At 46.7% G+C, this 144,179-nt stretch overlaps 1 protein-coding gene across 1 annotated transcript; it reads right to left on the bottom strand.

Moving 5' to 3' along the window:
* Positions 1 to 9,955: 9,955 nt before the first annotated feature.
* DDHD1 (DDHD domain containing 1) lies at positions 9,956 to 71,297 on the bottom strand. The gene is made up of 12 exons (XM_083863724.1): positions 70,622 to 71,297; positions 57,137 to 57,310; positions 48,073 to 48,201; positions 46,254 to 46,401; positions 35,233 to 35,339; positions 34,819 to 34,925; positions 25,065 to 25,333; positions 23,664 to 23,739; positions 18,713 to 18,862; positions 16,720 to 16,972; positions 13,226 to 13,405; positions 9,956 to 11,063 (listed from the first exon to the last, which is right to left on the bottom strand). Exons 1-12 carry the CDS (start codon positions 71,292 to 71,294, stop codon positions 10,882 to 10,884), a joined length of 2,448 nt encoding a protein of 815 aa, XP_083719850.1. The 5' UTR covers positions 71,295 to 71,297; the 3' UTR covers positions 9,956 to 10,881.
* Positions 71,298 to 144,179: the final 72,882 nt, after the last annotated feature.

A 144,179-nucleotide genomic window follows, 5' to 3' on the forward strand; every position in this document is an offset into this window, starting at 1 on the left:
GGTGAGAAGAGGCTGCTGTGGTAGAGATCATGGAATTGTGGGATCCTGGAATGGTTTGGGTTGGAAGGGACCTTAAATCCCATCTTGTTTCACACCTGCCAAGGCCACCATGGTGTGGGACACTTCCAGGGATCCAGGGGCAGCCACAGCTTGTCTGGGCACCCCGTGCCAGGACCCCACTGCCCTGGGAAGAATTCCTTCCCAATATCTGACCCTCCCCTCTGTGCAAAACCATCACCCCTTTGCCCATCAGAATGGACAGTGGTTATTCCCCATGATGGATGTTGTGCTTTCAGCTGAGATCTGCAAGTTCTTGAGGACCAGGAACTGAAGGAACAAGTGGGAAGTTCAGTGCCACTTTTTCAGGGATGGACAGTGGCACTGGGCAGATTTGGGATCCCAACCCAGGCCCCTGCTGCTCTCCCACCTTGGAATGTCAGTGATGAACAGTGAGGGATTTATCACCTTGCTTGGCTCCCAAAGCTCTCTGCACAAAGCACTGGCTGCTTTAGGGAAGCCCCATCCAACAATCAAAATCCTGACACATCCAGATTTTTTTTTTTCTTAAAGGGAAAATCCATGAGGCTTTACTGCCAGAGTATTTTTTTCCAAGCTTCTGGTCCCCTGTTCTTCCTTGCAGGGCTGTGGAGTGGCCAGGCTTTTGTTTGGGACACTGGAGATGGTGCCAGCTGAACAAGGATGTGTTATTCCAACATTTGTTCCTTGCATGGAAACACCTCTGCTTCCTCCTCCATCTCCCAAGTGATGACACTGATGGTGACAGAGCCAGGACAAGGAAATACAGTGATAGCAGCACTGGAAAGAATAAGGAAAAAATAAATCCACCAAAGTTCCATCAAATCACATGGAAATTAGGCAGCACCTTGCAGGATTCACTCCTGGATCTCCAAGAAGAGGAAGGTTGGTCATAAATGACCTGTCCTTCCTGGAAGAGACCCCAATGGAAAGGTGGGACCTGCTGTCCAGCAGAACGAGCCCCTCCTTAGGAGAACCCAAATCCTGGGAGCAGCACTGGCATCTCTGGTGGCTTTGGCAGGGGACACCACAGCTGCCACCTTCCACACCACACCCAACCTGCTTGTGGTTGTGGCAGGGGACATCCCAGTGGCACAGGGAAGAGCAGCTTCCGTGTGTTGAGGAGGTGCAAGGAGAAGGAGAATCCCAATTTCTTTTCCCTGGGAGAGGTGCCAGGATCAGGCAGGGCCAACCCTGCGGTGTCCTCAAATGTCTCCTGCCACCAACCCACCACCACTGGAGAGTCACTCAGCTGGAACAACTTTCTCTGGAACATTCCCAGTGTGGAGAAGCCTGGAGTCAACTTTCCAGGCAAGGCTGTAGGAAATGAGAAGTGCTACGAGAGAGAGGTTGGCGTGTTCCTGCCCTCCTGCATCCCACAAGATCAAACAGATGGAGGTTGTCCTGTGAGGAAAAGCAATTTCAAAAGAAAAAAAAAAAAAAAAAAAAAAAGGCAGGAGATGTTCTTTGCAGGATTGCTGCTCCAGAGATCATGAGTGACATTTCCAGCAGGGCAAGGAACGCTGCAGGGTCATATCCCAGCTAATACAGGGAAGATTTGGGCTCCTTTCCAGGCTCTCTGGCTTCAGGCCAGCCACTTAACTCTCAGCATCTCAGTTCCTGCAGCTGGAAGAGAGGCAGGATTTTCTTCCCAGCCTCTGGCATCTCCTGGGCTGTGAGGACTTTGGGATGCACATCCACAAGCGTGGGGGACACTGGTGTGCAGACAGCCAGTCCCATCTCACAGGTGCAGGAAGCACCACTGGAATGATTTGTAGCCTCCTTTTTTTGGGGAGCTGTTTCCTTCCCTTGGCTGTGTGATGGGAGCTGCCCACTGGGATGTTGGGAGACAGGGATGGCTCCTCACTCACCTTTTCCACAGGAATTTGGCATCAGTGGTGAAGGTCTGGGGGTCAGCAAAAGGTGGCCTGAAGGCAAGGCCTTAAAGGAATTCCAGGAGGGACAAATCTGTCTGTCTGTTCCTCCAAGGTCTTCACAGGCAGCATCTCCCATCCTTCACTCACAGCATTCCTGAAAGCAAACAGATAAAAGGCCAAGTTCACCTAATCACAGAATATCCTGAGCTAGAAGGGACTCACAAGGATCATCCAGTCCAAATCCTGGCTCTGCACAGCATCCAGAAGAGAGATCTCTTCACAATTCCCTCAGGCATTCCCCAGGCAGGACATTCCTCACGCAAAGGGCATCGCAGTGGGACTTCCAGGACTTCTGGAAAACCATTCCTGGAACAGGAGAGCTCCCAAAGTCTGCAAGCACCCAAACTCCAGGTTTGCATCTTGCTGCTCCTTCTCTCCAGGACACTTTTCCCAGGAGCTGGGACCTCTCAGAACTCACAGAGGCGATTCCCAGAGCTGCCTGCAAACTAGAAAACCTTATGTCAGGAAGAAGTCACAAGGCATCCTAACCAGAAACATATTTGGGGAGTGAGTCAGTGGAGGGGGGGAAGCAAAAAAGAAAGTTGCACCCTTTAACTTGATGAAAAAAGCATATGGCAACAGCCAGTATTGTGAGCAACATTCTCTGCTCCGGCAACCCAGCCAGGGAAAAAAAAAAAAATCATGACTCAATCATTGCATTTCATCCAAATCTAAGGGAAAAATCTCGTTCAGGATGGGGTATTTGCAGGGAGAGCCAGCCAGAGCTGAGTGTGCTGGTTAATTAACTAAATTGTTTGGAGAGGGGGAAATTTTGCAGCAGGTTTTTAGGCTTTAAAAGGCCTGATTTAAACACAGCTTTTGGCTGTGGAGTAACAAGTGAGCGCTGCAGATGTAACTGATGCACAAAATAAATCCATCCCTGCTCAGATTCCACGCTCAGCTCCTCCTGAGAGCACGGGCTAAACCCAGGAGCAGCCTGATCCTTCCCCAGGAACAGCTTGCAGCCAAGAGCTCCCAGGAGGCTGGGAACATGTCCCCATAAATCCTGAGCCCAAGGAGGCCAAGAATGCCATCAGGATTATGAAGGAGAACTAGAAACTGGCAAAACGTTTGCTGCACGATCCATATGACTCTGCTTTTCTTCGGGGACGCATTGCAGGGCTCGGGGCTGACAGGGGCTGCAGATTTCCCAGGCATTCCCAGGCACTGCCTGAGGCCACTCAGAATTGAAATTCACTGCAGGAAGAAGTGAAACTTCATTTTTTTTTTTTTTTTTTTTCTCTTTTCCCAAGGCTCTGTGGCTGCAGATGTCACAGCTGTAACTCTCAGGGAGCCCCAGGACTTGGGAAGGGAAGTGAATAATCCCTAGAAAGCATCCCTGGAGATGCTGGGTGGGAGCTGCCACATCAGCCCCTTCTGGATTAAGCTACTCATCATTGCCTGGGTTTAGGTGGCTCTGGGACAGGAATCAGCTGCTCCTTTGAGGCTGCCCACTGAAAATGGGCTAGAGATGGTGCAGCAGAGCTGGGACAGGCTCAGAATCATGAAATGTTGAGGTTGGAAAGCCCCTCTAAGGTCAAGTGCAACCATTCCCAGCACTGCCAAGGCCACCACTTAGCCATGTCCCCAAGTGCCACATCCACATGGCTTTTAAATCCCTCCAGGGATGGTGACCCTACCACTGCTCTGGGCAGCTGTGCCAGGGCTGGACAACTCTTTCCATTTTCCCTAATATCCAATCTAAACCTTCCCTGGTGCAACTTGAGGCTGTTTCCTCTTGTCCTGTCTCTTGTTCTCTGGGAACAGGGACCAGCAATCCCCTGGACACAGATTGTGCTGTGGGCTCTGGGATATCCCATCTAAGCTGCCTTGCAGAACTGTGCCTGGGCCAAGTGTGGCCACTGGAGGAGTTAAATCCCACCAGGACAAGCCTTGAGATGGCCACGACTTGGGGGAGTTCCTTTGCTCAGGTGTGCTCACGGTGAGTAGAATAAGAGAATAATTGGTGGGACAAAGGGGAAGGGTTTTAAACTAAAAGAGGAGAGATTTAGATGGGATATAAGGAAGGAATTCTTGGCTGGGAAGGTGGTGAGGCCGTGGCACAGGATGCCCAGAGAAGCTGTGGCTGCCCCTGGATCTCTGAAGTGTCCAAGGCCAGGTTGGACATTGAGGCTTGGAGCAACCTGGGATAGTAGAAGGTGTCCCTGCATGGAACAAGATGAGCTTTAAGATCCCTTCCAAGGCAAACCATTCCAGGATTCCATGAGTAAGAGGCTGCTGTGGGCAGAACAGAGCCCTGGTGGGAGGGAGCTCCGTGGCTCCCGTCCTGCTCCCTGCCCGCGGCTCCGGCTGGGAACGTCAAGCTCTGACATGTGTTGCACACGTGCCGGCTGATCCACATCAGGCTGTTTCCCCAGAGCTGCCAAACTTCTCCTTGATTTAATCAGCTCCTCTCCTGCCTGGGCTGTCTCCCCCTGCTCCCCTCCCCGGGCAGATGTGGCGTCTCACACGCCAAGGTGGAATCCGTGACAGGGGGACGTTTCTGCCCTCTTCCCTTTCCTGCAGCCACCACAGAGCAGCCTCACCTCCCTCCCTTGTCTCCTGCTGCTTTTTAATACCTCGGTTTTAGTACAAAAATAAACCCCCCACTCACTCGGTTGCATGCGAGGAGGGGCGGCCTGGAAGGCGTAAAGGAGAATTCCCAAGGAGTTTGCCAAGAGACAGAGACATCCCATCTGAACAGGCTTTGGAAGCACAAAATATTCAGCTGCTGTCTCAGCGTGAGCCCTCCCTGCAGAGCACTCAGGGCTACACACCAGTTCCACATCCCAGAGCCTTCAGGATTGCTTTTCCAACAGGATCTCACCTTGTCCAAAGCACGGAGAGCAGAAGCTGTGAAACTATTTGGGAAAACGCTGGTGGAATGTAGTGGTGGGACTGCTGGAACAAAGGGCTGTAAAGAAGCAACTGGAAGATGGAATTGTAGAATTGCAGAATGGTTTGGGTTGGAAGGGACCTTAAAAACCATCTAGTTCCACCCCTCTCATGGGTAGGGACATTTGCCACTATCCCAAGGTGCTCCAAGCCCTGTCCAGCCTGGCCTTGGACACTTCCAGGGATCCAGGGGCAGCCACAGCTTCTCTGGGCACCCTGTGCCAGGGTCTCACCACCTTCCCAGCCAAGCATTCCTTCCTAATATCCAATCTAAATCTCTCCTTTTAGTTTAAACCCCTTCCTCCTCTGTCCTAGAAAGTGGAGTTTGTTTTGGAAGTGGTCTGTCCCTCTTTGCAAATTACTCTTAACTTAAATTTCCATACTGAAAGTGCTTCTAGCAAAGCTGAAAGTACAGTTATTTTTAAACTTCAGTACTGGTCACTTAACAGCAATTACGAATGTGAAAATTTCTGACGAATCTTGCAGTCATAAACATCCTGGAAAATCATCAGAGCAGGACATTGGCATTTGTAAGACTCGAAGTATGGATGTTCCTCATTTGGACTTGCAGCTCAGCACAGCAGGAGTGGGATGGAAAGGTGGGAAGATAAAACATCTGTGCCTGTTTTGGCTCTTCTCATCTTTCAGAGGGTTTTTTTTGCCATTTTGCATTTTCCAACAGGAAACCCCTGTCCTGGGAGCTGGGGGGGCTGTTCCTGCCCAGCTGGACTCAGTGACAGAGGGCAGAGATTGGGGCAGCCCCGCTCCAAACCACGGCCAGGTTTCACTAGAGGAGGTTTAGTTTAGAAACTGGGGAGAAATTCACAGCTGTGACAGTGGTGAGGCCCTGGCACAGGGTGCCCAGATTTGCTGTGGCTGCCCCTGGATCCCTGGAAGTGTCCAAGGCCAGGCTGGACAGGGCTTGGAGCAGCCTGGGATAGTGGAAAGTGTCCCTGCCCATGGCAGGGGTTGAATGAGATGGGATTTAAGGTTCTTTCCAACTCAATCCATTCTGGAATTCTCTGGTGGCAGCACAACCTCAATTTTAGCTTTGGGAAGTCTGAGAGAAACCAGCAGGTGAAAGAGACCACAAATCCAAGGTCAGCAGACTTGCTCTCCTTTCCCTCTTCCCATGGTCTTGGTTTCCAACCAGTCTGAGCTTTGCAGGCAGAAAAAGAGGAACAAAAAACCAGAATGGAAAAGTGAAATGGTGAGACAGAGCTGCCCTTTAAGAACACAGTCTGGGACCAGTCTGAGATGAGATCCTGACTTTCTCTGGAGATACTGGAAGAGCCATAAAATGAGCAAGAACAACAAACTGGATGTGGAGTCCTTGGAGCTCGAGTGTATTAGAGAAGTTTGGACTTCCCCTCTCCCATCTCAGCCCCTCTGGGGGTTGGAATCAGATCATCTTTAAGGTCCCTTCCCAAACCATTCTGGGATTCTCTGTCCATGCCCACAATCAGTGAGGCCCCAGGGAATGGGCAGCGTAGCTACAAGAACTGGTATTTTATTTAGGAAACAAAGAGAGGAGCTAATCCGTGGCAGATGCTCAGAGTCATCAAATGAAACCCCTTCTCTTCTTGGATAAATCAGCGAGGATTTCAAAACCACCAGAGATGGCTCCTGGGACAGCTCATTTTTGCAGGGAGTTTTTCTCACTCCTGAAGGGGAAGGACTGGCCAAGGTTTGCTGGAGAGTTGCAGAGGGAGAGAAGGGAAAAGGCTGATGCTGGAATTTGCTTCCCTGGGGCACCCAGAGAGCATTGACCCCCCCAGCATGACCTGAAACTTCATAGCCAGGTGTTTCTCCCCGTGGATTGGGACTTCTCTTGCAAGAGGAGAAGTGTTGACACACTCTGAGCTGTGCTGCCAGTTTTGGAGCTTCTGCAAAAGCACGCAGGGAAACACAAACCATTGGATTTCTATAGCAAAGTGGGGGTCAGATGAGTCCCCAGGGATGCAGGAGAAACACGAGGAGCAAAGAATCAGCCTGGGGAGAGCCCAGCCCAGCTCCACTGCTGGCTGAAGTGCCAAAATTCACTGACAAAGACAGAAAGTGCTTTGTCAGTGCTGGGTTTGAGCTGACAGCAGCAGCCAGAGCGACACAAACACAGTGAGGGAGAACATGGCAAAGCCATCCCGGGGAGCTGAGCACATCTGAGCTTGCAGCAGAATCTTGGGGGTCACAACAGTGGGATGTGCCTCTTGGGGTTCAAATGGGTTCCAAGATTTCCCCTAAAAAAAGTCTTGAGGATGCTCAGACAAGCACGAAACAAACGCTGATTCCAGCAGGCAGGAATCCAGCAGGAATGAAATCTCAGCCCTCCAGAACAGGTTGGAGAGCAGTGGGGAAGAGACAAAAGCACAAAAACCACCTGTGGAAGAGGGAGGGAAAAGCCAAACCAAGAGAAATGGTGGGGAGGAAAATTATTATTAAATACAGCTCAAACTGGGCCTTGGCGTGTAAAAGCTTTCTGATGGTGACTGAAGATGTTTAGCAGAGCCTGGGGAGGTGACTCTATACAGGTCAATCACCTGCTGCCCAAATTCAGCAAAAAAAGGATGAGTGGAAGCAGAAATCTCATCTCCAAGCTCATAACGGAAAAAAAGGGGAACAAAGAATTCCAGATAAACTCACCTGGCAGAGGGCACACAAATATACATTAACTAACTCAGTGCAAACAGTTTACACAGTGATTCATGAACTCAGCTTGAAAAAAAAAAAAAAATCAATTCCCAGCAATTGAGGTACAGCAGAGTCAGCTCAAGAGCCAAGCACATGGGAAAGGAGCAGCAGGAAACCAGGACAAACAGGTGGCAAGCAGGCAAAATATTAAGTATGGGAATGTGAAATATGTTTCAGCTCAGCCTGATAATACTAATTAGGGAAGGAGATAAAATAATTGAAGTTGGCCAGCCAGACTGTCCATAGTGAAATAAAGCAAAGGGTGGCTGACTCCAGGATCTCTGGCACTGAGGCACTGAGGGAGTGAATGCAAATGCAGAGGAAGCTGCAGCAGAACCAGGACAGAATAATTAGGAGCAAAGGGACAGAATTAAGAAAAATAATACAATTCATGCTCATTATCTGCAAAAATGACCTTGCAGCAAAACCATTGTGAGCAACAGAGTTGGACAAAGACCTCAAGGCCAAGTTTAGAAAACAGGTCGGTCGGTATCAGGCACAAGACTGACAGCAGTGAGGAGCATTCTCCTTATCTTGGTTTCTCAAGAAAAACCACCAGTCAACACAGCTTGGAAAGCTCAACATCATCCTTGTAGAAGAAAACAAGTCAGTAATTGGAAGCCAGGACATTCCAGCTCCACGTTATGCCACGGAGCATCTGACCAGAAAGTTTTGAAGCAGCAGACGTGACCCTACTTGAATTGTGTGCTGCACCAACACAACAGAAATGGGGCAACCCTCCCACCACCTTCACCATCTGCTTTGCAAAGAGGATTTCACCTTTGCAGCAGGATGAGGGATGTTTCTCGAGGATTAAAAAGATGAAAGCCTGTTTAACATCTCTGCATACAATTTAAAATAAACCTCCATTGATTCATTCACGGTGTGTTTTATATTCGGAATTTAGCTGGGGAGATTAGTAGGTGGTCCAGGGGAGTTGCTAATTAGGGCAGAAATCACAAATAAACACACCCATTAACTCAGGAAAAACACAAAGGGATAATCAGGTATTGGCTCTCATTATCCCTTCTCCTCCCAGCAGTGTGATTTACTCCCCAGCTCTGCCTTCTCCCCGATTTTCCAAGGGGCACGGACCTAAAAGTCAGATCTCCTCCCTTATATGGAGAGCAGGCAGCAAGTACCAGCATGTTCTGAGGCCAGGGGAACAGCTATTCCATAAATCTGAAACATGTCCTGGACAACAGCAGGGTTTCCACAGACCACAAGAATTGCAGGAATTAACCCCTTTTGTTTACAGCCCTTAAAAAAGGATCCAGTGTGGATCTCGCGGTGGAAAGGGAGAAGAAGGCAGTGCCACAACCCAGCTCAAAGCCCTGAAACACCAACCAAGCACATTTGGAAACATTTTGCACGTTCTAAATATAAAAGGAGATTCTCCTTTTTGTGTTTAAGTTGTCCTCATTAGGAGGAGCTGATTAAACAAGTTATCTGGAGAGGCCAGTCCTGTAAACACAAGGCCTTTGGCTGGAGCAGAGGTTTCCTCCTCTCAGGGGGTTATTTTCCCTTCCTGGGATTGCTCATCCACCAGGGTAAACAGGTCAGGCAGGAGAGCTCCAATTCTCCCAGGCCAGATGGGATTTTTCACAGATCCACACCAAAGCAAGGTCCTTTCCCCCATCTGAGTGTGGGATATTGGTTCACTGCAGGGCTGTTTGTGTCCTTTTCCCTTCCCATTCCCCTCCACTCCTCCCTTCCCTTTTCCTTTGTTTTTCCCCCCTTCAGAATTATTCCTAAATCCCTAACTCCAGCAGAGAATCCTAACTCCTTTCAGGGAAGGAGCAGCCCAAATAAATATAATTTGGGAGAAGAGCCACCCTCTCCCCCCAGACAGGGAACTCTGGGGTTTTTCTGTTCTGGGCTGATGTTGCCACATCTGTTTACACTGAGAACACAACGATTCTTAAGCTTAAGTATTTTGCTATTTTAACCAAAGTTTAGGCTCTGCAGCTCCCACATGTGCCATCCAGATCATAAATACCTCAGGCAGAGGCAGCTCTGAGGGCAAATATCCAAAACTTCTGCTCCAGAGCCTTCCACGTTGTTCTAAAAACCTCAGCAGTGACCCTCCGGTGTTTTATTTGGAGATTGTTCCCTTTCATCCCAACACTTCCCTCTTGACTTCTGAATTAGTTTCAGATACAAACCTAATCTAAATGTTGGTATTCTCAGGCCTCATCGAGTTTATTTTCTGGTGCCTTCTCTCCCCCTGCACATAAATATACACATCCATATGTTTTTATACAAACACACACATGTATGAATTTAATTATGGCAAACAAAGGACAGCTGGATGCTCTGCAAACCAATCCAGTGTGCCTGAAAAACACTTGGAACCTGAAACAGCAAAGGCACTTACCTCTGAGAAGAACGTGACTGATGTCATTTGTGTGAAACCACAAATATTTATTTTTAATGAAAAAATACTTAAAGTGTGCCACAGTGTCCATATATTCATTTGAATAGTAGTACAAAGATATGTATTTCTGAGAAAAAGTCTTAACACTGTAGAAAATAAATGTGGTTCTTAAATTATGTCAAAAGAAATCAGTAAAAAAGTAATGTTTTATACACTGGAATAAAATGAAACGATTAGAGAGAATAATAAATTATAATTACAGTATTTCAAATATTTGCCTCATGCTTTTTTTTTTTTTTTTTTCTTTTTTTTCTTTTTTTTTTCCTCTTCAGCATTAGTTCCTAAATGTGTCACGTAGGATAGGGCCCTCAGAAGCCAGAATGGGCTTCCAATGTGAGGAAAATTGGATGTGGAGCTGAATAAAGTCCTGGAAAAATGACACCACTGCTTGTTATTCACGGGTACATAAAACATCAGCACATGGCAGGTTTAGATTTGTACTGAACATGTATTTTTTTGTTAATGGAAATCAATTTAGGTTTGGTTTGTTGTTGTTTTTTTTTTTTCCTTTTTTTTTTTTTTAATCCACTATTTTTTTTTTAATAGTTTAATGAACTAAACAGCAATTTATGGTCATTAACAAGGATGTCACCCAAGCACAACTGCTCATGGGATGCTACAATGCTGTCTTGGCTCTTTGTACAGTCCACGTGGACAGGAATTTGGAGTCCTCTCAGGCCTAATTCAGCACTGCAAAACGTTGAAAACTATAAAGTGCTTTGAAATACAAATAACCTCTCCTCTTTAGAAATAGGAAAACCACCCCTCCCCAAAACATGCACTTAAACCTGAAACCTCCATGCCACAGGTCCTGCAGCTCTGCAGTCAAACATCCGCTTTGTGCCGTTGGTTTTGAAAGTTTCCTCTCCTGTCCCCCAGCCCAAAAATTCAAAGAGTGTCTAAATTGGATTTGTCAGTCTCTTCTTGGTCTTGCTTGTACATGAAGGTGAGGAGGAAAAGGGCAATATCCAGAGATGACCAGTAAGCAGTGTGGGATGTGACTGCAGACCAGTATCTGCTCTCCACGAGACCTTCCCTGAGCTCAAAGTCGATCCTGTGCTCCAGCTCCACTGCAAAATCAACAAGAAAAGGAACAAGAGGGGATGTTAGAGCTGCAAAAAAACACCAGGGTGTTTCGGGTTCTGGTTTTGTTGTTGCACAAACAACACGTGCAATCTCTCTGTGTTTACATTTCATGGGGCACTCGACTAAATCAAGATTTAATAATGCAGAAATATTCAATGCACTTCATGCATTTAGCACAAACCTAAGAGTGGTGCTGAGTTCAGCTAAAATTAAGAAAAAAAAAAGGGAACTAAACCTGCTCTTAGAGGTCTTTTCCAACCTGAAAGATTCTGTGATTCTCAACTTAGGAAAAGACAGTTTTTTTTTTTTCAAGCAGCTGTTTTCCTTATAGTAACTCTGTAAATATATTTATTTATACTTGTTATGATAACTACAGAGAAATATCCAGCAAATGCTGAGGCCCCAGTAGGAAACTTTCTGAAACAAATGAATTTCTTGCATTTTTAGTTTCTATACAAGGAGACTACACCCAACACTACGAGCTCTTCCTGTAAAGTCATCCCTCCACAGCTCTGCCCTTTTAATATCCTGATTATTCCAAGTATATTTCAGCAGTTCCCCTTTTATTTCAATGGGCTGCTTTGATTAATGCCACATTCAAAGCAATTACCACTGCATTTTAACTGGGCCAACCTTAACCTATTGCAAAGGCACTTCAGCGGTCAGAAAATCTCCACGAGGAGCAATAAAAATAAAAAAAGGACAAAAAAAGAAAAAAGCCTAAAAGCCTGCTGAGCTACAAAAGCCAAAGCCTCAGACTGAGTCAAAAATGCAGCCATTTATCAAAGGCAGTTTGAAGGAATTTTAATTCTTGGCTGGAGGAGGACGGGAAGGGAGCATCGCACAAGCGTCGGCAGACACGGCACAGATCTCCCTGTTTCCCCAGGAGCATCCCCCCCCATTCTGCAGCCAGAGCCTTGGAACACCAGCAGACAACCAGAGTCATTTCCAAGAAGGAGAGTTTATCCAAAAAAAAAAAAAAAAAAAAAAAAAAAAGCCCCAGTGGCTGTGCAGGAAGGCCACTCTGAGAGGCCGTTACAGGAGCTTGGGCAGGAGCCAAACCCTACCACAGCCCTGTGTGAGCACAGCCTTTGGTGGGGATTGCATCATTCAGCTCCCAGCTCTGCTGGCCTCTGCTCCACGTTCTCCTTCTATGGAGCAGGGATGGGTTTGGAGCACGGAGGGATGTGGGATCAGTGCAGGAAGCCCTCAATGTGCCAACTCACCCCCCTGGGCAGCTCCGTGATGTTCCCTGTCCTGCTGCTCCACTTCCCTCACATCTTACCCCAAGTTTCCTGCCCTCAAACACTGACTCAGACAGGTTATCTGTTGAAATTAGTATGAACAGACAGCAATCCATCATGTGAATGCTGTCACAGGACACTTGTGACTCTTTCTATTGCAAAAAATAAAAAAATCCCCTGTGTCCTGCAGCAGTGCCAAGGGGGAGCTCAGAAATAAATCCAAGGATGAATTTCCTGCGAGGAAGTACCTCTGCTTTTCAAAAAAACCCAGCTGCTAAAACTGCACTTTCTGTTCTGAGGAGTTCAGATCAGGACAAGGGCAGCTTCTGTTTCCAGTCATACGTGTCCTAAAATCCAGAGTGCTTCAGAATGGGAAATGTACAGGGGAAATTGGGAGCTTTAGGTGGGAAAAAGGGTTTAAACTGTCAGAGGGCAGGGTTAGATTAGATACTGGGAAGAAATTCCTGGCTGTGAGGGTGGAAGGCCCTGGCACAGGGTGCCCAGAGAAGCTGTGGCTGCCCCTGGATCCCTGGAGTGTCCCAGGCTGGGTTGGACAGGGCTTGGAGCAACCTGGGACAGTGGAAGTTATCCCTGCCCATGGCAGGGGGTTGGATGGGATGGGATTTAAGGTCCTTTCCAATCCAACCCAGGAGCAGATCCACAGAGTCCCAGAATGGTTTGACTTGGAAGGGACTTAAAAAATCATCTCACTCCACCCCTGCCATGGCCAGGGACACCTTCCACTATCCCAGGTTGATCCAAGCCATGTCCAAGCTGGCTTTGACATCCAACATTTATTGCTTTGTGGCAAACCCACGACAGCAAACCCTGTCCTGTGCAGTTATGGCATTTCCAGCCCCCCAGCCCACTCTTGTCTCCCTGGATCCACAGGCATCACTCACCTGTGGGTTCGAGGAATCCCGAGCTGCTGTGTGGCAAAGGTGGGGTCCCAACAGTCGTGGCCTTCTTCTCATCCCCCTCAGGTCCATCTTTTCCTGTCTCCATGGTCTGAGGGGTGGCACTGGACCGGCCAAACCTGGAGAAGAGCATCCCACCGAGGCCTTTCCCGATGCTCGCAGCTCCTGCACCCAGCACAGAGGGGAAAACACGACCCAACATCCATCAGTCAAACTGAAAATTAAAGTCACTGCAAGTTAAAGTCACTGCAAATTAAAGTCACTGAAAATTAAAGTCCCCTGCAGCACCCTGTTCATTGGAGCTGAGTGAAGGAAAACATTCCTGGTGCTTCCCCAGGGTGGGAATATCTGGCTGGAGTGGGCTTTGTTTATCCCCAAACTCATCTTGTGTGCCAGCAAAGGCTGGAATTTTAGAGGGAGATAAAAACCCCCATGAAATACATCTGCAGAGAGAAATCTGGTACTTTGAAGGATATGTTGTGATTCCTCTTTCATGAATTCTAAGACAAAAAAGCTTTCTAACAATGTTGGTGCCTTCTGCACTTAATAATCCCATTAGCAACATTTAAGACATTTCTCTTATTAAGGTTCCATTGCCCTAACAGACCTTTAAAAATGTTACATCATCCTTTAAAAGGACTGTTTTGGCTGCTCTGGAAGAGGGATATAAAAGTTAAGAGCAATTTTGTCATATTTTATCCTGACTCTGCTGCCACCTCATGGACAAGACATTAAAGTTATTATAGAAACCCCCCTAAAAAGCCACTCTGCTCTGAAATACCACATATTTCTACTTGAGGGAAAACTGCTTTTATATCCTTATTTGATTGGGAAGACTCCTGGCACTAGGCTTCTCCCAAATCCCACACAGAGAGCTAAAGAAAAGCCTTGAGTCAACAAAAACTGCAAGTGCATGATCAAGTATAAGCTCCAGTGAAGGGAATTTAAGCTCACTTAAACCAGGGCTTATTTTGACTCAGAAAGCCAGAAAGGAACAGAGTTTATATTAAACCAGCCTGAATTTCCTATTGTAGAACCATGAGTTAAAGGTAACTGTAATGGGTTACATGGTGTGATTTTCCTGCTATTTGCCAACACCAGAAAATGGAATCAGAAGACAAGCTTTAATTTAATTTTTTTTTCCATGAAGCAGAGTGGAAACTGTTAAATCACTGGGATGTTACTTCAACAAGGCAGACAAAAATAAGGCAGCAATTGCCTGAACTGCATCATCTCCCCCAAGCTTTGACTCCAATGCACATAAACTGGTTTTTATTTCAAAGTAAATGTCAGCTGGGATTACACCAAGCTAGACACCTACAGAACTCACTGAAACCATCCTCTGCCAGCAGGGATTTTGGGGGTTGGGGTAGATGATCATCATAGGTGACTTCCAACATCAGCCACTCTTTGATTCTGTGCAAGGGACAGGAATAGAATCATGGAAAAGTTTGGGCTGGAAGAGACCTTAAAGCTCATCCAGTTTTAATTCCCTGCCATGGCAAGGACACCTTCCACTGTCCCAGGCTACTCCAAGCCCTGTCCAACCTGGCCTTGGACACTTCCAGGGATCCAGGGACAGCCACAGCTTCTCTGGAACCTCAAGGCCTCACCACCCTCACAAGGAAGAATTCCTTCACACTATCCCATCCATCCCTGCCCTCTGGCAGTGGGAAGCCATTCCCTGTGTCCTGTCCCTCCATCCCTTGTCCCCAGTCCCTCTCCAGCTCTCCTGGAGCCCCTCGAGGCACTGGAAGGAGCTCCAAGGTCTCCTTGGATCCTTTTCTTCTCCAAGTGAGCACCCCCAGCTGTCCCATCCCATCTCCAGAGCCAAGTTCCCTTAGGGCTGTACCCCAACCCCAGGGAGGGTGTCCCATCCCAGCCCAGGGACAAAGGGGACATTCCCCAAAATGCTGGATGTTGTTGGAACTCTGGAGGTTGAAAATTGCAGGCTTTCTGTTCTAAAAGACACTGACCCTCCAGCAAATACCACATTTGATTTGAGGCTGTGGAACAGAGTTCCAAAGTTGAGTGACAGCACTGGGGTTGTGGGTGTGGAGTTTGAAGAGAATTGTGTGATCTCACAGGGTGAAAAGCTTAGATTTAAGATTTTAGTATATAGTAATGTATGGGGCAAGATGGAGGATTTTGGGCATTGTCTGGGTCCTTTTTCTTCACCTTCTTCTTCATGGCTTTGGGTGATTTTCTGTAATTGGTTAATAAAGTCTGCATTGTGGACTTCAAGTAGTTATTGGGTTTAAAGGAAAAATAATTTAGGTGACATTTCACAACTGGATGAATAGTCCTTGAAAAGATGTTGTAGAGACAGAGAAGTGCTCCATTTAACCTCCATTTTCTAACTTACTTATTTCTAAGTCTGAAGGATTTTTAGCCTGCTAGCAGCTGCTAACTTTTTCCCAAGGAAAAAAACTCTCAAGAAAATTTCTTCTCAAAACAATCTTGACAAACAATTCTCTCAAAACAATCTTCCTCCAGGTGGTGTTTTGCTGTTTCTCTGGTTTAACCAACAGGATTAGAGAGATGTCGTTCCTATTCACCAATTATGTATTGGAACACCTTATGAAAAGTAGTAAGAATTAGAAAATAAAGCCTTCTTTTTCTATGCTGTTTGGCTTCTGAAATACTTGGGAGTCTTTCTTTTGTGTCCTACAGTGACACTAGTTAGAGCTCATGGCTTGTCAGGCCATAACATAGCTAACAATTAATAAACACCAAGTCTGAACACAAAACTACGACTCCTGTATGTTAATCCCGGCTCTACCACCAACAAGAAAAGAAGCTAAAAAACCCAACAGGACGTCCTATCCCATCCCAGGGACAGAGAGGTGTCCTGGGTTGTAGTGTAGGATGTACACAAAGTATTTATTCTATCACCATCTCCATGAGCTGTTGGAACCAGGTGGGGCAGTGTTTTCCCAGGCCCCTCCTTTGGGCTCTTCTGCTCATGGCCCATCAATGCCTTGCCCAGGACTCACAGGGAACTCCCTCCAGGAGCTCTCTCTGTTTAATGGACCATCAAGGACCCACTGTAGGACTATCTCAATTTAATGGGCCATCAAGGATCCACTTCATGACTTTCTCTGTTTAATGGGCCATCAAGGACCCATTTCACGACTCCTCATCCCATTGGGAGATGCTCCCAATGCCCAGGGGGAGGAGCCAAGCATTCCCACCTGGAGAGAATCTGGGATTTGGGACAGGACAAGCAGCCCTGAGCCACTGGATTCCCAGAGGAGCAGAGCTCCCAGACCTTTCTGTGGGATCACTGCTTCAGGAAGAGCCCCTCACCTGGACTGTTCCCACCACCCTGCTCAGGTTGTATTCTGTCAGTTGTCTTTTGTATTATTGCATCTATTTTATTTTATTTTACTTTTTATACCTTTCTTCTCATTAAATTGCATTTCAGGCTTGGAGCCTCTCACTGGTTTTGCTTTCCAACCACAACAAGAGGACATTACCCAAAATGCTGGCCTTGCCAATGTTGGTGATGGACTCTCCGTAGTGGCGCCGCACCATGACCGGGGACGTGGTGGGGCTGGGCGCGGCCGAGGCGCTCTCCGTGTCCGGGGCTGAGGTAGTTTCTTTGCTGGGGTTCAGGAAACTTGGCTTCATGTGCTCGTAAGGGAGGGGGTTGGCCGTGTTGTACCAGTGGATCTGCACGGGTGAGATGTTGCTGTAGTGCTTCAAGATTAAAGGTTCCAACCTGTAGGCCTGGAAAAGGGGAATTCGAGGCAAAGATCAATCCTGGAGGAATAAAATAATCACTTTCACTTCTCATCCAGAGCTCTCTCCAACCTCAAATCCAGAGTATCTGTCCTGAGCAAAGCCTAGAAGGTGTCACAGTGCTGGTGTTATGCTGCAGTGCATCCCCCACACTTTAATAGGTGTTTTTATATTAGGAAAGAGTTTCAGTTTCACCCCTGAACTTATAGGGAAGATGAAATAGGGACTTTGATGCTCTTCTCACCATAATTGGCCTAGTGCCAGGACAAAAGATCCAAAGGTTGGATCTTTCAGCTGTTCCTCAAGAAATGTGGCTATTTTCTATTAGGCACTAAGCCAAAAACCCCTCCTGGATCGTTGAAGACTTAAGAGAGAGTACAAAGTCTCTCAGTGAATTTTCAGGGTGTCTTAGCAGGTGTAAGGATCCTCCCTGCACAGTGCACAGCTTTTATTCTTTTGTTTTGTATAGTTTGTTATTTTCTTATTTAATTAAAACCTTTTTTGCTTTTTTACAACACCTCTGATCAAGCCATCTTGCTAATTTTTCTTAAGCCATTTCTAAGAGGCTGCTGGCAGCCCTCACAGTGTGATGAACCTTTGTGGGGGCTAAAAACACTCTGGCCATATGCAGAGATTCATCAGTGTTATTCACTTTTAGTTTCAGAGCCTGGAAGGTTTATCAGCTGCACAGTTGCTTGTGAGTTTACTTTTGCACATCTCTGCAACACCTGTATTACACCACTTATACCACACTTTGTTACCAACACAAAGGTTACTCACAGATGGTTTTACTTGAGAGAACAAACTTCATTCTAACACAATCAAGAGGAATTGGTTATGTAAACATTTTGTTTGATGGCTCTTTGGTGACCCCTGTGCAAACCATGAGTTATTGTTTATTTAAAAAATATTTTCCTATTGATTGTTTATTTCTCTTTGTCCACTTAGATGTAGAAAAGCATCCTGCATTTCTTTATTTTAAAACTAAGCGAAGTTACTATTTGCAGAGTGGAACCAAGTGTCCCTGATAACCCAGGAAAATTCTGGAGTAGCTGGAGCAGAACGTGACCATGTTTGGAATGAAGTCTGAATATACTTAAATTCAGCTACTTTAAATAGGAAAGTTTCCCCAAATTGTTGTTGTACATGAAATTCCACATCAGATTTGCATCACAGAAGTTACCAAGGGGATGCAGATCAAAAGTCTGATTTGGTAACAGCCAACACTGGCTGCTGTGGAATAAGGAAAAGGCAAAGCTACACCAAAAATCCTCTCCCAAATACTATCAACAAACTTTTACTTTTAGGATTCTTTGGGTAAAAAAAAACCCCAGTCTTTGCTTTTCTGTATTATCTTGTAAACTGCTTGTGAAGCCTTTTTTAACAGCAAAAAATGTCTTTGCATAGATGATGTTTTAATGGAAGCCAGGAAGTTAAACTCAAAATCCTTGTCTGAAAAAATATTATTTCTTTTTTTAAAAAAATCAGAATAATCCCAAATCTTATGCTCTATTACTATGAAGAGAGAAGCAAAAAGTATGTTATTTATGGCAATTATTTGTAGGAAATGTTAATTCTCCAAGCCATTGTATAACAACCATTAACAGATAATCCTCTGCTGGAACACACCGGTGTTGACTCACACACACTTTGAAGATCCCACATTAATCCAGAGTTTACTTAAAACCAGGCAGGGTGAAAGACTTGAGGCTGCAATTAAAGACTCACCACTGGATCTGTGGGGTGGAAAATGTTCAGTAACCTGTTGCAGATGGTCCTGGGCAGGATGTGGTCCTGGCTGCCGCTGGTTCCGGGGCGGATCCCACGCAGGGCCAGGAACACGGCCAGGGGGGAGCCCATGCAGAAGAAATTCTCAACCTGGGGAGAGATTTCATTCATGTCAATGAGGATGGAAATGATCCTTCCTAACATGGCTGGATTTGGTTTTTCTCTCTGCCTGATTTCGTGGTTTTAACGGAGGGACTCAAAGTCTTGGTCGGTCCAAACAGGGAAGTGTTGGAATCCTGGGCATGGAGAATTTTAGACTTTCTGTGCTCACAGGCACTGACCCCCAAGAAAATGCTGCATTTGACCTGAGAGCTTGGGAAAGGCTCCCAAAACTGAGTGACAGCACTGGGATTATAGATGTGTAGTTTGAATAGAAGTGTGTGATATCACATGGTGGAAAACTTTGAGTTTAAGGTTTTAGAATACAGTAATATATATATATTAAGCAAGATGGATGATGTAGGGCAGAGGCTGAGTCCTTCTTTTTCACCTTCTTTTTCACCTTCTTCTTCATGGGTCTGGGTGGGGTTTTGTAATTGGACAGCAAAGTCCCCATTGTGGATCACAGGTTGTTGGTTATTGGGTTAAAAGTAAAAATAATTTAGGTGTCATTTCTTAATTGGACAGTTTATCCTTAAAAGGTCTTGTAGAGAGAGACAGGGCTCCATTTTTTAGTTTGTCAGCTTGAAGTGCTGTAGAACTCATGGTTTGTGAGACTGGTTTGTGAGAATTAATAAACATCTGAGTCCAAACAAGAAATACCATCTCGAGCATTTAATCCTGACCCTGGCAAAAAAGAAGATAAAATGCAACAGGGAAGAACACCATAACAACAATAAATGAGGGTTAAATTGCCCTTGGCTGCATCTTGGGGTGCTAAAACCAAAAATCAAGTTGGATATTTGAACTTAGAAAAGGTCCACCAGCACTGGAAAGAAGAGTTTGGGAGACACTAAAGAAATGAGTCTGATTTCTCCTGGAGCTTCCCAAACCTCCTCATTCTTCTCCTAACCACCTTCTCCATGATTTTCTTGCTACACAGCTGGGGTTAAGTGAACAGAATGGTGCTTGTCACCAGTGCCACCATGTCCCAGGAGCAGGGACAGCCCACTGAGACACTCTGGTGTCACCCAAAGCTGCTGTGACCTTGCTCTCAAGTCCTGCCTCCAACACCAACTGAGTAAATCCAAGCTGCCACATCTGAGAAATCACTGAACCTGCATTTTGGGGTCATCACAACCAACCCAAGGTCAGAATTCAATGCTGACCCCCCACCCGAAACCCTCAGACATCACCTCGTAAAACCATCAGATGGAAAACTCGGTGGTGAAAGAGTCAAAATTACCTTTCAACCTTTATTTTCTTACTTGAAGAATTAATTTTACCATCATCAGATGCTCAGCCAGCAAGAGAAATTGCTGAATTTTTGCTAAAGGCACGTGGGGGATCCTTGGAGTGCCACGTGCCTGCCCTGTATGTCAGCACATGGAATGAGGGCATAGGAATAATGGTCCTTTTCATCTCTTGGATTCCAGTGCTGCACAAAACATTCCTCCTCCTCTGTCTTGGCACTGGTACCACCCCTCTTCTTCCAAAAGAAGTCCCAACTTGATGGAAAAAGAAAAAAAACTAGACCTTCAGTATGGTTATTCCATGTCAGGGGCAGCACAGCACTGCTCTGTCATTAAAATTGTCACTTGGTGCAAAGCTCCTGTCCTTTCTTCAACCCAAGTTTTACACAGATCTTGTGTTTTGGCAGCTCAGACAAAAAGCTTTTTCATCTTCAAACAACAACAGAAAAAGACATTCTCACTGCAATCCTTTAAACTGAGTAACCTCTAACCCTGTCCCTTCTGACATTCCTGTGTCAAGGATCTGAAAGGCACAATTATGGTTTTTCTGCTTCAGGGAGGAACCAGACAGTGCCTGCCAGCACAGCCATCTGAAAAATACACCTTGCCCTTAGCAGAGGATACTCAAAAGAGATGGGAAAACCCTCAAAAGGTAATTGAGGTGGTTAAATTCAGTGGTTACTTGGTGTGTGGCTTTTGTCCCACTGCTGTCCCATCATTTCTGTTGATGAACAGTGCTGGAGTCACCCATCCCTGTAGGGATTTAATGTGGATGTGGCACTTGGGGATGTGGTTTAGTGGTGGACAGAGGTCTTTTCCAACCTTAATTCTACAATTCTGAACTCCAAATCCTTTAAACTGCAGCCATTAGACTTGTCAGTGCTGTTGCAAGGTGGCTGAAGATCAGGCTGCTGAATTATAAAACCCACTGGGAAACAGAAGATCAAAATCTTTTTTAGAAAATATTTATTAATTTTGTTGTGTCTCCCAGAATCAGGAGTGAGGCATTTTCCTGGAGACATATTTACAAAATGACCTTTGAGAGCAGCCTTCCTCTCCTGTTTATGATTCATAAACAGAAGACTTAATGAATTTATTTGTATTTTAAGCAGAAGCTGAGACAAGGAGTCATCCATTCAACTTAGCATTGCAGTATTTTCATAATTAAGTAAAAGAAAAAAAAAAAAAAAAAGCAGAATGAGTCAACAGAAGTGAGGCAGCAGAGCCTTTTTGTGCTGGGCACAAAGGAACATGAGGTTCAGGCTGGACTTTCCTCCAGAGGAGTTTCTGCAGCCTGGGCTGAGTGAGAAGTGCTGAAGTATTTTGGGCCAGGACATTGCAAGGCCAGATTTAAATGGATTTCCATGTCCTAAGGAGCAACTTGAGGTACATCTTGCTCTTCTCTCCCCTGCCATGACTGAAAATCATCCTCCAATAAAAACTTTCCTATTTTCATACACTAGAAGGGGTTGGTGTCACACCATTCCTCATGTTCCCATGTTCTTCACCCCCTCACCTTTCAATTCCAACTTCTCTTACAAGGCTGGTGGGGAGAATTCTAAATCTTGTGATTCTAAATCTTAAATTTACAATGGGGTGTTGGCTCTGCTTTTAATTCCCCAGCTCTTCTTGGTCTAGCAGGTTATTCCCTGATCCCATCCAAGGACAAGCAGAGGAAGAGAGACAAAGATCTCTCCCCCATAAAAGTTCCCACTCTGGTGGCTTGTCCAATATTTTATTAGACTACAACACACCCCCATAAATCTTCATGTTTTGTGGGCTTTTTCCTCTCCATGGAGTCAATAATTTCATTTCCTCTAATATTAAGCACAAACCAAGCAAGCTGCTGTATTTCTTCTTGCATTTCTCCTGCCAAAAGCAATCTCTGTGCTTGCTCAACTCTCCTCCTTCATGTGGCACCAGTGACTCTGTCCCATCCTGGAAACCCTGAATTTTTTTTCAGTCCATAAAAGAGCTGCCATGAAGAGCCAAGGGATGGGTGGTTGAACAAGGCTGTTCTCTTTCAACAAACCCATTTCAACAAATAGGATGAGCAATCCTGTTTCAGTCATCCTGATGAAATCCTGCCTTGCCATCATTTCCATGGAAAGCTTTTCCCTCTGGAGTTCTGTCTCAAGCCACGGGAGTCACCAGTGTGAAGGTTCACAGGAAAAAAAAAAACAACAAAACAACAACTCCCTGTCATTAAGGGTAAAAAGAAAGATGAGCTGCAGTGGAAATGTCACCTGAAGATTACAGGTCTAGCCCATCTATTTAGGTAGATAAAGTCCTCTTTTATCTAAAGTTTCTTCCCCCTTTTCTCCTCTCCATCTAAAAAATAACTGTCCAAAACCCCTTCAGTTTTAAATGCAGCTCAGTGAAGAATAATCTTTCCCAGAACTGGGGGAGGACCAGCCTGACTGCAGCTTCCTTGATTGAAGAGATAATAGCCTGACACATTCTTTCAGGCAGTGATGAAAAGGAGAAAGCTGTGACAACATGAAGTATGGTTGGTTTCCTCTTTTTTTTTTACAACTCAACATTGACCTTGGCTTCCAGGAGCCCTTCTGAACTCATAAGGAAAGAAAAATGGCAAGTTAAGAAACAATAACCCATTTTACTCTCATCTATCATGTCTCATTTTTTATGGTTTAATACTTCAGGATGGAATTGAGCAACCAGGAAGTGTTGCACATCCCACCCAGGAGCTGGAAAATGCCTTTTCCCAAAGATAAGGAGTTCTAGCAATTTGTACAGCTGATTAGCAAGCAATCTGCTTCATGAGATTGAAAAGTGTGCTAACTGTCAGAGCAGAAGAGTCTGGAAGGAAAATCCACTCCTGGAGGAAATTCAATCAGATTTGCTCAGAGATGTGACATGTTAGAAGGAGTCCCCAAGGGAAGATGGATTATTCAATGGAGTAGAAGTGAAACTGGTTAAAAATATGTGATTGATGTAATCTGCCAAATGGTTTTTACCTTCCCACAGAACTCTGTGTGTGTATAATATAGTAACTAGGTTTATGTATTAAATATATTTATAATCTATATATTTACACATGTTTTATGTATTAAATATATTTATAATCTATATATTTACATCTATGTTTACATATTATTTAATGTATATAATGTATATACATGCCTATGTATAACATATATACATGTATATATATGTATATAATTACATGTATTTCATGTATAAAATCATATAATAGAACCCCTGAATGTTTTGGGTTGGAAAGGACCTTAAAGCTCAGCTCATTCCAACCCCCTGCCAAGGGCAGGGACATCTCCCACTAGACCAGGTTGCTCAAAATGTATCACGAATACAGAATTGCAATAAATAACAATAATCTATGAATACAACAACATTTTTACTTGTATGTACAGACACTACATCCAACATCCAAATTATTCTGCCAAAATCATGTCCAGGGACATGGGAAAAAATAAATATAAGCAGAATGACTCATACCACAGGTGTATTTTTACAGCAAGCAGAAAAAAACTCAGTAGAAACCTCTTAAACATACATACCTTAAATTTTAAGACAGGTGGTTTTGATATGGTGGATGCCTTTAACTCATGTAACCTCTCTTCTATCTCTCTCAACCTAGAAAATAGAGATCTGTCTGAGATCCATTAAAAAATGCAGCTTTAACCTCTCTGATCCAAACAGGCATTCCTGTGGGGGGAGGTCCAACAGTTTTTGTCTGCTGGGAAGAGAGAGTGATGGTGTCAGTATTTCCTGGAGCAGCCCAACTGATTAAGAATCAATGTCTGTCAAATGCTGTTTCTCTGGCCACAGAAGGGATCAATCAAACCACGACAATTCCCCTGTTCACCACCCCAAGCATCTGCCCACCCTCCTTCCTCAGGAGCTGCTGCCTCATCTCCCGTTTCCTTGGTGATTTTTGCAGCCAAATCAACTGTTTTGTTTTGTTTTAAACCCCCCAAATAACAACAGAGACACAGGAAATGGGGCTGGGCATTATGGAATTCTGTGGGATTTCTGGAGGACCCTTTCAACTACCACAAAAAGAAGTTTTTCACCTGCTTTTCTAGTTGGCCTGAATTAAAAAAGCAGCTACAATGTAAAGCACATGTAGAGATGAGTAAAACTGCTCCCAGTCCCAGTAATTTCAGAGGTTACAGGATGTCAGCAGTCTATTTTCCATCATTTCACAATGAATTGCTCACTGAAGGGAGAGCCACTCTTTCTCTGAAATGATACTTGGGATTTCTGTGGAAGCACTTCAGAGGATGCCTAAGGAGTGTGAAAATGGCCTTTTTCTCCCTGATTATATGTTTGTGACATGCCTGAAGGGTCATCTTCACACTGCAACACTTCATTAGGTTTCTAAACTTCCCTTTTCTCAGAAATCCTGCACTTATAGCCCAGCCCTGGCAGCTGACAGAGACATCCTGCACCCATCCTTAGTGAGACACATCCTGATCCCCACCACAGCAGGGCTGCTGCTATAATTAATGCTCCCCAAATAGTCTCAATACTCAGATTGGTTTCAAGAAGGAACCAAAAACTTGTGATTCATCATTTGTCACGAATCATGACAAAAAACCTTGAACGACTGAAGCTGCTAATTTTAGATTCTCTAATGGGTGTCTCACACCACCACAAATATCCCCCATCCTTGGAAGTGTCCAAGGCCAGGTTGGATGAGACTTGGGAGCAACCTGGGATGGAGGAAGGTGTTCCTACCCATGGCAGGGGGTTGGAACTGGAGGATCTTGAAGGACCCTTCCAACCCAAACCGTTCTGTGAGTCTGTGTGGATTCAGAGCTCCCTGTGCTGTGTTTAGCATTCACCACCAGAACACCACCACAGAGATAACAGCCCTGGTGGGTTCTGCAGACACCCAGAGGGCATTCCCCAGGGATGTGGTTATCTCCTTGGAGCCCTGGGAGTGGGGCCATTACCGTTGTTTGGTGAGGTAAAGCTCCTCCAGCAGACGCTGCTCCTCGTAGCTCATCCAACGCTCTTCCAGCTCCTCCTCCTCCTCCTCTTTCTGCAGCAGCTGCTCGTAGAGCCTGACTGGATTCCAGCCAGTCATGATGTCGTAGGTGATGACACAGCCCAGGGAGTGGGACACGATGGAGACTTTCCCTCCCTTCTCCTCAAACTCCGGGTTCCGGGAGCAGAAAAGGGAGTAGAGGCGGTTCAGCTCCTGCTGCAGCCCCTTCACCAGCTGGGGGAGCACAACAGGGGTTAGTGTCAACATCTTGTGTTCCCCACCCCACAGTGACCCCATTCCTGTTAAATCAAGCTGGGAAGATGAGCTCAATCCCATGGCCAGCAGCAGCAACTGCCTGGCTGATGGTCACTGACTCCAGAGCCACCAGCACCCACCACACAGGACATGTGGTGACCCTAAAACAGCTGCACTGCACAGCCCAAGGCATCAGATTTGAAATAAACACTCCAAAATAAATGTTTTGAAGTGCTCAAGCTGTGCTCACTTGAAGCACCCTCTGAGGTGAGCAGCACCTGGTTTTCACTGGCACAGCAGTGATTGTTGTCTGTGTTGTTATTTCTCTTCTTGCTGGATTCTCTTCCATTTCCTGCAGCACTGCATTGAGCTTTCCTCTGCTATCAAGAGCTCCTTTTTAAATTTAAAGAGGGTGGAAGGAGCCTGAGCCACACCTGACCTGGAATCAACTCACATCTCTGCCATAAACCTTGGCATCACCCTATTAAACAGCTCATATCCCCTTCTTCCCTTTATCACTGTGAGCAACAAGAGGACTGGGGAGAGAGAAATCCACTAAAATGGATGTGCTCAGACAGAGAGAAATCCACTAAAATGGATGTGCTCAGAACACTGCAGTGAGAGCCTGGATGGGTTCTGGGAAAACATCCTCAAATTGCTTTTGGGTCTCAGTAAAGTAGGCTTGAACTCATCAAGCCTTTCATTCTCCTCCCCACTGCCTGGCTGAAAGGAGAGGCAGCTTCCTCTCCTCCTTCCCTTCCTACACCTGCTGGAAATTATTCCTGAAAAATCAGAATGAAATGATGCTGCTAAAAAATTAAAAGCCTCATCTCAGGTAAGAGGATGACAGGGGAGGAAAAAAGGCAAAGAAGAGACAACAGAGCCAGAATTTGAACATTTGATATAAAGAATGCTTAAAACCTCCCAGTTTTCTGGTTATAGGTTTCCAGGAGGGATTTCTGGGGGAAAAGCAGGATTGTTCTTAAACATCACAGACTAATCCAATAGTACTACAGCAATAAATAAATAAATGTTGGTCCTGTGCTCATGGGAAGTCTCTGAGAAGCTTCTCTGTTCCAAACCCTACCCTGTAGGATAAAAAGGTACAGCTTCCCAAAGAGTATTTTAGAGAGAAACACTGGAAACCATGAGATTTGGGAGCTGGCCAATATGAAAAAGAAAAAAAAAAGAGAAAAAAAGGGAAAAAAAAAGCAGCTTTGCCTGTGAAACTCAGCATGGAAACTGAGCAATGCTTCCAGGCTGTGGCAGGGAGGAGGACAAACAAGAGAGTGCAAATCATTCCCTTGTTAGCAAGGGGAAATTAAAGCTATGGAACATATAATTTCAACATGATTTTTCAAGAGCCTGAGTCATTACCGAGTATAAATATGAATGGCAGCAGAAGTGCCAGTGTTTGATACACATTTTACTGAGTGAGAACCCACACAACAAACCCTCTGCCTGGAGCACTGTGAAATGATTATCAGAGCCTTGCAGCAGCTTGGGGAAAGGAGTATCAGAACACCCATTTTTCAAGTATTTTTTGACTGTGGTGCTGCCTCTTCTCCCATTTGAGGCTGCACAGACTGTGGGCACGAATTTTCACACATGAACAAACAGGCAGAGGTTTCAGCAAGAGCTGGAGCTGAAAAATGTCAATCAGGATGAGCTGGGGCTGGCTGGTGTTTTTTCTCCATTTATAAAAGGTTTTGATTAAAACCCAGAACAGAGAATAGCAAGAATCAGCTGAAATCAAATTGTCTGGGGGATTCCTGCCAGGAATGGGTAAATAATCTTCTGGCATCATGGCTTTGCCATTATAAAATGCAATCTGAGAGCATAAAACAGAATATTCTTGGAAAATCCTGGTTGGACACTGAGTCCAGCCCTGGTTTTAATCCTCCTCCTCCTTAAAAATTTGCTGTTACTGGGAAGTCAGGCACAAACATGGACATAACTAAGAACTGGTTCATGGATTTCCAAATAGGTGCACATTTGGAATTGTCCAGACCAGAGTCCAAGCACTGAATTCAACCAAATCATTTCATGGAGATCATTCCTAAACTCCAAATCCCTGAGGTGATTGTGGAGTGGATGTTCTGCAGTGAGAAAGATTTCCAGGCTCTGTGAATGGTCTGGTTTGCTGCTCTGCCAAAACCAGGAGCCCCCTCCACCTGGAGTGAGCACTTTGTGCATGTTGGTGTCCTGCCAACAGTCCTGTGCCAACCCTAAGATTAGAAACTGAACCTCTGTGGTGCAGAGTAAGGGAAAAAATAAAATAAAAGAGAGAAAAACAAAAGGAACTAAAAAGAAAATGAATATTCATTTAAAGCTCCAGCTTAGAACTTGTTTGGTTAAGCAGAATATGAAGTTAAGGTAATGTTTATTGGGGGACGGAACTAGATGAGGTTTAAGGTCCTTTCCAATCCAAGCCATTCTATGATTTAATCCTGATTTGCTTTCTTAGTCTTAGAAAGCATAAAATATTCAAACTTGTGAAAGAAAAGTTTGGTTTGAACAAGATTTTGGTCCAGTAAATGCAACAACAACTGCTTCTAAATCTTTTGTAGTTACAGCTTGATATGTCCTAAAAATCCATGTAAAAATATCTTCTAAAGACACTAAGTGACTTTATACTGCCTAAAACCAGTGAATTTTTTTCACTGGACTTAAACATGAAAAATAAGACTGCCTATCAAATTTTCTCTTCTAAACGGCATCACTATAATAAATTTTTTAAGAGCTGATCTTTCTATGCACAGCTTGGCTTCCTACTGCCTTCTAAAGGGTCTTAATTAAAGGTTATGAAATAAAAATAAAGCTCCAAACAACAAAATAACAACTCCCTCCTCAGCCTCCCAAATCCAAGAAGCTCATGGTTGGGTTACAGGTAATGGGAGCCTGATCCTGACAGCTTCTCCTGCTCTCCATCCAAGGAATTCCTGCTGAAATCAACCCTTTTCCCACTAATTTCCCTGCCAGCCCCAAACCTCAGCACATGCTGGTCCATGGGATCTGTTATGAAGCACCTGCTGGTTCTGCCTGAAAACAGGAGAGCAGGAACAAAAAATCCTCCCAAAAATTCCCCAGGAATGGTGGAACAGTGGAATGCAGCATGACCAGACTCCTCTGTCTCTTTCCAACTCCCCTCTTCATCCTCCCTCCCATTCCCAGCACATTTTGGGAACAGTGGGAACTGTTTCTCCATCCCAGGTCTCCACAGAGAGAGTTTTTCCTTACAAAAAGCCTTGAGATTCCTTGAGTTTCTCCCCAACCCATTTTACCACCTCTTAAGGTTTCTCCCACAGATTAAAGAGCCTCAAACACCTCCCAAAAAAACAAATGAGTGGATGGAGTTGATGTTTTTTTCCCTGGAGCTGCTCTGCTCCATCACCCCCAGCTCTTCCAGAGGGAGCAGGGGAGCAGCCCCTTCACCTGCCTGTTTCTGAGCACATCAAACACTGTAACACAGGGAACAATTCCTATTTCTTCCAGAAAAGCTGGATCAAATCCCATCCTCCCAGCTGGCCCTCCTACCTTGGTGCTCATTTAGCAACAGCCTGAGGACACTGAAATATTTCAAAGAAAGGGCCTGGAGTGACAGGACAAGGGGGAATGGCTTCCCACTGATAGAGGGGAATAGAAATGGGATATTGGGAAGGAATTCTTGGCTGGGAGTGTGAGGAGGGGCTGGGATGGAATTCCCAGAGAAACTGTGGCTGCCCCAAATCCCTGGAAGTGTCCAAAGCCAGGCTGGACAGGGCTTGGAGCCACCTGGAATAGTGGAAGGTGTCCCTGCCCATGGCAGGGGGTTGGAATGAGATGAGGTTTAAGATCCCTTCCAACCCAGGCCATTCTGAGATTATCTCTCTGTATCAGCTGAAGTTTTGCCAGTAAATCCTCCCTGCAGGAAACCTGAACCTGCAGGATCGAGTTGCTCAGGAGGCAGCAGCTCATATTCAGATTAACTGAGGTTAAAAGCTCCCTGCCCTTCAGAAACTAAATTAAAGGCAGAACAAGGCTTGGTCTTCCTGCACATTCATGGGGAGCTGGTTTGAGGGCCATGCAATTCCAGGGGGAAGCCAAAAAAACAGAGTGTTGAGCAAGGAGCAGGAGGCTGCACTTGATGAGGCCAAAAAATGTCCTTTTGCTTTCCCAGTTATGTGCCTGCCTGGCTTGTGGCTTCCAAGAAATCAAAAAATAACAGCCTGCCCCATCCATTCAGGAATCCTGGTGGCAACAGGCCTGGGGTTTGTAAAGATAAGATGGGGAATCTGAGTGAGGTGACACATCCCTGGCACCTCAGGCTGAAGACCATTGATAAAAAGGGCAGCAGGATCATCTTTTATCATCTCATGGGTACTGGGCAAGCTTGAGGTGCTGGATCATGATGGGAGCAAGAAATTGTGGAAGGAGTGAGACATCCAGAGCTGTTTCCCTGTTGTGCAGAGCATTCACAACATCCTGTGCTGAGCTGGAAAAATCCAAACATCAAAATTCCAGCATCCCAAACAGCTGTTCAACCTCTGAATTCCAGTACCAGCATCTCAAACAGCTGTTCAACCTCAAAATTCCAGCACTAACATCCCAAAGAGCTGTTCAACCTCTGAATTTCATCACCAGCATCCCAAAGAGCTGTTCAACCTAAAAATTCCAGCATCCCAAAGAGCTGTTCACCCTCCTCTGAGGAAAAGCAGCCTTGAAGGCACCAGCATAAGTAAGCATTTATGGCATGATCCTGACAAAGCAGATGGAAATTGGGATGTGTGTGTGGACACCCTGGACTCACACCAAGGAGATGCAGAGCTCCATCCCCTGGTCCATTTTATGGGCAGATTGCTGGGGTTGAAGGGGCTTTTCAGTGCACAGCAGAATTAAAAACGTAGAAGATGACATTTTCCTCTCAATAGCCAGGAAATGAAGTTATTTTTTCAAGAGAACAGGGGGCAGGAAACCCCTGCTGGCACCTGAGCACAGCAGGAACACAGTCAGTGAGTGCTGTTCCTTTCTCTGTGCTGGAAATCTCCACAGGATCCTCTATCTTCCCACTTCCCAGTGTGAATCCCATGAAAAATAAAACAACAGATTCCTATGGAAAGGGAGTGCAGGACACTTGACCTCTGTCCCCTCTGCAGCCTGAAGAGCAGGACTGTTCCCTGCAGGCTTTGAGGGAAAGGAATGTGAAGGAGATCTGAGGAATGGGGAGCTCTGCAAGCAGCTCCTCCCAAATGTCAAGAGAACTTCAGGAGAGGGTGCAGAAAACTCGTTTGAAATTCAGCCAGCAGGGAGTGTGAGCCAGCTGGAGAAAAAAAGCCTTGAAAGCCAAGGTTGGGGGGCTGCAGCTCAAGGGTGGGTTGTGAAGCATTGGGAAAAGTGAAGATGAAGGAATTTGTGCTCCACGTGGCCCAGGAGAAGGTGCCAGCAGAGCTGGGGAGGCTGCTGACCCCCAAGGGGACAACATTGTCACATTCCCTGATGGAATCACTGATGGGTGCCAGGGGAGTGTCACAACAACAGACGAGAGGCCAGAACGAGCCGTGGCTGTGGGAACAGATGGGGAGGGCTCTGTCTCTTGGGGATGACACAGAAAAAGGATCTGTGGATCTGCCTGAGCCTCCCTCCCAGGACCCCTCTTGCTGTTGAAAAGCTGAGCCTGACCCTTTTCTAACAAGTCACTGTGCTCAAGATGAAGTTTAGGGTCAGTCACAGCCACTAACCAATCACTTCATAAAGCTGAGAATACATTCAAATGAATTAAACCAGCCATGGAAGTGCTGCCAGGCAGCTCCTTCACTATTTGCTTCAACAGGATATGCAAAACCGGTCCTGAAATAATCTCAGTTTAAAGCATCCTGCTTCCCATCTTGTTTTCAAACACACCTGAAGCAGCTGCCTTTTATTGCTGAAAAGAGAATGGGATTTCCATTGCAAAACAACACAAGAGGGATGAAAGCTCTGGTAAAAGTTAATATTTGTCCCAAATTTCAAGAGGTTAGTCATTAATTCTCCTTTTAAATAAGTGTAAAAGGGCAAACCCATGAAGCCATTCCAAGGTCAGGACTCTGAGCAACCTCTAGTGGAAGATGTCCCTGCCTATGGCAAGGATTGGAATGAGATTATCCTTAATGTGCCTTCCAGCATAAATTATTCCATGATCCTAAGGTGGACAGTGAAGTTTCTCCACTTTTATAGTGCAATATTTGCACTAAATCCTTAGAAATCTTGGGATGACGGATATAAATTTTATTTATCCTGCATTAAAAGCATTTTCTGCCAAGGTATATATCAATAATTCACAGAATTACAATTAGCCTGCAAGTAAGCACAGGGAGGATCAGTAAAAAAAAAAAAAAAAAAAAAAAAAAAGGCAATTAACAGTATAACGAAGGTGACAACTCTGAATTTACTATGCAACAATTAGTCTGTGCTGCAAGCATTTATTATTAAAGAAACGAAGAAATTTATTATTAAAGAAATATGAAGCTCCAGTGACACAGATGTGAAACCAAGTCACCCACTGAGGACACCAAAACCCAAGATTACATTACCACAGATGGCCCAGTAAGGTCAGGTGCAGAATGTGAGATGACTGCTCATTTAGAAACAGGCCTGTGTGCACCAGAATATCAATTTATTGCCTTTTTTTTTTTAACATCTGGGTAATGTTTGAAGAGGAATTTGGTACAGAGGAGGAGATAGCACAATTCTCTCCCATGAAAACAACCCAGCTGAATCTGTTGGCTGCAGTCTGAGACCAGCCTGGGATGTTTCATGGTGCTGTGCTGAATTATTAATGCCTGTCTGGGATCACAGCACACGCCACGAGTCAGAGGCACCTTTTGGATATTCTCCTGCCACACTGGAGAAGAAGAAACAAGAGCTGAAATCAGAGAGGGGCTCACCCAGCACGCTCTGGGAGGGCTCAGATGAGCAAATCCAGTGCCCCTGGGACAGCTCTGGGCTCTCCTGGGACAACAACAGCACCAGGCTCCTTCCCCTGGAAGGAAAGAGAGGCTGCCACTTCCAAACCCTTTAATGAGCTGCCTAAAGAGTGGGCAGGAGCTTGGAAGAAGTTGTTGTGATACTTCTGTGTGGGGAAAACCCTTGGATGGAGAAAAGGAATTCCTCTCCAAGCTTTGTGCCCTGGGTGCTCACAGCCCAAAATGCCAACCCTGGCACTGTGGGGAGGATTCTGTCCCTGCCTTGGTCACAGCAGAGCCCTCCAGGAATGCTCTGCCAGCCCTGGGGTCCCCAACAGCACAAGAAGCTGCTGGAGAGAGTCCAGAGGAGACCACAGAGATGCTCCAAGGGCTGGAGCCCCTCTGCTCCAGGCTGGGAGAGCTGGGAGTGCTCACCTGGAGAGGAGAAGGCTCCAAGGAAACCTCAGAGCCCTTTCCAGGGCCTAAAGGGGCTCCAGGAGAGCTGGAGAGGGACTGGGGACAAGGGATGGAGGGACAGGACACAGGGAATGGCTTCAAACTGCCAGAGGACAGGGAGAGATTGAAGAGAGGAAAGGAATTCTTCCCTGTGAGGTTTCCCAGAGAAGCTGTGGCTGCCCCTGGATCTCTGGAAGTGTCCAAGGCCAGGCTGGACAGGGCTTGGGGCATTCTGGGCTAATGGAAAGTGTCTCTGTCCATGGCAGGGGGTGGAATGAGATGATTTTTTCAGATCCTTTCCAACCCAAACCAGGCTGGGATTCCGTGGCTGCTCAGACCCATCAGCTTCACTCTTCTCCCAGCCCAGCTCACCACAATCCTCAATTTATTTCCCAGGGGCAAAGGGAACTTTAATAAGCTCCTTTTGAGATCCTGTGAGGATTTCTGGGTGGAAAGCACTGGGAGTGCCCAGGGTACACAAAGAATTGTGCAGGGGTGATAAAGCAGTGAGCAGGGACATTAATCCTGAGCAATGTGTCACCATGTGAATCCTCCAAGACAAGGCTCATTTCTGAGCTGGAAGGAGCAAAAAGGCATGAGAAAAAACACACTGAAGATGGGAAAACCATCCAGGAGGATTCTCCATTTAACCCTGTCATGTTAAACTCAGCAAAGTTAGGTCACAGAAAAATAAAATGTGGTAAGGAAGACTAACTTGTGTGTGTTGTTGCAAACATTTCAAGGAAATCAATTTGATTTGATGAAAAGAACCAACTTAGTATTTCGTAATTAGATCTAAGCACGTTCCTTCTGTGCCAGTTCTCACACCCAGGGGATGGTGATAAACCTGTAGAACTGCAGTTCTACTGAGCAATGAATTAAATTTTTCATGCACTGCTGGCCAGCACACCTGAACTTTACTCACTAACCCATTTCCCATAAGATGTCCACATGCATGCCAAGCCTCTAATGCAGTTTAAAAATATCTCTTTTCAAGCTGCCAGAGAAATTTCCATCACTTGCCCCAGAAGTTCATTGGTTGGCTTCAGACAGGGAAACCTGAGAGACAGTGGAGAGCCCTGATCAATGAATTCTGCATTACTGAGCAGGAAGGGAGGTACAGATTTCAGTTTGAAAATTGTGTTGCCGGTCTAAAGGACTTAAAACACACCTAATTTTACTGAAAGGTAGCATCAAACATCCAGGTAAGACTTAAAAGTCTCATCTTGCTCCAGTCTAACCATGCTCAGGGTACCAAGGCTGCAAAAGGATTAACACTACTCCCGTACATAACACAGCCAAGACAGAAAAAACCTCCAATTCCTACAGAAATTAATCCTAAAACAGCCCCACAGGGCTTTTCCAGTGTGATACACAAGAGATGCTACTGGGGTGAAGCACTGTCCATATTTTATTCAGATTATAATCATTTATTCAAACCACCATATCTATATAAATCAATATATATCTCATTTGTATCACAATATATATCATATATTCGGCCACTATAATTTATGATCATATTCCTGTTTTTTCTCTCCTCTGATTCATGGGGCCACTCAACAGCTACACAGATTGGTCAAGGTAGGATGGGAGAATCCAGAATATAAACAGCCCCCTAATAAACTGAGGAGCATTTTGGTTTTCCTGCAAGGCAAGTGCACACAAATGCATTCAGGCTGGCTCGTGCTGCCATCCCATCTGTCTTCAAAAACAGCAGAAATGAAGTGAGAAATATCCATGGATTTTATCAGAGGTAAAAACAACCTCACTCTATGGACTCTCATTGCTCTAAATATGCAGAAATTAAGAACAACATTAAACCCCTTTCCATTCCTCAGCTGTTGATAGAGAACCATTTTAAGACATTTCTGCTCTAAATAAATGACATGGGTTGTACTTTTTGCTGTCTCTCTTCTCCTCTCAGTCCTAAAACTGATCACTGTGAGTGATTGTGACATACCAACAAAGCGTTAACTCAGCTTTTCCTTAGAATGGAACTTTCCTGACATCCCCAAATCCAGATTTTTTCAGCCTCTGTGCCCTGCTCTGGTGGAATCTACACAAAGCCACGTTTTCCACACTTACCTCATCCCTGTAGAGGGGACTGGTGTAGTACATGATGTCCATGGCGCTGCTGTTGAGCATATCCCGCAAACCCCGCACTTTGTCCGGGGTTATGGAGTCCACAGTGTCTGGGGAAAAAAAGATATACACAAAAAACAAAAGGAGACTTAAATGACAGCCAGGAGAATGATAAAATAGAATCGTGGAATGATTTCGGTTGGAAAGATCATTCAGTTCCACCCCTGTGCCCTGGGCAGGGACATTTTCCACTGTCCCAGGTTGCTCCAAACCCCAGTGTCCAACCTTGGACACTTCCAGGCATAGAAATGTTCAAAGTTGTACAAGCAAGACCATACAAAACCAAACAAAAATCCAAGCCAGGCACAAGCAGAGAACATAGATGAAAGTTTTGGGGAGAATTCTGCAGGCCTTTACCTCCATCGAGGGTCAGCTTTGATCTCCACTCCACTGGGAGGAATTCCACGTGTGTTGCCAGATTGGAAAAATACTTTTCTTCCACTTTCCTTGCAGTGTCTCTCATCCTACAAAAAAGAAATGGATGTTTTCTTCTAAAGACTACACATTTCCTGAATTACTGCTTTTTCATCCCTACTAAAACATGTAATTCCCTCAATTTCAAGCTTTTATTATGAAATACTTAAAGACTCTCACACAATGAACAAATTCTGTGCATTTGGAGGCTCAAAAGAGTCTGAATGTATCACAGTAATGGGCTTAATATAATCCATCTAAACTCAATTCAAATGTCTCTGCTAATTCTGGTGGGTTTGGGGCTGAATGTGAAAGGTAAGGATTAGAAAATCACAGAAGAATTAGAAAATAGAAAATTAAGAATTTCACATCTGCTTTGAAATCTAAAATCTACTGGAATCAACCATTTGATCAGTACAGAAGGAAGACAAATCAGTGCTTTTAAACACAAAGAAAACTCTTAAAAATATGGCTTGAAAGAGCAGAATTTTATTTTAATTTTACATACTGGATTGGAAGGTTTGAGAGCTCCAAGGGTGAGAAACAGGATCATTTATGAGTGTTTTAACTTGCAGGAGCAGATGGGGAGGCTTTTAAAAGAATTTTCATTTTTACAGCATATCTGAACATGAATATTGCTGCACCTCTCTCAAGGGATGAGAAAAACTTAAAAAAACCTCAACCTCAAAGTATCTCTGACCCTCTCTGTTGTTTGGGGGGAAATGGCAATAATGATAAGTTATGTTCTTTTAAAAGCTTTAAAAAAATATTTTATTTGTGTTGTGTGAAAAATCCATCCTCGAAAAAGGAAAACCATTATGAAATCAGATAAAATATTAAATATCCAGGCATTCTATCAATGGCACTCAGCATCCAAAGTGAGGAAATGTTTTATTTTCCTTTCTTTCCTCACCTGAATCCCATTTTTGAAGATGAACACAACAAATCAATCCAACTCCAGTGTTGAGTTTCCAGCACTTGGTTCCCAGTTCCAAGCATCAAGTTTTTTATTTATTTCAGTGTTTTAATGTGTTTTTCCCCCTTATTTTCAAAGCAACCCCCTTTTAGTTAATTCTACAACCAAAGGCGCAATGACATTAATCTTCCACCTGCACTTGCACCTGTCCAAAAGCTTTTTAGTGAGTTTAATCCCTGAGCTGAGGCACTTCCCTTGGATGTATTAATGTTCTTCAGGAGAAATGAGACAGCTCAGGATAAATCACTGCCAACACCTGGGACAGGAATTGCTTCAGCTGCTCCACGTTCTGCGTTATCCAAAAATCCTAAATGGATAATTTTGCCAAAATCCTGTCTTGAGAAGGAGAAGGATGGGGTAGGAAGGGGTATGAAAATCAGTGGTTTGGAAAAAAAAAACTCCTAAAACATTTTCTACAATTGTATCTTCTTCTCTCTCATTTTTCTCCCCCCAGGAAAAGTTCATTAATCTACTAAAAAAGCAGATTAATCGTGCACCACGTTTTTGAGAGAGGCAGTGAATATATTTTTCCATCACTGACACACATTTTCTGATGAAAGGAAAGAAAAAAGGAGGAATGAGGAGGAAAAAAAGAGGGAAGGGAAATGAAATGGGGAAAAAAAAGTTGGGGAAAGGGGAAAATAAAGGAGAAAGGAATAAAAGGGGGAAGGGGGAAAAAGGGGAGAAAAGGAAAAAAGAGGAGAACAGGAAAAAAGGGGAGGTAAAAGAGGGAGAAGGAAAAAAGGGAAAGGGAAAATGGGGAAAGGGGAAAAAAAGGAGAAAAGAATAAAATGGGGAAGGGGGGAAAAGGGGAGAAAAGGAAAAAACGGGAGAAAAGGAAAAAAGGGGAGAAAAGGGAAGAAAGGGGAAAGTGAGAAAAAAGGGGAAGTAAAAGAGGGAGAAGGAAAAAAGGGAAAGGAGAAAAGGGGGGAAGGGAACAAATCAGGGGAAGGAGAAAAGGGGGGAAGAGAGAAAAAGGGGAAGGTGAGAAAAAAAGGGGGAAGGAAAAAAGGTGGAAGGGAGAAAAAAAAGGGGGAAGAAAAGAGGGGAAGGAAAAAAGGGGAAGGGAAAAAGGGGGAAAGGAAAAAAAAAGGGGGAGGGGAGGAAAAAAGGGGGAAGAAAAGGGGGGAAGGAAAAAAGCAGGAAAGGAGAAAAGGGGGAAGGGAGAAAAAAAAGGGAGAAGAGAGAAAAAGGGGGAAGAGAGAAAAAAAAGGGGGAAGAGAGAAAAAAAAGGGGGACGAGAGAAAAAAAAGCAGGGGAAGAAAAAAAGGGGAAAGTGAGAAAAAAAAAAGGGGGGGGGGGGAAAGGGAATAGCATCCTTTCCATCCTTTTTTTCTTAAAGCAGTTACTGCAGGCCTGTGCAAACAGCCAAGAAAATGCAACTGCTCAGCATCTCTATTTTTAAAGCCTGGTGTGATTGCACTCCTAATCTCCTGGATTCTTGTCCAACAAGATGGCAAAGGTTTCAATAAACCAGAATATCCTTCTCATGCTAAAGGGAAAAAAAATAAAAAATCAGCAAGAGGATCTGCTTAAATCAGAGTTGAATTAAAGCCTGGGCTGACCCATCCTTGCCCAAGCACAAAACCCAACAAAACACAACAGGACATGTCAGAGTCCAACCTCAGCATGGAATTTCTGGATTATAAAGGAAGATAAAATTCCTGAGTGAGCAAAATAAAGGAGATCTTTGAAAATGCCCACAACTCCTTGGTATTGCCAAGTCAGCTTCATTTTCTCTGCATGAAGGAGGTGGTTTGGGCTGGGATAAAAATAATTTCCTTCCTGGTAGCTGGTGCAGGGAGGAACATGGCCAGGAGACCCAGATTTATTTCTGGATTTTCCCCCAACTATTATTATTATTATTATTATTATTATTATTATTATTATTATTACTATTATTATCATCATCACCACCATTATTTTAATTACTTCATTATTATTCAAAATAATACTTACTATTTTAATTGTTAAACTGTTCTCATCTCAACCCATGGGTTTTTTACCTTTCCCCAATTCTCCTCCCCATCCCACTGCAGCTGCAGGCTGGGGTTAAAGCTGGACACCAGCAAAGAGGAATTCAGAAAGGGTTAAATGTAGGAGGAAAATTAGCCAAGCAGCAAATTGAAGCTGCTCAGCTTAGAAGCAGTAAAAGCATAAAAAAATTGTATGAACAAAACACAGAATTTTACACAGTAATAACTAGAAGTGAAGGAAATGGTAAATAACCTGGTCCTATTAGAGCAGGAAAAAAAAAATCCACATTATTTATACATCAGTAGCAGCTGGAAATATTGTGGAGGAACAGCTATTACACATCCCTAAATCTTTACATCTTTAAATCCAACAGCTACTACAGAGCTTTCTGCTGTTTGAAAAGGTCTAGTTCTCATTAAAGCTGTTCACAAACTGACTCAAAGAGGTTGCTTTATTTAAAAAAAAAAAGTCAAAGCAAGAAATAGGAGTTTGGAGAAAATAACGTGGCCTTGCAATTCTGCCAAACCTTTTGGGAAAAGCTTTGGGTCTCCCCCTCCTAAAAAACTGTCCTGGTTTTGTGTCCTTATCCAGAACTTTGGAAATGTAAATGATTTTAGTCAGATGTGGGAAGGTGAGGTTGTCCAGCTGTGGTCCTGCCTCCAGCACGATAGTCCTGAACTTGGAAAATCCCAGAAGGGATTGATTTGGAAGGGACTTTAAAAAAAAAATCATCCAGTTCCATCCCCTGTCATGGGCAGGGACACCTTTCACTATCCCAGGTTGCTCCAAGCCCTGTCCAGCCTGGCCTTGGACACTTGAACACTCTGGAAAACCTCAAGGATTCACCACCCTCCCATCAGGAATTCCTTCCCAAATCTCCTGGATGGTTTTCCCATCTTCAGTGTGTTTTTTCTCGTGGCATTTTGCTCCTTCCAGCTCAGCAATGAGCCTTGTCTTGGAGGATTCACATGGTGACACATTGCTCAGGATTAATGTCCCTGCTCACTGCTTTATCACCCAACACAATTCTTTGTGTACTCTGGGCACTCCCAGTGCTTTCCACCCAGAAATCCTCAAAGGATCTCAAAAGGAGCTTCTTAAACTTCCCTTTGCCCCTGGGAAATAAACTGAGGATTGTGATGAGCTGAGCCTAGAGAAGAGTGAAGCTGATGGCTCTGAGCAGCCACGGAATCCCAGCCTGGTTTGGGTTGGAAAGGATCTGAAAAAATCATCCAGTTCCACCCCCTGCCATGAGCAGGGACACCTTCCACTGTCCCAGGTTGCTCCAAGCCCTGTCCAGCCTGGCCTGGGACACTGCCAGGGATCCAGGGGCAGCCACAGCTTCTCTGGGCACCCTGTGCCAGGGCTTCACCACTCTCACATATGAGAATTTCTCCCTAATATTCCCTCCTAATCTCCTCTCTTTTAGTTTAAAACCATTGCCTGTGTCCTGTCCCTCCATCCCTTGTCCCCAGTCCCTCTCCAGCTCTCCTGGAACCTCTTCAGACCTTGCAAGGGGCTCTGAGCTCTCTCAGATCCTTTTCTCCTGAACAATCAAAGCCTCAGGTCCATGAGAAAAACCAAACCCCAGCTCTGCACATTTCTTCCTCAGGGCTTGCAAAAAACTCATCCTGGCACAAAAGCTCAGTTTGAACCCATTTTTGTCTCCTGCCACCGCACAGGTGTCACCTCCTGTCAAAGCTGCACTTATCCTCTCATCATCTCCCAGCACATCCATCCCCTGCTCACAGGAATCACTGAAATTCCCAGTGCAACCCACCCCATCCACATCCAGTGCCACTGCACCACATCCCTCACTGGTTCTGCTCAGCAGTTTGGGTAGAAATTCTGCAGAAAATTGGGTGTAATTTCCAGGCAATGCAGCTACAGACACAGGCAAACCCCAGCACACACCTGCTCATCTGTTCTGCTCTAAAGATGGGGTTATTATTATTATTATTTTTTTATTCTTCTTCTGGCTCTTAAAAAATAAATTTCTTTCTAAAATTTTATTAGATGCCAAATCTCTCTAGTCACTTGTTAAATTAACACCAGCTGAAGTCATAAATCCTCATCTAAAGAGGCAGAGAATTCACTTGATACAAATGCATGCTGAAATACTCACCCCAGAGCCACAATTACTTGAAGCCATGCATTGAAACAGGAGGAAACAACTCTAATTTATGGTTTTTCTAAGAAAAAAACCCCTCCACTCATGCACACCTTAGAAACAATTGTGACATATTGCTATTTTCCATGCAAGAAGTAACAGCCTGAAAATAGGTATTTCACCATGAATAAAATGAGCCTGGCTGCCTTTCCCTGATTAAAATAATAAATAACAAACCCATATTCTCACAGATACACATCCTTGCTTAAGTGACTGTATTCCAGAGATATGTTAACATATTTAAAATTATTACCGTGTTTTGTTTTTTTTTTTTCATCTCATGCTATTAGCTTTGTGTAGGATTTACAAACACTCCATTAAAAACGGGGCAGTTGCAAACTCAAATCAAAAAGATGAATTAGATGAATTTTGCAGACTGATGCTGATGTTAATAGAACAAAATGCCTGAAAGCTTGAAGAAACTATTAATTTGAATTTCAGGTTATCTTTGCAGACTCTCTTCAGTCAGAGGATTCATGAGTGAGAAACAGGGAATGGTCTTGAATTCAAGCCTTAAACCTTAAAGCCAACCACTTACTGTGAACTCTTGATGTCATAAAATCATTAAATCCCAGAATGGTTTGGGTTGGAAGGGACCTTTAAACTCATCCAGTTCCACCCCCTGCCATGGACAGGGACATTCCCAGTTGCCTCAAACCTTGTCCAACCTGGGCTTGGACATTCCAGGGATGGGGCAGCCACTTGGGCAACCCCTTCTTCAGTTCCAGCTCCATTTCTTCTTAATATTTCATCTAAACCTGCCCTCTGTGTCAGCTTAAAGTCATAACCCTTTACCCCATCACCCTGATTCTAATAGACAGAGCAATGGGATGTTCCCTGAAAAAAACCACCTCAATTCTCACTATTCCCAAAAAAGCCCTGGGGATCCATTCCTGGATTTTGGTCACAGAACTGGTGAATGATTTGTTTTAAATCTGCTCTCACTGCCCTGGAGTTCCCTCAGAGGGAGGGCAGAGCTCTCTGCCTCTTTGAGGAAATAATACCACTTTATTGAGGAAATTTAGGGCTGGTCTGGGCTAAGTTTGCTCAGCTGAAGTGAGAGCAGCAGCCGTGAGTAATAAAAAGGGAGATGTGCTGAGAGATGAGGAAATGGGAGGGTGGCACTTCTCCCAAAGCTGCAGAAATGCCAACTCCAGTCTCGCCACGGGCGGATTCCAAAGAGCGACTGCAAGACGCAGAGTCGTGTTTTGCCACTGCTGTTGTTGTTGTTGTTGTTTTCTGCTGCTCTCAGGAAATTGCTGAGAAAATTGCTGCTCCACGACACACACACAGAGTCATCCTGCCTCAGAGGAGAGATGGAATTCTGGGATGAGAAGATTCACATTTCATCCTTTTGAAGAGTAACAGGATTTTTGCACCATCAGAGGGACTGAAGATGCTTTGTTGGTTGATCCTGGGACAATCCCACATTTTTAGACCTACTGGAGGGATCCAGTTTACAGCTGTGATGGTGTGGGCAGGAAAAAGGCAGAAACAAGGGATGGAGGGAGGCTGGGAATGGGAACAGCCCTGGGAATACACCCAAATCCTGAACAGGCTGCTACAGCTCCTGCCCAACACCCTGCCCTGTGTTAGGTAATAAATATTCACAAAACAAGCTGCTCCAAAAGCATTCCATGCCCTGACTATCACCTTTTACCTCTTGGCCTGAACTTCTCTTGCAAGACAAGCTCAAGTTGAAACCTGTAAGCCAATATTTACCAGCTGGGTGCTTAATTCAGAATTAATACCTGCAACCAAAGGATGAAAAACAAGCATCTGATATGTATTTGATGCAATGAAAGCATTTAAATGGAACACAAAGCTACCAAATACCTGAAGAGCTAGAATTATAGAAAAGATTTTACAAGGGGAAAATCTTCATTTGAGATTCCAGCAGCACACATTAATGCAGTGAAAAGGCTTCTGAGAGGCTCTGCCCAGGCTTGCATATCAATGGAAATGTACCAAAATAGCTATTCCAGAGTACTTATCCTAATGATAATCCACAATTAAAATGCTTTCTAATGGGACTTGCAATAAATATGTAATTGGTGATTAGGACAAGATGCTGGTGCTGGCCCAGGCAGCAATTCCTGTGCTCTGAAACAGCAGCACAGACAAATGTGATTTTGGAATCCAAACAGGAGATTCAGACAGAGGCAGAGCCCAGCTTTAGGCTGAGAGCAGCCCACAAGTGACACAACACTGCAGCTGTGGTGGAAAAACACAGCAGAGTCACTTCCTTCATCCCTCGAGCTCAGGAGGTGATGAAATTTAGCTCAGCCTGAAGGTCTGACCTTCAGCTGGGCCAGGTGAAACAGGAGCTTGGAAAAGGAGGTTGAGAACATGGATAATGACATTCCTAAATATCTAGAGGAGGCCACCAAGATGATCAAAGGGAGGGAGAAACTCTCCTCTAAGGAAAGGTTTAGAGAGTTGAGATTGTTCAGCCTGGAGAAGAGAAGGATCTGGGGTGACATAAAAAATGTGGAATTGAAGGGAACCTTCAGGAGAGCTGGAGAAGGACTGGGGACAAGGGATGGAGGGACAGGACACTGGGAATGGCTTCCCACTGCCAGAGGGCAGGGATGGATGAGATATTGGGAAAGAATTCCTGGTTGGAAGGGTGGAGAGGGGCTGAGATAGAATTCCCAGAGAAGCTGTGGCTGCCCCTGGATCCCTGGAAGTGTCCAAGGTCAGGCTGGACAGGGCTTGGAGCAACCTGGGATAGTGGAAGGTGTCCCTGCCAAAGGAATGAGATGAGTTTCAAGCTCCCTTCCAACCCAAACCATTCTGGGATTCTAAATGATTCTCAATATCTGTATCAACATCTCTCCCTCCTATTCACCCACAAATTCAACAAAGCCAGAGATGAAATTCCACAAAAGAAATATATTCCAAATAACAAATCTCTGAGTGTGGACAATAAAAAGACAACCCAAAGAGATTCATCTTAAAGCTGACACTCTGCCTTCTCACAAACCAAGGAATTCCAGGACTCTGCACCTGATGACAAATAAACCCCCCCTTCAATCAAGCACATTCTGCCACAATATTTTGTTTTATATTGGGCAGAAATACAGACTACAAACCCTTGTCCCTTAAATAACCATCCCTGTGGTACCAACACAGCTCAGAGCACGTTATTCTGCTCATGCTGGGGCAGCTGAATCCCTGTTCCAGCCTGGAGGAGGGAACTGTCTCTTCCCAGACAAGCTCCCAGTGAATATCAGTGCTGACAGGAGCAGCTTGTGGCACCAGCTGCCCGTGCTACATTTAGATAATAAATGTGTTTAACTACACAGAGAAGAAACAAAATTATGTCACATCCACCACAGACCTGCTCAGCCAAGCAGCCACAAAATGCAGCTTTTTCCATTTAGCCACTCACAAGGACACCCAGCAACCACAGCATCCAGCCACCTTTAATGAGGAGATTGAGCTCTGGTCCTTAATGAAATTAATGGGGATAAATTAGAGTTTCCCCGGACAAGGGGTTCTGTTTTCACCTCTGGAACCAGCAGGATCTGCCTAATGATGCAGCAGAATCCTGTGAGCTGCAGCAGCTTCTTCTGGAGGTGGTAACCTGAGGACAGAACGTGTCAAATGAGCTCTGGTGGGGTCCAGCTACATGTTTCCTACTCAAAAATGTAGATTTAAAAGGGAAAAAAACCCCCCCACTCACTGATATCTTCTCCCCTTAGTTTCAATTTTAAAGTGTTAACAGTCAAAAAATATTTTTTCCTTATTAATTTTCTTTATCAAAAGGCACCACGGTGTCCCTGATGGAAAAGTGTGTTAAAAAACCACCCCAAAAAGCAACCAACCACACAAATATCATGGAGGAAGGTGCTGATAGAAAGTGCCAGTATGTCTTGTGAGAGCTTGGCAGACATTCCTTCTGAAATCTCTCCCTGGAACATATGGGATGTTCCTCACTGATAAGTTTTAAGTCGTTATTTAAAAAAAAAAAAAGGAAAAAAAAAAGGAAAAAAAAAGATACTTCAATCTAAAATGATGCTTCAATTTGCAAATTTTGTGCAGAATGCACGATTTATGCCAATAATTAGCATTTTAAAAGGCTGTGCAATGCTGTCTGGTATTTCTTGAGGAGATGAGTGAGATTTACTGAAGCTCATTAAAGTCTTGTGTCTCTTTTGGAGGAAATATTTCATTCTTGTGTCCCTTTTGGAGGAAATATTTCATGTGCTGGGCTGTCAATTAGAGGAGGATTTAAGGAATGAGCATCTCTGCACTGTGACCTGAGCTGGAGTTAATCCACCCATATAACCCCTGTATCTATGGAAAATGGAGGAGGGAGAAAGATAAAGCAGAAAAAATTTAATGATTCCAAGGCTGAAGTTTTATTTCTGGTCACTGTTAAATCAGCAGCTTATACTGAGGCTGTCTGCATTCCCAGTGTAATTCCACCTCACAAAAATTGAATTTTTTACATTTATTTTGGTGACTAACATTGAACCAAGGGGGTGTGGATCTTTTTTTCCCTCTGCTTTGGATTGCTGGCTCTTAAACAATGTGAATAACAGAGCAGTGAAGTGGCAGGAAAGAGGGTGGGGAGCTGCAGGTTGGTGCTTTGAGGTGACAAATGACACCCAAGTGACATCAAAAAGTTTATCCTGGCAGCCCAGAGGACACTGGAGTGGCACAAAGAGCTGTGGGGACACAAGAGGCTGATGACATGATGGGACAGAGCACACAAACATTGACCTGGGGTGTCATTTTGGGGAGCAGAGGGAGGTGACAAAGCTGCCACCACAAAACCCCAGCAATGGCAGCTCTTCTCACAGGAGCCACAGGGTTTGTCAGAGTTCCTGTTGGAACCTGGAGTTATTTGGGACACACACACAGCTCTTGAACCATCCAGATCTGTAATTAACACCCTTCCAGCCTCCTCTTCCAGCTAATGAGGGATTGCTCAATGCCACCTTGTCCCCCACACAGCTGCCATCAGGACTTGAGAGTTTTTCTAAGATTCAAAACCATCTTTTCAGGTGTATGAAATCACAGATTCCTTTGGGTTGGAAAGGACTTAAAGACCATGAAGTTCCAAGCCCTGACATGAGTGAAGATGCCTCAACATGGCCTTGAACATTCCTGTATCTCCCCATTCCCCCTCTTTTACAGGTTACAACTTGCTTGTCCACAATCCCAATGAACAGCTCTGAGAGATTCCACTCTAAAATTAATTTTCCCATTCCACTTACTCAAAAATGTTCTGCTCAGTTACTTCCCTGTTGTTGCACACTTAATTCACCCAGGCACCACTTGGAAACAACATTCCCCTTGATTTTGATCAGATGAGAAACCTCTCCCTGCTCAGCAAAGCCACCACAGGAGCCAGAATTTCACACAGAATCCTTCAGGGAAAAGATCTCCAAGGTCAACAAGTCCAAGCTGTGCCAAATCCCCACCTTGTCCCCAACCCAGAGCACTCAGTGCCACATCCAGGAATTCCTTGGACACCTCCAGGGATGAGAACTCAAACCTCCCTGGGCAGCCCCTTCCAATTCTTAACAACCCTTTCCATGGAAAAATTCCTCCTGATGTCCAAGCTGAACCTCCCCTGGTGCTCTTGACAAGTTCCCCAAAAGTCACAAGTGCTGGTGATAAAATCAGAATAAACCTTTGCTCTCCTGGCTCACAGCTGCTCTCTCTAAGTCCACACATCCCAATTAACACAAAAAACAGTGTACCCACAACACAAAAGATTAATGACTCAGGAGAGAGGAGGAGGAGAAGGAAAACAGGGGAAGATTCTATCTCTCACAACAACAGCCTTACAATTAAAGGCTGCTTCAAACATCCCAAAGCACTCACATGGCTGTGTTTTTGATGATCCTCCCTTGGTCCATTTTCTGCCCAATGCCATGAACAACAAACACAATGTGACTGGTCTGGGGTGGCTTGTCCTCTAAGGTGGCTTCTTCTACGTAGCCTCTGTGTAGCCTTGTCCCACTGCTTGAAGCTGCAAAAAGAACATTATTCCACATCAGTGACATTCTGCCAGGTATCAGGGCTCTCATCTGCTGACAGGAGCTTGGATTTTACCAGGACAACACATTGAAAATCAGGTTATATAATACACAATAGTGAAATTAAAGGATTAGCATCTGTTTTTAAATGTAGACACTTTTAAACCCCTGAAAGGTCTGAGCAGCCAGGTGATGTCAACAGCCATTTCCACTGCAAAGGGAATTAATTTCAGGTGTGTTTTGGAGAACAACAACTCTTCAGAAAAGAGTTGAGCAACTGTGCACCCACTTTTACAACACAAAACTCTTCTCCTGGGTGTCTCAATCCATGAAATTCCTTCTGTCTCCACCTCCCTCCCCAGAAGTGACAAGTGATTATGTGTTATCACTTTATCCACCCCAATTAAAAGAGCTGGTTGAAAACCTTTAAAATTTATCATTTTGATAAGGAAAACTTGCTTTATTTTGAGCTGATCCAACCTGAAATTTCCCCCCTCATTTTCCAGCTCAGTGGCCAAACCCAAAATCAGCTCCCCGGGGTAAATGTGGGTATTTTCTCCCTGCTGTGCTGACAAACCCAAGGGCACAATGTGCCTCCATCCCCCTCTAGTGACACTCAGGGGACCACACCAGGCACCAGGGCTGGCCTCAAAAACTGCAACTAACAACTTCTTTTGGTTTTAAAGAGGTGGAAAACACCCCAAACCCACTAAAGGCATTTTTTTACCCAAGACAGGTTTTGTTTACCAACTGAACTTCTTTTTGCTATTTCTCCCCAACAAATCATTTAGGATAAATCTTATTATTTATTACACATTATCCCAATGGCATTCTGGATAAATTACTTCATTTCTTCTGGAACTGAAGCACTGAATGATATTTTTTTTTTTTAGGAAACATTAATTAAGTGTTCACCCAGGATTCCTGAGGGGTAACAGAGATTAATTACAGGGCACATGTGTAGGTTCTTGTTCTGGTGTCCTGCACAGGACAAGTTCCTATTTTCTAGGCTGGCAATAATTTGCTTTTTCCTTGAGAGACACCACCACCCTCTCTTCCAACCAGCTCAGCTTTGCTGCCTTTCTGACTGGGAGTTTTGAGCTTCAACGAGCCTGAATTCCTACTGGAAATAATTTCTGTCTAAATGCCCTTTCCTGTCAGTTCATACTTGTGTTTCATGAGCAGGAAAAAAGGCTGGATGGAGGTGGGGAGAAGGAAGGTACAGTCATGTATTTTAGGAATGCATCACAATATGTAAGTACCCAGCAGTAAAATTAAGGTTGCAAAAGGAACTGTAATAATAATAATGTAATACTTACATTATTACAGGAATAATTTTAATTTTAAAGTAGCTTCTGGACTCTGCCACTGTAATATTTTTATGTGTTATGTAGTGCTAACTGCTGTATCCAAACCCATCAAAATACAGAATAAAATTAAAAAATAGTAAATCAAATATATAATGTAAATAAATTTTTAAAATAGTTGCATCTAGTTACAATTATTTACACAAGCTCAGGACTCTGAATACTCACATAAATTAAAAAAATGCAATGGCGAAAGCAGGCTACTCCCATTAAAACCTGAAATATCATTTTGGAGCTAAAGCAACAAATACCAAACGCTGGAATTTCCAACATTTACAAACTCTAGGAAAGATTTACCTTTGGAAAAGCCCAACTTTTGTGTAACAGTCCTGGCAATTTTGGAGGTGGTGGCATCACTGTACAGATAAACTTCATCCACGCTGTGCCAGTCCACGTGGTTCCTGCTCAGCTTTAGACTGTGAATGGCTGCAGCAAAAAGGAACAACACTGAATTTAGGTGGGGAAGAATGGAGGGGAAAAAAAAAGCCTCTTTAAATAAAGAGAGAGAGAGAAGGGTGATTTATACATAGGTTAAAATCTAGAGGTTTGTTATGCCTAAATTTGTGTTATTTCTTACCTTGAGGGAATTTTACAGTGGGTTTTAGTCTGAGTTTGGAGACCACCTGTGAGGACCCTGCACATCATTCCCCTTCTTTTGGGGTGGGAAATACCCAAAATACTCCCTTAAAGAGGGCAGGAAAACAGATCCTGAAATATTAGAGGTGGGTGTGATGACCAGGTGGTATTTTCACCACTAAAAAAAAGTAGAATTTGAGCCCTCTCTCCCTGCTCTAACACAGAGGCTCTCAAGGCTCCCTTGCTAGAAGTCTCTGTTGCATTTCTTCCCTTTCAGAAATACCTCAGAGCTGGAAATGCAGCTCAGTGAGCCTCTGAATGAGCAATTTCTGGCACAGAACAGAATTCAGCTCTTTCAAAAGCCACTAAATGCTCCGGCGGTCAGGATTTTTTTCTTTTTTTTTTTTTTTTCTCTGTGCACTGATTGTGTTTTTCCAGATTTGGAACTGATTGAGTTCTGGGCTCGACCTCATGACACACAGCTCAACTGTGAGGATTAAACAACAGGCACAGTTGTGATGCAAATCAAAAACCATCTTGGGTTTGGAGCTTGTAGGAGCCAAGCAGTGCCACAGCTGAGTTTGAGTAATTTGGATTTCACCAAAATTCACAGGATGTGGGGTGCACAGCATTTGGAGAGCTGACAACAGCAATAGCTCTGTGACCAAGGAAATGGTGATTTTACTGTCACTGCTCTTGCTGGGAAGCCCAAAGTCATGGAAAACACCCAGAAGGGTTGTTTTGGGGTTGTTTTTTCCATAGCGAGCAGAGCTCTAACCTGTCTCCTCCTTGAATCACCCAAATGAATTTTTTATACTCTTCTAAAAACGTTCTGAGAAAGCCTGAGCCATCACCATTTCCAATTTTTACTCTGCCACAGCACAAACCAGCCATGCTCAGCCAGATGCTGTGACCTCCCTCCTGCAATATTTTTTGTTTCTTTGCCAAAGCAGACAAGACTTGACATAGATTGATGAAAAACTAAATGAAATCTGTAAGGAACACAGGGATTAGGAGAGGATTAGCCCTTGTGTTGTGGTAAACAACTGAGTCACCAAAATAACTGGAATTACATCGTTGTTTTACACTGACAGAGCAAGAAGAGGAAAGCAATAAGCCTGGCTTGGAAGAGCAGAAATGGTTTGTCCAGGAGGTTTATCTTTATTCTGCAAAATCCATCTCAGAGCATGATCCTGAGGAAGCTGGTAGAGGAAGGATGGAAGTTTGATTCCTTTGGAGGGTGTTGTGTTCAATGTCCAAAAAAAAAAAAAAAAAAGAAGAGATGGGGTTGAATCTCTTATTACCACTAGAAAAAAAAAACAAACAGCAGTTTGTGGAGGAGTGATCCACAAATTCCTTCTGGAATCGAGTCCAGCCTCTCTGCTGGAAGGAACATAAAGGAACAAGTGGCTTTTCCCTCTCCTGCATTAATCATTCCCACTGGGGAAGAATAAATTCCTCACTTTTATGCTGCTCTTCCTGAACGTGGACATTGAAGGAATATCAACATCAACTGCAAGATGTGGGAGCACCAAAGCACTTCAAATGAAGCTCAGCAGGGCCAAGTGGGAGGTCTTGCACTTGGGTCAGGGCAATCCCAATCCCAAATCCAGGCTGGAAGGGAGAAGGGATTGAGAAAATTCCAAAGGAGAAGGATTTGGGGGTGCTGGTGGATGAGGAGATCAACATGACCCAGCCATGTGTGTCTGCAGCCCAAATCTGTCCCAAGCTGCATCTTAAGAAATGTCACCAGCAGAGAAAGCTGGGGATGCTCAGTCTGGAGAAGAAAAGGATCCAGGGAGAGCTCAGAGCCCCTTCCAGAACCCAAAGGGGCTCCAGGAGAGCTGGAGATGGACTTGGGACAAGGGATGGAGGGACAGGACACAGGGAATGGTTTTAACTGGAAAAGCATAGATGGAGGTTGAATATTGGGAATAAATTCTTCCCTGTGAGGCTGGGGAGGGACAGGGTGGGTGCCAGAGAAGCTGTGGCTGCCCCTGGATCCCTGGGAATGTCCAAGGCCAGGTTGGACAGGGCTTGGATCACCCTGGGACAGTAGAAGGTGTCCCTGCCCATTGAATGGGATGAAATGAGATGGGATTTAAGGTCTTTTCCAGCCCAAGCCCTTCTAGGATTTCAGTTTGGGATTGAAGGCCAAGTCCTTGGAGATGAGGCCAAATGTTGGGTTCTTTAGTAGCCAGAACTTAGAAATGAAACTTTTTTCAGGAACACCAACCAAGACAGACACCCACAGTGTGAGCACATGAAAAACTCAACCCCACTGGAGATTGAAGACAGGATCAAGAAAGGATTTCTGTCAGCTGAAGAAATCAATGGCTACTATCACACAAACATCCAGTTTCACCAAGACAGATGAACATTGATGGAAAAAAATCCCCCTAAAAGTTGAAATATGAAAAAAGAACCATAAAACACAGCACAGATACTCCTAAAGCCTTGCACACCCTGATCTCAATCAGGCTTTTGACTCATCTTGAGTCAAAGGAAAGGAGAATAACAGAGGAGCAGAAAACCTCTGCACTGTGTTGATGCTCATGGCAAGGATCCCCTGGAGAAGGCAGAGATGGAAACATCCTCCCACCTCGAGGAGCTGAACACCTCCTGGGGCCAACTGCTCACAATTAAACACTTTTTTTAACTAAACACCTGCTCCTCTACTTAATGCTTTCATCCACCTGCCAAAGACCAAAGCACGGGGTGGGATCTTTTCTCCCCAGAGTTTGATGATGCTCAAGTCAAAATCCACACAGGGAAAAGCATCTTTGAAGTGCTCAGGGCTGAGCTGCCTCCAAGGAGAAAGGCTCTGTCATTATTCCAGTCAGGGTAAAGACCAGACTGTCTCAAAACCTCTCCTGCTTTCTTTTTTTTTTTCCCCTAAGGATTTTTAAATTAATCTGTCTTGCAAGCAGCAGGTGCCACACAAAAGCCTGACATGGAGCTGAGAGAATCATTTGGCTGCTGTTGTAAATGACTCTCAGGGTCTGGTACATAAACCTGTAGATTTAATAATCTTTTCTTACTTTTTTTTTTTTTTTTTTTTTTTTTTTTTTTTTTTTTTTAAAGAGGCATTAAAAAGGCCATTGCTCTTAATTAAAAATGTCTCACACTGCTGTCATTTTTACACTGCACTCCACCACCTCTCAATTGATCAGTGTCACTATCTGTCACACAACCACCTAATTTCAATTTCATTTCTCAATTCCAGCACATTCATTACCACTACTTAACATGAGTTGAGGGGGAAAAAAACCCCATACAACATTAACTTCAAGATTTCAATTTACAAAAACAAAATTTCAATTTACAAAAGAAAAGGCAGATTTTTTTTTTTTTTTTAATTGCTGGAGTTACACTGATTCATCTTTAACAGATTTGGGTTCCTTGTGTGAGAAGATGCAGGAAAAAGTAGTAAACATTTTGTAGTAGTTTTAAGTAGTAAACATTTTGATTTCCATTTGGACCCAGTCACATAAAAAAAATAATTAAAGGAAGTCAAAAGGCAAACATTTAAGCATGTCAAAATAAATTCTCAGAGTTCACAACAACCCCAGGAGCTACAAGAATAAAATGTATGACAAGAACAACTCCAAACCTACCACGTTCATTTACATTTTAAATTAAAGGGTTTAGAAATTTAGCTCCATAATAACTGCAGGCAGTGAAAGTTTAATCTCTCCTGGCTTTAATGGTGGCAGAGAGAGCCCAGTGACAAGAACTTTGGAGCCTTCTGCAATCATTAATGGCTCCTGTAGGATCTCCCCACCATTTTCTGAAATAAATTTGCACGACTTCAGTTGCTGCAAAGGTCAGGGTGGTTTTCTGCAGCACAGCAGCCTTCAGCTATATTCCCCTGTTCAGGGACTCATTTCATTCCAAAGCTGCAGCAAAAATGAATTATAACATAAAAATTAAAGATTATTATCCAAAAGAAAGCAGCAAACAAAACATTATCTGGTAGAAAAACCTCCGTTCCCTTCTCTGACAGAATTCATCTCACACCAGGCCTGCTGCAATCCTAAAAAAAAGTCACTTTTATTTCATTGAAAAAGCCAAACCACACATAAAGAGTGCAAAAAACAAATGTTTGCAGTTTTCATCAGTCACAAACAATTCTAGTAAGACACTATGAGCATCTACTTTTCTCTAGGACTCACAACACTTCTACTTTTTTCCTCTAAGCTTCAAGATGCTTTTTTCCTTCCCCTTGGAAGAAAAATGGCATGGATACAACTCAAAAAAACTGAAGCATGTAAATCTAACATTGAGACAAGCAAACTAGAATTTAAAGTCTCCTAAGCCAGGAGTTGCTACCAAAAAAAAGAAAAAACAACAAAAAAAGAAATCTCCAATTACTGTACCTTGGGAATGCTTTCGCTTAAGACATGCAGCATCTGATTTCTCCTTATATCCTCTCCATTTGAACAAAGAAGGGAGGGAGAAGGGAGGGAGGTAGTAGAGAACTAAAAGTAAAAACACTGAGCTTCAAAGTAAAATTTTTAAAAGGGGTGTCATTTTTTAAATTTTTTTTTTTCATTAGCATCACCGTTTTTAGGAAAAAAAAAATAAATAAAAGAAAGAAGTCACATTTTCTAGAAAGAACTAAAATGTAGATATTAAAAAAAAAAAAAACCACCAGGTTTTGTAGCAAAAGTGTCAGGTCCTAAACTCAAATTCTTCACTCTTTTTTTTCCCCTCAAAGAGTGTAAGAGAATGGTTAAAATTTAGACAAAAATCTCCTCCTGTTGCCCTGTTCTGCATGGCCCCAAGGCTCCTTGATGCAGTAAAATTCCACTTTTGTGTCACCCACCACAGTCACCCAACAGCTCTGTCAGCAGATACCTCAGTACAGGTACAAATTAAATCTATTTATTGTTGCACATCACTTCTCTAAGGGAGAGGAAAATCAGGCTCAAAGCTACAGCACTTGGGATTCCACAGAATAATTTAATTTACAATATTTTACCGGCTGGGGGGATGCAACCTGCAGGAAGAATAATCACAGGAAACTCGAGGAAATTAGAAGAAAATTTGCTTTTTGTGGTGAAGGTGGTAAAATACTGAACTGGCTGCCCAGAGAGGTTGTTTGAAGATACTGAAAATCCCACAGGAAACATCCTGAGCAAGCTGCTCTCATCAGCTCCGTGGCTCTGAGCAGGGAGGTTGGATTTGAGCATCCCCAGAGATCCTTCCTGACCTGCACAACTTTCCCATCTAAAGGTTAACTCAGCTGTGCCAAAAATCTCTGTGAACTTTTTATAGTGAGAAAATATTATTTGAAAGCTAAGACAAAAAAAAAAAAAATAAATCAGTTCTTCTAAATGCGATTTTTAGAGGTTTTGTGGCCTTGACCACATGCTAAAATTCTGGAAGAAAAAAAAACCAACAGAGTTCTGCTGCCTCAAAATCAACGTGGTGAAATATTAATTCTATTTATTTATATAATTCTATATATTATTTATATTAGGAATTTTTTTTTCTATCTTTCTATCATGGAATCACAGAGTTGATCACAGAATATTTTCTGGCAGAGGAACTTGCTGGGGTTCATCCCTTCCAATCCTCTCCACAACTTCAAAGTCAGCTCCAATTTCAGGTTTGAAAAAGGTTGCTTGGGTGATTTCCAGCTGAATTTTGAGCACCTCTCTGTGCAAATACAAAGAACTCTGTCTGTTCCTACCTTCCTATCACATAAATAAAGCTTTTTTCATCATCACTGAATGAATAGACCTGAAAAAGGCCATGGAGCAATGGATGGTAAGAACTTAAATGGTCTCGTTTTATCTGACAAGAGCCTGGATATGTCAGAAATCTCTGGATATGTCAGAAGTCTCTGGATATGTCAGAAATCCCTGGATGATGCTGCTCCTTTGATGAGATACTTCAGATAGGTCCTGAACTCACTGTCAGCCTAAGTATGAATAAAAGGCATTTTCTAAATCTCCTGTTATTCTGTAAAATTTAAGCTCATTCACTGCTACATTGGTGTCCCTCTCCAGCTCTCCCAAAGTCCCTTTAGGTCCTGGAAGGGGCTCTGAGCTTTCCCTGGATCCTTCTCCTCTCCCAGCCTGGTTCCAGAGCTGGACACAGAATTCCAGAGGGATCTCACCAGAGCAGAGGGAGAAAATCCCCTCCCTTAACTTCCGCCCAATTATCTTTTGCCCCATTTCTGCATCCTGTCATTATAATGATAATTTATCTGCTGCACTGAAGGGGAGTCACTGGCATCAGGCATCATAAACCCAGCTCATTCTGCAAGGCACAAAATTCACTTTTTAAGGATGAAAAAAATCAAAATGCAGCTCTCCAGTTTGCTCAGCAAAGGAGAGATCTCCAGGCTGCCCCATGGAAAACAGAGCTTGGGGAATCACTCACTCATCTGTGTTTTCTGTTCCCTTCTGCATTTAAAGCTCCTTGTGCTCCCAGAAATCACAAAACATCAGCATGGCAGGATGTTATTTGTAGGCTGCAGGCTTTTCCTGAATAATTCTGCACTTTCAGGGGAAGGTTTGCTTGGATGAAGAGTTTAATAACAGGCCATTTATCCCTCCTATCACCACCACAAGCCCTGGATGAAGCTTGGTGATGTCCTTGTTAACATGCTGCAATCCAGGAGCAGAATGAATAAATTTAATCACTGGGGTAATTCTTTAGTAGTCCCTTTGTACTATTACAGCAGCTTGTATTAATTTTGCTGAGGAATTAAAGGACACAGCCAGTTTTTCATCCCTCACAAGGTTTTATCACAGCACTGGGAACAGTCACTTCGCTTCCCAATGGATATTTACAGATTTATTTCAACTTTTCACTGACAATAAATAACAGGTACCTGTTAAACCTTGATGGCACCAAAAACTGTTTCATACAGGGTGCAATTACAACAAACTGGATCATTTAAAGAATTTATAAACTGAATTCAGCTAATTATGTTTGACTTCACCAGCAATATACAACTTGCAGAGCTTCTCCCAGCGCCACTGCAGATGGCAATGGTGGATGCCAGAGGATCCAAGAGGTTTTGAGAGGCAAATTAGAATGACAAAACCACTTTTCACACACTGGCAGCTGTGATTGTCCTGCAAGTCTCTTATTACTACCAAAAACCTCTGTTGAAAACTATTGGTGACTTGACAGATATTCCACTGAAGTGATGCCATACAAAGCTTGTTTTTTGTTTGGTTGTTTTTTTCCCTATTTGTTTTGCTTTTTTTGTTTCAGATTTGGGGTTTTTTTGCCTTTTCCCTTTTAAAAATTCGGTTTTAGAAAAGCCACTGGCGCCTGAATTTGGAGTTTCTTTTTCCGATTTTTTACATTTTTGTAAATATCAATGCTCATATTTTTCTTATCACTTTCCCCAGTTCATCCAACACCAAATTTGAAAATTTCTGTTCCATAGCCCAGACTTTACCTGAAAAAAATCCCAACCCTGATCTCTCTTATTTACTCTATAAAAGTAATCCAAGTACCACTGAAACCTTCCTTCCTTCATCCCTTCAAAAATTAAACTCCCAAAGGCTTGGGAGCACTCAGGAGCCACAAAGATTTGCTTTTCATGTAAAAACCCATAAATCCCTGCCACTGACAACCCTGAGCTTTGTGCCTGTGGGACAAATAAATCAGAAATACAGGTGAAAAGTGCCTTGCAGAAGGATGTTTGTACAGGCACAGGGGTCACAGCACTTCATGCAACTTTCTGACAGAGCTGTTGGAGCAGAAGTTTGTTCTGCAGCCTTGGCCAGCTGAAAAGATCTTTGAAAGTAGCACCAATAGGAGGAAAAAAATATTCATAAACTCCTCACTAGTTTTAAAGGGGATTTAGAAACTCTTCGTAATGATGAAAAACTCCCTAAATCAACAAATGTCATTTTGTTTTTTCCTTATAGTAATTACAGAATTACCCTGAGTATTGCTGTGCTCCTAATTTATTGACAAGGTTTGACTTGTGTGGTTGTGCAGTTCACACATAAGAACTCATGGCCAAAACAGCCATTCCTACACTGTGGAACTGCTTTGCACACAGCTGCACTTTAAAAATCAAGTTTCTTTAAAGAAATAAAAGAGTAGTACAGCCAAATCCTTATTAAAGTATCTTGAGGGCCCTCTGTACTTGCAGCTTGTGGTTTGTAGATTGTTCAAGCAAGTGACAGCCCAAAGTGTGAAGGGCAAAAATAGTGAATTTTTGCTGTGCAATACCTGCTGTGCGTGCATTAAATAACAGACCAGTGATTTCAGAAATCTGTTATCAAAAATGTTCCATGCAGCAGACCAAGATCTCCAGCAACACTACCTGAACATCCTCAGCCTGCTCAGTGAAATGTCAGGACTTCTCCAACAGAATGAATGCCTGAGATTTACTGCAGCTGAAAACTAATAAATCCAGGCTGAATAAAAATGGAATGTGATTTGTAAAAATGATCTTACTCCCTTTTAGGGCAGAATTAGGGATGCTGGTCACAGAGCTATCAGCCAGTTTGCCTTTGGACACTGACTCCTCTCGTCCCATCAGGAGATTTTAGTTTGAAGTGAGATTTCAAACACAATTAAAAGACATGAAGCACAATGGGAACAAGATGTTTCTCCATGACTGTAATTTTTACAGCACTCCCCAAACGTGCTGCAGCAGAAATCCTACACTGGAAAATGGGAGAACAAACTGACGTTCCCCACTTTATAGGGTGAAAAACCAACACAGATCACATTCTTAATTAGGGAAAAGCAGACCCCAAGTGTCCAAAATATGTATTATAGTGATTCTAAACAATCTTACCCTCCTTCCCATCAACAGGTTTGGATATTTCCATATCAAAGCTCTCCTGCAGCTGCTGGCCTTTGAAGCGGTTCAGATGCTCCTGTTCTATTAAGTTACTTTCCTCCTCTTCCAGAGGTTGCCAAGTGCCATCAATAAACCACTGTCCACGCATTACAGGGATCTTTTCCGTTTCTAAAAACAAATAAAAAAGAAAACAACACAAAAAAAAGAGGATTTTTTTAATGTAATAAATCACAAAGTAAAAGCAGGAAGTGTAGTGTGATCTGCAAACCGGAAGGTGGACACTTTCCATTAGCTCAGGTTGCTCCAAGCCTTGGACATTTCCAGGGCACTTCCAAACAATCCAAATTACACATCAATTAGCATAAATGGTGGTATTTAAAAATGCAAGGGGGGTTTTTATTTATTTTTTTTTTTATTAAAATCAATGTTTTACTGAGGTTTTACTGGTTTTGGTTACTGCTGTTCTCATTTCGGTTCTCCAAATGAGAGAAGTGGAGGCTCAGCATTTGCTATACACGTGGCAAAAGAGAAATCTCTCTAAAAAATATATACAACTTGTTGCTTATTCTGCCACCAAACTGTGTTTAATTGTTGCCACACTAACTACAGGGAGCAAAAATTCCTCTTTTATACCCATCACTGCAAACAAGCTGGAACAGTGACATCTGTTGTAACTGAGCTTTGAATTTCTCCTCCTACATCTGGAAAATCAAGGAGAGAAACAATGTGTGCCTGTGCCCCATAAGTCTTAAAGTTCCCAAATCCAAGTTTTTATGGGATTGACACAGATTTGGGTCTGCTGAGAGCACAGAGCAGTGGGACCAGTGACTCCAGGGCACACTGGGAGTCTACATATATAAATATATATATATGTGTGTGTGTTTATGTATAGACTGACTCAGCCAAAAGCAAATATCATCTGTGTGTGTTATACTGACCACAAAGGTTTATCTCTACAAAACAAATAAGAACTCAAACACACACACACCAAAAAAAAAAAAAGTTGAGGGGAAAAAAAATAAAGGCTTCACTTCTCCAAGATCTGTTCTGACCTGGAGATGGGAAAAAAAGCTGGTAGGGACAAACTGGACAAGAAACAATAGATGCAAACGTGCAGTAAATGAAATTCAGGTGAAAATTAAACATGAAACAATAGATTTCAGAGTTACTCAGCACAGATGGGAGCTCTTTGATCTGTCACCAGAGCTGGGTGAGGTGACCCAGGCACAGACAGTGGTTTTTAGCCTGGTCCCAATGCTGTGTGAGCACCAGCAGTGGCTCAGCTCACAAAAACTCCTGGTTCTGTGCTGCCCTTCCCAATACACACACCACAAGTGCTTGCTGTGCCCAAAAGTCATTCCCACAGCAGCTGCTGGAGTGAGAATGTGACAGAGAATTGCAAACACCTCCACAATTTACTCAGAACCTCTAAACTACTGTGAATTTTTCATCCCTCAGACCACTGAATGCACAAATAAAAGGAAAATCACCTTGAAATAATCTCCCCATGGGGCACTCCAAAGGCTCCCAAGCCAGATTTGAAACTTTTGCTGTGACAGATTTAGAGGAAAACACTGTTCCCACAGCCCCAGCAGGGACATTCTGCTCCTGCCTTTGTGGCAGGAGGGGGACACACACAGGTGGGTGATGGCACCTCGACACTGATACAAGGAAAGGGGAACAGCAGGAAAACTCATGGCAGGGGATAAAGCCATGAATAATCAGATTCCCACTGAGCTCTCCTGAGTGGGAATTCTGCACGACACCTGGCACAGAGAATTCTCAAAAAGACTTCCCAAAAGAACAGCTCAGAGCATCACCAGCTCCCTCATCCCAACTTCCCACAGATCCCAGTTTCTTTCCCAGGCACTGGAGGTGCTGGTTCTCCCCTCCCCAGCCCCTCCTTGAAGTTCTTCCATCCCTCTACACCTTCAACCTTCCCTGTGGAACACACAGAGCTCAGGTCCTGTGGTTTGACCAAAACACAGAATTAGTGCAAGACCCAGTTCTGCCACTCAGCTGCTGTTTGACCTCCTAAAATAACTGTTCCAGGTAGGAGTCAATGGTTCTGTGCTCAATTCCTGAGGTGCTGTGGATGCTCATGATGCACCAGCTGGAATAAAGAGGTTGGGGTGTCCCAAGGGTTTGGTTGTGTAGAGGGAATTAATCTCCAAAAATATCAGAAAAACTGAAGTTCTGACCTGGCTGTGAAATGCAGAAGTCAACAGTGCCTGCAAGATTTTTAGGCAGAAAATTCAATTATTTCATGAAAATTTAGATTAATTTTGGAGTCTACATGCCATCAATGGAGGGTGGAAGATGAGGATTCAGTTTCCATTAACTGAGAGCTCACCACACACAGCAGCCTCTTCCCCCAACCCCTGCTGTACTCCCAGACATTTTCCACCTGCCAGAAATCCACATTTTCCAGCCCATCCAAGGCACACGGATCCTGCCCTCCCAAACAAAGGAGGAAAAAATGAAATGTGAGGGGAGATAAAGGCTCCCATTGTGGCTGCAGCAATGACAAACGTTAATTCTCACTGGGAAAATCTGGGAGCAATTCCTTAATTCTTGCCCAAGCAGCCTGATGAGGCTCCCCATTCACTGAACCCACAGGCAGAGATATGTTTTTTTTTTTTTCAATAATAATCATATAAATACTCCTCTGTACTCCAAATAAATGAACACAAGACACCTCTTTTGCAGTTTTGAAAAGGCTTCGAGTTTTTCACATGGGAATTTCCACCTACAGATTGCTAAAATTCTCACCATCAAGCATTAAAATAAACATTTTCAAGCTCTTTTTGCCTGAGAGAAAACTTTCCCAGAGTGGTTCCTTACAAGAGCAGCTCAGAGCACTCAACAGCAGCTCTCAAATGTGACTTGAGCCCTTCCCAGAAAGGCTCAGCCAGGAAAAACTGTTGGAAATAAGAAAAAAATTAAGATAAAAATCTCTGCAGAACAGTTGAGTTTGGGAATAAATTAATATATCTGGCTCTGAAAAGGGTGTATATAAATATAAATATAAACTATTTTCAGATCCAAAGATAATTATGGAGGTTTCAAAAACCTGAGTGAGGCAATCCTGTTTTCCAGCTCTGTGAGATTTTGGGGAAACCAAAAAAAAATTGCCTTTTCCCCCCCCTCCCATTCCCTCCTTTAAACAGTTGCAGACTCTCAGAGCAGCCAAACCAGTCTGGACCACAAACTGCTTTTATTTCCCATCACGAGGCTGAGGGGACAGGTTTGAACATTGAGCTACAGGGAAACCTCAAGAGAAAACCACCAGGAAAGGAAGAGGAAGGCAGAAAATGACATTTCCTGCCATCAGCAGCGTGGTTTGGCTCTCAGAAAACTGAATCTGGCCCTGCAGCATCGAGATAATCAAATCTGTGATCACAGCACACACAAAAAACATTTCCTGTGGAGCTGAGCTGGGGGTGCTCACCTGGAGAAGATCCAGGGAAACCTCAAAGCCCCTTCCAGGACCTAAAGGGGCCCCAGGAGAGCTGGAGAGGGACTGGGGACAAGGGATGGAGGGACACGACACAGGGATGGGTTTTAAACTAAAAGAGAGGAGATTAGGAGGGAATATTATGGAGAAATTCTCATCTGTGAGGGTGGGGAGGCTCTGGCACAGAGAAGCTGTGGCTGCCCCTGGATCCCTGGCAGTGTCCCAGGCCAGGCTGGATGGGGCTTGGAGCAACCTGGGATAGTGGAAGGTGTCCCTGCCCATGGCAGGGGGAGGAATGAGATGGGATTTCTGTTCTTCTCTACACAAAGCCATGAATTTTGCTGGATTCTGCAGGAGAACTGATGGCCCTGCAAAGTGAAGCAGCCTGAACTCAACCCAACACAAGCCCAGAGCCTTCAGAGAGCTCCAAATTTTGAAATATTTTAACCTTTCCTGGTTTGTAAACCTTTTTCTAATGCTCTGCTCTGCAGCCTCTGATGGATTTATTGTATTTTCATCTCAGAAACAGCTGCTGAGAGTGGTTTAGATGGGATATTAAGAAGAAATCCTTTCCTGTGAGAGTGGTGAAACTCTGGCACAGGGTGCCCAGAGAAGCTGTGGCTGTCCCTGGATCCCTGGAAATGTCCAAGGGCAGGTTGGACAGGGCTTGGAGCAACCTGGGATAGGGGAAGGTGTCCCTGCCCATGGAATGGGGTGGAACTGGATGGAATTTAAGGTCCCTCCAACCCAAACCATCCCGTGACTCTCTGACAACCTCCAGTTCTATGACAATCAAATTCTAAAGGCCACCAGCTCCAAAAACAAGCGACACTCCAGTTAATGAAGACAGGGAAGTGCATCAGTGGGAATTCCCTGGAATACGCTGGATGGGGAAATAATTTCACACAAAAGATTTCTCAGTAAAATCTGTGACTGTGGGGAAGAGGTTCCTTTCCACAGCTCCTCTGTTTATTCCTTCACAGAGGCTGTCACTGAAAAACTCCCATGTTTAACCTACAAGACTTGATACAAACTTATGGCAGTAAAGAGCTTTGAAAAGTGATGAACCCAAATTGCCATTTCAGCACCCAATTTCACCAATTTTTCAGCACTCATTTATCCACCTTCAATAAATTAATTTATGTCCTGCACACTCAAGTATTTCAGAAAGCTTAAACTGAACTCTTTCAGCTACTTTTGTTTTATGGAAGAGTTAAAGACACAGGAATTACATCATGTTGTAATTTAATTTATTTTTTTGTCCACACAGAATTCCAAATTTATAAATGAAGTGTTATTTATCCTTATCCCTGCAATCTCAATCCCTAGGAAAGGATTTGCCTTGATTTCTTTACTGCCTTAAGTCTTACACCATATAATCTGCAGCTGGCAGTGCTTCAGACTCAAAGATATCAACATATTTGACTGGTTATACACTTACCATGGTTTATTTATAAAAGAATTTCTAAATAAATCTGAATGGTGGAGATTAAAAGTAGATGAAAACCACTTAATTTTAATTAGTCACACGTATTTTACCACTTTTAGGGAAAAATCAGTTTAAGAGATTTACTCTGCCACAAAGGATTTATTTATTGTTGCACAAATGGCTCTTTTTTTTGCCCCCTGAAAATCCAAAGAATAAAAGAATACGAGTGCTGTAATTAGTGATGTGATAACAACACGAGTGATTTGCATTGTGACAATCACCAAAATCCTCTGAACAAAGAGAATTATGTTAAAATAAAAACTACATGCAACATATAAACTACTGGATGGATGTGTAGTGTATGTGTCTAACCCAGTTACTCCTTCTTCATGAAGATCTTTAAAACTGTGTGATCACATCTAATATAAACTGGAACAAAAACCTGGCTAATCTATCACAACAAAGCCACAACTGAGCAGAATTTACCTTCATTTCCCTTCTAACACATCAATTCCATCATCCATTTCCTGCCACCACACTGCTGGACAAGGCATGGCCTTAAATTCCAATTTTGCACAGCTCAAAACGACCCCCTTTTCCTCTTGCCTTGATTGAGGACAAAACTGAGATAACACAGAGATAAGAACTCACTGCTGGCCAAGCCCAGGCACTGCTGGCACTCTGCAGCCATCACTCCCAAGACTCTTATGATGTTTTAGCCACAAATGAGATCTAAATGGTTCATAGAATATTCAGAGGCTCAGAAACTTCAATTAAAGCTGGTGTTTTGTTCAAATTGACAACTCCCAGCTCTCCAAGGCCAAACCCATGAAGTCAGGCAAGAAACATAAGGTTATCTATAAAATATTGTCAGGTCAAGATGTTTTTCAGTGTAGTAATTTCAGATTGCTGCTTTTCAGTGTTGTAACACTTCCTTAAATTTGATTTCCTTCTCACCACAGTGGCAAAGGATTTGCAGCATGTGAGAAAAACATCTGCACAAACTGAAGGCAACTTTGAGGCTACAAAAATTAAAAGTTAGTTAAATAATGAGGTGCTCAAACATTTACCAAGGGCCTGGTCTGAAACACTTCCAGGGATGGGGCAGCCACACTTCTCTAGTGCCTGTCTATATAAATGTGAATAAATAAATATCTAAAAATATATTCCAGAATGACATCAAGGAATATATTAGATGTTAGAGAATTTCTTAAAATTTTTAAAAATTTGTTGTCCATTCCTATTATATCATGTTCTGAGTCTATTTCATCAGGAACTTTAGTGATAGGACAAGGAGATATGAATTCAAACTGAAAGAACTGGAATTTATTTTAGATATGTGGAAGAAATTCTTGTCTGTGAGAGTGGTGATGTTGCAATAAAATAGCCCCAAACTAAAATTGCATTATTTCATGTTTGCTACCTAACATAAAACACTAGAACTTTGTTCTTTTTTAAAAAAAAAAAGCTTAACATTGCACACCTTTCTAGCTCTCCCTCACGTTATTTCAGAACACAGCAGGTGACTGACTTTTAAATAAATGGAACCACTTGTTTGAGCCCAGCCTGGTGAACTCCCTTTGTTCAACCACAAACACACGGGACCTGTCCTGCTCTTCCAAAAGGAACAAATCCTGCAGAGGAACACAAGGATGAAGCCTCAGAAAACTCCAGACAGACACAAACTTGGAGCCTGTGATTGAGCTGAAAAGAGATTTCATTCACTGAGCAGTAAAAATCATCCTTTTGTTGGTTTCATCCAGTAATTCTCAGTTGCTTCATTGAAGCAATTTGTAAATTCCAGGTGTAAGTTACATTTCAGCTTCATGGAGAGCTCAGCATATTCTGGCACAGGTGGGATTTTCTTTCCAGAGCAGCTGAACCTGTGAGCCTCAGTGTTTTCTCCAATGCTGGATCCCAGAGGCAGGAATAGATGTTTTGCTCTGCTGCAAACATGAAATTGCTTCCCATTTACCAATACTGCCTCAAGTATTCCAGCAACAGCCTAAAACTGGTTTTCCCTGAACTGTTTTTAATCCATTTACTGTATGAATTGAACAATCAGGAATGAAAAGCTGCACTTTGGGGTTGCTTCCAGTCAAACACAGAAGGAACCCCACAAAAAGTGATTAATGTGCTCCAAGTCATCAGTGCTGTAAATCATCCCAAAACACACAATCCCAGAATGGTTTGGGTTGGGAGGGAAATTCGAGAACATCCAGTTCCACCCTCTGCCATGGGCAGGGACACCTTTTACTGTCCCAGGTTGCTCCAAGCCCTGTCCAGCCTGGCCTTGGACACTTCCAGAGATCCAGGGGCAGCCACAGCAAATCTGGGCACCCTGTGCCAGGGCCTCCCCATCCTCACAGCCAGGAATTCCTTCCCAATCTCCCATCCATCCCTGCCCTCTGGCAGTGGGAAGCCATTCCCTGTGTCCTGTCCCTCCATCCCTTGTCCCCAGTCCCTCTCCAGCTCTCCTGGAGCCCCTTTAAGCCCTGGAAACATCTCTGAGCTCTCCCTGGATCCTTCTCCTCTCCAGGTGAACATTCCTAGCTCTCCCAGCCTGGCTCCAGCTCCTAAGCTTTTCAGGAAGGATTTTCCTGACTTAAGGGAACAGTTTAATTACCACATCCCCAACTGCTCTTTTCACAGACCTGATGATCCAAGCCAAAACCTTAAAACTCACTTTCCAAGCAGGAAGCACTCATCAAAAAAAAACCCCAAAACAAACAAAACAACAAACAACCCCTTGGACTCTTGAAACATGAAACGGGCTGCAGCTTTAAACTTAGAATTGTATTTTTATTGAATTTTTACCCATTAAGACAGTTCACTAAACTCCAATCCCAGTGCTCTGAAGCACTTCCACCGCTGGCATTTGCTGCTGGAACCAGAGTTTGTCCCTTATCAGCTCTTTCCCCCCCTCCACAGGGAGATCTGCATTTTTTTATAAAACCACAAAAGAACAAGTCCTGTGCCACATGAGCACCATGTGAGCACCTCCCAGAAGTGAGTGTGAGCTCCCAGCCCATCCCCAGGCACGGGGCTCTTGCACAATCCCATCCCTCTCCTGAAAACCCTGCTGTGCTCCCCAGCTCCTCCAGCAGCTGGAACAGCAGGTTCCTGGAATATCTTCCAAAATAAAGAAAAGCAAGGTTGCCTCAGTGCACACCTCAGACCTGCCACTAATGAACAGGATGACAGCAAAGGTTATTTATGCCCCTGGATGGCTTTGACTCCTCCCTTTCCTACCACAGGGTTATTTTTCTATGCTGTCCTCTTGAACTCACTTCCTTCTTTCATCTACTCCAGAATTCCCGTCCTCTTCATCCTCATGTTTGAATTTTCCTTCCATTTCTTCTCACCCTGTAGGGCTACCAGAAAATCAATATGATTTTCACAGAAACCCTGAATGTTTTAGTTTGGGAGGGACTTTGAAGACCACCCAATTCCACCCAAGCCATGGGCAGGGACACATTCCACTGTCCCAGGTTGCTCCAAGTCCTGTCCAACCTGGCCTTGGACACTTCCAGGGGCAGCCACAGCTTCTCTGGGAAAATTTCTGAGTTTCTTTCACTGTAAATTTCACTGCCTGGGATCCCCCTTGCAGCTCTGTTCCATTCACTTCAGTGCTCATTAATCCTGCTATTTACAACATTTATTATCTGTGGAGTTTCTCCTCTCCAGCTCCACACCAGCCACTCACAGCCCACCCAAAAGAGATCCCATCACACCAGTGACCTTTTCTCTGCCAACACTCAAACCACTCCTTCACCCTCACAGATACCTCTGAGACAACTGCTCCTGCTTCTTATTTTAATTTCTTGCTCTTTTGCAGATTTTTTTGGGTTTTTTTCCATCTAGGCTTTCTGCTCACTGTGGCACAGAGTCAGCTCTTACACATCCTCGTGCTCCTCCAAGAGCTCTGGACAAGGTCTCTGTTTTTTCCCAAAAATTCACCTATCACTGGTCCTTAATCCAAATTAAATCTCATCCTATTCCTATTTCCCCAGTGCTGTTTTTTTCCCCAAAAATTCACCTATCACTGGCCCTTAATCCAAATTAAATCCCATCCTGTTCCTTTGATCTCAACACTGCCCACCCCATGTTGAAGCCTAAATCAAGTCAGAGCAGAACTCCTCATCCTCCTCATCCCACAGACATTTCCTGCTGCCAGGATTCCAGCAGAAAACAGCCCACAATTTGTAATCCAAATATTCCTGCCTTTGTCCTTGTGGACCAAATCCAGCAGGAAAAGTGCTGGGCCACATCAAAGGACAAGCACAACTCTCTGAGCCATGTCCATCCTTGGCTACTCTGCTGCAGCTGAAACATCCACTGGAGAATTATTTTGGTCCCATTTAAAAGAGAAAGACAACAGATTAATTTGGATTAAATATGCTTAAATAAGACATAGAAGAAACTTGCCCTCAGAGACACATCCCAAGTGCTGCCACCTCAACCCTGGCCAGGTGAAAACATCCCAAAAACATCCCCAATCTCTCTCTGCTGAGAGACACCAAAAAAAAAACCCCGAACATACACACAAACAAATGTGATTTAATACACGGAACACTGCAAAACTGAATGTTATTTCATCTAGGTGTGTTAAGTCACAGAATCCCAGAGTGGTTTGGGTTGGAAAGAACTTTTAAAGCTCATTTAATTTAATTTCATGGGCACCTTTCACTATCCCAGGTTGCTCCAAGCCCTGTCCAGCCTGGCCTGGAACATTTCCAAGGCTTTTGGTCAGGAAGGAACTGGCCAAAAATTAAGCCAGAGATGTTTTTGAAAGGATGGGACAGTAAAAACAGATGCAAAAAAGGAGAACTCAGAAAGATTTTGAATAGTGAAAGCAACGTTTCACCTTTACAAAGTAAACTGTCAGTGTTTTATTTGCAAAAGAATTCCACAGATAAAATGTGGAGATAAAAAAGCACCATAAAATAGTAGTCAGGATTTCAGCCTTCAATCAAAAGGTCCTTTAAATAAAGAAAATTGAATCAACCAAGTTCAAAGATTGTCCAGCACACCAAAACCAATGTTCTAAGGGTGCTGTAAAATGACTTAAAGCACTGATAAAACCAAACTAAACCAAATGAAAGTCACAAACAATGATAAACTCTTGACTCCAAACCCTTAATTTTCATCTCGATCAAAAAGGCAGATAAAATGTTCCTTTAAAGGAGCCCAAATTCCAGCCTGGGCACAGAGATCTTAATTTTAAGACCCAATGGTCCACTCTGTATTCACAGATCTTTTCCAGATTAAAATCAGTAAAATATCTGTTACATCAGTACATCTTCACTCAGGGATGGTTCTAGTGAATTTTTTTTTTTTAATACAAAAATAAGCTTTTTACTTAATAGACTTTAATAGCTGTTAGGTAGAGAAATAATACACATTTAAAGAAACAAAACAAAACAAAAAAAAAACCACCCAACCTTACCAAACCTGTGTCTGGGAGTGGAGTAATTTAAATAAATACAGGCAACTTGACACCATACCCATGAAAAAAAACCAAAAACCTGGAAAAAACACACACCTGACAGGACAATGGTTACATGGGACAAACCCACAAGGCCAGAAAACAGAAGAGAGTCACCCAAAAATTCACAGGCCACAGATTTAACAGACTCACACAAGACTTTGAAAACTCCACAGCAAAATGGTTGTAAAGCAGCTCTTTTTAACTGGGAGGGCTGAAAAGGGCTGGATAATTTAAGATTTAAACAGAACATCCTTGTATAAAATATCACACTTGTCATCTCCACAGAAAACAAGCAGCAGCCCTGCTCCAAATCACTGGCTTATCTAATAATAATTTTCATCCTCCTGCACCATTTCTTGCTGGTTCTGCAGCACTAATTAAATAAATCCCAGAGGTCACAAGGTAAGGATAAAATTCTCAGTAATTAATCTGCTCAAATTGTAACTCAGGCTGATATTCCTGATGTTACCTACAAATCCTGTAGGGAGCTTAAAATGCAGATATTAAAAAAAATATAATTATTTCTGTGCATGCCAAGTTAATAACCAACATTTCCCTGGGATTGTGATGGGAGTTAGTGAGGAACCAAGTGCTCAGAGTGGTGGCTGTGTGAGAGCAGCCTGCCCTGGAGTCCAGCACACACACAGGAAAAAAAAAAAAGGGCAAAAATAACAAAGAGAAAAGCTTTTGACCTTTGCTCTGAGCTGAACCATGAGTCAGCAAAACCAGCCAGCAGGTTCTGTACTCTTCAACAGGCACCTCAGCACATTTTAAGTCAGTTGTACTCATCATTCCTGTGTGGTCAGAGAGGAGGATTCTCCTGCCTTGCTCAGAGCTGGTTTGACACTTCCACGTCAGGGCAGCAGCCACCCTTTGCACCCAGAATTACACACAGGCCACCAAACAGGAATAATGTGAGAATTATGGCTCCACCAAAGGTTTCAAAGGCACAGATAAGACTGAACCCTGGGATGTGACCTTGCTGTTTTCTCAGATCTGGATGCAGCAGTCAGGAATAACTGGAGAAAGGCACTCACAGAGTGAGTGGCACTCACAGAGGCCAGAAAATGTGCACTAAGGAAGTTAATAAACCAGAAGGCTCCAGAAGACCTCTGAAAGACCAGAAGTTGATCTCAGCCTTGCAAAGGACTGGACCTGCTAATAAGAAAAGACTTGAGCACTGCCCTTAATCAGCTTTCTGAGAAATCATCCCTGTCATTAGTCTGCTCAGGCCCAGGAGTTCATTTCTCCCCTGCCTCTGGTGCAAACCTCTGGGAATCTCTCCTTCCCAGCACCAGAAGTCATCTCTGCACAGCCTGTGCTGTCATCTGCAACATCTGCTCCTCCAGCTTAATGAGACTGAATCAGCTTCCACAATGGACAAGGCACAGTGTCAAGAAATTAAACCTTTAAGCTGCTGACGAGCACAGTCTCCTTGCTGCCATTACCAGGAGCAATCCTGCCTCACCTGGCAGCTCTGCTGGCCCCTTTCCCCTCTCTCTCTGTGCCACAGTTACAGGGATGGCAGCAGTTTCCTCCTCCCCTGGGTTGTCCTGCATCTTCTCTTTCCCAGGGACAATGTGGAAGGTGCCAACAGCAAAGGGGTTTCAGGATGTGGTGACAGGGAGGGAGAAGCAGCTCCAGTTTCTGCTCAAGAAGCTGTGCCCAGGTTCCTCTAGCTCAGAACTTGTCTGGATTGAGACCTTTGCTTGCTCTTGGAGCTCACTGTCTGTCTGCTGGGGTGATGAGTTGAAAGACAAATTGTCACACAGATGAACTGTACCACACAGTATTGTCATTTATGACCTCCCTCCTGTAAAGAGGCTGATAAATAAAGAGGGAAAGCAACAGAAAGACCCGATTTTCACCTCTGAAACAGCTCTGCTGTTCCCCCTGAGTCTCAAGATGAGAGAAACCTGCCTGCCAAGCTCATGCTCAGCTCCTCTGCAGCTCACTCTGCTCCACAACATCTCCCTTGTCCTTGAGGGAATGCAGGTGGAAAGCAAGTCCTCAGGAACAGCAGGTGAGCAGTAGCACAGCTTTTCAGCCTCAGGAAAGCAAGTCCCTGGGAGCCCTTCCCACCAGAGGAAAGGTGCAGGGAGTTGGGATCTTTACCCCTCTTTCACTTCTGCTCCACAAGGTCTCCTGTCCCCCAGCAAAGGACACGGGAATGCAGGGGAAGGGTGGCAGAGGGGGTGTATTCCCACCTCATTTTGAAGCTGAAGGGGGTGAAATAAATTTCCCTCTATCTAAGGATGGTGTATGTATGAGACGCCTGTTGCAATTCCTCCAAGAGAAAGCAGATCTTTCGTGCCCCTTCCCAGTGGGCAGGTGATGAGAAAAATATAAAGCACAAGATCATCATTTCCCCAGTGAGGAGAATAAGGGTCACAAAGGGGAAGCCAGGGACAACCCTCTCTTCCATCATTCCTCACTGGAGATGAGGGATCAAAGACACGTCTGTGGGGAGGAGGGAGTGGAAAAACAACTGATATTTCTATACTCTGCTCCTTCTGAAGGAAAGGTGTGCAGGGAGGGAACTGGGAGAGTGCTGAAGGCAAACATCCACCCTCACTCAACCCTCTGCTTAGGGAAAACAGAGCATAAGAAGGTTCTCAGCCACCTTCCCTCCCACTTTCCTGCCAAGAAACGAGCAGATGCCCAGACCTCCCTTTCCCAAGTCTTTGGTACCAGGTGTGCCTGCCCCAGGTCAGGTTTGTGTGCAGGGGGAGCTGAGAAGGGGAAAGATGCTCAGTTCTCTTTAGCTGTAAGTGGCTGATGTGCTCAGCGACTGGGAGGGCACCCAGTGCCTCTCTCTCCGGGATGTCCAAGTCTTTTTTTTTTTTTTTTTTCCTTACAACTCTCCCTGGCAGGGTGCGATGCCAAAGGGGAATTCCCTCGCTCAGGTACGTGCAGGAGATGGACACCGCTGCTCCTCTCTCCACGGATAATTTATCCCGTATCCCTTTTCCAGGAACACACGGGCAGCAGCGTGTGCGGGGTCAGCACAGGCCACCCGCTGTCCCGGCGGTGTCCCCACGGCGGGGTCACCCTGGGCAGGCCCCGGGGACACCGTCCCATCCTCCCCCTGGCATCACTCACGGTTCCAATAGACGGGGTAGCTCTCTGCGCTGGCCACATCCACCTCATAGAGCCCGCTCCGCACACACACCGGCTCCACGGCCGCCGGCTCCCCCGCTCCTCCATTAGCACCGCCCAGGGCGCGGAAAGCCAGCTCGATCCGCAGCGAGTCGTAGCCGATGAAAGGCTTCCACGTCTTGCGGTCCTCGCGGTAGAACCAGCGCACCTCCTCGGCGCCCAGCTCCCGCACCACCTCATAGCGGGGCCGGCCGCCGCCCGGCCGCCGCCTCTCGGGCAGCGCGCTGGCCGCCAGCGAGAAGGCGCTGCCGCCGCTGTCGCTGCTGCCCGGCCCCAAGCCCTCGCTGCCCTCGCTGCCCTCGCCGCCCGTGCCCGTCGAGTAGCGCAGGGAAGCGCCGGATTCGGCCGAGTCGAAATCGCCGGCGGCGGCCTCGTCGCTGAGGCTCCGCGGTGGCGGAGGCGGCGGCTCGGGGTCGCCCTCAGAGGAGGAGGTGGAGAGCGCGGCGCGGAGCGGCTGCGGCCGGCGGGGCGGGCGGGCAGCGGCCGCTTCTTCCTCCTCTTCCTCCTCCTCCTCCTCCTCCTCCTCAGCCGCTTCCTCCTCCTCGCCGCGGCTCGGCCGCTCGTAGCCGGGCAGGTGGCGAGCGCCCTGCGGCGAGGCGGGCTCGGGGTAATCCATGCCGCAGCGCTGCCTGCCCGCCGGGGCCGCCCGGCCTCGCCCCGCCCCGGCCCGCCCCGCTGTGCTCTGCCCCGCTGTGCTCTGCTCTGCCCCGCTCTGCTCTGCTCTGCCCCGCCGCCCCGGCCCGGCCCGGCCGCGCTGCCGCAGCTCCGAGCGGGAGCGGGAGCGGGGGCGGCGCTGGTTCGTCACGCGCGGCGCGACGCGGGCGGGGAGGAGCAGAGGGGCGGGAACGGCACGGAACGGAACGGGGACAGGGAGAGGGGACAGGGAGGGACAGGGAGAGGGACGCTGGGAGTGTGGGACACTGAGTGTGTGACACTGAGAATATGGGACATAGTGTGTGACACTGAGTGTGTGACATGGACAGTGGGTGACATGGAGTGTGGGACAGTCTGGGACACTGAGAGTGACACTGAGAGTCTGGGACACAGAGTGTGATACTGAGAATATGGGACATAGTGTGTGACACTGAGTGTGTGACCCAGAGTGTGACACTGAGTGATATGGACAGTGTGTGACACTGAGTGTGACATTGAGAATATGGGACATAGTGTGTGACACTGAGTGTGTGACATGGACAGTGGGTGACATGGAGTGTGGGACAGTCTGTGACACTGAGAGTGACACTCAGTGTGACACTGAGAATATGGGATATAGTGTGTGATACTGAGTGTGTGATATGCACAGTGGTGACATGGAGTGTGGGACATAGTGTGTGACACTGAGTGTGACACTGCGTGTGTGGCATGGACAGTGGGTGGCACTGAGAGTATGGTACAGCCTGTGACACTGAGTGTGACACTGAGTGTGACACTGAGAGTCTGGGACAGTGTGACACTGAGTGTGACGTTGAGAATATGGGACATAGTGTGTGACACTGAATGTGTGACACTGAGTGTGTGACACTACGTGTGTGACACAGACAGTGGGTGGCATTGAGAGAGTGGGACAGTCTGTGATACTGAGAGTGACATTGAGTGTGACACTGAGAGTCTGGGACACACAGTGTGACACTGAGTGTGTGATATGCACAGTGGGTGACATGGAGTGTGGGACATAGTGTGTGACCCAGAATGTGACACTGAGTGTGTGACACAGACAGCGGGTGACAGTGAGAGTGTGGGACATAGTGTGTGATACTGAATGTGTGACACTGTGTGTGTGACATGGACAACGGGTGGCACTGAGAGTATGGGACAGTCTGTGACACTGAGTGTGACACTGAGAGTCTGAGACATAGTGTGTGACACTGAGTGTGACACTGCATGTGTGACACAGACAGCAGGTGACACTGAGTGTGACACTGAGTGTGACACTGAGTGTGACAGAATATGGGACATAGTGTGTGACACTGAATGTGTGACCCAGAGTGTGACACTGAGTGTGTGATATGAACAGCAGGTGACACTGAGAGTGTGTGACACTGAGTCTGGGACATAGTGTGTGACACTGAGTGTGCCATTGAGAATATGGGACATAGTGTGTGACACTGAGTGTGTGACACGGACAGTGGGTGACATGGAGTGTGGGACAGTCTGTGACACTGAGAGTGACACTGAATGTGACACTGAGAATATGGGATATAGTGTGTGACACTGAGTGTGTGATATGCACAGTGGTGACATGGAGTGTGGGACATAGTGTGTGACACTGAGTGTGACACTGCGTGTGTGACATGGACAACGGGTGGCACTGAGAGTATGGTACAGCCTGTGACACTGAGAGTGACACTGAGAGTCTGGGACAGAGTGTGACACTGAGTGTGACGTTGAGAATATGGGACATAGTGTGTGACACTGAATGTGTGACACTACGTGTGTGACACTATGTGTGTGACACAGCGGGTGGCACTGAGAGTATGGGACACAGACTGTGACACTGAGTGTGTGATATGCACAGTGGGTGACATGGAGTGTTGGACATAATGTGTGACACTGAGTGTGACACTTGAGTGTGTGATACTGCGTGTGTGACACAGACAGCGAGTGGCACTGAGAGTATAGGACAGTCTGTGACACAGAGTGTGACACTGAGTGTGTGATATGGATAGCGGGTGACACTGAGAGTGTGACACAGAGTGTGACAGAATATGGGACATAGTGTGTGACACTGAGTGTGTGATATGCACAGTGGTGACATGGAGTGTGGGACATAGTGTGTGACACTGAGTGTGACACTGAGTGTGACAGAATATGGGACATAGTGTGTGACACTGAATGTGTGACCCAGAGTGTGACACTGAGTGTGTGATATGAACAGCAGGTGACACTGAGAGTGTGTGACACTGAGTCTGGGACATAGTGTGTGACACTGAGTGTGGCATGCTCAAACACAGTGTAACATGCTCAGTGTAAAACTGACACACTCAGACACAGCGTATAAATCTGTCTGTGACACCCTCAGACATGGCTTGTGTCCTCGTGTGTGTGTGTGTGTGTGACACCCCCAGTCAGTCCCCAGCTCTGTGTGTGACACTTCAGACACAGCCTGTGTCCCCATGGCTCCTGACACAACCCTCTGGTGAGATGACCAATGACCCCAAGACACAGGGGTGTCCCCATGAGGGTGACAGATGCTCTTAAAGCACATTTTGTACCCCTGTGTGTGTGTGTGTGTGTGTAAGGGACCACATCCAACAGCCCCATGGGGGATTGAGGAGGGGGGTGAGACACCCCCAAAACTCATCCTGCTGCCTTGTGGGGGTACCTGATACCCCCAAACTCATCCTGCTGCCTTGTGGGGGACACCAAACACCCCCAGCCCTCATCCTGATGCCAAGGAGGGTTCCTGACACCCCAGAACTCCTCCTGCTGTCACTCTGCACAGGAACACAGGCTCAACCTCCTGCAGTCACCCTTGTGAGAAAAAAAACCCCACTCCAAATTCTCACTAAGGCCCCCAAAACTGAAAGAGGTGGGGTTTCACCTGTGTTTGTTTGTGTGTGTGTAAGAGAGAAAGTTGCTTCCACCCCCAATCCACACCTGGTAATCAGCAGGAGGGGGTGTTGAAATGTTTTATCTGTGTGATAAAACACCTGGCAGCCCCAAAGGATGAGGGAGGGTTCCCAGGATTTACAGCTGTGTGGGACAACTCCCCATCCCAACACACACCCCACTGATGAGGGGCAGCCATGGATCACCTCCAGGGTGCCATTTCATCCCCCAGCACCCTTTCCCATGGGCTGTGTGGGAAGGGGAGACTCCCAGAAACACACCCTGGCTTACTGGGGTGGGGTCACCTGTTTGTGAGACACCCCCCCATTTTTGCAACATGCCCAGGAGGGAGGAGAGTAAAGTGATACTGCTGTCCCAGGGACAGCTGGATGGGCAGGGAGCTGATACCTGCACCTCTGTCACCCCTGTGTATGCAGTGTCCCCTCTGTGTGTACAATGTCACCCCTGTGTGTGCAGTGTCCCCTCTGTGTGGGCAATGTCCCCACCCACACACATTACAGCCAGTTCAGGGTGCTGCTCTGTGCCCATCAGCCAGGTACACCCTATGGAATCATGGAATCATTTAAGTTGGAAAAGACCTCCAAGATCATCGAGTCCCCACCTTGTCACCCAGCCCAGAGCACTGAGTGCCACGTCCAGACATTCCTTGGACAGCTCCGGGGATGGGGACTCCAACATCTCCCTGGACAGAGCATTTCAATGCCTGACAAGTCTTTCTGTGAAGAAATTATTCCTAATGTCCAACCTAAACCCTCTCTGGCACAACTTGAGGCCATTTCTCCTTGTCCTGTCCCTATTCCCTGTGAGTAGAGCTCAATCCCCCTGGCTGTCCCCTCCTGTCAGGGAGTTGTGCAGAGTCAGAAAGTCCCCCCTGAGCCTCCTTTTCTCCAGGCTGAGCCCCTTTCTCAGCTCCCTCAGCTCTTCCTGATGCTCCAGACCCTTCCCCAACTCCATTCCCTGTCCTGGACACGCTCCAGCCCCTCAATGTCTTATTCCAAGGGACCCAAAACTGCCCTCAGGACTGGAGGTGCCTCATCATGCCCAGCCCTGGTCCTGTGTCCACTCTGTGGCTGGCACAAGCCAGTTGCCCTTGCCCTTCTTGCCTACCTGGGCACACTCTGGCTCATGTTCAACCTGCACCTCCAGATCCTTTTCCACAGGGCAGTTTTCCAGCCTGGATCACTCCATGGGGTTGTTGTGACCAAGAGCCTGGAGGGGCTGTAGCTGTGCAGTGATTGCAGCCCCAGCCCCACCTTCACACACCTGCACAGCTTTCCTGGGGTAAGAACAGGGGAAAGGGGATGACTGGATGTCACCTCTGCCTGTGAATTATCCTGTGCTGGCCTATGGGGCTTTACCCCCAAAATTAACAGCTAATATGTGTGTGAGTGTCATGTACATTCTTGTGCCCCCACTCCTAAAAGTCTCTGTGTGTGATTCTCCTGAATTTTCATTAAAATCCCTCTCACAGCCCCTCACTGTCATTTTTGGGAGGGAAAAAACCACAACAGGGTACAGACATTGTGTTCCCTAATTCCCCCTTCTCCCACACATCCTGCTTGTCTCCATCCTCCAGTCTGCAGAGTGACAAGGGGACTTCTGGTGCTGGATGTCCAAAAATAGGCTCGTGCTCCACCTCCTACGTTCTCTTTCAGCCGGGGAATCCTGTTAATGGAGTGTGTTAAAACCCAGAGAGAGGCCAGACTGAGTTCAGGCTGGAAAGGGGAGGTGAAGCTTTTAAAAATGTTCACTGCTGGCGTGGTGTTTCCCTGAGTCATTAAAATCCTGCTGAAATGCTGCACACGAATCCTTGGATGCTTCAGCAGCGCTTGTCAACCCTGAAAGCTCCAAAAACATCATGAATGTTGCTTCTTTTACCTTTCCAAATGGAGAAAGAGGGAAAAGAGAGGAGACAAACAAGGAACAAGCAAGAAGCCAGAGGAGGAGGCTGTGCCAGGGTGTTTGGCCCCATTGTTTTAGCAACGGGAACATGATCTGTTTGTTTAACTTATCTTCTGCATTTCTAATGAGCTGCACGAGGTAATCTCACCCTAAAGCCTTGTCCCAGATTTTTCTCCACGGTGGGGAAGAAGAAGGGAATGTTCATTATGTTGTAGGTCGATTTTTAGAACACAGATTGGAGGATTCTCACTTTTTATCCCTGTTCCCATCAATGCCAGCGTGGTTTCAACATCTTTTCTCCTCTGACAAGTGCTTCACCCTTCATGTCATTCCACTCAAATTCTCCTTCCTTTTTCTCTTTGTCTGAGATCAAGGAGATTTTGGGAGGTTTTCTAAATGAACAAGGGGCACTCCAAATGTTCTTTATGTGTCTTATGTGTTCTTTCAGCTCATGGAATGGTTTGGGTTGGAAAGAACCTTAAAGCTCATCCCATTCCACCCCTGCCATGGGCAGGGACAGTTTCCACCATCCCAGGCTGTTCCAAGCCCTGTCCAGCCTGGCCTGGGACACTTCCAGGGATCCAGGGGCAGCCACAGCTTCTCTGGGCACCCTGTGCCAGGGCCTCCCCACCCTCACAGCAAAGAATTCCTTCCCAATCTCCCATCCATCTATCCCTGCTCTCTGGCAGTGGGAAGCCATTCCCTGTGTCCTGTCACTCCATCCCTTGTCCCCAGCCCCTCTCCAGCTCTCCTGGAGCCCCTTTAGGCCCCTGGAAGGGGCTCTGAGCTCTCCCTGGATCCATCTTTTCTCCAGGATGAAGAACCTTAGACTTAACTGAGGACCAGATGTTGATCACAATCATCATCATCAAGCCGAACCACAACATGGAGAGTTGTGATGTGACTGCTCTTCCTTGGAGACCTATGGGGACACATGGCCTCAAAAACAGTTTATTAAAGGCAAAATTAAGGGAACTCTAGAGCCTGGAGCCCCTCCTGAATGATTTCTGATGGATTTCACTTTGATTTTGGGAGGTCTTGGCTGGGGTGGGCTGATATGAATGATGTTGGAAGCCCAGATTTCTCTCATTTGAGCTCAAAAATGAACTATTTCCCCATTTTTACTTCTGGCAGCTCTGAGCTCACAGATGTGGAGGAGCTTGAAACTTCTTGGCATGACATGGGACTCAGGTTCCATCATCACTGAGTTCCATGAAATGAAAAATAAGACCAAAAGGATAAATTTCATTTACCATCAGAGGAGAAAAATTTCCTTTGAGTGGAATAAATGTGGAGGTCTTAAAGCCAAGTTACCTTTATTTTAAAAAGTCATTTATAGAGCACTCTGAATTTCCATACAAGTCTTTTCCAACTCAGGATATTCTATCCTATGATTCAGAGTGGTGAATACTGGGATCCTTCTATAAGACCTTCACATAACACCACCATATTTATATTTATATTTATATTTATATTTATATTTATATTTATATTATTTATCCATGTTTTCTTTCTGCAGACTCAATACAGTTGGGAAGACGTAAAGGAGGTCCATGAGAAGCTCCAAAGGATCTCCCTTTGTCCAAGAGGAAAAGGAAAAGTAGTGAGAACGTGTGTAACTGAAAGAAAAATCCTCTGCAAATCATCTCTGAATATTTTAATGTTACCTTAAAAAAAAGAGTATGTAAAAGAAATGGACTCCTTCCTGGAAGGGTTTAAAATCCATGTGGATGTGGCACTTGGGGACAAAGGTGGTGGCCTTGCCACCCTTGCTGGGGGAATGGTTGGACTCTGTGATCCCAGAGGGCTTTTCCAAACTTAATGAGTCCATGACTCTGAACTCATTTTACCCCATTTCTCTAATTTTCCTCATGGCAGCACTTTGTTTACAAACACACTGCTCTGATCAGTGCAATCTTAAGTTGTGAAACTATTTACAGTTTGGAAACTTTCCCATGATGTGATCAACGTTTATTTTCCTGCAGTCCCTACGTAAAGCACAATGAATAGCACAAGTGAAAGTGCTTGCAAGAGTCCATTAGAAACAGCCTTTATTCATTGATGAATCCTTTATTTCCAAGCCACTGTAAGACCTTTCCATTAGCTATTTTTAAACCATTTGTTATGCACTCACATTGATTTTGTCTATTTTTTTTTCCTCCTCAAATCAGGGTATTGCACAGCTCTGAGTCAACACCCTTCCTGATACCAACTGTGCTTGTGATTTTATTAAAGAACAAGATGAAGTTTGTTCTGTGACAGCAGGAACCATTTGCCATGAAAACTGCTGATTGCTGTTCCTCTGCATCCCCACTCTCCATCTCCTCCTTACCTGGTACAAACCACTTCATCATACCAGGGTCAGGAGCGGCACTGGACGAGCCAAACTTCGTGCACTCACCTGAGTCACGCTCTTCAAATATTGACTCAGTGCTGTTTTTCTTCTTGGAAAAGGTCTCCTGGGCTGTTCATAAACTCTCACATTCCCACCTGGTGTGAGAACAGCCAGCTCTGCAAATGATGACACACATGTCCTCTAGACTCGCTGGCTTGAAAGCGTTGGTTGTGCTTTTGATGTTTTTTTTTTAAGTTGTTTGGGTAGGAAGGGTTTCATCATCATTATATAACGTGGAAATGACATTCAACTTTGTCCCAAATACAGGCAGGAAATATTTATTGAACACTTCTGCTTTTTTTTTTTTTTTTATTTGTTTGTTTTGGTTTGGTTTGTTTTGCTTCACAGCTATCCAAATATATTTAAGTATTGGTAACTGGACTCTGCTAAAATATTGTTCGTCAAATAAGGCAGAGTTCCAAAAAATCTTTGCATACAATGTGATAATTTCTGCACAGGGAATATTAATTGTGTGGCTAGTTTAGAAAAGGATGTTGGTAAACTGGTGTAAAAATCCCCTTTTTGTGAGTGTTTTCTCTGCTGCCAGACGTGAGGCTGGTCTGTCTGATTACTTTTCTCATTTCCTTGAACCCCAGCACTATTGGCACTGTTGTTAGGCCAAGGTCAAAGTGCCTTTTGCTGGATCTGAAATGATCTTCCCAAGTCACAGATCCACATTCCTTTACTCCTGTTCCAGGGCAAACAAAGGAAGAAAACAATGATCCTTTACACAAATATTTACACTTTGAGGCTTTGATCTGGTGAACTCCTGGTGTTAAGAGTTCACCTTTGTGCAGGTGAGGATCATGGAAAGACAGGCACAGAGAGATTCCTGGCAAAGGGAGGGCTGAATTCAAGATGTGCTGCTGGTGTGGGCTCAGCCACCACTCCAGGCTCCTCCTTACCTCATCCTGAATCTCCAGCGTTGTGGATTTTGTCCTTGGAGTAAGGTAACCTGGCAAAGTTGATTAAATAAAGGAAGAGTTTCTGACAGTAAGCCTGGAAAATAATATTGTCAGAGAAATGTGGGATGTGAATTACTGCTCCCTCTTTTTCTAAAAAAATGGTCCTGCACTGTCCCACTGGAAAGAAAGGGACAAAAATGTGAAAAGTATAAAAGGTTCAAATGTGGGGCTGCACTCAATCTTCTAGCCAAGACCCCTGAGCATTTTCTGCAGGATTGCTACAGAAAAGGCTCACAGAGGTGGTTAAAACACCTCTCCCATAAGTGGGATTGCAATGCAGATGCATCTCCTGCACCACGGGGTCACAGGATCCCAGACTGGTTCAGGCTGGAAGGGACCATTGGAAATGACCTGGTCCAAGCCCCCTCCTCAAACAGGACCCCCCTAGAGCCTCTTAGGATTGTGTGCAGGTGGCTCTTGGATATCTCCAGTGAGGGAGACTTCAGACCCTTTCTGGGCAACTGCTCAGTGCTCAATCACCACACAATAAAATTCTTCCTCATATTCAGATGGAATTTTATGTGTTCCACTCTCTGCCCGTTGCCTCTTGTCCTGTTGTTCAGCACCACTGAGAAGAGCCTGGTCCATCTCTGGTCCCCTCCTTCAGATATTTAAAGCCCTTCAAACCCAGGAACCTCCTCACTTCTCCTCACAGAGCATTGAGGTGTCCCATGTCCAGGGATGTCAACAGCTGCTCTGTGAACTGGGTTAAGTGACGCCACCTCACTTCTAAGGTATGTCCCTTCTTTCCAAAGTGCTCTTCCAGGAGAGCTTTGTCCTCTGTCTCTTGGCCTTGGGGCAGTTGCCAGTGTTAGAGGGGTTGTTATCACTGATTTATTTTCCTTGCTAGGAGATGGTGAATAGATGGAGGAAAATAATGAAGACAAGGTGGTTCTGGTGTTTTCAACCAGTTGAAACAGGACGCAAAAATTCCTCCAAGAAATTCCCTCAATTCATTTTCTTCAGGTCTTTCATGTAGCCAAAGCCCTTAAAATATAATCTGAGAGTAAATTTATTTCTTTGCATTTTTGTTCTTCTGTTATTTTTATTTCCAGAGGAGATGCTGAGAGTTTGGGCACAAAGGGGGGCAAAAATTAATTTTGTAGGTCCAAGAACAATAAATGAAGGTGACACAGATACTTTTTAGGGACAAAGGCAGAGGTGTTGTGTAACGCTCCTGTCAGTGTTGTCTGTGGACTTGAAAGGATCAAGGCTGGAAACAAAGGCTCTGTATTTTCACAGTGCCAACCCCTAAGCCAGGAGACAAAAAAGCACTGAGATCCTCCAGAGGAAACCATCCCAGAACTTCGGGAAAATGGGAATCTGGCTCCTTTCTGTCGATGCTGAAGTAAAGAGTAAGAGGTCACTGTCTCCCCTATGTTACTTGTCAAGCATCTGAAAGGACACAACAGACACAGCAAGAGCTGGAACCACCACAAGCAAAAATAAAACCCTTTTTTATTCTGCACAAAACCCTCTGTCTGATGAGTGTCTGAGAAGCCAAGAACAAGACACGGTTACAAGTTGTGAAAAGATTAAAAAAGGAACAAAGGAAAATTACTCCCTCGTTCCCTTGGAGCAGGGTTGGAATACACAGGGCCAGGGTGAGGAGGGTTTTGTAGGGGAGTGGGGCTGTGCCAGAGTTCAAGCTGAGGATCTGAGAGCAGGGTCAGATGAGGAAAAATGACATTTTAATGCCCTCAGGGCCAGAGTCACAAGGCCTGGAAGGTCACACAGGGATAGTTTGTCTCAGTAATACCTAAAAGCAGTGCTGGAGTTGCAGGACCCTGAGAACACTTGGCACTAAAAGTGACTTTGAGGTCACTGTCAGCGTGGTCATGTGTAAAATCCTGGCTTTGCTGCTCCTGCTGTGAGAATTTCCATTGATTTCAGCAGGGTTAAAAATTCACCTGCTCTCTGGAGTTCATCCTTTCCCTTCCCAAATGTTTATTATTGTCAATTGATCCCAATGCACTGGATGGATTTCTGGGTCGAGCCTGCCATGCCTGTTATGCACAATGAATCATAAGAGATATTAAATGGCACACTCTGTTCTAGGAAAGCACGTTAGCAATGTTCATCATCCCACCCTCAATGGAAACACTGAGGGAAATATCTCCCAGCACTGGAAATACTCCCATAAAGCCAGGTATGACTTAAATACCGACTCAAACAGCCCCTGATTGAGAAGACCTTTAAGTCTGCATGAGATGAAGATGTCGAGGTGTCACCTGATAGCAGGTGAGTGACCCTGGATCATCTGACTGTCACACAACCCCCAGGGAACAGCCTCGTGACTTCAGGAGGTAGAATGGGACCTTTTCTGCCTCTGTGGCTGCAGTGTGTCACTGTGCAGGAGGCTTGTGCAGCCAAAGCCACCCTGCTGTCATCTGTCCTGAGCTGCTGCACCGTCAGGTGGTGTCTGGGACCACGTTCCAGATATAAATATTTCACTTGTTACATGGAGGTGCTTCCATCAAAAACTCCAACTCCTACAGGACACTTCGGTTTTGCTCTTTGATGAATATTTCAGCTGCTTTGTTCTGCTCCCAGTGCCAAATTATTCTCCCTTCCACTGTTAAAAGGTCCCCTCTTTTATGTCATAGCTGGAAGATGGATTGAGCTGTAGTTTTGAGAGGGACTGAAGGCCAAGTGTTCTTTCAGCCAGGCCAGTAGGGCAGACAGGAGATCTCCTTTCTATTTATAGTGGAAGTTCTATTTTAGCAAGTGGTGAAGAGCCTGGCAGGGAAAGTAAGGAGAGGCGAGCTCCTTCCAGTTAAACTTATTTTACTTTCACATTTTCCAAGATCCTATGGGCTGAACTGAGGCAGTCTGTGCTCATACGGTACAGAGGGATCAAAAAAGAAAAAAAAAAAGGAAAAAAAAAAAAAAAAAAAAAAAAAAAAAGGATAAAAAGGAAAAAAAAGAGAGAGAAAGAACAAGCATCTGATGTGGAAAATCCCCCTGTGGTAGAAAATCTGACTCTGGTAGGAAACCTGACTGTGGTGGAAAACTTCCAAGGACTTGGATTATGGAAAAAGCCACTTGAGGAGATTTCCTCCCTGTTTCTTTGCAGAGGCAGACAATCATCTCACTGTGAAACAAACTTTTTGCTTCCCATCAACTTGCATTCACTTCCATCCATGTACAGCCCTAGATTTTCTCATTTATATAATTAATAGTGACATCCAAGAGTATTTCCAACACCCCCTGTCTGAGTGCCAGGGATGGGGATGTGTTTGGCCATTTAGGGGACTGAGCTCCTCCTGCTTCTGACCATGGGTCTGTCCCTGGGCTGACTCAAATGCAGTAACCAAAACCTTTCAGAGTATTTTCCCTTTTCTAGTGGGTTAAATCATACCCCAAAGTATCCCAAAGGTTGTTTATTTAAATCCCAGGTCACAGTAGCCCTCTTCCTCCAGGGCAATATTTGAGTTAGAAGCTTTCAGTCATGTACATCATGTTTGTACAGCAGGGTGGATCTGCAAACTGGTTTTGTCTTTAATGATCATTTCCCTGCTCCTCAAAGAGGTGCTTGCTGTGGAAAACAGGCACCTGCCCTCTCAGATTGGCTCAAAACAGGGGTGGAATTTTGGGTGGGTGAGGGAGGAGCAGACACTCGGTGTCACTCTCGCTGCCTCTGATTTCACGCCCTGATCTGAGGGTTTGTTTGTGCTTTATCACTGGGTTATTCCCTGGGATTTGTGTTTCGTCAGGGAGGTTCTGGTGACACAGTGCCACATCCAGAGCTGGTGTCAGCACTGCCATCAGCCTGATGAGCAGCATGAGCAATGACATGTTTAGTGAAGTGAACATCCTTATCCAGGCCATGGTGCTTTGCTCTCTTTTCACACTGATTTTAAGTCAGCAGCTCTGGATGGGGGGGGGAGAATAAAACCAAAATTAAATTGTGTGTTCCCACTCCTCCTGGCCTGAGTGGGCAGCCAGGATCACAGGTTGTGGCCTGGGGAGGTAAAGCACAGTCAGACAAGGTGGGTATGGTGCAGTTAGAGCTCTGTGGGCAGAGAAAACCCTGAGCAAGAGGGTTTGTTTGTCCATCACTTTCTGTTCAGGTCCTCAAGAAAATGGAGCGAAGATTGGACCTTTCACTGCCTCACACCTGAGCCAGACCCCAGTAAGAGTCACCCAGCAAAGAGTTCTGCCCTTTCTGCTGCCTCCTCTATGACCTGAACATGGCTCACAAATTTCCCTCCTCACAGGCAGTGCTGTGTCCAGCCCTGGGGGCCCCAGCACAGGAAGGACATGGAGATCTTGGCGTGAGTCCACCAAGGAGGACCAAAGGGATGGAGCACCTCTTCCACAAGGAAAGGCTGAGAGAATTGAGATTGGGCTGGAGAAGAGAAGGCTCCAGGGAGAGCTCAGAGCCTAAAAGGGGCTCCAGGAGAGCTGGAGAGGGACTGGGGACAAGGGATGGAGGGACAGGACACAGGGAATGGCTTCTCACTGCCAGAGAACAGGGTTAGGTGGGATTTTGGGAAGGAATTTTTTTCTGTGAGGGTGGTGAGGTCCTGACAGAGGGTGCCCAGAGAAGCTGTGGCTGCCCCTGGATCCCTGGAAGTGTCCAAGGCCAGGTTGGACAGGGTTTGGAGCAGCCTGGGATAGTGGAAGGGTCCTTGTCCATGGCATGGGGTGGAATGAAATGGGCTTTAAGGTCTCTTCTAAGTCCCACCACTCTCAAATTCTAAGATTGGTACTGGTCTTGTGAATTTTTTAAAATTCTCCATCAATTCCATATGCTTCCCTTCTCTCCTTTCTCAAGGTCTAGGCAAAGCCAGCCAAGAATCCACATTTTGCAATTGTTGTAACTTTGTAACTGTTTTGGATGCTGGAAAAGCAATAACCCAGGAAAGAGGCCAAAACTAGGAAAAATGTGTCAGGTTTCAAGGCTGCCGATAAGATGGGGAAAGGATCTGTTTCCCTGGCAGCCAAATCATAAATGACAGCTGAAATCACTGAAAGCGGTGATTTCTATTTTTATTCATCTTTTCTCTTTACTTTACCTTGCTTTCACCAAATCTTTTTGTAGAAAGAAAGGAATAACCTAATGCAAGTCCTGTCTGGGGAAAGGCAGAGATCTGGGCTTTTTTCCTCTGTCAGCTACACAAGGAAACTGCAAACACATTATCTCTCCTCCTTTAGTGGTCACTTCATGGCAAACACTGGTGCAAAAGGCCTTTGACAATTAATTTCTCTTCATTTTCTTAATCTGCTCAAGCTCATTTATTTTATCCAAATGAAACACTACCCTTAGGGAAAACATCCCTCTGCCTTGTGGCTTTCTCCAAGGGCCTTGCTGCCTCTTTCTCTCACATCCAGCTTTTCCTCTCTATGTGGCCTGTGGATGCTTCAGCTCATGGGGAACAAAAACCATCTCTGGGTCTCCTTGTCATCAACAAAACACTCCCCTCCCAGTTCTGATGCTTCTGGTTCTGGGGGTGGTCTCATCCTCTGACAAGAAGCTCATCCCCTCTGGGGTCACTTCATCAGCTCAGTTTGAAAACATTTTGCTCACAGCAGACAGGAGAAGCTCCTTGTTACCACCAGGTGCCTGTTATGAATCAGTCAATAGTGCTCGAGTTGAAAGATGCTTTGGTTTGAGGTGGATGCATTAGTGAGTTTCTCTGAGGGTTTGATTCAGTCCAGGAAGGAGGAACCTCTCCAGGAGCTTCATGTGCTCTTGATTCATTTTATTTTACCCAGCTGTTGGTACCTAAGGCACCTCTGGCACCTTGAAGAGAGAATCACAGAATCATAAAATTACAGAATCACAGAACCCCAGAATGGTTTGGGTTTGAAGGGACCTAAAAATCCATCTCATTCCAACCCCTTTCCATGGGCAGGGACACCTTCCACTATCCCAGTTGCTCCAAGCCCCATCCAACTTGCCCTTTGACACTTCCAGGGATGGGAAAATGACATTGGGGTCTTTTCTTTTGCCTTCATCCAAGCTTGCTGTGGGTTTCCTTCCACAGAAGGAAAATTCAGAGCTGGCCCTTTGCAGCCATCCCCCATCCAGTGCCCTGGAGGCACGAAACTGGTGGAGGGAGGATTGATTGCCCCACAAGCACCCAGCCCTCTTTTCCCACCTCCACTCCTGGAGGAAGGAGGGCTCCCCTGGGAGCTGGCAGGAACCAAGCTGGTCCTTGGAGACCAGAAGGACAAGAAAGTGGAAAAAGAAAACAACAGCCACCCTGAAAACAACCCCCTTGATGCTGCAGAGCAGCACAGATCACCCAAACCATCTCCACACAGCCCCCTCCTCCTTAACCCCACAGCAAACCCACCACAACTACAAAGATGCATCAAGGCAGTAAATTTTGGAAATTCAGCTTCCTTCTGGCTTGATTTCAGCCTGGATTAACTCTTCTTTAAGGTCTGAAATAGCTCTTATGTCAAATTTGATTTGTACAGTTTATATTTATTTATTTCAGAATCATTCTTTCCCCCCTTTTTTGGCAACAGCATAGTTGGTGATCCAGATATACCTGCCCAAATGATAACATATCTAGAATGTTCAGGAGGCTTTAATAGCTCTTAATAAATGTAATTATGTATGATTTAAAGGCCTTAACCAAGACAGAAAATCACCAGCCTGGGTGTGGTGCTAAACAGAGAAGTGCAACCGCGTTTGCTGCCCAAAATGTGCAAACTGCAAGGAGAAACTGAAAAAAAATCAAGAAAAAGGAAGTATTTAAACATATTGGCAGAGAGTAAAGTGAAACACTGAATGATCAAATGGCCTGTGGGAGGGCACATGGGGCTCTGACAGAGGCTGGATGTAAATCCAGATCAGAAGGTATCCCTAAGCCAAATAACAGCTGCTCCCCCTCTCACATCTGTCTTCAGGTTCCCTCTTAGAGAAGGATTAGGGAAAAATCACCGTGGTGAAAACAGCACTGCAAGAAAGGGCTGAGGGAAAGGTCTCCTTCTGCTCCTGCCCTGTCCTCTCCCCTCTGGGCAGGAGGAGAACATTAATGCTGGTGAGGCAGGAGATGGATGGACAGACCTTCCAACCAGCTCAGGCTGGAGGTTTGGTTGGTTTTGGTTGGAGCTGTGTCCATGCTCCATGAAAAGCAAACTCAGACCTGTGTCAGTAGAGCTGAGCTGGCTGCACTTCCATGGTAGATAAATAGTGATGGATAAAAAGCTGCCAGCTGTTTAAATGACTGCCATAGGAGTCTCTTTTTTTTTTTTTTTTTTTTTTTTTTTTTGTATTGGAGTTTGCTGGTTTTTCTGCAGCCAGACCATCCCAAGCATTTGGAACCCATCTGCAGCAACTGCACATCCAACATTGTCCAAAAGGATGTGATGGAGGGATCAGAGATTTAAACTTCCTGTCCCCTGTGGCTCCTTACAAGAGTCATTAAAAGCAGGCTTTTCAAACTTATCCTGTGATGATGAGACACTGCTTTTCTTCCCATCCAATCTCCACATTTTCATTTCCAGATCTGCCCTTTGGCAGAAAGAGCTGCTGATGGAAGGACAGTCCTGCATCACTGTTGGTAAAATGCTGATTTTTTTTCCCATGCCATGTAGTTTCTTTGAAACAGGAAATATTACAGTCTTTAGAAATCCGTATAGAAATTGTAGTAGCAGGGCTAATTATGAAAAATGGTCACTTTTCTGGGCCTCACATACAATTCTGCACTTTTTAGATGTGCCTTTTGTCTCTGCAGGAGTCTGACTTCAAATGAAAGAAAAGAAATGCACAAGCAATTAGAACCCTTCTTTTTGTGGAGGTTTTTTTTCCTAAAATAATCCATCCTAAAGACATCGTGTACAGCATAAAATAATGAGAAGTACATTGTAGTCCTGAGGAATTGGAATTGCACCTGAATCCTCACTCTGCAAAGGGCATGTAGACGTATTTCAGAGGAAAAATTGGAATTTCTTCAAGGTCAATGGCCACAGATTGAAATTATTTTATTAGGCAACTCTAATCAGACTGAGGCTGGTCTAATCAAAGGTGTGAGGAGTCGGCTTTGGCTCTGCTTGGCAGCACAGAGCCTGTTAATCCCAGTGCCAGAGATGCTGAAACATTCCTTCATACGGCATGAGCCAAGCCCTGCAGGCTGCCAAGAGCTGCCTCTCAAACTCATGGGAACTGGGAGTGTGTGGCACCTGGCAAGACGAAGCTTGCTGTAAAAAAAACCTCTTTGGAAAGGAAGGGAATTGCACACCAGGGCCTGGTGCAGTAAACTGGCTGTGGCCTTGGCTGGCACGAGCCAGCACTGGGATCATGGTGTAGGGAAGCTCATAAAGCAATGTGGGGAGTGTGCAGCCTGAGCATTTACAGGCTGGAATTTCATTCATACAGCCCCGAGCACATGGCTCAGTCTTCCATGGTTTTTACAGTAAAATCTTGGGTTATGTCTCAGGAAAAGTCGATTTTGCCCGGAGAAAGGAGGAGATTCCCCACGGCTGGTGCTGAAAAACACCAGTGATGTTGTACAACCCTGCTGGGAAATGGGCAGAGGTTCCCAGCCACTGGTGTGCCATTGCCCAAACTCTGCATTGACTTGGAGGGTGCTGCAAGAGAGTTGGTTAAACCTTCACACCAAGTCCAGACAGAGAATGGGAAAAGGCAGATTTTCCCTCCGCCACCTGTTTAAGCTCCAAAGTCAAGGTGCACAAAGCCAACCATGCTGATGATATGTGCATCCACATATTCTCACTGTGCTGGGCACTGCTGAGGCATCTCCTGTCCTGGGGGAAGTTTTGGGTGTCTCCTGACAAGACATTGAGGGACTGGAGCTGGTCCAAAGAAGGGAATGGAGCTGGGGAAGGGTCTGGAGCACTAGGAGAGGCTGAGGGAGCTGGAAAGGGGCTCAGCCTGGAGAAAAGGAGGCTCAGGGGGGATCTTGAGGCTCTGCACAACTCCCTGACAGGAGGGGACAGCCAAGGGGGTCGGGCTCTGCTCCCAGGGAACAGGGACAGGAGGAGAGGAAACGGCCACAAGTTGCGCCCAGGGAGGTTTAGATTCAATATTAGGAAAAATTTCTTCATGGAAAAGTATGTCCAGCCCTTGCAGAGGCTGCCCAAAGCAGTGGTGGAGTCCCCATCCCTGGAGGGATTTAAAAGCCATGTGGATGTGGCACTTGGGGACATGAGTCAGTGGTGGCCTTGGCAGTGCTGGGGAATGGTTGGACTCCATAATGTTACAGGGCTTTTCCAACCCTAATGAGGCCATGATTGTGTCTTCCCAGAGGTTCCTCACAGCTCACCAGCCCCTCAGCTCTGCAGGAGGGTAGCTCAGAAATTGCTGGAGCTGTTGTAGTGGCTGGAAATCACCAGGAGAGGATGAGGTGTCTTGGCCAAGACCAATGGCAGAACAAAAACCCAAAGGGCAGAAATGCCCCGTGAAACCTTTTTGCTGATATTTTGTGTTTTGAAGCTCATCCCTGCAGGTATTTTCCTGAGGCCAAATTCACTGGTGTTGTCATAAGGGGTTTTTTTCTGCCATTCCTGCAGCAAACCTTGCTTACCTGGCATCTGACCTCCTTTCTTACTGGTGACTCTTATCTCTGAGTTGAGCAAAGCATATGAAATATGATTTCATCTGCTCGGGAAGCAAGTAAGAAGGATAAGAAGAGATAAGAAGGAACTGGTTGGCCAGTGTGAGATGCAAAGGAGATTACGGGGACTTGGCATCACTCCTGCACAAACAAGGTGGCTGATGAAGCCTGTGAGCAGCAATGATCAGAGCTCACCCCAGAATATCTGGTGCACCTCACGTGCATTTTGATGGGACCAAGTCTGGTATTTTTTTCATGTGTGTGTATGTTTTGATTACACACAAAATACCAAAATAAAATGAACAGAAAATGCCCCATTATCTGTCCTACTCTAGCCTCCATGAGCTGGACAATGAAATTTCCTAGAACCACAGAATGTCCTGACTAGGAAAGGAGACAAAAGGATCATTGAGTCCAACTCCTGGCCTGCACAGGAGCCCCAAGTGCCCCATCATGTTCCTGAGAGTGTTGTCCAAAGGCTCTTGGAGCTCTGGCAGCCCTGGGTCCATGGCCACTTCCCTGGGGAGCCTGTTCAGTGCCCAACCACCCTCTGTGTGCAGAAATTTGACCTAATTCTGAAGACATGTAACCCAGTCCAGCTCTCTGGGGCATTAGCAGTCAGTTTGAGTGACCTCTTCTCTCCTTACACATTTACTGCCCTATTTCAGCCAGTAGGTCCCATTCATTTAATTGTCTTCAGATCCCAGTTTTACAAGGGGAAATGTTTGGATTTTATTGCTATCATATGGTGTGAAGGTTTGACCCAAAATCTACTCCAAACAAGAGCACTGTATAAAAAGAAAGAGGCCTTTTCTGTTCTGAGGACCTTGCACAACAAGCCATGAACATTTTGTAACAACAGCTGGTCCAGGGGTCCTGCCAGGACATGATCCTGGCTTGGCTTTTCAGAAGGAATTCTTGGCTCTGAGGGTAGTGAGGGCCTGGCACAGGTTGCCTGGAGAAGCTGTGGCTGCCCCATCCCTGGAAATGTTCCAGGCCAGGTTGGATGGGGCTTGGAGCAACCTGGGATAGTGGAAGGTGTTCCTATCCTTGGCAGGAGGTGGAATGAGATGGGTTTTAAAGGTTCCTTGCAATCCAAGCCATTCTGTGATTCCATAACAAGGGAGCAGAGTACCATGTGGTGTTTACTCACACTGGGTAATTTCTGGACCAGAGCAGTTTTTGGAACGTGCCTTGCTTTATGCCCAGAGCAGCTGTAGGTCCTGCTGACACTCTGAGTCACACTGAACAAGGCTGGAAAAAAAAATAAAAAATCTTGGTCCTGTTGCAAACCCAGCCAAACTCCCATCATCTTCCCCAGAGCCAGGATGTCACCCTGGGACTCTCTGCACCGCAAGCTGTTCCGTGCAGATGCACCTCTGATCGTCTTCAAAGCTCTGCTGGTTTTCCTGGGGCTGCAGATGGCTCTGGGATCTGCTGCTGGAGCAGGGATGTAGCAAGTGCTCAGAGGAAGGAGCCAACAGACAGTGACTCCAGCTCAGAGGGGCTGCTGTGGCTTGGCTGCCCACTGGCTTTGCAGATCCTCCATCCCTCCAGAACTCCCCTGCCTGAGATCAAGATCCTGGGCAAGAGGGGATCCATCAGGAAGCATGGGAAATACAGCAGCAAAATTCAAATTTGAGAGTGTTGCTGAACACTGCTTGAAATTCCCTGGAGATTTTAAGGATGACGAGGGATGTTAAACACGCCCCCTCCCTTGAAGCCTTCCCTTTTCCAAACATCACTACTTTCCACACAATGGAAAATAAAGTATCTTTTCTAATGCGTGGTGAAAAGGTCAAACCCACTGCAATTTGGGAATATAACGCTTCCGACCAGGGCTTTCCTAGGAAAAACATTTCCCAGAAATTTTTTGCCATTACCAATCTTGGAAAAGTACTGCTTGAGCCATGAATGGTGGTAATCAGAGGGAAAAAAATAAAATAAAAATAGGCAGATGTCTTGTGTGACCACGAGATGGCAGCTGGAGCCTGGGAAGTTCTTTGCAGACACAGTAGCTCCTCTGGAAAACCAAGTCACTTGCCAACCCAGTCCACGTTTGGGAATACGCACCTGCACCTGGCTTTGAACATTGTGCTCTGAGCTCTGGAATATCTGATTACCCCTTTCATTTCCCCGCTCCGCTGAGCTTTCCTCCATTAGTCAGTATCAAATAAATGGTTTTAAGCAATGTAATCCCTGCTGATATGAAAACAGCAGCACATCTGGTCTGACACCACTGTTATGATCCAATCTGCTCTGACACTTAATTCAACAGGGACCTGGAGCCAGGTGCTCTGCCCACCTTGTGCCACCACCACTCCTGCCTGCAATTCCTTCTGGAGCTGGCTGATTTAAATGGCTGATTTTGTGTGACCACATTTCAGCAGCACCTTAAGCAGGCCCTTCATCCCTGCAATGCAATTTGCTTGGGCTTGGGCTCTGAAAAGCTCTGGTGGAGATGTCCCAGCAAGATTTGAGAGAGGATTCACAAGCTGTTGAACAACACCTTGATGAAGGCAGTGTCAGGGAGGCCTGAGGTTTCTGAGCCTTGTTAAGGTCCTCACAGGGACCAGAGAAATGTGAACTGGAAAGTGGCAATTTAGGGCAGAAATTAATTATCCTGGAAGAAGGAAGGAATGATGGCTTACACAGGTGGATTTTAAGGCTGTGGAAGAAGTACAAGGTAGTAATTTGGAAATCCTGCTGTGAAGCCATTTGGTTTGGAGCCAGCCTACATGAGAAGTGTCAATGCACTTGGCTGCTTTCTCCAGAAGTGACAGCTTGGTACACTCCATCCCCACCTTCCCCAGCTGTTCTGCATATGCCAATGCTGCACGGGAATTCTGCCCTTTGCATAATGGAAAACATGCTAAAATTTCCATATTTCTGCCTGTGGGAGATCTTGACATGGTGTTCAGCCATCGCTGCCCATCTTTACTCCCTTCCAGCTCTGTAATTCCCCGTTGAGCTGTTGTTCTCCCAGTTGTGGAGTTGATAATCATGACAAAAGCTGAGCAGTTTCTCTGCTGAGCCAGGTAACAGCACCTGCCACTTCAGAACCACTTTAAATAACAAAGGAAAATGGTATTCAGTTTGTAATTCCTGTTATTGTGCTGGCTGGCACAATTGAAGCTGGAGGAGGATGGAATGATTTACCCACATTCCAAGCTAGGACAGACCCAACCCCTAAAAGCCTGGTACCCCCCAAGATGACCACATTGTCCATGTCCATGCTAGAAGAAAACATCCCTGCTCCTCTCTGCCTTTGCTTTCACACACCACGAGGAGATATTTCCTAGGAACTCTCATGTTTCTCACAGCAGCAGGAGGGATTTCTTGGCAATTGGGAGGCGGTGGGAAGGAGTTGCAGGGGGAATGCTGAGCAGAACAAGGAGGAAATTGTTATGGGCTCTGGAAAAAGGTGAAGAAACATCACAATGATTTCTGCACTTCTCAAACAGTTTGGTTTGTGGGATGGGAGCTGCCACTGCTGTGGGTGAATTTTAGTGAGCTTTCCTCTTTCTGAAGGGCGTAAGCTGATTTTATAGGACAGGGGAACACAGCCAGATCAGAGCTGTTCAATTCTCTTTCCCCCGACCCATTGTGAGTAATTTACAAAGGTTTAGACCAAGTTAAAGCAAAGATGAATTTCAGAGCCTGCAGGTTTATATTTTGCAGCTGCTTTTCTGAGGCCTGATCCAAGGACTAGCAACGTTACCAGACACCTTCTCTCTGACATCAGAGGGCATTAGGATGGGATTTATGCATTTGGGAGAGGTTTTCTAATAATTTATTTAAACACTGGAGAGAGCAGCAGTGATTCATGTCAGGCTGAGGGTTCAGGACTAGCATTCAAGAAGAGTGCCAAGACCTGTGGATTTGCATGTACTTTGGAAGTGGGGCACTAACCTTGGGAAAGGTACAGTCCTCAGGAGGAAGGGATAATTCCCTACTCCATTCTCCCCTCATCTTCAAAGCTTTTATATCTCAATAACATCCCCTTGCTGTCCCTGGGGCTCTGTGGGCTCTCAGGAGCCAGATCATAGAATCATGGAGTGGTTTGAAGACCATCTCATTCCAACCCTCTGCCATGGGCAGGGACACCTCCCACTATCCCAGGTTGCTCCAGCCCTGGCACTGAAGATTTCAGGGATGGGGCAGCCACAGCTTCTCTGGGCACCCTGTGCCAGGCCCTCACCACCCTCTCAGGGAAGAATTTATTTCTAATCAGGTCTCACACTGACGGATTCATACTGTTCCTGTCCCACTGCTTTCAGAGCATTGTGTATAACCATCAACTGCCCATGAATGCAGACAAACTTCAGCTTCTGGAGATGGTTCACCCGTGCAATGGAATGCACTGAGTCTGTGTGTCTTGATGAAAAACTGGGTTTGCAGCCAGGAGCTGGGATACCATTTGAAGGAGCTGGGATACCATTTGATGTCACATGCAGAAGAATGAGGGAATTAAAAACCAGTAAAGAGATCTTATAGATCATATCAGCGACCGTGAACTGGAGCATTTGAAGGCCAGAAAAGCTTTGAAAATTTGAAAATCAGGAATCATAGACTCATTTAAGTTTGAAAAGCCCTCTAAGATCATCGAGTCCCACGATTCCCCCAGCACTGCCAAGGCCACCACTGACCCATGTCCCCAAGTGCCACATCTACAAGAAATTGAAAGGATGCATTGAGAAAAGTTATTGCAGAGGGCAGTGTCTCCCTGCAGCAGAGCTGTTTGCAGGCTCCAGTGATGTCACTGGGAATGCCTGGCTTGCTGTGGGATGGGACACTGGAAAGGGAACGGGCCTTTGCTGTGCTAAAACATACAGATCAAGTGACATTTTGGGGTCTCCCTCAGCAGCTCCTAAGCCCCTCTCTCCTGCTCAGTATGAGGCAGACCTGTTCCATCACAGCAGTGCCTGTAGGTGAGAGCTCACAGGTGCACAGGGAGCTCCCAGCACAGCAAAACTGCTCCAGTTCTGCTCTCCCAGGTCAGAGGCAGTGAGAGGATCAGTGGGAAGAGCTGTGGGCTGTAACATCCCAATTATACCCTCTGTGTGAGACCTGATGGAGTGTTTAATGGAAGTGGGGTTGGAACTAGGTGATCTTTAACATCTCTTCCAACCCAAGCCATTCCGATTCTTTTTCCTTTTCTGCCCAGGCAGTGTGGATAAAAACCTCGAAGATGTCTTGGCTTAAGAGCAGGAGCATGCAAAATGTAGCTCCATCATGCAACCTGCTCTCTTGAAGCTGTTGAGGCAGCTGAGATCTCTCCAGACACGAGCATCCGTCTCTTGTTGGGATGTTGCTTCTGCAGCCTGGCTGAGGGAAACACTTGCACAACTTGCCAGCCCATCCCTTGGCCCAGCTCACAGAACTTGGGTCGCCATGGATCCTGTCTGACCAGGGGCAGGCTCACAGCTGTGCCCCAGTTGTGTGGAGAACTTGGGATCATAAAGAGCTGAAAACTGGGACACCCCTGAGGGTTTGTTTCCACTGTCATCCCCAGCCATAAATACGAGGGCTGTGATTTCTAAATCCCATCCTGCATATTTCTTTCTGGCAGATGTCTGGGTCCTTTTCTCATTCCACTCTCTTTCAGTTTTGGTGCCTGATCACAAATTCCTGTGCACAGCATTGCATGAATTTATAGATCCAGGGTCTGCAGTGAACAGAGTTCTGTCAACCAAAGCAAGAGGCTGCTGAAAGCAAGAGGAGTGAAAGGTCAGGCTGGATGGGGCTTGGAGCAACCTGGGCTAGTGGAAAATGTCTCTTCCACTTGGAATGAGATAAACTTTAAGGTCCTTTTCAATATCCAAATCTTTCTGTGAAACAGAGTTGTTCTGACCCTTGGGAAACCAGACCAGTTGTTTTCTTCTCTGAAGATGTGCCCATTGATGCCACTTCCTTATCTCTTTCCATGAGCAATAAATAGAAAGATAAATCAATGTTTTGTCTGCAGTGCCCACAGCCAGAGTGAGATTCTCCGTGTGGAAATGCCACCGTTGTGACGGTCCTTCGACCTCCGCAGGACAGTGCACTCCTGCCATCTCATGGACATCTCATGAACAGGGAGGAATTTCTCAAAAGGAAGAGGGGATTATGATGAATTTTTCTTCAAATCTATTTCAACAGTTGAGAATTTAGCTAAGTATTAAATAGAGAATTTTTTTTTGCCTTTTTTTGCAGGCTTTTGATTATGCAGTTTTCATAATGAACTCAGTGTGGTTGTTTCCGATTTGGCCCCGTAGCATCTGGCAGGGAGCCTCTGTCTGAATGCGAGACTTGCTGCATCCAGATTTGATTCCTTTTCCTTGGCACGGCTTTGCCTCCCGCTGATGGAAGCTTTTAAAAAAAAAAAAATACCATGACATCTGAAACACTGCCAAAAAACATCAACATGCTTTCTGGCTGCCATCTATTGTGCAATGCAAACCTCTTAAGATTTAATATTTCTAAAACTGTGTTGCACCTGTTTGCAAGAGAAACTACCTCGCCACATGATGACCTGTTTTGCCAAATCACTTTAAAAAAAAATAATTTATTAGCTTTAGAGTGTGAGTTCCCTCCTTTTCCCCCCCTCTTTTTCCTTCTCCACCCCAAATTTCTCCATGCAAAAATCCTTCTTCCAAAAATTGCTTTCTGTAACTACATGATACATTTCCCACCCTCTGGTTTTGACTGATCCTTGTCTTTTACCTACAGTGAGAGCTGCAATGACTGGGTGCATTTGTCTGGCAGACACTGGTACCTGTTGTACCCAATTTATACCAGATAAACCCCAGTTTGGCCCAACTGGGAGCTTGCCAGTGCCTGCAAGGTCACTTTGGTTCAACCAGCTCTTCACTACCCATCAGTGGACTGAAGAGGGCTCTGCTGTCTGGCCAAATCTCTCTGTCTGCCACAAAACAAAAAAGTTTCTTCTTCAGCTTGAGTTTATTTCGGTTGTTTTTCAAGGTAGATTTCAGCTCCACAGCTGCTTGGCTGGGATGGGAATCTGATACAGAGCTGGATGTCACAGGTGGGCTCAGATGGGCCAGGAGAGCTTGGAGTGAAGAAGTCACCTGAAAAACAAGTGGCATCACTTCATTTTGCTCCCACCTGGTAGATCAAAGTATTTCTCAGTGATAACATCGCACAAGTCGCCTTCCAGGTGTCAGAGGTAAGGTGTTTTGCTCAGGTTACACTTGCCTGTTGCTGTCTCGCTGTCACTAGAGTGAGCACAAACAGTGTGTGCTCACTTCAAGGATCGCTCTTGAAAGACCATCCCCTAGTTTTCAGGTGAGCGGCAGCATGGTCTCACTTCCACCTCCCTTTGCCCGATTGTTTTTCTGCTCTTCAGGGAGCAAAAGGGCTGAGTGCAAATTGGTTTAATTTTGGATCAGAACCAATTCAGGACCGTAGGTCTGGTTGAGTACAAGAAGAACTTTCACAGTCTAGATTTTGGGAGAGCACATTTTATTGAAAGACCAGGAAAGGTTTTCTTCTTTATGGCCCTTTTGTTGATAATTTGTCAAAAGTTTGCTGCCTTCTGCCTAATTTCTGGCCTGTACCTTCACATATTTACCCCGTCTAGTTAGTTATTATTTAGCAAAATTCCTCCTGCAAGCCTCTGATTGAGTTCTCATGCCCTCTGATTCAGCTCTCCTGGCCTTTGCTCTCTGCCTCATTGCTTCTGTTGTGTAGATACTCCACAGCCCTGAGAGCAGGAGCAACTGCAGTTGCAATCCAGAAGGGACACCTGTGTGCAGGAATAAACAAACCTTTCCCTCAGAAGGGATCTGTAGTGCTGTATTTTTGGTTTTATCAGTTTTATGTATTTATTTGTTCCTTGTTTTATATTATTTTTTATAAGTTGTAATGGTTTCCCCCATGTTCCACCCTTTTTGGTTTTACCCCAACCCCAGTTATGTGTCCATCATAAGCCATACAGCCCCTGGGTCTTGTCTGTCATTTTGGGGTCTCTCCCAAAAGTCTGGAAAGTTCCAGTGAGGACCCCAAGTGATTGGACAAGACTTCAGCTGTCTCCCCGCCCCAGTTATTGATTTGTTACATTGTGTGTCATTTACCTGCAGAGCCATACCCACATGATCACTGATTTGTCCTCAGTTAAACCCATCCCTGAGTTCCTCCCCCCAATAAAAGGTGTTACTTTGGGGGGGTTTCCTGCTTTTTCCCCCGGCTTTTTTCCCCTGAGGAGTGTCTGCTTAGGCAGATACCCTGAACTGAGATTATCTCCACCGGGGGATGAATACAGCCAGTAGTTAACCCTGAGCAGACTCCCTCTTTCTTTCCTGCTGTTGTCGCTTGACTCCTTCAGGCAAACAAGAACCCAAAGGATGGGCAAGGTTCATCCAGCTACAAAGCCGTGCTCTTTACTGTTGAGGTGTCAGGGCTGGCCAAGGCAGAGACAAGACACCTCTACAGGGATCTGCTGTAGCAAGGCTGCTAGAGTTTTCTCCTCCATAAAGCTGATGGCATGCAGAATATGGGACTGATAGAACCTCGATTGCATTCTCCCCATCTTTCGGTTCCCCTTGCAGACCCTCATCCCCTGTGTTCTGTCAGGGCGCCTGGGGAGGTGGGATATTCCCAGAGGAGAGGTGCCTTCAGTGTCCCCGATCTGCTGATGCGTTATCTCCCTGTGTTCAGTTGGACACAGACAGGATGGGGACTATGCCTGCCCTGCATCCTGTCTGCCTGTTGGGCCTGTTCCAGGGCAGCTGGGCTGTGATTCCTATCCTCTGTCCCCCTGTCCCTGCTGTCCCTGCGGTCCCTGTGAAGAGCCCTTCCCTCCCCGGGCACAGCCCCATGGGGCGCTCCCTGCTGCGGCCCGGCCCGGCCCCAGAGCAGGGTCCCCCTGCGGGTGTCCCCGGGGTGGCCGCGTGTCCCCAGCCGGCCGTGCCCGGGCAGCCGCCTCAGCCCTGAGGGCTGCAGAGCTGCGGGAGCCCAGGGCTCTGTGCCGGCCGCACTCCAGAGCTCCCTGCTCCAGCTCCAGGGGCCTCAGCGCCCGCCCTGTGCCCTCCCGCCCGCACGGCCGCGCCGGGCCCCGCTCGCTGCCCTCATGGGGCACTCCTGGCCCCGGGGCTCTCCAAGGCTTCTCCAGGGCCCTTCCTGCCGCCCTGCAGTCCCTGCACCGGGCCCAGCCCTGCACAGGGGCTGTGGACAAGGGCCTGCAGGGACAGCACCGGGGCCAGCGGCTTCCCGGGGCCACAGGGCAGGCTGAGATGGGCTGTGGCCAAGGAAGTCTTGGCTGGGAGGGCCGGGAGGGCCTGGCACACGCTGCTGAGAGAGGCTGTGGCTGCCCCGGCCCTGCAAGTGTTCCAGGCCTGGCTGGATGGGCCTTGGAGCAACCTGGCCTGGCCAAAGGTGTCCCAGCCCAGGGCACAGGGGGAGAACTGGATGGCCTTGGAGGTCACTGTGAACACTCACAGACACAGAGTTTGTTCAAGAAGTGCCTTTATTGGAGCTTTGCACTGACTGCAGCTCCCAGTGGGAATGGAGTTCCCCAAGAAGGGAGTGCAGTCAGTGTCAGTTTGAAAAACCTTTAATGTATTTTAGACATACTCAATGACAAAAATTAATTCGAATCATCTTTATATTAACAATTATTTTCTACACTTTTAGAAATGATATACTACTTAATACAATGATGAAGTTTTTTTAACTCTGAAGATTACATAAAAATGCTGGATTATCCTTACACTATAACATACTTTAATTTTGTTTAAACAATTCACTGTAATTATTACTATAAATTATAATTCTTAAATAGTAGATTGTATAATTGCTCAAATAGAATTAATATTTCTTCCTATTATAATTACTACTATTTGGAACAATACTATTACTATACATTAAAGTGATTTTAGGTAAAACCATTAAAACATTTAAAATATTTCTAAACTAATTAAGAAGTTAAATCAATGCTATCTGGGCCAGTCCTCCTTCAAATGCCTCCATCCTCGAGCGAGTGGAAGGCCTCTGCAGAGAAGAGCATAAATAGATGCAGTTAATACAGACACAGTTCAGAGACACAGTGGAGAGGGGCAGGCTCTGGCAGGAGCCCTGAGCCTCTGCCCCGGCACAGCTCTGTGCTCGGCAGCAAGCGCAGCTCTGTGCGCCGGCTGCTCACAAAGATGTGCGGCTCGCCTTGGTCAGCCCCAGGAGCATCTCCAGCAGGAGCTTTCCTTCACACAGGCCACGGTCTGTGCTGCTCCAAAAGCCTGCCCAGCTGGCCTTCACCCTCCTGCTCACCTTCCTGCTCATTCCAGCCAGCCTGGCCACATTCTTCCTGATCATATTCATGGTCCTCCACATCTCCTTCAAGTCGCGGATCCTCCTCTTAAAGCGAAGCCTTCTCTGCTCGATTTCCATCCTTCGCCTTCTCGCCTCTTGTTCAGCTCTCCTGGCCGCTTCTCTCTGCCTCATGGCTGCTCTTTCACGCCAGAACCAGAGGTACAAAGGCATGCAGAGCAGTTCAGTAGCAGCCCAGTAGGGCCCCTGCTGCAAGGCTGCTGCGAGCAGGGGCATCCATCCACTCTCAGGTGGCTCTGGGGTAGCCTGCGCCAATTCCTCTGTGCTCATCTTGGCATCGTCATCCAATCCATTGTCCACGATCTTTGGCACGCCAAAGATGAGCAGCGCAACCAGGGCAAGGGCCGATTTATGAGCCATGGTCTGCGGGAGGAGAGAGACAAGGCTTTGAGTGGGGCCGCCAAAGACAGTTTGTGGGGGCTGAAGCGAAGCCTGGAGGCGCAGGGATGTGAGGGCAGGGAGCAGAGGGCCCAGAGAGCTGGCAGGCAGCGAGGGCTGTCCCCGTGGGCCAGCAGCAGCCCCGTGGCCTGCCCAAGGCCTCAGCACCAGGGGCTGGCCCTGGATGCAGGGGGACAATGCAGCCCCGGGGGCGGCGCTTTTGCCCCGGCCCTGGCCCAGCCCGGCCCCGCCACGTGTGCACTCACCGCTTGCCCAGGCTGTGCTGGGCCAGCGTTACCTGCGGGGGCCTTTTGGAGCTGCCCCCATTGTGACACCTTGCCCTGATGTCACACGGGCCAGAGGCATCACAGCCAGGCCAGCCCCGCCCTGTGTCCCCACCCCAGCTCAGGGGCTCCGAGGGGGCCCAGCAATGCAAGGCCCGGCACCCACCAAGTGCAGCCCCTCGGGGAGGGAACGGGCCCCCAGGGCTGGGCTGCTGCACAAGGCAGGCAGAAGCTGCTGCTGATCTCTTGTCATAGAGAAAAGAATAGAATCAATAATTCTGAAAATAATGCATAATGTCAACTATGAAAGCACCAGAGATACTTTTGTGGTGGCTCTGGTTTTTAATACCTGGCCTGAATGAAGGTTGCTTAGTTTTTTCGATTGATTACTCCTGCATCCAGCCCCTCCAAGACTGCTCTGAAATCCTCACATTATTGGACACCGGAGATCAGGAATTGGTGCCAGACCCCCTCCAGACTTCTCTAGATGCAGAAGCAGCACACGGGGTGGTGGTGGCTGTGGAATTTGACATGCTTTGCAGAAGAGTAGAACAAAATGGCCACACTCGTGTTATACTGGAACACCTGAGCAAAGTGCAAGGATCACATGTCCTGCAGTGTCCCCATTCCCCCTGTGCCTCATGTCCATGTGTTCAGGTGGGCACAGGGAGGATGGGGACTCCTGCCTGCCCTGCATCCTGTCTGCCTGTTGGGCCTGTCCCAGGGCAGCTGGGCTGTGATTCCTGTCCTGTGTCCCCCTGTCCCTGCTCCCAGAGCCCTGTCCCTGGGCAGAGCCCTTCCCTCCCCGGGCACAGCCCCATGGGGCGCTCCCTGCTGCGGCCCGGCCCGGCCCCAGAGCAGGGTCCCCCTGCGGGTGTCCCCGGGGTGGCCGCGTGTCCCCAGCCGGCCGTGCCCGGGCAGCCGCCTCAGCCCTGAGGGCTGCAGAGCTGCGGGAGCCCAGGGCTCTGTGCCGGCCGCACTCCAGAGCTCCCTGCTCCAGCTCCAGGGGCCTCAGCGCCCGCCCTGTGCCCTCCCGCCCGCACGGCCGCGCCGGGCCCCGCTCGCTGCCCTCATGGGGCACTCCTGGCCCCGGGGCTCTCCAAGGCTTCTCCAGGGCCCTTCCTGCCGCCCTGCAGTCCCTGCACCGGGCCCAGCCCTGCACAGGGGCTGTGGACAAGGGCCTGCAGGGACAGCACCGGGGCCAGCGGCTTCCCGGGGCCACAGGGCAGCCTGAGATGGGCTGTGGGCAAGGAAGTCTTGGCTGGGAGGGCCGGGAGGGCCTGGCACACGCTGCTGAGAGAGGCTGTGGCTGCCCCGGCCCTGCAAGTGTTCCAGGCCAGGCTGGATGGGCCTTGGAGCAACCTGGCCTGGCCAAAGGTGTCCCAGCCCAGGGCACAGGGGGAGAACTGGATGGCCTTGGAGGTCACTGTGAACACTCACAGACACAGAGTTTGTTCAAGAAGTGCCTTTATTGGAGCTTTGCACTGACTGCAGGTCCCAGTGGGAATGGAGTTCCCCAAGAATGGAGTGCAGTCAGTGTCATTTTGAAAAACCTTTAATGTATTTTAGACATATTCAATAACAAAAATTAATTCAAATCATCCATATATTAACAATACTTTTCTACACTGTTAGAAACGATATACTAATTAATACAATGATGAATTTTTTTAACGCTGAAGATTACATAAAAATGCTGGATTATGATTACACTATAACATATATTAATATTGTTCAAACAATTCACTGTAATTATTACTATAAATTATAATTCTTAAATAGTAGATGCTATAATTGTTCAAATAGAATTAATATTTCTTCATATTATAATTACTACTATATGGACCAATACTATTACTATATATCAAAGTGATTTTAGGTAAAACCATTAAAACATTTAAAATATTTCTAAACTAATTAAGAAGTTAAATCAATGCTATCTGTCCTCCTTCAAATGCCTCCATCCTCGAGCGAGTGGAAGGTCTCTGCAGGGAAAAGCATAAATAGATGCAGTTAATACAGACACAGTTCAGAGCCACAGTGGAGAGGGGCAGGCTCTGGCAGGAGCCCTGAGCCTCTGCCCCAGCACAGCTCTGTGCTCGGCAGCAAGCGCAGCTCTGTGCGCTGGCTGCTCACAAAGATGTGCGGCTCGCCTTGGCCAGCCCCAAGAGCATCTCCAGCAGGAGCTTTCCTTCACACAGGCCACGGTCTGTGCTGCCCCAAAAGCCTGCCCAGCTGGCCTTCACCCTCCTGCTCACCTTCCTGCTCATTCCAGCCAGCCTGGCCACATTCTTCCTGATCATATTCATGGTCCTCCACATCTCCTTCAAGTCGCGGATCCTCCTCTTAAAGCGAAGCCTTCTCTGCTCGATTTCCATCCTTCGCCTTCTCGCCTCTTGTTCAGCTCTCCTGGCCGCTTCTCTCTGCCTCATGGCTGCTCTTTCACGCCAGAACCAGAGGTACAAAGGCATGCAGAGCAGTTCAGTAGCAGCCCAGTAGGGCCCCTGCTGCAAGGCTGCTGCGAGCAGGGGCATCCATCCACTCTCAGGTGGCTCTGGGGTAGCCTGCGCCAATTCCTCTGTGCTCATCTTGGCATCGTCATCCAATCCATTGTCCACGATCTTTGGCACACCAAAGATGAGCAGCGCAACCAGGGCAAGGGCTGATTTATGAGCCATGGTCTGCGGGAGGAGAGAGACAAGGCTTTGAGTGGGGCAACCAAAGGCAGTTTGTGGCGGCTGAAGCCAGGCCCGGAGGCGAAGGGATGTGAGGGCAGGGAGCAGAGGGCCCCAGAGAGCTGGCAGGCAGCGAGGGCTGTCCCCGTGGGCCAGCAGCAGCCCCGTGGCCTGCCCAAGGCCTCAGCACCAGGGGCTGGCCCTGGATGCAGGGGGACAATGCAGCCCCGGGGGCGGCGCTTGTGCCCTGGCCCTGGCCCAGCCCGGCCCCGCCACGTGCGCACTCACCGCTTGCCCAGGCTGTGCTGGGCCAGCGTTACCTGTGGCGGCCTTTTAGAGCTGCCCCCATTGTGACACCTTGCCCTGATGTCACACGGGCCAGAGGCATCACAGCCAGGCCAGCCCCGCCCTGTGTCCCCACCCCAGCTCAGGGGCTCCGAGGGGGCCCAGCAATGCAAGGCCCGGCACCCACCAAGTGCAGCCCCTCGGGGAGGGAACAGGGTCCCCAGGGCTGGGCTGCTGCACAGGGCAGGCAGAAGCCCCTGCTGAGCTCTTGTCAAAGAGAATAGAATATACACAATTATATGGAATATTATACATAATATGAACTATGAAAGAAGCAGAGATACTTTTGTGATGGGTCTGGTTTTTCTACCAGTGGATTGGATGAACGTTGCTTAGTTTTTTCTGATTGATTACTCTTGCATTCAGCCTCTCCAAGACCCCTCTGAAATCCTCACATTATTGGACACCGGAGATCAGGAATTGGTGCCAGACCCCCTCCAGACTTCTCTAGATGCAGAAGCAGCACACAGGGTGGTGGTGGCTATGGAATTTGACATGCTTTGCAGAAGAGTAGAACAAAATGGCCACACTCGTGTTATACTGGAACACCTGAGCAAAGTGCAAGAATCACCTGTCTTGCAGTGTCCCCATTCCCCCTGTGCCTCATGTCCATGTGTTCAGGTGGGCACAGGAAGGATGGGGACTCCTGCCTGCCCTGCATCCTGTCCGCCTGTTGGGCCTGTCCCAGGGCAGCTGGGCAGTGATTCCTGTCCTGTGTCCCCCTGTCCCTGCTGTCCTTAGTGTCCCTGCTCCCAGAGCCCTGTCCCTGGGCAGAGCCCTTCCCTCCCCGGGCACAGCCCCATGGGGCGCTCCCTGCTGCGGCCCGGCCCGGCCCCAGAGCAGGGTCCCCCTGCGAGTGTCCCCGGGGTGGCCGCGTGTCCCCAGCCGGCCGTGCCCGGGCAGCCGCCTCAGCCCTGAGGGCTGCAGAGCTGCGGGAGCCCAGGGCTCTGTGCCGGCCGCACTCCAGAGCTCCCTGCTCCAGCTCCAGGGGCCTCAGCGCCCGCCCTGTGCCCTCCCGCCCGCACGGCCGCGCCGGGCCCCGCTCGCTGCCCTCATGGGGCACTCCTGGCCCCGGGGCTCTCCAAGGCTTCTCCAGGGCCCTTCCTGCCGCCCTGCAGTCCCTGCACCGGGCCCAGCCCTGCACAGGGGCTGTAGACAAGGGCCTGCAGGGACAGCACCGGGGCCAGCGGCTTCCCGGGGCCACAGGGCAGGCTGAGATGGGCTGTGGGCAAGGAAGTCTTGGCTGGGAGGGCCGGGAGGGCCTGGCACACGCTGCTGAGAGAGGCTGTGGCTGCCCCGGCCCTGCAAGTGTTCCAGGCCAGGCTGGATGGGCCTTGGAGCAACCTGGCCTGGCCAAAGGTGTCCCAGCCCAGGGCACAGGGGGAGAACTGGATGGCCTTGGAGGTCACTGTGAACACTCACAGACACAGAGTTTGTTCAAGAAGTGCCTTTATTGGAGCTTTGCACTGACTGCAGGTCCCAGTGGGAATGGAGTTCCCCAAGAATGGAGTGCAGTCAGTGTCATTTTGAAAAACCTTTAATGTATTTTAGACATATTCAATAACAAAAATTAATTCAAATCATCCATATATTAACAATTCTTTTCTACACTGTTAGAAACGATATACTAATTAATACAATGATGAATTTTTTTAATGCTGAAGATTACATAAAAATGCTGGATTATGATTACGCTATAACATATATTAATATTGTTCAAACAATTCACTGTAATTATTACTATAAATTATAATTCTTAAATAGTAGATGCTATAATTGTTCAAATAGAATTAATATTTCTTCATATTATAATTACTACTATATGGACCAATACTATTACTATACATCAAAGTGATTTTAGGTAAAACCATTAAAACATTTAAAATATTTCTAAACTAATCAAGAAGTTAAATCAATGCTATCTGTCCTCCTTCAAATGCCTCCATCCTCAAGCGAGTGGAAGGCCTCTGCAGGGAAAAGCATAAATAGATGCAGTTAATACAGACACAGTTCAGAGCCACAGTGGAGAGGGGCAGGCTCTGGCAGGAGCCCTGAGCCTCTGCCCCGGCACAGCTCTGTGCTCGGCAGCAAGCGCAGCTCTGTGCGCCGGCTGCTCACAAAGATGTGCGGCTCGCCTTGGCCAGCCCCAAGAGCATCTCCAGCAGGAGCTTTCCTTCACACAGGCCACGGTCTGTGCTGCTCCAAAAGCCTGCCCAGCTGGCCTTCACCCTCCTGCTCACCTTCCTGCTCATTCCAGCCAGCCTGGCCACATTCTTCCTGATCATATTCATGGTCCTCCACATCTCCTTCAAGTCGCGGATCCTCCTCTTAAAGCGAAGCCTTCTCTGCTCGATTTCCATCCTTCGCCTTCTCGCCTCTTGTTCAGCTCTCTGGGCCGCTTCTCTCTGCCTCATGGCTGCTCTTTCACGCCAGAACCAGAGGTACAAAGGCATGCAGAGCAGTTCAGTAGCAGCCCAGTAGGGCCCCTGCTGCAAGGCTGCTGCGAGCAGGGGCACCCATCCACTCTCAGGTGGCTCTGGGGTAGCCTGTGCCAATTCGTCTGTGCTCATCTTGGCATCGTCATCCAATCCATTCTCCACGGGCTTTGGCACGCCGAAGATGAGCAGCGCAACCAGGGCAAGGGCTGATTTATGAGCCATGGTCTGCGGGAGGAGAGAGACAAGGCTTTGAGTGGGGCCGCCAAAGACAGTTTGTGGCGGCTGAAGCCAGGCCCGGAGATGCAGGGATGTGAGGGCAGGGAGCAGAGGGCCCCAGAGAGCTGGCAGGCAGCAAGGGCTGTCCCCGTGGGCCAGCAGCAGCCCCGTGGCCTGCCCAAGGCCTCAGCACCAGGGGCTGGCCCTGGATGCAGGGGGACAATGCAGCCCCGGGGGCGGCGCTTGTGCCCCGGCCCTGGCCCAGCCCGGCCCCGCCACGTGCGCACTCACCGCTTGCCCAGGCTGTGCTGGGCCAGCGTTACCTGCGGGGGCCTTTTGGAGCTGCCCCCATTGTGACACCTTGCCCTGATGTCACACGGGCCAGAGGCATCACAGCCAGGCCAGCCCCGCCCTGTGTCCCCACCCCAGCTCAGGGGCTCCGAGGGGGCCCAGCAATGCAAGGCCCGGCACCCACCAAGTGCAGCCCCTCGGGGAGGGAACGGGCCCCCAGGGCTGGGCTGCTGCACAGGGCAGGCAGAAGCTACTGCTGAGCTCTTGTCAAAGAGAAAAGAATAGAATCAATAATTCTGAAAATAATGCATAATGTCAACTATAAAAGCCTCAGAGATACTTTTGTGCTGGCTCTGGTTTTTAATACCTGGCCTGAATGAAGGTTGCTTAGTTTTTTCTGATTGATTACTCCTGCATCCAGCCCCTCCAAGACTGCTCTGAAATCCTCACATTATTGGACACCAGAGATCAGGAATTGGTGCCAGACCCCCTCCAGACTTCTCTAGATGCAGAAGCAGCACACTGGGTGGTGGTGGCTATGGAATTTGACATGCTTTGCAGAAGAGTAGAACAAAATGGCCACACTCGTGTTATACTGGAACACCTGAGCAAAGTGCAAGAATCACCTGTCTTGCAGTGTCCCCATTCCCCCTGTGCCTCATGTCCATGTGTTCAGGTGGGCACAGAGAGGATGGGGACTCCTGCCTGCCTTGCATCCTGTCTGCCTGTTGGGGCTGTCCCAGGGCAGCTGGGCTGTGATTCCTGTCCTGTGTCCCCCGTCCCTGCTGTCCTTAGTGTCCCTGCTCCCAGAGCCCTGTCCCTGGGCAGAGCCCTTCCCTCCCCGGGCACAGCCCCATGGGGCGCTCCCTGCTGTGGCCCGGCCCGGCCCCAGAGCAGGGTCCCCCTGCGGGTGTCCCCGGGGTGGCCGCGTGTCCCCAGCCGGCCGTGCCCGGGCAGCCGCCTCAGCCCTGAGGGCTGCAGAGCTGCGGGAGCCCAGGGCTCTGTGCCGGCCGCACTCCAGAGCTCCCTGCTCCAGCTCCAGGGGCCTCAGCGCCCGCCCTGTGCCCTCCCGCCCGCACGGCCGCGCCGGGCCCCGCTCGCTGCCCTCATGGGGCACTCCTGGCCCCAGGGCTCTCCAAGGCTTCTCCAGGGCCCTTCCTGCCGCCCTGCAGTCCCTGCACCGGGCCCACACCTGCACAGGGGCTGTGGACAAGGGCCTGCAGGGACAGCACCGGGGCCAGCGGCTTCCCGGGGCCACAGGGCAGCCTGAGATGGGCTGTGGGCAAGGAAGTCTTGGCTGGGAGGGCCGGGAGGGCCTGGCACACGCTGCTGAGAGAGGCTGTGGCTGCCCCGGCCCTGCAAGTGTTCCAGGCCTGGCTGGATGGGCCTTGGAGCCACCTGGCCTGGCCAAAGGTGTCCCAGCCCAGGGCACAGGGGGAGAACTGGATGGCCTTGGAGGTCACTGTGGACACTCACAGACACAGAGTTTGTTCAAGAAGTGCCTTTATTGGAGCTTTGCACTGACTGCAGGTCCCAGAGGGAATGGAGTTTCCCAAGAAGGGAGTACAGTCAGTGTCATTTTGAAAAACCTTTAATGTATTTTAGACATACTCAATGACAAAAATTAATTCGAATCATCTTTATATTAACAATTATTTTCTACACTTTTAGAAATGATATACTACTTAATACAATGATGAAGTTTTTTTAACTCTGAAGATTACATAAAAATGCTGGATTATGCTTACACTATAACATACTTTAATTTTGTTTAAACAATTCACTGTAATTATTACTATAAATTATAATTCTTAAATAGTAGATTGTATAATTGCTCAAATAGAATTAATATTTCTTCCTATTATAATTACTACTATTTGGAACAATACTATTACTATACATTAAAGTGATTTTAGGTAAAACCATTAAAACATTTAAAATATTTCTAAACTAATTAAGAAGTTAAATCAATGCTATCTGGGCCAGTCCTCCTTCAAATGCCTCCATCCTCGAGCGAGTGGAAGGCCTCTGCAGAGAAGAGCATAAATAGATGCAGTTAATACAGACACAGTTCAGAGCCACAGTGGAGAGGGGCAGGCTCTGGCAGGAGCCCTGAGCCTCTGCCCCGGCACAGCTCTGTGCTCGGCAGCAAGCGCAGCTCTGTGCGCCGGCTGCTCACAAAGATGTGCGGCTCGCCTTGGCCAGCCCCAGGAGCATCTCCAGCAGGAGCTTTCCTTCACACAGGCCACGGTCTGTGCTGCTCCAAAAGCCTGCCCAGCTGGCCTTCACCCTCCTGCTCACCTTCCTGCTCATTCCAGCCAGCCTGGCCACATTCTTCCTGATCATATTCATGGTCCTCCACATCTCCTTCAAGTCGCGGATCCTCCTCTTAAAGCGAAGCCTTCTCTGCTCGATTTCCATCCTTCGCCTTCTCGCCTCTTGTTCAGCTCTCCTGGCCGCTTCTCTCTGCCTCATGGCTGCTCTTTCACGCCAGAACCAGAGGTACAAAGGCATGCAGAGCAGTTCAGTAGCAGCCCAGTAGGGCCCCTGCTGCAAGGCTGCTGCGAGCAGGGGCATCCATCCACTCTCAGGTGGCTCTGGGGTAGCCTGTGCCAATTCCTCTGTGCTCATCTTGGCATCGTCATCCAATCCATTGTCCACGATCTTTGGCACACCAAAGATGAGCAGCACAACCAGGGCAAGGGCTGATTTATGAGCCATGGTCTGCGGGAGGAGAGAGACAAGGCTTTGAGTGGGGCAACCAAAGGCAGTTTGTGGCGGCTGAAGGCAGGCCCGGAGGCGAAGGGATGTGAGGGCAGGGAGCAGAGGGCCCAGAGAGCTGGCAGGCAGCAAGGGCTGTCCCCGTGGGCCAGCAGCAGCCCCGTGGCCTGCCCAAGGCCTCAGCACCAGGGGCTGGCCCTGGATGCAGGGGGACAATGCAGCCCCGGGGGCGGCGCTTTTGCCCCGGCCCTGGCCCAGCCCGGCCCCGCCACGTGCGCACTCACCGCTTGCCCAGGCTGTGCTGGGCCAGCGTTACCTGCGGGGGCCTTTTGGAGCTGCCCCCATTGTGACACCTTGCCCTGATGTCACACGGGCCAGAGGCATCACAGCCAGGCCAGCCCCGCCCTGTGTCCCCACCCCAGCTCAGGGGCTCCGAGGGGGCCCAGCAATGCAAGGCCCGGCACCCACCAAGTGCAGCCCCTCGGGGAGGGAACAGGGTCCCCAGGGCTGGGCTGCTGCACAGGGCAGGCAGAAGCCCCTGCTGAGCTCTTGTCAAAGAGAATAGAATATACACAATTATATGGAATATTATACATAATATGAACTATGAAAGAAGCAGAGATACTTTTGTGATGGGTCTGGTTTTTCTACCAGTGGATTGGATGAACGTTGCTTAGTTTTTTCTGATTGATTACTCTTGCATTCAGCCCCTCCAAGACCCCTCTGAAATCCTCACATTATTGGACACCGGAGATCAGGAATTGGTGCCAGACCCCCTCCAGACTTCTCTAGCTCCAGAGGCAGCACACGGGGTGGTGGTGGCTATGGAATTTGACATGCTTTGCAGAAGAGTAGAACAAAATGGCTACACTCGTGTTATACTGGAACACCTGAGCAAAGTGCAAGAATCACCTGTCTTGCAGTGTCCCCATTCCCCCTGTGCCTCATGTCCATGTGTTCAGGTGGGCACAGGGAGGATGGGGACTCCTGCCTGCCCTGCATCCTGTCTGCCTGTTGGGGCTGTCCCAGGGCAGCTGGGCAGTGATTCCTATCCTGTGTCCCCCTGTCCTTAGTGTCCCTGCTGTCCTTGGTGTCCCCCTGTCCCTGCTCCCAGAGCCCTGTCCCTGGGCAGAGCCCTTCCCTCCCCGGGCACAGCCCCATGGGGCGCTCCCTGCTGCGGCCCGGCCCGGCCCCAGAGCAGGGTCCCCCTGCGGGTGTCCCCGGGGTGGCCGCGTGTCCCCAGCCGGCTGTGCCCGGGCAGCCGCCTCAGCCCTGAGGGCTGCAGAGCTGCGGGAGCCCAGGGCTCTGTGCCGGCCGCACTCCAGAGCTCCCTGCTCCAGCTCCAGGGGCCTCAGTGCCCGCCCTGTGCCCTCCCGCCCGCACGGCCGCGCCGGGCCCCGCTCGCTGCCCTCATGGGGCACTCCTGGCCCCGGGGCTCTCCAAGGCTTCTCCAGGGCCCTTCCTGCCGCCCTGCAGTCCCTGCACCGGGCCCACACCTGCACAGGGGCTGTGGACAAGGGCCTGCAGGGACAGCACCGGGGCCAGCGGCTTCCCGGGGCCACAGGGCAGCCTGAGATGGGCTGTGGGCAAGGAAGTCTTGGCTGGGAGGGCCGGGAGGGCCTGGCACACGCTGCTGAGAGAGGCTGTGGCTGCCCCGGCCCTGCAAGTGTTCCAGGCCTGGCTGGATGGGCCTTGGAGCCACCTGGCCTGGCCAAAGGTGTCCCAGCCCAGGGCACAGGGGGAGAACTGGATGGCCTTGGAGGTCACTGTGGACACTCACAGACACAGAGTTTGTTCAAGAAGTGCCTTTATTGGAGCTTTGCACTGACTGCAGGTCCCAGAGGGAATGGAGTTCCCCAAGAAGGGAGTACAGTCAGTGTCAGTTTGAAAAAACTATCATGTATTTGAACCATTTTTAATAACAAATAAGACTTATAGTCATCATTATGATTACAATTCATTTCTATACTGTTATCAAATATCTACTAATTTTTAGAATGATGAACTTTTTTACTGAATATTATGAAGAATTACTTGGTAGGATAAAAATCTAACATTCTTCTCTTTATGTTCATTTACATAATTTGAAATAATTTTAATATGAATGAAAAGTATTATAGACTAGGATGTGTTCTTAGTCTAATACAATTAGTATTTTTTTCTAGCATGATTACTATTATATTGTAGAATAAATGAACTTTATATTAAAGTGTTTTTAAGATGGAATATTCCAAATGTCTGAATTATTTCTAGGCTAATCAAGACAATAAATCAATCTCTATCCTTCCTGTCCGACCCTCCTCTAGCTGGCTCAATCCTCCGGGCAGTGCAAGGCTTCTGCAGAGAAAAGCATAAATAGATGCAGTTAATACAGACACAGCTCAGAGACACAGTGGCGAGGGGCAGGCTCTGGCAGGAGCCCTGAGCCTCTGCCCCGGCACAGCTCTGTGCTCGGCAGCAAGCGCAGCTCTGGGCGCCGGCTGCTCACAAAGATGTGCGGCTCGCCTTGGCCAGCCCCAAGAGCATCTCCAGCAGGAGCTTTCCTTCACACAGGCCACGGTCTGTGCTGCTCCAAAAGCCTGCCCAGCTGGCCTTCACCCTCCTGCTCACCTTCCTGATTATTGCAATCAGATTAGCCACATTCTTTCTGATCATATTCATGGTCTTCCACATCTCCTTCAAGTCACGGAACCTCCTCTTAATCCGGAGTCTCCTCTGCTCGATTTCCATCCTTCTCCTTCTCTTCTCCATTTCCCTCTGCCTTCTTGCCTGTGCTTCAGCTCGCCGGGCAGCTGCTCTCCGCCTCATGGCTGCTCTTGCTCGCCTGTAACAGAAGCAGAAAGGCAGCATGAGCAGTTCAGCAGTGGCCCAGAAGGGCCCCTGCTGCAAGGCTGCCTCAAGCACGAGTCCCCATGCAGGCTCTGCTGGCTCTGGGGTAGCCTGCTCCAGATCCTCAGTGCTCATCTGTGCATCCTCATCCAATCCATTGTCCACGGGCAGTGGCAACGCAAAGATAAGCAGCACAACCAGGGCAAGGACCGATTTGTGCAGCATGGTCTGCGGGAGGAGAGAGACAAGGCTTTGATGGGGCGACCAAAGGCAGTTTGTGGCGGCTGAAGGCAGGCCCAGAGGCGCAGGGATGTGAGGGCAGGGAGCAGAGGGCCCCAGAGAGCTGGCAGGCAGCAAGGGCTGTCCCCGTGGGCCAGCAGCAGCCCCGTGGCCTGCCCAAGGCCTCAGCACCAGGGGCTGGCCCTGGATGCAGGGGGACAATGCAGCCCCGGGGGCGGCGCTTGTGCCCCGGCCCTGGCCCAGCCCGGCCCCGCCACGTGCGCACTCACCGCTTGCCCAGGCTGTGCTGGGCCAGCGTTACCTGCGGGGGCCTTTTGGAGCTGCCCCCATTGTGACACCTTGCCCTGATGTCACACGGGCCAGAGGCATCACAGCCAGGCCAGCCCCGCCCTGTGTCCCCACCCCAGCTCAGGGGCTCCGAGGGGGCCAGCAATGCAAGGCCCGGCACCCACCAAGTGCAGCCCCTTGGGGACAGAAATAGGCCCCCTTGGGCTTCCTTCACAAGGCAGGCAGAAGCCACTGCTGATCACTTGTCAAAGAGAATAGAATAAATCTATGATATGGAATATTATACATAATATGAACTATGAAAGAACCAGAAGTGCTTTTGTAATGGGACTGGTTCTTCTATGAGTGCCGTTGAGTGTGGGTTGCTCAGTTTTTCCCGACTCACCGTGCCTGGAACCCGCCACTCTGAGACCTCTCTGAAACCTTCCGTTTATTGGACATCAGAGATAAGGAACTGTAACCAAACCACTTCCAGTCTCCTTCAGATTAAGAAACTGCAGAGGGATGGTTCTGGCAGAGAACTTGAGCTCCTTTGCACAACAGTCACACAGCTGTGTTAGCCGGGACTGGCTACTCCTGTTGTGTCTGAGATGAACAGAATCTTCACTGTGTTCCCAGTGAACACATGGAGGTCACAACAGCAATGCCTCTTGGCTGTTCCCTGCCTTGCCAGACCTGCCAGTCCAGGTGAAATGCCCAGCATGGTCTTTGAGTTCAAAGGGATTGCAGAGCAAAAACCATTTCTGTAGCTGCCATAGTCTTCAGTGGTTTCTGCGGCAGGGAGGCCATTGAGATGTGTCCCACATTTGCTCATCTTTTTGCCTGTGGTCTGAGATCATGGGGATGCCATCTGCTCCCAACAGACCCAGCTCCTCCAAGGTAGATCCATAATCATGGAATCCAAAACCTTGAGTATCCCCTGAGTAGCCAGGCATTCATCTGTTCAGTTTGTCCTGGCCCATGTCAGGGGTTGAAACAAGATGGTTTTTAAGATTCCTTCCAACCCAAACCATTCTAGGAGTCTATGATTTCCCCATGACTGACTTTGGTCCCCTTAAATATACCTCCTATCTCCTCTCTTTCCTCCACCTTTGGAGAGCACATTCTTAGTTCTGCTGGTGGTGTTGGGACAGCTTGGTGGATACTCTTCCTGCCAGCCCATGAGTGTAAGCCTGACTCCTCTCTGAAGTCCTTGTTCCTGCCTTCAAATGACAGTTATCTCCCCTCCTTCCTTTTCCATTCGGCGCTTGAGTAGACACAACATTTCTCATCGTTTTCCACAGAACAGCACAGGTCCCAGTTCCCATATTGTGGAGCCCTCTGCCATAAATCAGCCTGATAGGTTTATTCTCTACGTAATGGGAAATTATGACAAATGCAGCTGTATAATCTAGTTAGTAACTCACCATAATGACTGCTTCTGGGGTGATTTATGGGTTTTGTCATATGTGAGCTTTCAGAACTTTAGAGATTACATTTTTCACACTTTTTTGTTGGAATCTCAGTTTATTAGACTTTACTGCAGCATTAATCACTTGCAGTACAACCCTGGACTTCACAAATGTATCACATCAGCATGAAAAAGGCAGAGAAAACAAGAACTGTTGTGAATTAATGAGCCGGGTAACACATGTCTCACAACCAGTGATGAAACAACCTGTGTTCTTCTTCAAGCCGCAACAGAAAGCCCCAAAGTCTGGCTTTTTAATTTTTTTTTTTTTTTTTTCTCACAAAACACAGGCAGCAGCAAAGAACTGAAACAACACAGCCAGACTTGAAACCTGAAAGATCAGCAAGGCTGAGTCTATCCTAGTTAATGGTGAAATGATGTGTGAATCTGTCCTAGATGTTCAAATAAAGAAGATTGATTCACAGTTATAATATGGCTTATAAGCAAAACACTGGGATTATATAGGAGAAATGCATGTGTCATGAAACAACCGATAAATCAGAGAGACAGTTCCAAGCTCTACTGTGAAGGTCTGGGAAATGTTCAGAGTTGCCATCTATGGAGTTTGATGCAGGACAAACTGGAACAAAAGGCCATCATTACCCAAATTGCTTTGGTTTGGGCTGGCTTTTGTTTTTTATTTTTTGTCACATGATGTTTTATAATACTCCAAGAAATATGTTGAAAAGGTCACCGTGATCTATCAGACACAAACAGTGGGGCTGGAGCTGATACAACATGTTTCTTACACTAGGAGGGTGGACAGAGAGAAAGTCTGTTTTGGGGTAAAATCAGCATGGATGGATCAGGGAGGTGGTTCAAACCTGGGCTGGCCAAAGCCTTAGAATCACGAAACATTCTGGGTTAGAAAGGACCCACAAGGATCATCAAGTCCAACTCCTGGCCCTGCAGGAGGCACCTCCCCAAGAATCCCACCCTGTGCCTTGGCACGTGCTGGTGGGCAGGAGCACACAGCTGGCTGGGGTTTTGGGTGGATGGGTAAGATGATCTGCAGGTGGTGAGGAGCATCCCTGTTCCCTGAGCTCCTGGAGAGCTGCAGACACTGATAAGTGGTCAGGACACCCGCCAGGGGCATGACCTGGGGCTGGTGATCTGGTGTCTCTTTTCTGCTGCTGCTTTCTGCCAAAGATAACACCCTGTTACCAAGTTCATGTTGCTGAGGTGATAAGTGGTTGGTGAGATTCCCTCCCTGTTTCTGTCTGCACAACATTTTATGCTGAGCACCAAAGGACTGGGCCAGAATGGAGGGATTTGGGGTCACAGTGCTGAGGCTGAGATGGACAGACAGGCAAAGCAGCTCCTCTTGGCTGATACAAAAATTAGCCCTGTGTTGGCCAGGCCAATAGTCCATAGTTATGGTGGTGTTGGGTATCCACTGGGAGAAGAGGAGGTAAAATGAAGCTCCCGAAGCTGGCTGGTATCCTGGAAGCTCATCAGACCCCACCTGACCACGGTGGTTGTTTGACCAGCTGAGGTGATGGAATTTATTGGGCTGTGCAAGGACAGTTGTCTGTGGAAACAGGAAGGATGAAATATGGCCTCATAGTAGGAACAGCTGGGCTCAACCCTCTTTATTCCAGCTATGAATCTTTGCTCTCAGGAGCAACAGATTCCACCTTTCATTAAAGCAGAACTTGCTTTTTATAATTATTATTATTTTGAGGAACATAAAGAACCTTACCCGATTATTTTATTAACATTTTAAAATAATCTTGTTTAGGTAGTGCAGGGCAGCCATTGCATGAGAAACATGAAACATTAGATATTACTAGAGTGTGGCACCTGCAATGAGATGTAAATGCTGAATTTCCTTTTGGAGATGTGGGAGTCACAGGCTCAGGTTCTTTAGTGACCACCAGGAGATGGGAGACAGCCATTGCACAGGCACAGAAGGTGACAGGGGTCATGGCCAGAGCTCCCCTGTTGGATAAAAGCAACTCTGCTTGTAAATGTTTTGATTTTAAAAACACAAAATGAGGCAAAGCCTTGCTCCTGTGTTTTCTACCTTTGGCTTGATACAGGCTGGGACAGATTGTGTCCATGAGTATGTTGAACCCATTCCAGACTGCAGGCACCAATGCCAGTCCTCACCAGATAAAACCCTGCTTTGTAGGAGGCATCACCACCTCCGATGGAATTTGGAGTAGAAGTGTTTGGTTTTGAAGCCTGGACAGAGACAGCCCTGCTGGGCAGCCAAGGGCTGGAGGAAGGGCTGGGAAAATCAGCTGTGTCCTCCTGGGAAAATGTGGTGGCAAGAGGGTGAAGGCAAATATAGAAACAAATCCAGTTTTGGGGAACACTTTGGTCATTTGGATTGAGATGGTCAATATAGAAAAAGTGGAGACTTCAGTGGATAAACTCCAGCAAGTGCCATTCACTGCAGGTCTTGGATGATGTCAGCAGAATTTCCATGGAAACCCAAAGATGAGGCAAGCAAGAAGAGCATCCCAGTGGCTACAAAGCTGCAGGTGCTCACTCCAGTATCACCTCAAGCACAGGGGACCAGAGTGCCCCAGCAAAGCCTGACCTGTGCCTGTTCCTGTGCACAGCCAGAGGCAGGGGCTGGATAAGATCCTGCACCAGCTCAGCCCAGCTCTGTCTAACCCAGCTGTACCAGGCCAAGAATAGGGTCCAACCCCAGGCTCAGCCTATGTGACATGGGAGAGATTTTAGCCTTGATCACCACAAACACACTCTATGCTTTACATCCAGAAATGACCTATGGATGAAGGACGTGGACACATCAGAAAACCCAAAAAATCCACCACACAGCACCAGACCTTTAGGTCTAAGCAGTGTGGCAAGGGACAAATCCAGCTCAGAGCTTCTCAATCTGTGCCTGGTGATCCTCAGGAGGTGAGTCAGGGCGAGGAAGGAGAGTGGGAGAAGATCTTCATGTGCTGCTCTGGTGGCTGCTGGTGCAGGAAGTGATGGATGCTCATTCCCAGCCCTCCCTCAGTGGCAGGAGCCCAGCAGTGTTCCTGCACTCCAGCACAGGCAGGGAGGCCCTGGCTGCTTTGGGCAGCTGCCTGATTTCCCTGTGCCTTGAGCCGTCCCGGCTGGATGCTCTCAGCTCCGACATGGTCTGGAGGAGAGAAAACAAGAGACATTCCTGCTGTGTGAGGGGAGCACAGGGAGCAGAGCTGTCCCACGGCGCCGCACGTCACGTCCCGCTGACAGATCCTGGCTGCAGCAAAGAGGCTGCAACCCAAAAATAGCCCCATTCCTCACACATGAAATGAATAGATGGGAAGGGCTACGTGCACCCACACCTCTGTGTCCTGTGCTGTGCCCCAGCAGAGGAGCTCAGCAGCAGGAAAGGGGTGCTCCCTGTGGCATCCCAGGAATGGGGTGGATGTGGCAAGGCTGGTGCAAAGGTCCCAACCTGGCCTGGTCCTCCATCTACTCACTGTATGTCCCAGCTCTTGGTCTGCAGCACCACGTGCATCTCCCATCTTCCACCACCTCCCATCATCTCAGAGAGCTTCTCCTCCTGGAAAACGTTTCTAGTAAGTCCCATGTGATATTTTACCCATATTTTTGGTTTCACGCTGACAAAGTGCAGGGTTAGATTAGATTTTAGGAAGAAATTCTTCCCTGTGAGGGTAAGGAGGCCTTTGAACAAGCTGCCCGGAGAAGCTGTGGCTGCCCCTGGATCTCTGGAAGTGTTTCAGGGCAGTTGGATGGGGCTTGGAGCAACCTGGGATTGTGGGAGGTGTTCCTGCCCATGGTAAGGGGTTGGAACAAGATGATCCTTCCAACCCAAATTATTCTGGGATTATGATCTTAAGATTTTATGATTTTCTATTCTAGCACAGAGCAAAATGTCCCCATTAGGCTTGCTGGCATCTTCCTGTTGCTCTGCTGAAAGCCTGTTCCTGCTTTGCTTCTTCCCTTCATCTTCCTTGGAGGAAAACTGTCTTTTATTTCCTGCTGGAGAAAATGGAGACCACTTTTCATCCCAGCCCTGAACACAGGGGAGTGAAACATAGGTGGTGGACTAATGCCATTAAAATTTCTTTGTCCTCATGCCCACATCTCCATGTCTGCTCCCAGCCCAGGAGTGCTGGGTTTCCTCCTGGGCAGTAGTGCCCAGAGGGTGGAAAATTGGGGGTGAATCGTTGAAAAAGGCTCCATTTGCAGCTCAAGTTGACGGCTCTGCTCTGAGGTCAAGGACCTGCTGCTTTTGCCAGCAAAAAGAGCCCAGATGTTTTTCAATTTACACAGGCGAGCTCGCCGAAGGCAGGTTAGCACTGTCATGCTGCACGTTTGGGAAGGACCCCTTCTTCTCCAAGTCCTTGGCATAAAATCCACTCTGTGAAACAGGAGGTCAGAGTGCTGAAGTGATTTAAGAGCCTTTGCTCTGACTCAAGGATTTTGAAGGGGTCTTCGTGTTTGTTGTGTTTCTGGATTCTAATATCAATGAGAGAATTAAATCATTATATTAAAACATCAAAACACTAATGCTTTGTTTTCATTGGCATGAACCAAAATGATCTAACTCAAAAGCCATGAAATATCAGCCTCTTTTTTTTGCCGATGAATAATAAGATCTCTGGCTGCATGTGATAGTAAATTTAATAATGTCAGTGATTTGAAAGGTTTGAGTCCTAAACGTGAAGAAATGTGTTTTACCCCCTCCACCCTCTACCTTTTTTTCTCCCTTCCCCCTGCACTACTGTCAGGAAGTTTTGTGGTAAATAAGCCAAAATGTGTAGATTAGAGCCCATCTCATGTACCAGGTGAGTGCCAAACTCCACATACCCAGTGCAAACCTCCATCTCCCAGGTGGTCTGAATTTGCTTATAGCTGGGTCCTGTAAGCAGATTTAATATTTCATAAGCACTGCTCCATCTCATGCCTATATTATTGACACCACATGGAAGTCAGGAAATTGGTTCTTTCTGGGAACAGTTTGCAGAAATATGCAGCCTGTCAGCTCCTTTCTCATGGGGTGCATTAACAGAGGGGCTCGCAATTACAAGTAATGAACCTTCTCCAGATGTCTGCAGTGACTCAGCTCCAACTTTATCTTCGACGGACGAGATGGACTTGACAAGACGGATTATTTGTGGATATAATGTAACAACTTTGCAGAACGTGGAATTCCCAATTATTGCAAGGCAAGGCGAAGCTTTCGGTAGGAGTGAGAACGCCGAGGTTTATCCTCTAGGTAAACAACAACAACCCAAAAGGAAAGAAGCTGTGCCATTTTCCCCCCCTCCTGAAACCACCAATGTTCCCATGCTGTTTTAATTCTCCCTCTTTACGATGCCGTTTATGTTACACACATTAAAGTTAAGTCATGTCTTTAATAAGATGGAAACTGGAAGTGAGATTTTGAAGGAAAAGGAGCTCGGAGTCCTAAATTTACTCTGCGCTTGGAGGGAACAGAAAAAACAACAGAAAGGATGGGATATACCAAAGAAAGCAATTTTAATTGTCATCTTCCATGGAAAATTGAATCCAGTCATTCCCCACCGCTGTGAGTGCCAACGTACTGTGCTATATATGGCTGGGTGCTTATTTTAGCAGTTCAGCTGCACAGAAAAAGTGCAACCAAAGTGAGATTTCTCGGGTAAAGTTCTGCCTGCAAATGATGCACGGGGTTTTCTGGGTTGTAAATTTAAAAGCAGGTATTTGAAGGCCTGCACCAGATAATTGGGACAAATCTCTTTCACTTTGGGTTTGACTAAGAGCGATAATTTCATGCTAATGCCCTCTTAAGGAATACTTGTCAGGTGTGGATAAAGAGATGCTGGATTATCTTTCTTTCAAATCTGAGGTCTCCTGGTACCCGAGTTGTAAGACTGGAGTCTCCTTGGGGAAGTATTTGTGGATCTTCTTGGGCTGAGCTGCAGGTTTGTTTGATGTGGATCTTCAAGATAAAATTACTGTGCTCCAGATGTTCCAGTTTAAATGTTTGTACATAGGGATTTCCTTGGTTGTTGAAGAGAGGAGACTCAAAACAGACTCGATCATTCATGCATCTATTCCTAGCACATGTTTTGCTATGTTTGAGGAGGCAAATGTCAAGAGGAGCTTTTATAAACAGGCCTTTCTTTCTCAGAGCATGGTTTGTTTACCAGGTAACGTGCAGAGCAGGCTTCTGCAGTGCTAACAGCAAACTGTTGATTTAAACTATCACGCCTCTCCCACCAACTCCAAAAATCTGCCTTTCTGGTCAGGATGAGAAAACAAAAGGAGAAATTCTGCTCCCTACCTGTTGCCTGCCAAGGGTGAGATGTGCTCTGCCTGCATCCCCACTGGTAGCTGTTACAACTTCTGCAGTGCCTTCTTCCAGGTGTGGCAAAGAGTGAGCTCTGGGGATGCTGGACCCAGCTCAGCCCCAGGTGATGCTGATCCATGAAACCCTGCTCCTACCCCTGCTGCAATCAGGCTCTTTTCCCCCCCTCAGGGTCTCCTGGGGCTCAGAACATTAATGCTTCCTCAACAAGAACTCATATTGTTCCTGCAGGACACAAACTCTGTTGGCACTTGGGAGTTTTGTCCCAAGTTTAGGAAGGAGCAGAGACCTTTTCCATGTGGTTTAGTGCCAGGGAGGAGGCAGTGGGCTTACTTCCCTCCTGTGACTCTTCATGGGTGTCCTCAGCAATTTGGGACTGTAATGTGTCTCCAGGCAGCAGCAAACATCTGGGGAGACAAACAACTTCAAAGGGTGGCTGATAATTATCAAAAGGAAGAGCCAGCTCTTTGTAAATAATAAGAAAAAACAACCCACTGCAGGATGGGGTCTGTCCTGATGCCAATTTTGGTGGCATTACATGCAGCACTGGGGGAGCAGGATTGGTCCCTTCTTTTTGGGTGTCTGCAGAAGTCAGTGTAGGGGGTTGTGCTGCTTAATGGGGAGCCAGGGGCTGGGTCAGCAATTCCTATTCTCTGGTCATTTGGGTTGGCCTTGACATCCCAAGTAATGCCTTTGTCAGCCTGAGATGCAGAAGAGGGATTTAATTCTTCTCTTCCATGTATCCACAAGCCCCGGTTTTGACAGTAATTCAGAAATTTGGGGAAGAACAGACATATTAATTAAACAGTGTGGCAAAGGAGGATGAGGAACAGGGTGGTGGAAAGGAGTCCTACTCTTGAGGCTGGTGCCAATCCTCTGTGCCCCTCGGCGAGGTGGGGAGGGGGCTGTAAAGCCCTGTTTGAGCTGAAACACAAAGCAACTGCAGTTCTCCCCATCTTCCGAGGGAAGAGGGAAATGAGCATCCTATGGAGCTGCAAAGCACATCCCTGCAGCAGCAGCAGCAGCAGCAGCAGCAGCAGCAGCAGCAGCAGCAGCAGCAGCAGCAGCAGCAGCACACTCCCCTCTCCCTGAATCTCCCTGCGTGCAGCCCAGCGGTGGCCACAGGGCAAAGTGACCCCTCTGCCTGCGGCCACCTCCACCCGACACAGGTGGCCACATCTCCAGCCGGAGCATCTGGGGCTCAGGCTGCCTCTTTCCGGGCACCTCATCGCTCTCCATCCGTGGTGGAGCAGCGCTGCCGGCCGCGGGCCGCGAGCGGGCGGCCCCGGCGGATGTTTCCCAAGCGGCTCGAGGCGTTTGTAGTGAGAAAGGAATGTTTTTCCTGTCCCGCCCCATCCCCTTTCAAAGCCCTGCAGTTTCCCAGCCAGCCATATGATTCCCTTCCCAATACATTTTTCCCTTCAGCTGTATTTTACTGTTTCGGGGGTTTCTCTGGCCCGTAGTAACCTTTATGTTGTCTTTGGAGAAACGTTTCCCTGCAAGACCCACTGGAGAAGAGCTCCTTGCCCAGATGAGGGATTCACCTGCAAAGTGCATGTGGACCCCTCTGTGACCTTTTTGGATACAACTCTTGGAAGAGGTTGCCCAGAGAAGCTGTGGCTGCTCCTGGATCCCTGAAAGTGTCCAAGGCCAGGTTAGAAGGAGCTTGGAGCCACCTGGGATAGTGGAAGGTGTCCCTGCCCATGGCAGGGGTGGAATGAGATGATCTTTAAGGTCTCTTCCCACCCAAACCATTCTGGGATTCTGTGATTTGTCCCTGCTCAGGCATGTCCATGTGGACACCTGAGACTTGGGCTTTCGTTCCATTTCCCTCTGGAGTGGCAGGAAATGTGCTGGCTTGGTGGTCTTTTAAGTGCTGCTGAAATCCAGACCCAGCAGGCCTCATCCTGAAGAAAAGCAAGACTGTTCTGTTTTCTTGTCACTGCTGCCAGATTTTGGACCCTCATTCTCTGCAGCCAGAAGCAGAAACACATCACACCCAGCTGAGTGGCCAGCACAGAGGGAAGCACAGAGCAGCTCTGTGTGCTGGTGCCTGTCCTCTGCAAGGTGACACACTGTGCAAGGTGACAGCCCTGCCCCAATCCTCATGAGCCAGTCCTTGGAGAGCTGCTCTGGGCATCGCCACAAGCTCCTGGAGTTTGGTCCAAGGTTTGTTGCAGTGCTATGGAAGTCAAATCCTGCCTGGCTAGATGATGCCTTGATAAACTGAAGACTTGAGGAGAATTAAAAAAAAAATAAATAAATTAAGAAATAAAGAAAAAACAAGAAGCACAAGAAGAATTTTATCCCAGAGATGTGATCCTTCCAAAGCTTCTTGATGCTGCAGGATCTTAGACTTACCTGTGGTTGATAAGATGCATTTTTGTTTGGTTTAATTCCGACTTTTGCTTTCAGCATGTGATGATTTTTAAACCAAAAATATGCTAGAAACTCAGCTGCACTTTTGCTATCCTGCACAAGCTCTCCCCAAAACCTCTCTACAACATCACTCTGCAGCTCTCGGTAGTGCTGTTTTAGGCACAGAAACATTTGGTGTGTGCAGGTGCTGACAAAAACAGTGGGAAAGTCACAGGCTGGGCTCCAAAAACTTGAAAGCTCTGTTTTACAGTGGTTACAGTGACCTTACATGGATGAGAGAGAGGAGGTTTGAACCACTTCACAATATCCACTCCAACTGCAGTTTCCCAAAGAGGAAGATCTTCCCTGGGAGACTCCCACAGGGTGAAATACTCTCGCTGCAGCTGAGGGCAGAGGTTGTGTTTAAACAGGAGGGTGAGGAGCAGGCTCACTCAGCCATCCCACATGCATGAAAAGCAGCTTCAGACCTTCTTGCCCGATTTTTCAGCAGTTCACAGGGCCATGGAGTTTCTGGATGTGTTTTTGTGACTCCTTCACCCAGAGGTGATGAGCATGAGGACACTGAGCCCTCTGCCCACTTGGCAGAGAGAGCAAGTGACCAAGTCATCTGGTGGATCTTGAGGGTGAGCTTTGAGAGCAAAGCCTTTGGACACATACACAAACACAAAAGTGGTGCCTGCCAGCAAAAACCTTGGATTTTTTTAGTATGAGAAGATGCATCTCAGGATTGCCACATTCCCACAACCTCAGCACAAACTCAGCACACACCAGAGCAACACAGGGGACTACTCTGAAAAGAATGGGCTTTGCATTTTTGACACCTCTCAAAGCTCATGTAAAGGATTCCCTGGGGAATGTGCTCCTGGCTCCATCCATACTGACTACACAGTCACTCCTGGCATTGCCACAGCTTGCTTTGTCCAAGTGTGGATGTCTGTGGCTTTTATGTCCCAACGGGGACAGTCCTCCACTCCATAGCTGTGTTTTCTTCACTGAGTGGATTATTTGCTTCACTCCTGAGGTGAAAAGTGGCATGAATGCAAAACGGGCAAAATTGGTTTGGGGAATAAAATCAGCCAGAGACTAATGGGGTGGGAAAATGGCAAAAATAGTGGGAAAACCAGTCTGGCAGTATAAATGTAATTCTTAGGGCTGGTGACAAACAGGTGCAATTTTTCTGGGATAAAAAAATCTGTCCCACTTCAAATAGTGTAAAACTCTTGCCAGCGGTTGGGTCTTCATGGGCTGTGCCTCTCTGCCTTTAAGCAACCCATGTAGGAGACTGACACCGTGGAAGGACAGTCCCAGGTGTCCATGTGCCTTGTGTCACTGTCCTTGTCTGGCCAGCTGTCCCCTTTGTTGCCTGGCGTGTGGCACAGGGGGCTCAGACCCCGGCACGGCCGCGCAGCCGGAGCAGCAGGATTCCCACCACCCTCGTCCCGGAACACTTTGTCCTTGGATGCCGCTCTCGGTGCGAGGACAAAGACCTACGAGCCAACATAAATCATCGTTTGAAGTCTGCAATGACAGCATGGAGAAACACTAATGGGATCATTTAATAAAATCCACATTGTTTCCATCGGGAAGCTGTATAAACAGCACTATCAGGAGCTGCCTCAGCCAGCCCTTGAAGGCCAGCAGTGCGTGCTGTTCGGATCGTGCTCCTTGCACGCGGAGGGAGGCAGGGAGCTGGATCGAAGGGCTGATTAATCAAACAGTAGTTTGGCTCTGGGATAGCCCACATGGAAGCTGGGATGCTGCACAAACACACCCTTCCCCTTCAGCGGCGAGCTGGCCACCTCCTCGGGCCCAGCTGTAGGTGAGGGATGCACAGAGGAATGTGTGACGCCTCTTGTTTGCATTCACCCCCTCTTCCAGAGAAGACCTGGTGTCCTTCTGTGGCTGGTCTCGGCTGAGAATCCCCCTTGCTGCTCTTCCTGGGAAAAGCAACTCACTTAATCTGTGCCAGTTTCATCTCTTCCTGCCCACTGTCGTTTGCGGACTGACTGTCTCTACTTGACACATTTGGAGTAGGGCTGGGTGTGGACAGGTTCATGGAATCCCAGAATCCCATAATGATGCAGATTGGAAGGGACCTTAAACCTCATCCAGTCCCACCCCCTGCAATGAGCAAGGACACCTTCCCCTATCCCAGGTTGCTCCAGGCCCATCCAGCCTGGCATTGAACATTTCCAGGGATGGGGCAGTCACAACATCCACGTCCACAAATATTAATGAATTTTGCCCTCAAGCCAGCACCTAAATCCACTCCTCCTTTATTAATCTGACCATAAGATTCATTATGATCCAGGGGAAACAAGGAGTTCTCAGTGTCTACCCTTATATCTCAGTTTTTGGAGTCATATGACTGTAAATTTCAGTGATGGTTTAAAAGATTTTCTCAGATAAGATGTGAAGCCTGAGATCACTTTCAAGGCTCAAAATTTTGCTATCAAGACCAGAAAATTAGCTTTTAAAAAATGCTGCAGTTTGACCAAGTGTCACAGTTTCAGGGAGTTTCAGGTGAGGGGTCCACAGCCCAGTGCCAAGCTTTCTCTTCTTCTAAGAACATCTTTCCCCCCTTTTCCTCCTTTCCCACTTTAAAGAAGTAGCTGAGGAAGCCGGAGCCAGTGCTGCTGTTGCCCTCACCACTCCTGTAATTTCCTTGGCAATTATGGCTTTTCTCCCATTTCTGTCCCTGCTGACTTCATCCTTTCAGCCCCTCTCCTACTTCTGGAGGTCTTGGTGGACTCCCTCCTCCAAAACCTCAACTGGCCTTTTTTTAGGAAATCTAACATTTCTTCCTGGGAGTCCTCAGTTGAAACCTTGTAGCCATTGCACCTTTCAGTGAGACCAAAAACTTCATTTTATATCACTTCAAATTATCATCTGACTCCCATAATTAGTTTATCTTTCATTGATGACTGCCCATTCTGAGCCATGGATCTATTGCTGTGACATTCAGTGTATTAAGCTGCCCTCTGATTCCCAAGGGGTCTCCTCACTTCCCTTAGTGTTTGGACTCTGTCCTGGTGGAGTTTTCATCAGGTTTGAACCAGAGGGTGTTGGACACTGGAACAGACTCCCCAGGGAATGATCACAGCCCCAAGGCTGCTGGAATTCAAGGAGTGTTTGGACAAGGCTCTCAGACATATGGTGGGATGTCCTGTGCAGGGCCATGAGTCAGACTCATGATCCTTGTGAGTCCCTTCCAGCTCAGGATATTCTTGGATTTGTTGGAGTCAGTCATGGATATGGACAGGACACCTCAGGGTGGATCCCTTTCTCTGCTCTCTGGTATTCTGCTGTTTCCTGGCTATCTCCAAGAAAATTGCTCTGCACTAATCTTTTTTTATCAATTGCAGCAGCTTGCTGGGTTTTCTTCTAAATCTTCCAGATGTCTTTGATCAGCCATGAAAAACACTGAGGTGTTTTTATTTTCTCCTGAACTTTGCTTTTCTCTTGAATAAAAAGTGCAGCCACGCTTGCTTAAGAGGCTTTCTTGAGAATTGATTTCTATCTTAAGGACCATGTTTTGCCTTTTAATTTCAGGAAGGTGATACCTTGGTTGGACAGGGTCAGGTGATTTTTGCATTTGGATCCAGTGGGGCTGGGATTTCCAGCCCTAAGCTCCTTGGACTCTGGTATGAAAAATGGATCATAACATCACATAGCAGAAAAAAAAAATGCAATTCACTTCCTGGGTCCATCATTAAACCCAGTAAACCCAGACACAAATCCAGGGGATTTAGACAATGCTGTCAGCAAGGTGGAGGTTGTTCCTGCCCTGCTCCACCTCCCCGGAGCTCTGGGAACAGCACATGGCAAAATAAGCTGATCTTTATGAGAATTTGCTGGTCGGTTTATTAACTGTTTGGCAGCCTTCAACTGCCCAAAATGACACTGTAACTTAGAAGAGCATAAAGGAAAACAGAAGAGAGAAAGAAAAATCTTTGTTGAATCTAATTAGTTGAATCTAATCAAGGGCTACACACACAACCATGCTCGAATTATAACTGCGTCATTATTTCTTGACTGTAGGGCAGAGTTAAAGAAAGAATATCCTGAATGAACACACCCTGGACTGGTTTGGATTTCTTTCCCATTGCAATTTAATTCTGATTTTTCTGACCCTAGCTCCTGGGGCTTGGGATGAGTCCAACATCTCTGTAATGGTGTTACTCCACCTGCAGCTTCCACTTCAGCCTGGATCTCTGGTTAAGACTGCTTATTTTTCAAAATTGCAACAATATTAGGGAATCACAGAACAGTTTGGCCTGGTAGGGAGCATAAAGATGGTCTCGTTACAATTCCCCTGCCATGGTCAAGGGTGTCACCCACTTCATCAAGTTGCTCAGGGTCCCAAAATCCAAAGACCCCCCTCCAGGACCAGACCTCACTGTGGAAGAACAGGCACACCATCCCTTCAGTGCCCTCTCTTTGCTTCATCCTTCTGCTGTCCTGGTGACTTGGATCCCACTGCACCATGCATATCCCCCCCCACCTGCCACTAAATCCCACTTTGTGCCTCTGCTCTGCATAAAAGTGGCAGCAGAAGGGTCAGTAGAGCTAAAACTGAGCTCTTAGGATTCATTTAGGCCTGTGTCTAGGTTTGAGGACTGAATAAATCACACAGAGAATACACTGTGATCCATGAATATCATTACTGGATACATAGAAGGACCTTCCTCATGAGGAGGAGAGTCAACCATCAGAGTGAGTGACCCAGGGAGGTTGTGCAGTCTCCATCTTTGGAAGTTTTTAAGACTGACTGGATAAAGATCTGGATTGAGCTCAGAGATCAGATTAGGGACCTCCTGATGCTCCTGTCAGCCTAAGTGGACTTGTTTTTGTCAGATAATGGGTTGGACTTGATGATCTTCAGGTATTTTTCAATGTAAAAGATTTTGTGATTCCATAATTCTCCAGACCACGTGGCCATCTACAGCTGATGTGTCCTGTGACACCTTCAGCTTTGTCCCTAAATGTGGTTGAGTCCAGCAAGTGCATGAACTTCATCTTGTGCCCTGGTCCCAGCTGGGAACTTCCCTGGGCATCTGAGCCTAGAGGTCAGGGTTCCCATCCCATCATCCTGTCTAAGGCAAAGACAGGCCTGGAGGGAAGAACAGACAGAATCCAAGGGGTCTCCACATCCCAGGGCTGAAGGTAGTCCTTAAGATGTGTTGGTGTGTTATGGAAAGCATGGACTGGATGAGCACAGCCCCAAAAATCAAGCCAGCATAGCATCCACAGCATCCCCCTGGGATTTGGGTACAGCTGCACCAGGGAAGGAAACAAGGCCTGGGAAAATTCTTACCCTGTTGGGCCAAATAATTTTGGATTTTGAAGCAAAATACTGGTTTGAGTTGGAAGGGAACTTAAGACTGTCTTATTCCAACCCCCTACCATGGGCAGGGACACCTTCCACTAAACCAGGTTGCTCCAAGGAACGTTTGATGGGAATCCATGACATTATGCTTAAAGCTGTCTTCCCTCCCTCAGCAGGATCACGGCCCTGGGACACTCAAACCTCCAGGGATTGCTCCCACATGGCTGAAAAAAAAGAGCCAAAAACCTTTCAGTCAGAGAGGACCCTGCTGATAAGAACAGACCCTGTCTGGGGCTGGGGTGCACTGGAGGAGGGCGTAGGGTATCACGGGCTGAAGAGGAGCCAGCAGTGCTCTGCCTTTTGTGAGCAAAACACACATCAGGCTCGCAGGAAGACATGCAAAGTTATATCCATCTGCTCTGCACAGCTCCAGGAAGACCTCAGCTGGGATATTGAATCCAGCTTTTGGCACCACACTTGAGAAAAGATGCGGAGTCCTTGGAGAGGATCCAGAGGGGAAGAACAAAGGGGAACAGAACTCTAGAAAACATGACCTGTGAGGAGGCACTGAGAAATTTGGGGTTGTTTAGTCTAGAGAGGAGAAAACTGAGGGAAAATATGATAATAGCCTTCAAGTATTTTGGATTTCCCCACTGGATGGGAGATAGGAAGTTCCTCTGTGTCTGCTGGGGCCAGCAGATAAAGGGATTAGGCTAAGGGCAAGGGTCACCAAGGTCAGACTTTGGGAAACATTTTCCAAGGGTGAGAACCAGGATTCCTGGTGTGGGGGGAGGTGGAAACTCCATCACTGGAGGTTTTCAAGAGCAAGTTATTTAGCCATGTGTCTGGACAGACTGGTGGATGAAAAGACCTGCAGGGATTGGATCTCTTGAAGTCTCTCTGGCCAACCCTGTCCCATGTGAATTCTTCCTTGCTTTGTCTACGGGGATTTCTACAAGTGCTGGGCAATCATCCTGTCCTCTGGAAATCACATGAACAGCTTCTTCCACATCTCACAGAAGTGCTACCCCAGGAGCTCTGAAGAAGGAGTGAGGACAGGACTTCCCAAAGCACAAATCCTTGGGCCACCTGCAGTCAACATCTCCAGGCAGGAATGCTGAGGCTTGCAGGGAAGCTGGACACTGCTGCTGCTGCAGAGCCGGGTGTTGGAGGAAAACAGTCGTGTCAGAGGCGGGAGGTGCTGTGGGTGGTTTCATTGTAGTTGTTTTTTGTAATTTATGGCTGGTGAGCCTGGAGTCTGGGAGGAGTGTTCCTTTTTATGCTCTTTTGAATAAATCCAAATAAATAAATTCAGGGAGAATCTCTTAGGCAACCAGGGCCCGGCCAGCATATAGCTGTTAAGATTAATATCTGCCTCTTGGACTGCACCAGAGGACCAGAGAGGGAGCTGGCAGGGATCTCAAAGCACTCTGTAGAATGTGTTGGAAATTCTGGCGAGTTATATGGTGCTCCGGTGGGAACTGAGGCGTTGGGCAAAACCAGTCCCAGTGGAGGGTGAAATATGGGACTTTCCAGCTCAGAGTGTTTACCTTGAGCAAAAGCTATGAGCATTTTTAAAAGGAGAGGACATCCCAGCTGGGAAAGTCACACTGCTTTGCTCAGCCCTTGAAATGTCACCAGTATGTGGGGGGGGGGGAACATCATCCCTCTCTGTCCCTTTGGATATTCTGGGAAGGGGAGTGAGAGATAAACCAGGCGGTCCCAGGCTCACTGCATCCCCACCATGGTTTTAGCAGATGGAGGAGGACACCAAGGGTTGAGCAGTACAGCCAAAAGACCAAATTCTTTTGGAGGGGAACAGGGTGCCGCCAGTAAAATGTCACCGCCCAGCTGAAGCAGTGACAGAATAATGGATAAGGGTGAGCCCCGAGGAAATCTTGGATCCTGAACGCTCTCAGACGCTGTGTTCAATAATTTTATGACACGGGTGTTCAGGGGAGTTTCTCCCGGAAACATTTGTTTTATAAATGGCTCATTTTCTAATTACATTCTGCAGGGCTGAGCAGCAACAAGAAAAAGGACTAGGGGAAAAAAAAAAAAAAAGAAAAAATAAAGGGAGGGCCACGAGTCCTGCCAAAGCTGACTTGACGCACGCTTGCTGCAGCTTTCACTTTGATGTGAATCAGAAACATCCTCCGAACGCAAGTGATAGCCCTGGAGGGAGATCTCCCACACAGGGAACCTGCACCTGTGGGACCAGGAGCAGTGGGGTGGCAGAGATGGCTCTAACAGGGAGCGCCCGTGGTAGGGGGCCATCGCTGCGGGCGGTCACGGCTGCTCTCCACAGGCTTCCCAGCCAGCCTGGTTCCCTCCCACACAAACCATCTCTGTGGTCGCCTTGCTCTTGATTGAAGAGGGCATTTGCAAATGAATCCCATCGTGGGGCGGTGAAGGAAGAGTTAACCACTTCCTTCCAAAAAAACCAAGGAAAAGGCCACCGTTTCCTGACATGGGGCAAAACGAGCCGAGCCGAGCAGCAGGGGATGGCAGGGAGACCCTCACTCGTCCCCTTCAAAGGAGCAGGGAGAGGTTAGAGCTGTGCTGGCCCCAACCACCTCCTTCCAGCCTTTAACAGAGGAGCTTTTGGCTTGGTGCCGTGAGCCCAGGTATCCCGCAAAGTTGGGAACGAGCAGCTTGAAAGGATGGGGGAAAGAAGGGAGGTGAAGGACGCGGCCCTGGTCTTCCCGCTGGAAGGGAATCTGGTGGCCACATGTATCCGCGTCCTCCGGGCTTGATGATGATGATGAAAGATGTCATGCTAGGAAACTCTGGAGATCAGAGGCACGCGGACCACATACCGGCATTTCAACATGAGAACACAGCTCCCAGCGCCTGCCCAACCTCGGAATTTGCACCTTGTAACACGAGGAATGGACATCTGTAGACGAAAGGAAACCCCTGGTGTACACACGGGTTTTATGGAGCAAAGAGGGGGGCTCTTTCATCCCTCCCCCCAATGCTGCCCTGCTGCCAGCTCTTCCCTGCTGGATGAGAAATCCAAGTTTTAGCAGCACTGGTGTGTGTGTGTGTGTGTGTGTGTGTGTGTTTGTGTGTGTGCCTACGTGCGTGGATCCACGCGTGTGTTATTCTGGGATTAGGAATCTTTTCCAGGCTCAACAACAAAGGGTGGCACATGGCAGCTATTGTCCTCGCTCAGCCAGGGTGAAGTCGGGGGAGGTCACAGATGTCCTGACCATATTTAGCTTTCAGAACAGGATTCATTTAGTTTAGCTGAATTTTTTCTTCTTCTTCTTCTTTTCATTTTTTTTTTTTTTTTTTTTTTCTCTCTAAGGAAGAAATTGCTGGCTGGCTGACAGGGAATGCAAGTCACAAGTTTCAGGACCAATAAAGTTGTTGCTCATCCTGGAGAAGGTCTCAAGAAATGGCTGCTTCTCTGGGGAAGGGCAAGATCCTGGTGCTCACTGGAGCCAGTCTGGTTCACTGGTCACCTCTGATAATGAGGGAGCTATTTCATACAAAATCAGGAATTTTGGCTGGGCCCTTTCTGAGCAAGCACTGCCATCTTCTCCTGAGCCTCCCTTCATGTGGGGGGACAACATTCCCCAGAGCAATTCCTTCTACCAACTGTTAGCAAGCCTGCCCCCTTAATGAAAATACGAGGGAGGGAAAAAAGTAATCCCCAACCCAGTGACCCTCCTTCTCCTTGCCAGATGAGCTGTTCCTCAGAAACACCTGTCTGGTAAATTAGAGTGGGAATTGTAAACGCCAAGCGCAGCATATTTTCCTTCGCCACCAATATATTGGAGTTGCATATGGTGCCCTGGGGGAAAGGGGATTGTTTCAAGTCAGATTTTCAAATCGTGAGCAAATCCTTGGGAGAGAGATTCGCTGATTTACAGTGGAGATTGAGAACATATCACCATCCCGTGCTTCCAGTGAGGAAAACACAGAGCAGGAGCTGGGGGTATTCACCAGGACCAGGACCAGGATCACCTTTCTGGCCAGGTCAGTGCAGAGGAGGATGGTACCACCAAACAAACAGAGGATGGAATTAGAACTGGGGTGTTTTCCAACTCAAACACATGTGAATTTTAATCATTATGAATTAAAAACCAGGAGGGGTCTCCTCAGCATTCAGATGTTCGGGTTTAAGCCCAGGGAATGGATTCAGCCACATAGAAATTGCCTTCTCTGGTGGGAAGAGAAATAGCAGAGAAACCAAGGGGTGGTTTAATGTCTCCTTTTTTGTCCCTTTTTCCTGTCCCCAGAAGTGATGAGTCTGACCAACCCCACTATCCCACAGTTGAGAATTCCCATCCAGGAGCCGTGCAGGAACCCTTAATACACACACACACACATATAAAGGCAAAGTGACTGAGGCTTTCAGATCATTCCTGAATAAATGTTAATGCAAATAAAAAGCATTTAGGTAAGTGTTTTGTCGTTGGGTCCCTTCCTGGCTGGAGTAAGTGATTGTTCCAGATTTATGCACTACGTGTTGTTTTTCTTGGCACTTTGTGCAGCACTGTGGTCTCCGAAGGCTTGCAATTTTAGGGATACTTTTTTTGATATTTAAAGAGAGCCTTTTGGCTGAAATCCACACACTGCCTACAGTCACAGATGCTAAAACTTCTTTCCAGTGACTGCCACTAATCAGGCAACACCTTTGTGCTTAACATTTGCCCTCGAGTTGACCCAGGGACCAATGGATCCCCATTCCTGCACACCGAGGTTGTGGCTTCCCCAAAAAATTGTGTGTGGATAAGTCCAGTAAAGCTGGAGCAGCTGGAAAGCTGCTGCCTCTAACAGGTACTGGCTGAAAGAATTCAATAAAAAATAATAAATATTCAATAAAACCCAAATTATATAGGTTATTCAGTGAAAAAGAGAGCAAATACCTATATATGTATTTATATATAAAATGAGAATATTAATTTCTTTCTGACTATGGGACATTGGCAGGGTTCAATGGAAGGGAATAATTGAAAGGCAACATGGAACTGTAGAATCATAGAATCATAAGTTGGAAGAGCCCTCAAAGGTTGTTAAGACCAACAATTAACCCACCACAGCCAAGCCCACCACTAAACCATATCCTTAAGTAATAATATAATAATAATAATAATAATTCAATAACATCATAGAATCTATTGGAAAGCATTATAATAATGCATAATAATAAAATATAGAATAATATGTACAATATATTAAAGGTAGAGAGGAATCAAGGAAAGGACAGGTATTTTCAGTTGGTGAAAACTGGTGTGGCAGATTATTTTTTAGATTTTAGTTTGTTAAAAGAACCTTGTATGCCAAGTTCAGGCATTTATATCTCTGCCAAAGCCTCCAAAGGGGAAGGAGCAAACATGGATGCTGCTCCCACCTATCCCAGCTCCCAGGGCCAGGCCACGCTGCTCCATCCTCTCATTACCAACCCCGCTAATTTTATTCCTGATTATTTATGTTTTTTCATGAGCGGCCATTAAATGTTCATTTGTTAAAGGCTTAACACATTCCATTACACCACAAAATTTATATTTGTAACAAAAACGATGCCTCAGAGTGATTCAGAATTAAATTAATGTGACATGGACTATTTATCAATATGGCAGCTGGGCTGCTCGGGAACGAGGGATGATTTAGTGGCCTGGATGTGTGCAAACCTATGGGCTCTGCCCTGGTATTTCTCTCATACTGCAGAGAAACTGATAAAATAATCCTCCAAAGTACCTCGACATATGGTTTAGATCATCAAAGAGAAAAATACTTGTAAAAGCACAAAGAAGGAAACCAATAAACATGTACATCTTACCAGTTAACTCCCTCTGTAGGAAATGTAAACCATGAAGGATGGTGGAGTTTGAGTCAAATTCTGTCATTTGTGTATTTTTTTAATTACAGTAACATGCTGGCTTAAATTACAGCGTGTCCGTGCAGACAATGGCAGTGCAGGGAGGAGGCAGGAGCTGGTGCAGATCAGCAGCTGATTTACACCAGCAAATGACTGAGCCCGTTCTGCTGCCCCTCCAAACCTGGAATTGAATGTTTTGGCTTAGGAGGCACTTTCAGAGGTCATCTGGTCCAAACCTGCATGGGTTTGTCACTCTCCCAGGCCTCGCTGGGTTGTTTTTGCTAAAAGACGAAATTCAGTGCTAAATTTTGCAGTCTTTTTATTTTTATTTTTAAATAAAGAAAGGTTTCCTTGTATGTAAGATTTGATGTTTCTTTTTGGAGAGGAGCAAGGCTAAATTCAACCTGTATAGTGGCAGATTCACATCAACACTTGTCATGTGTTTTATCAGCTCCCTATTTTTAAAAAGAAATTGGAAATCTCCATATTCTTGTGATTTGCTCTATCATGTACCAGACTTTAGGTAGTGATATAGACTAAGCATATTAAGATTATTTTTAAAAAATAGATCCATTTTGGCTACACAGCAACCTGTTTGCAAGCGTGCTATGAAGTAAAAAGAAAACTCTCCTTGCATTTATTCACATAATCCAGCACCTAATTAAAGCAGGAAATTAAGTGAAGCACATCATGACACCTGAGGCACTACTACAGCAGACTTGAATTAATAATATCCTGAATTTTCCAAAATAAACTGGATGATTGCCAAACATCTACCAAAGTTCAAGTGTCAGACAATGTTCACAGTACAGATGAGTTCAGGAACAGATAATTCTTTCTTCTGGTGGAATTATCTTTATTTTCCCATTTTGTTTTAGCCACATGGAAATTATTCTCACTTTTGAATTTCAATGTGTTGGAAGATCTTCTTTGTCGTGACGTGTTTCAAATAGTTTTTACTCTTTTGAAGGAGTATCTAGAATTTTTCATGGGTAAATCAGCCATTTCCCAACAAATTTTCTCCGGACTCTTTTATATTTTGTCATGTCAAACTTTGTGGTTATGGCAGTGCAGGAATTATTTACAGCTTCCCTGAACGCCCTCCATTTCCTAGAAGACAATGCCTGTCACCTGCAGCAAGCAGAGAAATTTATGGAGCACATCCCAAGCTCCATTTGTGGTGATGTCACTCTCTCTAAATGGAATGACTCCTCCACTTAATTGTCAATATTTCAAATGGGAAGCACCAAGCTCAACCTTAAATGGATTCCACTTGGATTCCTTTCTCATCGATCACATAGATAAGCTCCATCATTTTGTTGTCCCACAGTCTCAGTCTTCTGAAATAAAAAAAAATGGGATTTTTCCAGCTCCATTCTGCACATGTCAGTCTGAGCTCAGCCAAGAAATTCCTCCTCTGTACCCCTCCACTTCACCCCAAATCCCAGCACAGATCCAGGATGTGAGCCCAGATCTCATGGAGACCTCACCACATGTTTTAGCCTGGAGAAAAGGAAGGTCAGGGGGAACCTTGTGGCTCTGCACAACTCCCTGACAGGAGGGTGCAGCAAAGGAGGGTCAGGCTCTGCCCCCAGGGAACTGGGGACAGGACAAGGGGAAATGGCTTAAGTTGTGCCAGAGGAAGTTTAGATTGGCTATTAGGCAAAAAATTGTCATGGAAAGGGTCATAAAACATTAAAACAGACTGGGCAGTGCTGCAGTCACTGTCCTTGGAAGTGTTCAAAACACATGTGGATGTGGCACTTGAGGACATGGTTTAATTGTGACTGTGGGGGTGGTGCTGCTGGACTTGATTATCCTAAAGGTCTTTTCCAACCTTAACAATTCTGAGTCTGTCTCTTGCCTGCATGTTTTCAGCAGGTTGAATTGCATCTGGTAAGTAAAGACGCTGCTTTTACATCGCCCTCGTTTTTGATTTTATCATGGAATCCCAGAGTGGTTTGTGTTGGAAAGGACCTCAAAGCCCATCCAGTTCCATCCCTGCCATGGGCAAGGAAATCTTCCACTATCCCAGGGTGCTCCAAGCCTCATCCAACCTGGCCTTGGACATTTCCAGGGATCCAGGGGCAGCCACAGCTTCTCTGGGCACCCTGTGCCAGGCCCTTCCCACCCTCACAGGGAAGAATATGTAACCTGCTGGTCTCTGAAGGAGATGGGAAATCCTTGGGCAATGAAAGGAAATATGACTGAAAAATGATTTTTTAGCAGGAATATACCAATTTGCCCTCAAATCTACTGAAAAACACAGCTTTTGTTTACCCAGGGTAACATTTAGAGATCCCAGACCGAGGCACAGAGCAGAGTTTGGCAGCACAGTTTCTACGCTTACTGATTTCACACCAAAATGAGGAAAATCCATTAGCAGCTGGAAATCCTCCTGACCCGGAGATTTCACCTGCAATTAGAGAAAGCCGACAACTGTGTTAACCATCTGCTATTTCTTTTCTGAGGACGATCAAACGCTGGAGAAAAATGCTCCTTTTGTCAAGTGTTGTCGGGGGAACAAGTGCATGACGTGGGTCCATATTTATCTAGGAAAGCAAATAAACCACTTGTCTTGCAAAGGGAATTGGCTGGAAACTCCCAAGGACAGAAATCATGTGTGAAGTCAGCTGCAAGCCCCGTTTTGGGGTGTTCATGGCCTCAGTGTGTTGCTGTTGTGTTTTTCTTCAGCGCACACCTGATGGGACCAACGTCATTCAAGAGCTCTGCAGTTGCTTGTTCTCCAGCCAGGCCTCCACATCAGGACGTGCACCTTGAAGTCTTTAAATCCTCAGTGCCTTCTCGTGTTTTAATTTTTGCTTTCTGCTCTTATCTTGGGGCAACTTCCTTTAGGGATGTATTTTTTCTGAACAGAATTCACGCAGCATTCCATGGCTGCCAGCACTTAACCACGGTGCTGTAAGAAAACTGGTGAACACTTGCTGGAAGGAAAAGGGGAGCATATTATTATTTTTTTTTTTTTTAACCCAAACACCAGATTTTTCATAAATTATTTTCTCTTTTTTTTCTTTTTTTTTTTTTTTTTTTTTTTTTTTTTTTTTTTTTTTTTTTTTAACTGAAGATATTTATTTGTTCTCCTCTCAGCTGCCCTCACCTGATGCTCCAGGCAACCCCACCTCCCAACAATGCAGTTGTGCAGCTTTTTTGTGTTCTCAGTCTGTTGTGGATAAAGTCCCTGAGGTGGTGTCTGAGGTCATTCTTGTTTATTTTTTCCATGAAATGAGGCCTTTGGACTGAGGTTTCTTCCATTTTGGGTCTCTTGTGAAGATATGGAGCATCTTCCCTGCGTCGGGGATGGAGGGTGGTTGTTCTGCTCTCAGAGTTGGAAAAATACTGATTTCCTGCTAATGTGAGCTTTTAATGATTTGTCTGGAAAGCCTGCAGGCATCACAAGCTTCCATACCCAACTCCAAGCCAGGAGCTCTTGCCATGCAGGTTGGTGCCATCTCCAGCCATCAGGAATTGCTTGAACAGCCTATCTGCCTCTACCACTGCTCCATCTCCTCAAAGAAGGATCTTACAACCCAAACAGGTCCCACTGTGGGCAACAGGAGAGTGGGTGGGGTGCTGGACTGGGGGAAGCCATGGGCAGGTGGCCAAGGGACACCCCATGGTACCCCAGCTGTGTCCACACCACGTGGAGGTGAGTCTGGGTGTGTGTCTGGCCAAGCCAGAGGAGCACAGATGAAACCTCTTTCCAATACATAATAAAAGGAGAGTGAAGCCAGCTGGAATATCCTGTACATTAAGTGTGATGACTAACTGTAGCAGATGTTGGTGCATTTGTTAAAGTTTCCACCAGAGAAGGAGGGACTGGAATATGAGCATTTGAAAATCAAAGGTAGCCCATGAGGGAGGAGAAACAGGAGATGAAAGGGGAATGGAGCTGAAGGGAGGGGCAGGAAGATGATGGAGAAATTGTGGTGTGGGCTGAGGGGCCAGGGGGAGCGTGTGGGGCTGGGGCTGTGTCTAGGGCTCCTTCTCCAGGAGGAGCCTCCTGCAGCAGGAGGATAAATGGCTGCATTCCCAAGGGTGGAAGAGATGGAAAATCAGACACACGGCTCTGGGCAGATGTGGGGAGCAGTGCTGGGGAGCTGTGCAGGCATCACCCACCCTGAGCCACCCCCAAGGGGAACTCTGAGGTCCCTTGTCACACCTGGAGCCCCGTTGTACTGCACTGAGATGCCACAAACCAAGAACCTCCCTGGCAAGGAATCTCCTTTGCCTGCTCTGGAATTTCAGGTCTTTTCCCTTAACAGGGATTTTCGTCTTGGTGGAGTTACACTGTTCCCAAGCGTGAGCCCCAAAGTCACATCTTATTTACAAAAGAAAAGATAAAGTAATTTAGTTCATTTTATTACTATGTAGAGGTAATTAATGTCCTTCCTTGTCAGTTTTCTGAGGAGAATCCATCCAGGAATTTAGATCCAACTTCTTAAAACACGAGTTTTCCTGACTGTTCTCTCTTTCTGACAAAAAAAGAAAAGTGGATTATAGATTGCTCAAAAAAAACAAAACCTGTTTCAAAAAAGTGCTAAAAGACATATTTTTTGTGTCTTAAAAGAGACCTACATGATGTTGTTTTATCTGTTTTGTTATTTTCCCAATTTTGTCACAGATTCAACATTCTGCTTCTAGAAAAAAAATTTGTCTGACAGAAAATTCAGTTTCCAGTGAGCAAAATTAACCATGCAAAGAAAATCATAGTTTTATGGAGAGGTTTGCAAACTTGTTATTTCTTCAAATTCTGTTAGTAATTTTTAAAAATGCTAAAAGTATTTTTAAAACTGCTAAAAATCATAACCAGTTCTTGACTTCTGCCTTCCCTTTCACCAAATACTTTGCAAGCATAGGTGTGTTCGACAATATTTCAGTAAAATTCAAAGGGAAATTTTATCCCCTGAGGAAAGGCCAATGCAAATGGAGCAGGAAGCACCCAAAAATAATTTATTAATACGGCTGCACACCTATCCAAACTGATCTTTCCCCCTTTAATGTTAAAATAATTCCAACATGATGTATCGACTGATGTATGAAGCAATTTCCCTCAATAATTAGTAATTGCCTGTTGCGGGTCTGATGTAACAGTTTGTCAGGTTTATTCAGCCAAGTGTTCCCCTCCACACAAGGCAGCACAACCCAGAGTTTAAATTTCTTATACACAAAATTATAAATGGCAACGAGTAGAGAATGCATGTAACTGATCTACGTGCTCCTGAAAAAAAAAAAAAAAGACCTTCTAGTTATTCCACAAAAAATAGATTTGTCTGTGTTACATGACACTGCTGGTGGTTATATGTGAGTAGTTTCAGCAAGACCAAAAAACCCCAAATTTCTCAATTTAAGTCTTTTTTTTTAAATTAACCAGATCCAACAGTTTCAGTTCTTACATCACAGTGACCAAAGTTAAAAGGCAAAGTGGGTGTTTAGCTCTGGTTAAGACAAGTTCTTCTCTTAGCCTGGTGCACTGCACTAACAAAATAATTTTCACTTGGAATATAATGCAGAAGTGCCTTAGCCTTCCCTTGGCAAATGAGATAAACATCAGGGGAATAAAAAAAAAAAAAAAAAAAAAGAAACAGCACCAAGGTTCTGCTTGGAAAAATGGAATTTCTGGAAGAAAGATTAAAATAAATGAAATATCACTGGCTTGGCGAGCAGCAACTGGGGGAGAATGAAACAAATATTGGAATGACATAAATCCTGAGGAATTACAGTGTTATAAGGAAAGGCTGAAAGTGAAGAAGGTAAAATTTTGGCTGTCTAGCCACAGAAGTTTCCTGGTGCAGAGATCCATTAGTGAAGTGGTCTTACGAGGAAATGGTGAAGGATATATAACGTATGACATTTATAACCAGACTAAACAAAAACTGCACAGTTCTTCCTTCACAGACAAGTGGCCCACAAATCCACCTCTCCATCCCATGGATCCCACGTGCTGCAGGAGCAGCCACATTCCACAGGAAAGCACAACACGGAGTGGGGACTTTTTATTTTGAACCACAGCCCATCCAAACCTGGGCTTTAAATGATGCTGGACTCTGATTAGAGTGGTTTGAGCTTGAACTTCAGTCAGAACCAGCCCTGAAGCTAAATATCCCCTGGCTCAACTCCCTGATACCAAGCCAGGGTTTGAGAAGAGGTCAAGAATAGATCAAGGGTGATTCCACCCCTTCTTGCACCAAAGATCTTTGATGATGTGTTGGGATGGCCTTGGGCTGTGCTGGAAAACCCTGTAAGCTTTGGGATTTAGGAAAGTCTTCCCTGTCTCTAAATCTGGCAAAGATTTAGGTTCTGCTACATTTAGTGCCTCATTAGACCCCAGCTGAGCATGTTCCAGGAACACAGCTCTTGGATGACCTTCCTTTCCCCACTCTCTGGTGGGGTCAGGAGGTCACTGATGTGACTCCATTTGCTCTGGGAGGGTCAAGGTGGGACCCTTCCCCTGCAGCAGAAGGTTAGAAATCTGCTTAATTCAGATTCATCCTTGTTTCTTCCATTGTCCAAGGCCTGGAGAAGGTTTTATCCAAGGAGACCAAGAGAACTGTGATGTTCTCCTCATTGAACACTGAAGGGATCAGCTGGGAGAGATTCCTGCAGGGATAACCCAGCTCTCAGTCCCACATCCCTGGTGCTGGTGGTCTTCTACAAGTCTGCTCCTTGTTAAACATCCTGGAACAGCTTTTATTGTACCTCAAGGCCCAAAATCTCTTTTTGTCCAGAATTTGGAAGTAATTCTCCTCACTTTATCCTGCTTCTTGGAGGTTTTCTTTACTTTAGAAACCAGAGACGCACTTGCAGAGCAGGATGAAGCTCTTGGGAGCTATTTTTCTCTTCAGTTTTTCTGGCCTGTATGAAGCAAACTTGGCAAAAAGCTGAAGGGCAACGTGCATGGTGTGGCCATTTGGGAGAGGGATGCAAATATGCAACCAGCTGGAATGGCTCATCTGGGACTATTTGGATGCCAGGACAGTGTCATCTTGTGGTCATTGTGCAAGGCCAGTGACCGAGACTGAGGTGGGAAGGATGGAATTATAAAATTGTTAAGCTTGGAAAAGACCTCTGAGATTGAGTCCATCAAGTCCAGAGCTGCCAAACCCACCACTATGCAGGCAAAGCTTCATCATCAACAGCAGCTTCCATTTCCTTTCTCCTTTGTCAATGACTTTTCCATGAGGGAGAAAAATCCTGTCACTCTGATAATGAAACCAGATAAGCACCCAGCAGTACAGCAAGCTGACCCTCACAGATTGCTCATGGCTAAAGTGAGATTTCAGCTTCCAAAATCATCCCTGGACACAAAGCAGGAGGAGAATCCAGCTCTCTGTGACACTGCCAGTTCAGTGTGCAGCAAGGGAAGCCTCACACATCTCCCACACATGTCTCCTGAAAGCGAGGGGAGACAATGGGGCCCAGCTATTGTCTTGCAGTTGCTCAGGATTTTTATTTTTATTTTTCCCAGCCAGAAAAGAATTGCATTTTGTATGGTGACTCCTCTGCATCCCAAGGGGCAGCAGCGGGAGAAATGTTCTCATTCTTGGAATACTATTGTACTGAGGTTCCCTCTGCAGCCTGTGCTCATAAGCTGGTGGGACATCTCTCCATGACGCTGGCAGCTCCACCTCCTCCAAGAATGGATGGGAAAAGATCTGTGCTGCTCCTCTCCGCAGGAGCATTGTTAAATAAGAGTTAAATGCAGAGCCAGGCTTACTGGCCTCTGGAGGAAATCCTGACAGAGCTTTCAGGCATCAGATGTGTTTCACATTCCCTCTGTGCCACAAGCAGCATCTCCTAAAGCTGATGGGGACAGCAGAGAGGTGTGATTTGGTTGAGTCCAGTTTCCATGTTTAGGAAAGTTCCTCATGGACTGAATTTTAGAAATCCAGTGTGTTTGTGTAGATAAAAAGTGTTTGCATTAACGTAGGAGACATCCCAAATAAAATGCCAGTGGAAATTCTGTTCTTGGTCAGCCACGCAAGTTGGAACTGGTGAGTTTGTCTTGCCTCTTGTTCCTACTAAAAGATGTCTCTTTTTTGGATCTCTTGCCACCAGTGTAGCAGAGGTCACCAATATTGTGACTGGTGGCACAATAAATAACCTCCCACCTGGGCTGGTCACCTCCCCAAAAGCCACTTTCCTGGAGACCCCACGTGTGGTCACTGAATCCGCCATCCAGGATGGAAAGTCCAAAGAAGAAAACCATAATGCCCCTGTGGACACTGCCCAGGAGAGATTTAGCCTGGGGCTCTGGTGTCCTAATAAACATGAAAAACAGATTGTCCCAAAATTTATGGTTTTCAGCCTAAAAGTGAATACTGGGATAAGAGTAATTGTGGTCCCAGGCAGAAGCCCCTGCTGTCAGGATCTCCAGGGTATTTGTTTAATGGGTGACCATTTTGTTCCTTAAAGGTTTCCTTCAGCGTGACAGAGAATTGCCAAGAATTAATGCCAGTGTTTGTCAGAGATGACTCAAGGCCAACTGTCACCGTCTCTGTTTGGGATGGTGGCAGGATCCCAAAAGTCTGTCCTGCTCATCTGGGAAGTCCAAGGCAGGATGGTCAAATCATAGAATCACAGAATGTTTGGATTGGAAGCTCCCTTGAAGCTCATCTTGTTCCAAATCCCTGCCATGGGCAGGGACACCTTCCACTATCCCAGATTGCTCTGAGCCTTGTCCAACCTTTCCTTGGACACTTCCAGGGATGGGACAACAACAAATTCTCCAAAATCACCTTTGTAACACCAAGTCTTTTCTACCTATCCACAAATTATCCCATGACTGGTGCTATTTTCACCCCCCACTACAGGAAGAGGGCAGCATCCTGTGGCCTGGCATTCCCTGGAGTGTAGAGGGACAGGGAATTTACCTGTTGGTGTGGTTAGGGTGACAAACCCTTCCCTGCTTTCATTAGGCATCTGAATTGTTGACATTCCTGTCAAATGCTAAGTGGGGACCTTTTCAAGAGTGGCAGCTGGGTCAAGATGTGCAGCCTTAATGAGTTAATGCAATTTGGTCCTCAGCAGGGAAATGACTTCTCTTTGGGGAGGTTTCTGGTGTGAGGAATGCTTTGGGTTGTTCCTCCAGAAAGGGGAGGATGGATCCAGCTGGGTGGGATGAGCACAGGAAGAGTGTGAGGCAGCTGAAAACAACCCCCTACAACCACAGTGTGTCACCTTCCCAAAGGAGATGGCTGAGCATGGGGGAAAGAACAGAAATACTGATGGCAAACACTTGATCCTTGGGCAGTGGATGGAGGGAGTTTGGTGAAAAGGGAAATTAAACAGATTGGGGAGGCAGTTCCCAAGAGAACTTTTGCAGTTGTAGCTAAAAAGCAGAGTCATGGCTGAGCCCCCTGTGTTATGGGGAGTGGCCCTGGGGCACAGTGATGCCACAGGTGCCTCACAGATGGCACTCAGGCCAAGTGAGAGCTCCTGATGATTTCCAGCTCTGTTTCACCAGCCAAAACACTTGCTTTGGACTTTTTCCTTTTTTTTGTTTCTTTCTATCTTGACAAAATTAATACCTCCTAAGGGCAGAACACTTTCCTTGCAATCCTTCTTCTTGTAATAATAGATTCAGCAAGGACTAGAGATACAGGGGGAGCAGCTCCCAGCTGACTCTCAGGGATACAAAAGGTGTTGGTTGCAGAGAGCTCTTGGATGCAGTGATGGGTGTCCTGGCCAACAAGATAAACTCATTGCACTGGGTCTCAATAGCTGTAGCATGAATAGAAAATAAGGAGGAACATACCAAATCCCTTTGTTATCTTTGTTTTCTTCCAGGAAATACAGGAGAAAACTCTAATTCTGCAAAGCCTGAGCTGACTTGGGCATCAGCTGAGAGACAGGATAAGGGTGAGAAGGTTTGGGGCTTTTCGACCCTGGGACCTGGAAGAGTGGAGCTTAACAGGAGACTTTTAAAAGGCTCCAAACCCCAGGATTTATCCTGGAACAGCAATAAAACCCACTGGAGTCTATGTTATAGAGGCAGCTAATACACACCTCGGGTGGTGAGACGCAGTCAGGCCATTGCTGTGTGGATTAATGTCCCCATAAAACACGTCCCGTGGTGTGACATTGTTGTGAGGAGAATGGAGCAATAACTCTGCCCCAGCCCCAGCTCCGTGCCGGCACATGGATCCCCACCATGGGGCTGGAGGCTCTCAGGGCTAACACAAAACATTTGTTATGAAGCTGCCCCTGTCCTCCCACTGGAACAGCCCAGCTCAGGGCCCCTTCCCCACTGGCTGCTCTTCCATCTATTTCTCCTGCACCATGGGCATCACCAGCTCCTGGGTCCCCATCTGGGGCTGCCTGCGTCCCCATCTGGGGCTGCCTGCGTGGCCAGCTCCAGGCAATCCTTCAGCAGCTGGGTATGTCCCTGGACAAGCCCAGGCCATGGCAAACAACAGCTTTGGCAGGGCTGAGGGTGTAAATAAAAGAGCCTGACTCAGCCAGGGCTGCTGAGCGGCCGCCACCGAGAGAGCCTTGAAAACTGGAAAGTATTATTTCATTTATTAATAGGCATTTCTGTTACACTCCCCACCAGAGTGTGCGTGTCCCTGATGACAGAAGTGCTTACTGGTGCTAATGAGGCAGAACGGAGAGGAAAAAATGGCCCTGTGGGTCGGGGACTGGCTGGGGAGCCGGGAGATGTGAGCTCAGCTCCTGGCGCTGCCTCCGCCGGTGACCTGCCCCGGCTGCCTGAGCCCTCCCTGCCAGCTGCAGGATGGGGATGCTCTGCCTTTACCTGTGGGTTTCAGGCTCTGGAATTAATGAGGATTAATCCACGAGCTTGTGGATTTGCCCACAAGTTGTGTTC

This window comes from Zosterops lateralis (genome assembly GCF_965231275.1).
Source record: "Zosterops lateralis genome assembly, chromosome: 6".
In the NCBI taxonomy this organism is placed as follows: domain Eukaryota; kingdom Metazoa; phylum Chordata; class Aves; order Passeriformes; family Zosteropidae; genus Zosterops; species Zosterops lateralis.

Coding starts and splice junctions, on each gene's coding strand:
- DDHD1 (XM_083863724.1), bottom strand. CDS start 71,294: ATGGATTACCCCGAGCCCGCCTCGCCGCAGGGCGCTCGCCACCTGCCC. Junction 18,863..23,663: donor CACCTGTCTTAAAATTTAAG/GTATGTATGTTT, acceptor ATCTCTCCCCAG/GTTGAGAATTTCTTCTGCAT. Junction 13,406..16,719: donor TGGCAAGGCCAGCATTTTGG/GTAATGTCCTCT, acceptor TGCTGGGTGCAG/GAGCTGCGAGCATCGGGAAA.